Below are 135,298 nucleotides of genomic sequence, written 5' to 3' on the forward strand. Positions count from 1 at the left end.
ATACTAAATTCTCCCTCATTGTACCCAATCAAGTGCTGGAGTGTGGTGACTTGGGGATTTTCACAGTAACTTCAATACAGTGTTAATCTCGGCCTACTTGTGACAAATAAATAAACTTAAAGTCTAGGATTAAAATGACTGGTTATTTTCTGAGATCTGACTGTGGAACAGTGCACACCTCTAATAAAGAATGTCCAGCGTTCAAGTTATCAAGTCGATTTCATGATTCTTTATACATAGTTCATAGGGCAATACATAAAAAGGTCTGACACAGTCATACTCATGGAATCGTGCCTTACAGGTAATGTCCCAGACACCATCCTCAGGGTATGACCTGTCCCAGTGGCATGAAAGACCCAGCAGAGGTGGCAGCGCAGTGATGTACAGTCAGGAGGGAATTGCCCTAGGAGTCCTTAACACTGACTCTGGGCCCCATGAAATCTCAACCCAATGGGTCTAACATGGGCAAGTAAGCATCTCGCTGATTAACATGTATTGCCCCACGCCTCACCCCACACCTTCCACCTCACCTTATTCATCTGTTGATGATTAAGTACTCCGTAACAATCAGGGCAGATTGAACCAGGGTAGGACTTACTCAGTTCATGATAGGGCGTTGGGGAGAGTTATAGAACAAAGAGGCCTAGAGGTCCAGGTTCATTTTTCCTTGAATATGGAGTCACAGGCAAACAGGGTGGTGAAGAAGACATTCGACATGCTTGGTTTCATTGGTCAGAACATTGAATACAGGAGTTGAGACGTCTTGTTGAAGTTGTGCAAGATATTAATAAGGCCACGCTTGTGCAGTTTTGGTCACCCATTATGGAAAATATATTATTATTAAAAGAACATAAGAACATAAGAACATAAGAAATAGGAGCAGGAGTAGGCCATCTAGCCCTTCGAGCCTGCCCCGCCATTCAATAAGATCATGGCTGATCTGTTGTGGCTCAGTTCCACTTTCCCGCCCTCTCCCCATAACCCTTAATCCCCTCTCTTATCAAGAACCCATCAACCTGCTTCTTAAAAATATTTAGCGAGGCAGCCTCCACCACTTCAACGGGCAGAGAATTCCAGAGATTCACCACCCTTTGAGTGAAGAAGTTCCTCCTCAACTCCGTTCTAAACCGCCTCCCCTTTATCTTGAAGCTGTGCCCCCTAGTCCTACTGTCTTTTTTGAGCGGGAAGAGTCTCTCCACCTCTATCCTATCCATCCCATTCATCATCTTATACGTCTCAATGAGATCTCCCCTCATTCTTCTAAACTCTAACGAGTACAAGCCTAGTTTATTCAGCCTCTCCTCATAGCTCAATCCCCCCAACTCCGGTATCAGCCTAGTAAACCTCCTCTGCACTCCCTCCAGGGCCAAAATATCCTTGCGCAGGTGCGGCGCCCAAAACTGCACACAGTACTCCAGCTGCGGCCTCACCAATGCCCTATACAGCTGCAGCAAGACCTCCCTACTTTTATATTCAATCCCCCTCGCTATGAAGGCCAGCATCCCATTCGCCTTCCTGACCACCTGCTGCACCTGCAAGCTGGGTTTTTGCGACTCATGCACAAGGACCCCGAGGTCCCTCTGCACCGTCGCCTGCTGCAGTTTTTCGCCACGTAAGTAATAGTCCTTCCTACCATTCTTCCTACCAAAGTGGACCACCTCACACTTGCCAACATTAAATTCCATTTGCCATTTCCTGGCCCATTCGCCCAGCCTATCTAGATCCTTCTGCAGACTCTCCACACCCTCCGCACAATTTGCCTTTCCCCCAATCTTGGTGTCATCAGCAAATTTCGACACCCTGCTCTCGGTTCCCTCCTCCAGATCATCTATATAAATGGTAAATAGCTGAGGCCCCAGCACCGACCCCTGGGGCACCCCACTAGTCACCAACCGCCAATCCGAATAGCACCCATTGACCCCCACTCTCTGCCTCCTATTTGACAACCAATCCTCTATCCACGCTAACACCCTACCCCCAACTCCATGTCCCCTGACCTTCTGCAATAACCTCTTGTGAGGTACCTTGTCAAACGCCTTCTGAAAATCCAGAAAGACCACATCCACCGGCTCTCCTCTATCCACTGCCCTAGACACATCCTCATAGAACTCCAGTAAATTTGTCAGACACGACTTCCCTTTAATGAAACCGTGTTGCGTCCGCCCTATCAAGCAATTACCTTCAAGATGCCTCGCAATTTCCTCCTTAATGACGGATTCTAACATTTTACCTACCACAGACGTTAAACTAACCGGCCTATAATTCCCCGCCTTTTGCCTGGCACCCTTCTTAAACAACGGCGTAACATTAGCCGTTTTCCAATCTTCCGGCACTTCCCCGGAATCCAGCGACGTCTGGAAAATAACCACCAAGGCATCCACTATAACCTCCGCCATTTCTTTCAGAACCCTCGGATGCATTCCATCCGGTCCTGGGGACTTGTCCACAATCAGCCCCTCCAGTCTGTCGAGCACCACCTCTCTAGTAACAGTAATGTCATTAAGACCCTCCAGTCCTACCACCTTTCCATCGCTAACACCCGGCAAATTATTCACGTCCTCCTCCGTGAAGACAGAAACAAAAAAGTTATTCAAGACCTTCGCCATATCCCCATCCCCTACCACTAGCTCCCCTTTCTCATCCTCTAAAGGACCAACGTTCACCCTAGCCAGCCTCTTCCTTTTTATATATTTATAAAAACTCTTGCTATCCTTTTTTATATTAAGTGCTAGCCCAGCCTCATAGCTTCTCCTACCCTCCTTTATCAACTTCTTTGTCAATCTTTGTTGACATTTAAACCTTTCCCAATCCTCTTCTCGCCCACTGCTCTTAGCTACTCTAAATTCCTCCGCTTTTAATTTAACACTTTCCTTCACCTCCTTCGTTATCCACGGCTTATTACCTCTCTTCCTACTGTCCTTTTTAACCATCGGAATAAATTTCTGCTGAGCACCAAGAAAGATCTCCTTAAAGATCCTCCACTGCTCCTCAGCAGACCTACCTTCCAACGCACTCCCCCAGTCCACATTTGCCAATTCTTCTCTCATCCTACCATACTCCCCTCTATTCAAACAAAGGACGCGTGTCCGGGAACCCACTTTCTCCTCCTCCATCTGCACCAGAAACTCCACCATACAATGATCACTCTCTCCAAGAGGATCCTTCACCGCAAGGTCCCTAATTCTACCCGCCGCGTTACATAGCACCAGATCCAAGATAGCTCGCTCCCTCGTCGGCTCCAACACACACTGTTCAAGGAAATTATCCCGGCAGCATTCCAAGAACTCCTCCTCGAGCCCACCTCGTCCAACATGGGTCGACCAATCAATATGCAGATTGAAATCTCCCATAACTACTGCCGTCCCATTCCTGCACGCCGCACTTATTTGCGTGTTAACAGCCCGCCCCACCTCCAGATCATTATTCGGGGGCCTATAGACGACACCCACCAGCGTCTTCCTCCCTTTGCTGTTCCTAATCTCCACCCACAACGATTCCACGTTCTGCTCTTTGGCTCCGATATCATCCCTTGCTACCACCTTGATACTATCCTTAATCAGCAGAGCTACGCCACCCCCTCTTTCCTCCTGCCTATCCTTCCTAAACACTTGATAGCCCTGTACATTCATCTCCCAGTCCCTGTCACCTTGCAGCCACGTCTCTGTAATGGCCACCAGATCGTATCCATTTGTGTCGATCTGCGCCACCAGCTCATCCACTTTATTCCGAATGCTTCGTGCATTCAGATAAAGCGCTTTCATCCCAGCCTTCACCTGGACCCTATTTGCCGTAACGCCACCAATTGGGACATCCTTGGCCTCTTCCCTTACCTGTACCCTATCCTTAACTTTAGACCTCGTAGCGTCACCTACCCTCGCACCCTCCCCCCTCCTAATTAGTTTAAAGCCCTGTCTACAGTCCTCTTTACTCGATTCGCCAACACTCTGGTCCCAGCACGATTCAGACCAACCCCATCCCGCCCGAACAAGTCCCACCTACCCCAATACTGATGCCAATGCCCCATAAATTCAAACCCATTCCTCCCACACCAATCCCTGAGCCACCCATTCACTTCCTTTATCCTGTCAACCCTACGCCCGTCTGCACTCAGTTCAGGCAGTAGCCCAGAGACGACCACCTTGTCGGTTCTACTTTTTAATTCCATTCCCAGCTTCTCATACTCCCTCCCCAGATCCTCAGTCCGCACTTTGCCTACGTCGCCGGCACCCACATGTACTACAACGACGGGGTTCTCACCCTCCCACTCCAGGTTCCTCTGCAGCCCAGCTGCGACATCCCGTACCCGAGCACCAGGCAGACAACACACCCTTCTGTGCACTTTGTCATTGTGACAAAGGACAGTGTCAATACTCTTCACCCCACTATCTCCAATCACTACTACGTTCCTTTTCCCCTTCTCTTTGCCTATGTCCTGCTGTATCACTGTACCGTGTGCAGTTTGCTCACCAACCTCACCTGCCTCGTCCTCTTCCAGACTGGAAGCAAGAACCTCAAACCTGTTATGCAGATTAAGAGGCTGAGGCCTCCGCTCCTCACCCCCCTTCCTCCTCCTCCCAGCAGCCCCCTTTTGTCCCTGACCCTTAGATTTAGCCAGTCTAGGGGCACCCTCTCTCCCCCTGATGAGCCTCAACTAGAGTACAGAAAAAAATTATTAGGATGCTACCGGGATTTGATGGTTTGAGTTAAAAGGAGAGGCTGGATAGACTGGAACTTTTTACTCTGGAGCGTAGGAGGCTTAGGGGTGATCTTATAGAGGTCTATAAAACAATGAGGAGCATAGATCAGCCAGATAGTCAATATCTTTTCCCAAAGGTAGGGGAGTCTAAAACTAGAGGGCATAGGTTTAAGGTGAGAGGCGAAAGATACAAAAATGTCCAGAGGGGCAATTTTTTCACACAGAGGGTGGTGACTGTCTGGAACAAGCTGCCAGAGGTAGTAGTAGAGGTGGGTACAATTTTGTCTTTTAATAAGCATTCAGATAGTTACGTGGGTAAGATGGGTATAGAGGGATATGGGCCAAACATGGAACTAGCTTAGTAGTTAAAAAAAGTGTGGCATGGACAAGTAGGGCCGAAGGGCCTGTTTCCATGCTGTAAACTGCTATGGTTCTCTATGACTCTATGAACACCTCTTGAAGGAAGCATTGAGAGTGTCAAGCATGCTTTGAGTGGGAAACTTCAATGTCATCACTAAGTAACTCAGTAGCACCAGCACAGACTGAGCTGGCTGAATCCTGTAAGATATATCTGCTGGATTGAGTATGTGACAGGCGGTGGAGGAACCAATAAGATGGAAAAACATACTTGACCTCATCCTCACCACCCTGCCTGCCTCATCCTCACCACCCTGCCTGCCACAGGTGCATCAGTCCATGACAGCATCGGTAAGAGTGATTGCGTCACAGCCCTTGTGGAGATGAAATCCTCTCTTCAAATTGGGAAACCCTCCACCGTGTTATGTGGCTCTGTTATATATATAAATGGTCGCATGATTGCTTTAAAAGCTGTTCACATGATTTGATGGTGATGTCATTCGGGTGTTTCACAGGCTGCTGCTTAGTGTCAACTAAATTTGGTTGTTAGTTTGAATCAACATATGCAATGTGTCTTTTTCTTTTTTTGTTTAAAACCCATAACCCTAACATAGTTAGCACATTACCGGCTCTACCACCATGCCAAAAGAGGTAGAGCTCGAACATCGCTAACAACTCAAGACTGGGCACCCATGAGACACTGTAGGCCATCAGCAGCAGGAGAATTGTACTCAGCCACAATCTTAACTGCACAGCCTGGCAATATTACCCACTTTACCATTACCACCAAGTCAAAGGTTAACCCTAGCTCAATGAAGAGTGCAAGAGGACATGCAGAAGCAACACAAGAAGCACTGCAGGAACTCAAAATGACTTCTTAGGCAGCACTCTCCACAAACTCATGTCCGCTGCCATCTAGACGGGCAAGAGCATCAGATACATGGGAATGCCATCACCTGGAGGTTCCCCTCCAAGTTACTCGCCACCCTGACATGGAAATATATCGCTGTTCCTTCACTGTGGCTGGGTCAAAATCCTGGAACTCTGATCACAACAGCACTGTGGGTGTGCCTACACCACATGAACTGCAGCAGGTTAAGAAGGCAGCTCGCCAGCACCTTCTCAGGGACGAGTAGCGATGGGCAATGAATGCTGGCCTAGCCAGTCATGCACACACCCCAGAAATAAATGTGCAAGTTTTTTTTTCAATGCAAGTGGCCTAATCTGACAAGAAACGATCAATCTGAAATGGTAACTCTGCAGATACCGTATGGGCTGTTGAGTTTTTCCAGCATTTGCTGTTTATCTTACAGATTCTCAATGTTGAAAGTATTTTGTTTTGTATGCCGATTAATCATTGCCTTCAATATATGTATTATGATCTATTTTCCCAGATACAACGGCTGGGTAAAATTTGCAATGCAAATTAATAATTGTGCATAATGCACTGCTGGAACAAACTGTCTCATTGTTGCAAGGGAAAATAATAATCACAAAGTAGCAATCATTTGAATTTTGACAAGATAACAGCAAAGTGCCTCAGGTGCTTTTCAATGTTCCAGTTCACGCGTAACAAACTTATACTTAAATGAAAGCTTTTCTATTTGCGAAAATGTAAATAGCAAAGCGAACGAGCGTTGGCAAACTGTTGGTCTAGGGCAGCGGTCTCCAAACTCCGATCCGGATGCAGCCTGCTGCGGGCTGGATGTGGCCCGCAGACCATAATTTGGAGACCCCCTGGTCTAGGGTGTGATTCTCACCTCGCAGTTTACATATACTCAAATGGGAGAGGTCCAGAGTTCAAATCTTAGACATGTTTTTGAGTTCAAAAAGGAAGGGAAAATATAAACCTGCCAATTGCAAACCAGTCAGCTGACCATCACTGAGTAGGAAGCCTTTGGAAACAATAATACAGAAGAAAATTAATGGCCACTTGGATGAGCACTGACTAATAAAGGAGGGTTAATATGAATCGGTTAAGGTTGAAATAAGCAAAAGATGCTGGAATCTGAAACTATCAGAGAATGCTGGAAAAACTCAGCAAATCTGACAGCATCTATTGAAGGAGAGAGTTGTTCCTCTCTCCCTGCAGAAAGAAGCTTCACAACACAGGTTAAGATCCAACAGGTTTATTTGGAATCACAAACTTTTGGAGTGCTGTTCCCTCATTAGGTGAGAGGATCTCTATGTCGATATGCGAGATCTTCTTGGAGATCCTCTCAACTCTGAGTTGTTGATGGTAGCCATGATCTGAAGATGTCAGCGTTGGACTGGGGTCTCACCTTGTACTCACCTGATGAAGGAGCAGCACTCCGAAAGCTTGTGATTCCAAATAAACCTGTTGGACTTAAACCTGCTGTTGTGAGACTTCTTACTGTGACCATCGCAGCTGGCTTCTCCACATTATCTCTCCTTACAAACCACAGAATCTCTACAATGCAGGAGGAGGCCAATCGGCCCATCGAATCTGAACCGACTCTCTGTCAACAATCTCACCCAGGCCTTATCCCCGTAACCCCATGGATTTACCCCACTAATCCCCTTAACCTACACACTTTGGGACATTAAAGAACAATTCAAGGCCAATCCACACATCTTTGGACTGTGCGGGGAAACCGAAGCACCTGGAGGAAACCCATGCAGACACGGGGAGAACATGCAAACTCCACACAGACAGTGACCAAGGGCTGGAATTGAACCTGGGTCTCTGGCACTGTGAGGCAGTAGTGCTAACCACTGAGCCACCGTGCTGTGCCACCAGAATATGGCAATGTGAGGGGAGGATAGGAAATTATGGTCATGATGAGACTTAAGATCTGGGACTATTTCTATTGTATCGGAGGCAATTGAGAGCAGGTTCCACAGAGATTCTTGAAATTATGAAGGGGTTTGATAAAGTGACTAAGGGGAAAAGTTCTTTTTGATTGCAGGGAGCGTTAGTGAACAGGAATCATCAATTTAGAATCATCACTGACAGTGAGGAGAGATGTGAAGAAAAGATTCTCCACATCACTGGAGCAGAGAGTATTTGATTTGATTTGATTTATTATTGTCACATATATTAACGTACAGTGAAAAGTATTGTTTCTTGCATGCTGCACAGACAAAGCATACAGAAAAATTCATAGAGATGGAAAGGAGAGCGTGCAGAACGTAACGTTACAGTCATAGCTAAGGTGTAGAGAAAGATCAACTTAATGCAAGGTAAGTCCATTCAAAAGTCTGACAGCAGCAGGGAAGAAGCTGTTCTTGAGTCGGTTAGTACGTGACTTCAGACTTCTGTATCTTTTCTGCCAACAGAAAAAGGTGGAAGAGAGAATGTACGGGGTGCGTGGCACCCTCAATTACGCTGGCTGCTTTGCTGAGACAGCAGGAAGTGTCGACAGTGTTAATGGATGGGAGGTTGGTTTCCATGATGGATTGGGCTACTTCACAACCTTTTGTCGTTCCTTGCAGTCTTGGGTGTTTTGTTAAGAGTGTCTTGTTACAGGGAGTCAGGGATTGGATAAATATCTGGACAAGGAAATAATAGAAGGCAGTATAAGGAGACGGCAGGAGATTGGGTTAGCTTCCAATTGCTCTCACAAAGAGCTCTCCACACACACACAAGATTGGATGGCTTCTTTGTGAAACCTCAATGGCTGAAAGGAAAAATGCATGTGCAATGAAAGCCATTTGGACCATTTCTTTCACAGACCATACACAAATGTGTTTTTATCATGAAGTCCACCTTCTCCAACCTTCTGCACACAGTCATATCTTGCTACGGGGGGGTGTAGGTGCCTTAAAAAATTCTGAATTCTTAATGCTTACAAGAGAGATTGGCATTCCCTTTCAAGGTATAACAACAGCACAGCGGCTAATGTTGAGTTTAATGGAAATATAAGTGGGCATAATTACAGTTATTATTGAATCAATCCTGGATACAAAGACGAGGGCAGACAACAGTTTCTGTTGAACACTTTCTAATATGATCTGCAGAGAACACAGCTGTAAGGTAAGAATTGTCTATAGCAACAAAACAGCAGGGTAAACAATCCAGGGTGAAATGGAACATTGTGGCTGGGAACAAAAGAGGGATTAAAATCATTGCTTCTCCACCACGTCGACCAGAGAAGATTATTTTCCACTATGGAGCTGTGGATTTCAAATAAAAACATGAATACAAATGAACGAGGAACATCGGGTTGATTTCACTACTCCACTTGTCTCCCCACCGCCCTCCCTCACTACCCCCCCAGCCACTCCCCCAACACCCCCACGGCATGTTTTGTGGAAGCAGACCCGGCCGACTATTGCCTGGCGGCAGAATATTCCGGTCCCACCACTGTCAATAGGTTTTCCTGCTGTTTGCACCTTCTGCCACCAGGGTGCAGCGTAGGCAGGGCTGGAGGATCCCGCCGGCAGGGGTAATTGGCAAACTTTGGGCGTCTTCCTTCACACGTGAGCAGCAATGAGGTTCTTTCGGACGGGTCAGTTAGCTCAGGGCAGCACTTGAATCACCTGCCGCTTTGCTGCGGAACACTAATGTAGTCACCAGTCAGTTCTACGCACAAACTATTGAGTAAAGGTCTCACTTGCTGGGCTTATGATAATTGTATTGCACACTTCAGAACAATAAAAGAAGCAAAGGCTTGCATTTGGAGAGCATATTTCACGATCACCGGATTTCTCAAAGCACTTCACAGCCAATAAGTTAGTTCTGAAGTATAAGGTAAAAGTAAAGTTTATTTATTAGTCATAAGTAGGCTTACATTAACACTGCCATGAAGTTACTGTGAAAATCTCCTAGTTGCCACACTCTAGCACCTGTTCAGGTACACTGAGGGAGAATTTTTTATATGGCCAACGCACCTAACCAGCATGTCTTTTGGACTGTGGGAGGAAACTGGAGCACCCGGAGGAAATGCATGTGTAGTTCCTGTGTAATGTAGGAAACAAAGGCAATCAGTGCACACATTAAAGGATCCCACAAATAGCAATGTGATAATAACCAGATATCTGTCTTGGTAATGTTGCTTAAGGAATAAATATAGGTCAGGACAACAGGGGGGTTCCCCGCTCTTCTTTAAAATAGCACCAGGGGACCTTTCACATCCACCACGGCAGACAGAAGGGGCCATAGTTTGACATCTCCTCCAAAAAACAGCACTGCTGACAGTACAGCACTCCCTCCATACTGCACTGAATTAGCTATTAGATTTCTGCATCCCGTAAGTCAGACTTGAGCCTCATGCCTTACGATGCAGCAGCAAGAACTGAGACACGGCAGAAACACTAGGGAGAATTTGTCCATCTGGGTGTCAGTTCCCTGGCAGGGACGGGGAGTATTTCCCACTGCTGTGACTGACAGGAGACCACACCATATCTCCCGGCAGCTGTATTTTCAACAGGCGGTAACAAAATTGACTCCTATCATCTGAGGATCGAGGCTGGATCGTCATCCAGGAGTTCCTCCAAACTACTATCCAGGAGTCCCAACTGGAAGTTCATAGGGGTGGCTTTTGAGTGAGAACCAGGCTTGGGTGCAAGGGCCTCTATACTGAATGACATGGGATAATATCACAGCACAACAGAAGGCTAATCGGCCCATCGGATGTTCACTGGCCCTTTTGAGGAGCAATCCAGCCAGTCCCATTTTCCTGCTCACTCAATGCTGCAATTTTTCTCTTTATCCAATTGCCTTTTGAAAGCCACTACTCGATCTGGTGTAGATTGTCCTTATAGGCAGCACATTCCATATCTTAGTCATTGGTGCTCATGTCACCTCTGATTCTTTTAACAATCATTTTAAATGTGTTCTCAACTTATTAACCATTTAGGCTTGGAAAGAATTTGACTTGATTTACTTGATCAAAAACGGTCATGATTTTAATCATCCTTAACAAGCCTCCTTTTAGCACTCTCTGTTCTAAAGTGGACAACCCCAACTTCTCCAATCTTTTTTTATTTATTCTTTCATTGAAGCTGGGCTGAGCCAGCAGTTACTGCCCATCCATAATTGCCCTTGAGAGGATAGTGGTGAACTGCTTCCTTGAAACTCTGCAGACCAGGTGCTATTAGAGAGGGAGTTCCAGGGATTTTGACCCAGCGACGTTGAAGGAATGGTTCCAAGTCAGGATGGTAAGTGGCTTGGAAGGGACATTGCAACTAATGGTGTCCCATGCATTTTCTTACCTTGTTTCTCTGGGTGGCTGAAGTTGCAGGTTTGGAAGGTGCTTTTGGAGGAGGTTTGGAAAGTTCCTACAGTGCTTATTGCAAATGGTACACGCTGTTATCATTGTGTTTTTGTGGTGGAGAGAGTGAATTTTTGAGGTGTAGGCTGAAGCTGATCTAGGGCAGCACGGTAGCACAGTGGTTAACACTGCCAGTTCACAGCTCCAGGGACCTGGGTTCGATTCCTGGCTCAGGTCACTGTCTGTGTGGAGTTTGCACATTCTCCTCATGTCTGCGTGGGTTTCCTCTGGGTACTCCGGTTTCCTCCCACAGTCCAAAGATGTGCGGGTTATGTTGATTGGCCATGCTAAAATTGCCCCTTAGTGTCCTGGGATGTATAGGTTAGAGGGATTAGAGGGTAAATGTGTAGGGATATGGGGACAGGGCCTGGGTGGGATTGTGGTCAGTGCAGACTCGATGGGCCGAAGGGCCTATTTCTGCACTGTAGGGTTCTATGATCTATGATCTAGGATGGCTTCTGGGTGATGTTACGTTTCTTGAGTGCTGATAGAACTGGGCTCATTTGGGCAAATGGAGAGTCTTGCATCACACTTGTATCTTGTCAACAGGGAATAAGATTTCAGAAGTCAGGAGGTGAATAACTCATTGCAAAATTCCAACCCACTTATCTGCTTTTGTAGCCACGGTATTTGTATTCAAGTCTGTTTAAGTATGTTGACGATCTGGGATTGAGTGATTATAATGCTGTTGAACATCAATGTGAGGTGGTAAGATTCTTTCTTGTTGGGAATCATGATATCAGAAAAAGTAAGAGCAGGAGTAGGCCATTTGGCTCATCAATCTTGCTTTGCCATTCCATAACATTGTGGCTGATATGATGGTGGCCTTAACTTCAACGTCCTCAGAACACCTGATACCCTTGTATATCAAAAATGGGTTTGAGTCAAGCTTGAGCATACTCCATGATCCATTGCCCACTGTGCAAGAGAATTCCAATGATTAATTATCCTTTCAGCGATGAAATTCCTCCTCATCTCCATCTTATTTGGAAGACCCTTCTTAACTCTGCTGCCTATTCTGGATTCCCCCACAAGAAGACACACACACACACACACACACACACACACACACACACACTCCTATCACAGACACATAAATACCCACACAAACTTACACCTTGTTGAGCCACAAAATTCATGATTAATATTTTCTTGCTCAAATGACATTTTCCCTGCTTCATTTGTGAACATGAAGCCAGAAAACTCAGTGGGGAGGGGAGGGTTCCAGCTGTGCTGGCCCCAAGGCTGGAAATTCCCACCCGAGGTCAACAGTCCACTCCCTGTCCACCAAGATTCCAGTGGCAGGCGGGACAGCAAAATTCTGCCCAGCGCCTTGGCTTGGGGTTACTGTCAGTGGTGCCAAGTTGATATGTCAAACTCACTTCCAGCAGAAATAGTGCATTGTGGAGTTGCAGGGAAGTGTAGTCATCGTTTAAAATCTTGTTGTTGGGCTTGGTGGATGTAATTCCTTCCAGGCTATCACGTTCTGTGCTGATATCCTCTGGTTTGATGATAATTTGAGGAATGTGCACAATTACCACCTTCCAGAAAACAAATCATTTCAATCAACCACAGATAGAAATCAAAATGTCACAGTGTCACAGATGGTGGTCTTCCTATGTGTCTCCTGACTTTGTTTCTTTGATTTGAGTTGATTTATTATTGTCACATGTATTTGCATACAGTTAAAAGTATTGTTTCTTGTGCGCTGTACAAAGCATACCATTCATAGAGAAGGAAAGGAGAGAGAATGTAATGTTACAGTCATTGTTAGAGAAAGATCAACTTAATGCAAGACAGGTCCATTCAAAAGTCTGATGGTAGCAGGGAAGAGGCTGTTCTTGAGTCAGTTGGCATGTAATCTCAGACTTTTGTATCTTTTTCCCAGTGGAAGAAGGTGGAAGAGAGAATGTCTGGAGCGCGTAGTTTCCTTGATTATGCTGGCTGCTTTGCCAAGGTAGTGGGAAGTTTAGACAGAGCCAATAGATGGGAGACAGTTTTAAGTGTTGGACTGGGAGTGACTTTTTAAGGTGGTTAGTGGGTGTCGATTAGTACGGCTACTTTGTCCTGGATCACATCAAGTTTCTTGAGTGTTGTTGGAGCTGAACTCAGCCAGGCAAATGGAGAGTCTTCCATCACACTTGTAGTCTGTAGTTGGTGGACAAACTCTGGGGAGTATTTGTACCATGTACAGTAACCATTGCAGCAATTTGCCAAACCTTCAACAAACCTATGATCTTGACCATCTGGGAAACAAGGTCAGAAGAAGCATGGAATACCACGACCTACAAGACCTGTGACATTGTGAACTTTTTATCTCTTTCTGTGGTTGATTATAATGAATTTGTTTATCTTTTACAAGATGAAAATGTCATAATGACTGAAATTCAGATTTAAATTAATACCACAAGATGTAAGACCAGAGGTAGGCCATTCCGCCCATCAAGACTGCTACGCCATTCATTGAGATCAATGATCTGATCTGATACGGTAATCCACTTTCTCACTTTATCCCCTTAACCCTTGATTCCCCTACTGTCTACCTCAGCCTTGAACATACTTAATGGCCCAAATTCTACAATTCTCTGTGCTAAAGAATTTCACAGATTCACTGAAAGAAGAAATTCCTCCTCATCTCTGTTTTAAATGGACAATCCTTTACCCTGAGATTAAAAACACCTCCTGAATGAACCGTTGGTGGCACATCAGTAAAAAATGTTTATTTCTCAATCAGTACAGTGTGATCACCAGCGACTGTCTGGCTGTGCAGACACAAAGGGATCACATTTGATAGCATCAGATTCTCCAGCCATTTTGTACATTAGGAATGATACCACCTGGCGTCATGCATCACAGCTACAGTATAATCATTGGCCCACCACCAACAACTCCACAGCTATTGAAATGCTTCAATGAATGGAGGCAGCAGGGTGATGAAATCATGGCAGCTGCCGGAGAAGTGGCCATTCGCACCCATGAATTTCGTTACTATGGTTGTAGACCAGTTGCACATTTAAGGAGTGGCAGCCCTTTCTTTTCAGGAATGGAGAAGAATTGAGACAACAGTTTGGCCTTCTGGTCATATAAGCATGGTTGCTAATACTCTTTACTCTGCGGAATCCTTCCACGCAGTAGAGAAATGGAGAGTTCTCTTTCATGTCATTGGCCGCCTTCCAACACTGGCGTTGGCAAACAGCGACTCTTAATCCACTGCTGCTGTTGTTCCTGTCATGAGTCAAAGAGACTATGTCATGAGTCAAAGAGACTATGTCATGAGTCAAAGAGACTATTTGCGGTCACAGTCTGAAAGGCCCAATTGCTGATCTTCCACAATTACGGTGAGTAGCTGCCTTCAGTCACGTCACTTCACTGTGCAACCTGGCCAGAGCTGAATGAAAAAAAGAGTGGAGGTCAGTCGCTGGTGGCTTACTTTTTGAGAACGCAGTTTGCACCTTGAAAACATGGATCAAACATGCCTGTATGAGATTCGACTCGTTATTTTCCAATCCCTTGTATTTTGATATGGTTTATTCCACTGCTTCCTTGGCTGTCCTCCCATCTTAACACTGTCCAAAAACTTCAACTCATAAAAAATCCAGTTACTCCAATTCTAGCTCACCACAAGTCCCATTGACCCATCACTCAATGAGCTACATTAGTTCCCAACCTGGATAAGCTTCAGGTGGGTAACTATGTGGGGTTACGGAGATCGGGTCTGGACAGGATTGTTGTTGGTGCAGGCTCTTTCTTCACTTAGAGATTTAATATTCCATCTAATCAGGGCCTGTGTACATATTGAGGAATGTCAGGTCTGCTGGCACTCTGGATTTTGACTTTGTACCTGGAGCACACTTAAGAATGGATTAAATTTGTAAATAAAGGGAATTTGGTGAAGAGATGCTGCTCTGAGGAGTTATTTCACAGGGTTAAAGAAGTCTTGCCACACATGTCCGGTGTTTTATTGAAGATTTTAATGCATCCCCATTGCATTCCCATTGGTGCATTCCTGTTGTATGCATCCTGCAGCTGGGAAACCCATGGTAGGACTTCACCATCAATGGGACTGGAGGATCCCACCAGTGAAAACAACCCGGAAAATTCTGGCCATTGTACATGAAGTACTTTGAGACATTGCTGAAGAATGTGAGAAGGAGCCACACAGATTCAACTTTAACTTGTTTTTATCACCACTAGGGAACATGTTCTCACTGGGCTGCACCGTGGCACAGTGATTAGCACTGCTGACTCACTGTGCCAGGGACCCAGGTTTGATTCCGGCCTTGGGTGACTGTCCATGTTGAGTTTTTACACATCCTCCCCGTGTCTGTGTGGGTTTCCTCCGGGTGCTCTGGCTTCCTCCCACACTCCAAAGATGTGTAAATAAGGTGGATTAGCCATGGTAAATGCATGGGGTTAGGGGGATGGGAGAGGGGAGAGCCTGAGTGGGATGCTGTTTTGGAGAACTGGTGCAGACTCGATGGGCTGGGTGGCCTCTTTCGGCCCTGTAAGGATTCTTTGATTCTCAGCGTCACAACTACCGGTTATCATAAGAGACTGGTTAAGTTTATCAAAATTAAGATACACTCAAGATATCAAATCTGCAGCTGATAAATGCTCTCTTTAATAAAATTAAGCATAGATGGTCCAGTGATGAAGTGAGTAGCGTCCGTCCCTCTGAACCACGATTCGAGTCCCACCTCAGGATGGCCAAGGTGTACACATAATGTGGCCAAAAACATCTATTTGAAATTCCAACACAGGCCAGTGCCTGCCAGTGAGAAGGGGAAAGAAAGTTGGAGCCTCTACCATCACTATCCATAGCTCCAGACCACAACACACCTGCAAATGTGTTTGTTGCCACAGCAACACGGACTCCCTTAGTGAGAAGTAACAAACCACCGCCACATGCCAGCGATGAATAAAGTCGGAAGGGGGAATGAATTAAAAGAGAAAGCTCAAGCATGTTGTGAAATCGGTTTCTGGAATAATTACAGGGCTGTAATCTAATCAGGGAAATCCATTCATAAGCCTGCAAGAGTGAAGCCTGAGCTGTTTATAATCATTATCTGAATCCCAAGATTAGATTACAGATTTGAAATTGCTGGAGTGTATCTGTTATTTCTCATTACATATCCACAGGATGTTTCTTCAATGTGGTCTGTTAAAGCATCTCAATGATAGTGCTGACGGTCACTGCACTCTGTATCCATTGATGAGTGTTGACATCAAGATTAAAATAATTACTGTTGTGCTAGAGAAATAATGGGTAGTTTATTACTGGGAAATTACATGACTGCTGTATTTAATCAATCAATAACACAAACTAATTTCACTCTCGACCCCTTAAGCGAGGTGGAAGCAGGCAAATTTCATCAGGGTGGTTTGCATTTAATTCAATCCCGTGTCCCAGATTTTTTTTTTGAAGTAAAAGTTTACTTATTAGTCACAAGTCAGCTTACATTAACTGCAATGAAGTTGCTGTGAAAATCTTCTAGTTGCCACACTCCAGTGCCTGTTCAGATACACTGATAGAGAATTTAGCGCCTAACCAGCACGCCTTTCAGACTGTGGGAGGAAACCAGAGCACCCGGAGGAAACCCATGGGGAGAATGTGCAGACTCCGCATAGACAGTGACCCAAGCCAGGAATCGAACCCTTACCCCTGGCGTTGTGGAGCAGCAGTGCTAACCACTGGGCCACTGAGCCGCCCAGTGAAAGAGTGCCGGAGAAACATCCCCATGCTTTCCATTCCCCCAAAACAGAATGACCACAAAGCTTCTTGTGATGAACAAGCTAGGTGGGCTCATTCATAGAGAGATTAGCTGAGAGATGGCAAAGTGGTATTATCACTATACTATCAACAGCGAAACTCAACTAATGTTCTGGGGAACCTGGTTCGAATCCCATTACAGCAGATGATGGAATTTCAATTCAATTAAAAGAAAATCCTGAATTAAGAATCTATTGATGACCATGAAAGCATTGTTGATTGTTGGATAAACCCAATTGGTTCACTAATGTCTTTATGGGGAGAGAGTACAATTAGGCCATTGAGTTGGATGATCAGCCATGATCGTGATGACTGGTGAAGCAGGCTCGAGGGACCAAATGGGCCTCTTCCTGCTCCTATCTTCTATGTTTCTAATGTCCTTCAAAGAAGGAAATCTCCCACTTACTTGGTCTGGCCTACATGTGACTCCAGAGCTACAGCAAGTGGTTGACTGCGTTCTGAAATGGCCTAGCAAGTCACTCAGTGCAAGGGCAACTAGGAATGGGCAATAAATGCTGCCCAGCCAGTGTTGTCCATGTCCCATGAATAAATTAAAAAAAACATTGGTCCACACAGCACCAGGTTTTCGGGCATTGCTAAGACTTTGAAGGCCCTAGAATGGGAAGCAGCAAGGGTGCTGGCTGGGCAGCTATATTTGGGTAAAGGTAAAAGATGCAACCTTGAGCCACATCTTTGCAATAACTGAACCAATATCTCTTAGAAGGTCCTCTTCTGAAAGACTGACTTGGAGTAACCTGCACCAACGAACCTCCCCCCCCCACCCACGACCCTCCCTGCTGCACCCATACACCCAAAATATGGATACTCTCCAAAATCTAGGCCAAAGAGTATCACAATGCGTTATTCTAATCTGTGCTGTGTGAACCATTTGCGCACAGCGCAGCATCAAGTGGTAATGGGGGTGGGGGGTGGTGAACTAACATTTTTTCATTTCTCAACACGGAATAAGCAATAAGTCACATCAGTTGCATCACACCAAGTTGCAAAATAATTGTCTGGCACATCCAATAACTCCAGCTTACATTTTTATATTTCGTCCTTAATTGATCAAACTGCCTCAGGGCCTTGCATTGTCAAGGCACAGCGACAAGCAGTTGTAGAAGGAAAGGTAAGGTGGTTTTGAAACTCAAGGTAGAAAAGGCAGATCTAAAGTTGGTTTTGAAGGTGGGTGGGAACATAACCAAGGCAGTGGGGGTTGGGGAGAGGGTTTTGGACAACAGCAATACAGCATCTAGAGGCTCAGCAACGAACAGTAGAATCAGGTTTGAGGGAACATACAGAAGACTAAAGTTCAAAGAGAGTTGTATGGATCTCAGAAAGTTTTGTAGGTAAGTTCATAAGATATAGGAGCAGAATTAGGCCATTTGCCCCATCAAGTCCACGCCGCCATTTCATCAAGGCTGATATGCTCCTCCTCCCCATTTTCCTGCTTTCTCCCCATAATCCTTCAACCCATTGCTAATTCAAAGTCTGTCTAATTCCTCCTTAAATTTACTCATTGTCCCAACATCCACCCCACTTCGGAGTAGCGAATTCCACAGATTCACAACCCTTTGGGAGAAATACTTTCTCCTCAACTCTGTTTTAAATTTGCTACCCCTTATCCTAAGACTGTGATCTCTTGTCCTAGAATATCCCATAGGTGGAAGCATCGTCTCCATGTCTACTTCATCCATACCTTTTATCATCTTGTCTACCTCAATTTGATCTCCTTGCACCCTTCTAAATTCCAGAGAGTAGAGGCCTAAACTGTTCAATCTCTCTTCATATGACAATCCTGGAATCAATCTAGTGAATTAATCTAGTAAGAAGGTCTGGAGTCACACATAAGGAATAGCTACCGGGGTGAGGTAGCTGAGAGAGCTCCAGTAAAAGGCAATGCTTTCAGAAGAGGTGACGGCTGGAGGAGCACAAATCTGGTCACTCTAACAGAGATGGGCAGAGGGCAGTTAATGATCAACCACATTGCTGTGACACTGGAGTCACAAATAGTTTAGTCTTGTAAAAAGAGCAGGTTAAAGAATGTAAGAATGCAAGAATCAGGAGCATCAATTGTTGTAGGGTTTTGGATACACTTCAGTAGATCTGAAGAAGTTTTTGTAATCATATGTCGGTTAACTATAAGGCTAGAATTTTCCAGACCTCTCCCTGCACCCTTGCAATTGGCCACTAGTGGCATCTCTCAGTCCTACTGAAGTCAATGGCAATTTGTCCTTCCCAGTACTGGGGGAACCCACAGTATGTTCGATTTTGGCAGGACTGGAAGATCCCACTGGTAGGAAGGGCTGGAATATCCCATTCTAAGAATTCATTGACTCTCAGAACTATTTATAAATGTAACATAAAGGGTACAGGCTAGGAGCTGTCTCCATGCTTGCTTGTACACACGGCTCTGTCCAACACTAAACTGACCGTGGGTCATCTGCTGTCTTACGTTCTTTAACCTGCTCTCTTATGCATGGGCAGTACTGTGTTCAGCCCCACATTAACCCTATACATACACGACTCTTATACTGTGCCGATGACCATCTGCAATCATAAATATGAACATTTGAACACAGAAGTTAGGAGCAGTAGGCCAATTGGCCCATCAAGCCAGCTCCATTCAGTAAGATTATGGCTGATCTGATTTTAACTTTAATTCCACATTCTCACCTTCTCCTTATAACTTTTCATTGCCTTGTTTATCAAGAATCCATCTCGCTCTGCCTTAAAAATATTCAGACGCTTTGTTTCCGAGGTTTTTTGAGGAAGAGTACTCCAGAGATTCATTACTCTCTGAGGGGGAAAAAAAATCTTCTTCACCTCTGTCCTAAATGGGCCACCCTTTAATTTTTAAACAATGACCTTCTAGTTCTAGATTCTCCCACAAGAAGAAACTACAGCAATTCTGCAGTTTTGATTGAAACATTAAAGACTGGGTGGCATGGTGGCACAGTGGTAACCCTGCTGCTTCACAGCACCAGGGACCCGGGATCCATTCCGGCCTCAGGTCGCTATCTGTTTAGAGTTTGCACATTTTCCACGTGTCTGTGTGGGTTTCCTTTGGGTGCTCGGTTTCCTTCCATGCTCCAAAGATGTGCAGGTTGATTGGCCATGCTTAATTGCCTCATTAGTGTCAGGGAGACCTGCAGGGTATATACATGGGATTATGGGGATAGGACCTGGATGGGATAGTTGTGGGTGCAGGCTCAATGGGCTGAATGGCCTGCATCCATACAGTAGAGATTCTCTGATTCTTTCAGGATTTTTAGGATCCTCTTTTTAAGCAAGTAGATTATTACTGTGACGTTAGTGTACATTTAAAAGGTTTTTTTTTAAATCATGTTCTCTGCAGTTGTAAGCAGACATTTTTCAGTTTGGTTTTCTCGTTGTTTCCAAGCTGTCTGGAGAAGTTATTTTATTTCTACTTGAAGTGGGCTTTCACTCATTTTTACTCTGGGCATCAGGTACTTTCTGGAATCAGTTTTTATAATCTTGCATTTTTAAGAGAAAAACTGGTTGGCACATTAGATGACAAAAGCTCCTTCACTTTCAGTTTTAAGCTGTTGTTTAGTTTGAGCTAAGAAGGGGTGGACATCAGACTGAAAACAGTGTCTCTCTTCTCTCTCTTTCTCTCTCTCTCCCCCTGGTTTTGGAAATTCTGCTGGTTAGCTGAAAGCAAGGCTTTTTGCCTTCCTGGAATAGATAATCTGTTGTTGGTGGTTTGACCAGACCTTCCTAATGTTCTGGGAAGCTGTTCTGACTTCAAACTGTAATGAGGGTATCCAGAGGGCTGCTAGAAGTTACAAGCTGAGATATCAGGGTTTCAATTCTCCAACCAAAGAAGTCAGTTCCAGTATCATGTGAACATTAGTCTTTGCTGTGTTAAATCTGTTTAAAGGGCTTTTTTTGTCTAAAGGAAGTTTTGATTGATTGGACTATCTTAGATATGTTTGTTAAGGGCTATTTGTTATTGTGGTTGCTTTGTTTTTGTTTATAATTGATAAAAGTTATTGCTGGTTTTCTTTCCATGCATGTTAGCTATATTCTTAAATAAACTTTGTTTGACAAAAGCCCCCAGTAGGTCATTTGAATACCTGAAGTGAAACATAGTAGATATAGGACAGATGTCAGAGTTACTCAGAAAGTAGTCAGGGCCTGCAACACTAGTGGACTCACCAACATAAAGGACATTTAAATGGTCATTGGATAAACATGTGGGTGATATTGGAATAGTGTAGGTTAGATGGGCTTTAGATTGGCTACACAGGTCGGCGCAACATCGAGGGCCAAAGGGCCTGTCCTGCACTGTCATGTTCTATGTTTGATATCTTGCCTATCATAGCCAAATTCAAGATGCAAAACTTATGATCCAGGCGGGTTCCATAGAACACTTTGGAATTTCTGACCTGAACCATAACAATTCCTGTAAATAATACTCCAGATGTGGTCTCACCAATGCCCTGTATAAGCGAAGCATAACCTCTCTACCTTTGCATTCACAATGAATTATAACACAGTCTTAGCTTTCCTACTACCTGCTGTATGAAATGCAGATATGTGCAGATGATTACACAATGCTTGGATTGAAATGTTTGCGACTCAGTGGCCACATGCGGTCGTCATAGAATTTTGCAGCGTGTTATTTATTTTCTTTCGCAAAGTGCCCCAAGCCAAGCAGTCACTTCCTGCACAGAAGAAGGCCATTTGGCCATTGTTCCTGCGCCAAGCCCTTGTTCGTGATATCCAATTAATGCCGATCGCCAGGTGTTTTTCCATGTTTCAATGATTGCAAAAGACAGCTGAGGAAACCATTAGAGATTAGTGCACCGCTCGAGGCTAAGGCATCACTGGAAGATAACATTTTAAAACAAAAACAAAGTATGAAAAGATGGAATTAATTTTTCAGCTGCTATGCCATTCTAAGTAATTAACTGCTTCATTCAATAATATTGTACTGGTCTGAATTCAGTTGCACATGAAGATTTAATACACCATCATTTCGCCTGTATGAGTTATGTGCTCTAACGGGGAATAGTTGTAGGCCACTGACTATCTTGCAAGTGTTGGCCGCATTGAACCTTTTCTTTCCATAACCTTGCCTCCTTGTGGTCGCCTCTTGAGTCTGATGCAGAGTCTCATTTTGAAGACAATGAGCCTGTGATCTGTCCAGCAGTCAGCACCACGTGACCTTGGTGACTCTGACATCCTGCCTGTCTTTTCTCCTGACAATGACATAGTTGATAAGATGCCAATGTTTAGAGCTGGGGTGCATCCAGGAGGTCTTTTTATGGGTAGGCAGATGGAAGGTTTTGTTGGTGATGAGGAGATCGTGCGCCGCACAGGTCTTCATTAGGAGTAGGCCGTTACTGTAAAGGTTTACGATGTAAATGTGAATACAAGCTTTAAAATGCTAAGCAGTTACTTATGAACCAGAGGCCCATACTGTAGAGGAGAAGTACCTAGTTCAGTTGAGAACCAAGTCATCAAGAAACAAAGTGTTTTTCACAGAAACTGCTAGTATTGTCAAAACAATAAAGTAAAGGGCAGGAAATAAGTCCCAGAAGCTAAATAATAGTCATGAACTAGGAGAATGAGGCACAGTGGTTAGCACTGCTGTCTCACAGCTCCAGGGATCTGGATTCAACTCCAGCCTCAGGTACTGTCTGTGTGGAGTTTGCACATTCTCCCAATGTCTTTGTGGGTTTCCTCTCGGTTTCCTCCCACAGTCCAAAGATGCGCAGGTTAGGTTGATTGGCCATGATAAATTAACTCTAGTGTCGGGGGATTAGCAAGGTAAATATGAAGGGTTACAGGAATAGGGTGAGATTGTGTTTGGTTCAGACTCAATAGGCCAAATGGCCTCTTTCTGCACTGCAGGAATTCTATGATCCTATGAATGAAAAAAAGGATCCCAGAAAGACTCGAGGTAAAAAAAAACAAAATCTGAATAAGGTACTGGTAACTGAAGGTAAGGAGATGTGCAGAGAGAGGTTCCCATTTAAAGACAGAGCGGCAAAGCTGCAGATGGGGAAAGGCTGGCTAGCAAGAAGCCAGCCTTCCGAGATAGAAAAGGGTGGTCAAAACTTCTTACAGCCTGTGGAGCACTGTTGGTTTGTTAGTGTGGCTGGGTACCTGAGAGTTTGTGTGGAAGCTTGAATGGGCATGGCAATCCAAAGCAGAGGAATACTGGAAGGAAAGGCAGAAAATTGGAAATGGATCCATGTTGAAAGGATCCATCTGAGAGAAAGCCTCGCGTGGCAGAAAATTCCAAAGTGTGTCCTTCGAGATTGGTGATTAGGAACCCTTGTATGGAAGTCAGAGTTCCAGTGAGACTAGTTGACTCACAGTAGGGGGCATTGAAGGAGAAATCCACCAAATTTATTTTGAATGACATCTGTCACTTGGTTTCAGAGTGTGGTATGTCTGGTCACTTTTCAATGATTTGTTTACATGGACCGCGTTCTTCCTGAGAGCATTAGAGTATAATATATATTCCATAACTTGTGTTATCGTTTCAAATCTGTACATATCTATGAAGGTACAGCCGGTATGAATGAGTGTAGTATAGGTAGTATTTTCATCTTTAATAAACATGTTATCCTTTTGTTAAAAGTTAATAATTGACAGTCCTGTGGCTCTGGTCATCCACATCTCTAAACGTATTCATTAGTTTAACAAGCAGGCTTACATTATCACTGTAATTAAGTTACTATGAAAATCCCCTAGTTGCCACACTCCAGTGCCTGTTTGGGTACACTGAGGGGGAACTTAGCATGGCCAATGCTAACAAACACATCTTTCGGACTGTGGGAGGAAACAGCAGCACCCATAAAAGTGGGCGGCACAGTGGGTGAGCACTGCTGCCTCATAGTGCCAAGGACCCTGGTTCAATTTCCGGCTTGGGTGTCTGCATGTTCTCCCCGTGTCTATTCCCCTGGGTGCTCCGGTTTCCTACCCCAGTCCGAAGAATGTGCTGGTTAGGTGCATTGGCCACGCTAAATTCTCCCTCAGTGTATCTGAACAGGGGTTGGAGGGTGGCGATTAGGGGAGTTTCACAGTTACTTCAATGCAGTGATAATATGAGCCTACCTATGATGCTAATGAATGAACTTTAAGTATCAAAGTGTGCTATCCCCGAGTAAGGTAGCAGCTCCTGTGGAAGGTGGTGTGTTTTCTAATGTAAGAGGAACAGTGTCCAATCCAGGTGTAAATTGATTAATCTAGTGTCACACTTCCAAAGGAGACGGTAAATGTGTGTGGCACAATTTGTCCAAATAAATCATCCTGACAACACAATCACAAAATAGATCCAATTTTCAGTAAAGTAAAATCAAACACCCCGAGGAACTTGAGGGATCAGTATGCATAATCTTTTCTTGATTTTTCTAATTATGGCTCAGCATCAGCTCAAATAATGTGATTAGAAGTAGTTAGAAAGGTCAGTGAAACTGTGTACAGCTGCGCCTGTCTGTAGCTCTGATAGATTCCTGTCTCGCGGTCCCTTGCTATGTATGGTTTCCATTTAACTTCAATCGCAGCTTGAGCGCTATAAATCATTTTAACTGCTGCAATCAAACCAACGTATTCCTTTTTTTTGTGTGGGGTGGTGGGGAGGGAGGTGGCGGGGGTTGGAGGGGTTGTTGGGTGGGGATTAGTAGTGGATAACTTCTCAGTTATTTCTGTTGAATGGGCTCTGAAAGTTTGAGTCACATTTTTAGGCTGTGGCGAGCTGTTCACAGATAATTGAATCCCATGTTTATATCGTCACAAGATCACTCTGCATCAAAAAGGCGCAGTTGTCCTCAGTCTTTCCGAATACCAATCTCCCCCTCCATTATAATATTGGGTTGTCAACTCTGGCCAGATGTATTCATGGACTTTCATAGGAACAAAACATATTGGCACAGGAGTTGGCTATTTGCCCTCTCGGGCCTGCTCTGCCTTTTAACAAGACTATAGCTGATCCTCCTCAACACCATTTTCTCCACACTATCCCTACATCCCTTGATATTTTAATATCCGGAAATCTATTGATCTCTGTCTTGTATGTACACAGTGATTAAGTCTCTACAGCCCTCTGGGGAAGAGATTTTCAAAGATTCATTGTCCTCTGAGTAAAAAAAAATCATCCTCATCTCGGTTCTGAATGGCCCACCTCTTATTCTGAGCCTATGGCTGGGATTTTCCAGCCGTGTTCACCCCAAAACTGGAGAATCCTGCCCAAGGTCAATGGACCTTTGCATGGTCCATGCCCCCTCCTTCCCCCCACTCCACCTGCTATGATTCCTGTGGTGGGTAGGAGGGGAGGATTCCTTCCTATGTTCTCTGGTTGCAGACCCCACGCCTGGGGTGGGCGAGGGGGGAGAATCTTTTCAGGAGAATTGAATATAAAAGTAGGGAGGTTATGCTGCCACTGCACAGGACATGGTGTTTTTGGAATGTTGGGTACAGCTTTGGTCCTTTTTTTTTAAGGAAGGATGCAATTGCATTGGAAGCAGTTCAGGGAAGATTTACTAGATTAATACCAGGAACGGGCCTGTTGCCTTATGGGAAAGGTTGACCAAGTTGGCTTGTATCCACTGGAGTAAGTGGCAACTTGATTGAAACCCTTGAGGTCCTGAGGGGTCTTGACAGGGTGGATGTGGAGAGGGTATTTCCTCTTGTGGGAGAATCTAGAACTAGGAGTCACTGTTTAAAAATGAGGGGTCACACATTTAAGACTGAGATAAGAAGAATCTTTTTTCTCTCAGACAGTAGTGAAATGTGGACTCCTTCCTCATAAGGCAGTGGAAGCAGAGTCTTTGAATATTTTTAAGGCAGAGGTAGATAGATTATAGACAACTTAAGGTGTGAAACGTTATCAGAAAGTTCCAATGATCTATAATCAACTATAATCTTATTGAATGTTGAAGTATTCTCGAGAGGTTGAGTTGCCTACACATGCTCCTAATTCCTATGTTCCTGCATCTGCTTGTCAAGCCATTAACAAATGTTATATGCTTCAATGTGATCACCTAAATGCTGGAGAACATTGGCCCAGTCTCTTCAATCTCTCCTCATAGGATATACCCACCATTCTGGAGGTCAGTTTGATGAACTTTCTCTTTGACCATTATATCCTTCCTTAGGTAAGGAGGCCATGTCTATACACAATGAACCATAACATCTGAGCTCCCAGCATCTGATTTACGGCATGTACCAAATTTGGTACAATCTGACCTATGACCAACATACCCAGCCTGGCTGGAACCTTGACCCCTGACCTCTGACCCCAGACTGCCTCATCCCTGACCTCCACACTCCCCAACATCCAAGCCCCCTGAACTCAAACGCCCTCCATGATCTCAGACCCTCTCCCCAACCTCTGACCCCCTTCCCATCCTTTGACCCTGCCCAGCCTCCAACTCCTCTAAACCTAGCCAACCTCCAAACCCCTACATTCCCAACCCCTGATCACACGCTGACCCTCAATCCTCACCTATTAGAACTTGGTCACCCAATTCCAGAATCTAGCTGAAAGCAAATTATTGCAGATGTTCCAGAATCTTTCTAAAATGAATCCTAGCTCCTATCTCTACAATCCTTCCTGCAGATGGATTCGCGCTGTTAAGTGGTCTGTCTTAAGATGAACCTGTACTGTTCTTGTAAATCTCTTTTCCCTTTATAAAATCATCTCAATAGGAGTTAGCGTACTCAGACTTCCGAGGGGTCCTATTATGTTCTTCTGGATTTCTGCAGATTTGAGCCGTGCTTTCAATTATCATCTCAAACAATCGGGATTTATTTTAATTCCCATTTGTTCTGGGCTTCTCAGGCAGAGGAAATGGTTTCTTTCCATCCACGCTATCAATGTTTTAATCACCTTAAATATCTTGGTTGCATCACCCATCAGTCGTCTGTACTCAGGATCACAAGCCCAACCTTCATAATTTGTGGTGGACCACAAGATCATAAGATATCAGAGCACAATTAGGCCACTCAGCCCATTGAGTTTACTCCATCATTCGATCATGGCTGATCGCTTTCTCATCCCCATTCTCCTGCCTTTTCCCCATAACTCTGATCTCCTTATTAATCAAGAACGTATCTATCTCTCGTCTTAAAGACACTCAATGACCTGGCCTCCACAGCCTTCTGTGGCCAGCATTGTACTGGTGAATGCACATTATCCCTCCTCCAATACCAATACATCCTTCCTGAGATGCTATCCGGAATTCCCCAAACTCATTGGCCCCATCACTGCTGCCAGCGAAAATGGCAAATTTGGCACTCTGCCAAAACTCCATTCGCTGCAGCAGGACTGGAGAATCCCAACCGCGGGCGAGATTGGAGAATTGTGGCCTCAGAGGCCCGAGAACAGGGAGAGGAACTGAAATAGCAACCATGACGTTTCATAAGAAATTAAGAAAAAACAGGTGGAAGCAAATATAGTTCGCTAGTGTCTTAATTCTCCCACCAATTGTTCTGTTGTATTCTCAATATCTTAATATCTCCTTATGTATGCAGGTCAGTATCTGACTTTGTCTGAAAAAACTTCTGTAAAGTGCTTTGGGACATTTTTCTCTGTTAACATCATTGAATATTAGAATGAGATACTGCCCAGAAGGAGGCTGTTTGGTTCTCTATGCCTGTGCCACTTGTTTTAAAGAGCTATCCAATTAATCCCACTCCCTGCTCCTTCCCAATAGTCCTGGAAATGTTTTTCTCTTCAAGTAGTTATCCATTTCCCTTCAGAAAGTCACTGCTCAATCTATTCTCCCAGGTGGGAGCAATTTACTGCATCGTTCTTTGTTCCCTTCATATTGCCCATGGGTCTTTTGCAAATCATCTTAAACTTGTGCCCCTTCGTTCCGGACCTTTCCGCTACTGGAAACAGATTCTCTCGGTTTCAGCATTCTTCATCATTTGAGCACCTCAATCACATCATCCCTTAACCTTCTCTGCTCAAAGGAGAACAACAGCAGTTTTGAACTGAATTGTATTGGTGGCTAGCATTGCTGCCTCACAGCGCCAGGGACCAGGGTTCGATTCCTGGCTTGGGTCACTGTCTGTGCAGAGTCTGCACATTTTCCTGGTGTCTGTGTGGGTTTCCTCCGGGTGTTCTGGTTTCCTCCCAGTCCGAAAGATGTGCTGGTTAGGTGCAATGGCCGTACTAAATTCAACCTCAGAGTATGCAAGCAGGCACCATAATGTGATGGCAAGGTAATTTTCATAGTGACTTCATTGCATTGTTAATGTAAGCCTTACATGTGACACTAATAAATAAACTTTAAAACTTGAATTGATTTATTATTGTCACATGTTGGAATGTAGTGAACAGCATTGCGAGCTGTTACAGATAAAACGTATCATTCATTGAGTAAGTAGGGGAGAAGAGGGGATAGGATGTTGGATACATACTCTATAGCCTTTCTACAACACTGAACCCTCTCATTCCGGGCACCATTCTAGTAAACCTTTTTTATAGTTTGTCTAAGACTTTAATATCTTTCTGAAAGTGGGGTGCCCAGAATTGAACACAATACTGCAGCTGAAGCCTAACTATAAAAGTTTAGCGTTACTTCCGAGCGTGTGTATTCATTGCCTATAATAAGTCAAAGGATCCCGTATCATTTTAATAGTCTTCTCAACTTGTCCTGCAACTTTCAAAGATTTATGCACACACACATCGCCGGCTCTCTCAGCTGCTCCACCTCTTTCAAAATTGCACCAGTCAGTTCACAACTTCACGAGTTTTGCTCATTTTCTGACCAAAATGTGTCACTTCACACTTGCCCGATTTAAGTTAAATCAGCTACGTCTGGACATTTCTTCTGAAATCTGTTACTGTTTACCTCAGCCTTTGCTGCATTTCTGTGAGTCGTGTCACTCACGACCTTTGAAGTTATGACCTGCGTCCCCAGCTCATTAATATAGATCCCAAAAAAAAAGAGCCGTGGTCCTAATGTTGACCCCGGGGGATATCGTTAGAAACTTCCTTCCTGTCTTGTAAAAACAACTGATCGCCACTACTCTGCTTTCCATCCCTTGAGCAACATTATATTCACAATGTCCCTTTAATGCTTAAGCTTTGCGAAAGAAAATGACTATTATGTAACACCTTTACTCATATCAACCACACTACTGTCATCAACCCCCTCCATTATTTCCTCAAATAGCTTGATCAAGTGAGCCAAACAAGATTTGACTTCCTGCATTCTAATGGAAGATCTGAGGTGGTGACTCTCCAATCCCACTGCGCTAATAAATTAGTGGGCCAAGAAATTTCAGTGGGGCCAGATAGGCGCGACCCATGCTGGGCGTCTGGCCTCTCCCAGCACCAAATTTCAGAATGTATTACCTATTCAGGTACTCATTTAAATATTACTAAATGTGATTAGCAGGACTGGGACTGAAGTCGCCAGGCCCGCTGGTCTTTTCCATCCCGCTAGGAATATTTCACTCCAGCAGGGTTTACAGTAGCTCCCCACTTTCGGGAAGCTAGTGGCCTAACCCCATTGGAGTGAAGGGGTGGCAATTGGAGCTCCCCCCACCCCCCAAAAGAGGATTGGGCAGTGGGTGGGGGTGTCCCCTGGGCATTGGCACCTTGACAGTGCCAACTGGCCTCCTGGCATTGCCCAAGGGGTAAAGTGCCAATGTCCGGGGGCAACTTGGCACAGCCTACCCGGCCATGGGGCAGTGCAAAGAATGAGGCATATGAGGAGCAGGGACTAGGGGTGGGGTCTCATGGTGGTGGGGTTGAGGAGGTGATCAGTGGAGGCAGGAGGTCCAACTGCTACTCTGCCTGGGGATCAGTGGGGGCAGGAGGTCCAGCTGCTACTCTGCCAGGGGATCAGTGGGGGCAGGAGGTCCAGCTGCTACTCTGCCTGGGGATCAGTGGGGGCAGGAGGTCCAGCTGCTACTCTGCCTGGGGATCAGTGGGGGAAGAAAGGAGGTCAGCAATCAGGACAGGCTGTGGGGGATGGTTAACATGCTGGGTGGGTTGGCATTGCAGCAAGGGTCCAGACTGTGGGGGGAGTAATTGTGGGAGCCCGCCAGAGGGTCAGGGCTGGGGGGATCAGTTGGAGAGTAGCTGGAAATCAGAGCAGGTGGACCGGGAGGGAAGGATCGGAGCTGGGTCAGGAATTTGCTGGAGGGCAAACGATCGGGCCATTGTGGGGGTGGGGGGTGTGGATAGAGAACTGGCATTGCGGGGGTCACGAGAATGGCCAGCAATTAAGCTGGCCAGAAATTGGGAGGCCAGCAGTGTGGGGCCACAGCAGATACACCGATCTCAGCGCTAACAGATTGACGCACGCGAAGTCAGCATGCTGATTTCAGCCTCTCTGGTGGGAATAGGCCCCGTCCCCTGAAATACATTGATTTTCTGGCTAGTGGCCTCTGGAGTGCACAGAGTGTGCGAGATTCTTCTCTGAACTCCCACTGAAAAAATCAACGTGAATTACTCCAGCTTTCACGCAAATTCGACACTTAGAATTCTTTTTTGGAGAATTCCGGTCCTGATTTTAAGCAACATTGAAGAGCAAAAGGTTCTTTGATTCTTTTATCAAACCCCTTCAGCAGGTGATGTTCCACCTTTTGTATCCCGAAAACTCCCAAACTATTCCAGCTCCCCGATGGGGATAAATTTTCCAGGGTAAGTCTTTCAACAAGAGAAGATCCAGTGACTCCTTAACCTCGAAAGTTTTGAAGATTGGGAGCGTAAGGTTATCTGTATTATTCATCGCAGGCTGGTTGAGTGCCAGAAGTGACAGGTCGGTTGTTCCACCAGGATTAGCAGTATATTGCCCTGTGGAATCTTTGATTGTGTCTGTCCTCGTCCTTTTAAAAGCTTGAATCAAATTCCATTGGAATTCGTCACATTGGCACCTTCTATCACTGTGCGACAAAAGATCCATTTGTAAAAAGTGTTGGATTTCGGCACAACTTTGCCATGTGGAGTTATTGATTCAGGGAAGGATCTGCGCATGTCAGAAAGAGGTTTTCTAACAAGAGACAAGCAGGCCAGCTAAATAATTAGGTATCCTCCGGCGATGGTCAATTTTCTCCCATTAATGAGGACTGATGAACTGACGGTTTTGTTAACAATCAGGGAGTTCAAATGTCACCAAGTTTCACATCTGTCTTGCATTCAGAAACGCTTTTAAGGTAATATTGTAAAGACTCAAAAACTGATGAGCCTCCGGTCATTAGGGACCCCATCAATAAGGTGAATGTTGATATATTCATGCATTCTGTGTTTAAACAAAAAATTCTCAGAGGGTTTCGAGTTTTCAGAACTCTCTTCCATAGAAAGCGGTGGTAGCAAAGTTTTTGAATATTTCTAAGGCAGAGCTAGATAGCTTGATAAGCAAGAGGGTGAAAGGTTGTTGGAGGGTAGGCAGGAAGGTGGAGTTGAGATTACAACCAGATCAGCCATGTTCTTGTTGAATTGCGAAGCAGGCTTGAGGGGCCAAGTGGCCTACTCCTGTCCCTAATTCTGATGTTTGGAAAAACATCACAAAGCTTTTTAGTTCCTGTAGATCAACAAAGTTTTCTGCTGAGGAAAGCTAATTAGGGACATTGGATAAATTTGATTTTAAATTTGATGACTAAATCTGGAACTGAAAGCTGGGTGTCAGTAATGATGACCATTAAACCATCATTGATTATTGTGAAAATCTATCTAGATCACTAACGTCCTTTAGGGAAGGAAATCTGCTGTCCGAACCAGGTCTGGCCTACATGTGACTCCAGAACCACAGCAATATGGCTCACTTTCAAATGCCCTCTGAAATAGTCTGGCAAGCCACCATGTTGTATCAAGCACTATAGAAAAGTCGGAAAGGAATGAAACTGGACAGACCACCCTGCTATTGACCCAGGCACCAGAAATGATAACAGCACACCAAGCCTAGGGTGGCACAATGGTTAGCACTGCTGCCTCAAGCACCAGGAACCTGGGTCAATTCTGGCTTTGTGTCACTGTCTGCATGGGTTACCTCCAGGTGCTCCGGTTTCCTTCCACTGTTCAGGTTAGGTTGATTGGCCATGCTAAATTGTCCCTAGTGGATAGGTTTATGGACGAAATGGGATTGGTTTAGATTAGTGGGTTAGTGTTTTTTTTTAAAAGCTGGTCGGCGCAACATCGTGGGCCGAAGGGCCTGTTCTGCGCTGTAATGTTCTATGTTCTATGTTGTTCTAGTGTCAGGGGATTAGTAAATATATGGAGTAGGACAGGACATTACCCACAGATGATGATGGTGGCGTCTGGGATATCATCTTTAAGGTATAAGAACATAAGAACTTAAGAACTAGGAGCAGGAGTAGGCCATCTGGCCCCTTGAGCCTGCTCCGCCTTTCAGTAAGATAATGGCTGATCTTTTTGTGGACTCGGCTCCACTTCCCGCCTGCTCATCATAACCCTTAATTACTTTGATGTTCAAAAAACTTATCTATCCTTGCCTTAAAAACATTCAGTAAGGTAGCCTCAACTGTTTTACTGGGCAGGGAGTTCCACAGGTTCACAACCCTTTGTGTGAAGGAGTTCCTCCTCAACTCAACCCTAAATCTGCTCCCCTTTATTTTGAGACCATGCCCCCTAGTTTTAGTTTCACCCACAGGAGAAACAACTTCCCTGCTTCTATCTTATCTATTCCCTTCATAATTTTATATGTTTCCATAAGATCTCCCCTCATTCTTCAGAATTCCAATGAGTATAGCCCCAGTCTACTCAGTCTCTCCTCATAAGCCAAACCTCTCAACTCTGGAATCAACCAAGTGAATCTCCCCTGCACCACTTCCAGTGCCTTTCTCAAGTAAGGAGACCAAAATTGTACATAGTACTCCAGGTGTGGCCTCACCAACACCTTATACCGATGCAACATAACCTTGCTGTTTTTAAATTCCATCCCTCTAGCAATGAAGGGCTAAATTCCATTTGCCTTATTAATTACGTGCTACATCTGCAAACCAACTGCTTGTGATTCTTGCACAGGGACACCCAGGTCCCTCTGCACGCAGCTTGCTACAATTTTTTACGATTTAAATAATAGTCCATTTTGCTGCTATTTGTGCCAAAATGGATGACCTCACATTTACCAACATTGTACTCCATCTGCCAGACCTTAGCCCACTCGCTTAGACTATCTATATCCCTTTGCAGATTTCAGCACCCCCTGCACACTCAAGCTGTGACTCACCTGATGAAGGAGCAGTGCTCCAAAAGCTTGTGCTACCAAATAAGCCTGTTGGACCTAGTGTTGTAAGACTTCTTACTGTATCTACAAGCCACTAGTCAGAGGTATGATGGAATACATTCCGCATATCTAGATGAGTGCAGCTATAAAAACACTCCAGCTCAAAACCATCCAGGGCAAAGCAGCCAACTTGATAGGCACTCCATTCACTAACATTCACTCTCTCCACCACAACGCACAGTGGGATCAGTGTGCACCATTTGGAAAATGCACTGCAGCAACTCACCAGGGCTCCTTCGACAGCAACTTCCAATCCTGCTATCTCTACCACCTAGAAGGACAATGAAAGCAGGTACCTGTGATACCATCACCTGCAAGTTCCTCTCCAAGCTGCTCACTATCCTGGCTTGAAACTATATCACCATTCCTTCACTGTTGCTGCATCAAGATCCTGGAACTCTCTTCCTAGTAATACAGTGGGTGGACTTCAGGAGTTCAAGAAGTTGGCTCACCTCCAGCTGCTCCCGGGCAATTAGGGATTCGTGATAAATTCTGGCCTAGCCAGTGATGGCCACATCCCATGAAACAATTTAAACCAGAGTCGGTTCTGAAACAAGGTCATTTTCAATGTATTCCATCAATTCCAAAAGTGTTTGATAGGTTAAGCGTAGAGAAATTGTTTGCTGGGAATCCAAAACGAGGGGTCATCCACATAAGGTATTCTCAAATAAATCCACTTGGTAGTTCAAGGAAAATGTGTTTATGTACTGCACATTTACATGAGGAAGTCATCACCACTACATGGGGTAGCTGAGGTGAATAACTCTAGGGCGTTTAAGGAGAAACTGGATAAACACATGAAGGAGAAAGGAATAGAAGGAGATACTGAAGTTCAATGAAGTTGGGTAGAAGGCGGCTTATGTGGAGTATAAACAGTACATGGAGCAGCCAGGGAATGGAAAGGCTGAGGGAATTCCAAAGTTTTAGAGGGCTGCAAGGGTTTTATTAGGCATCTGGAGAGGGCCCATGAGGATGTTTGCCTGTAAAATAACAGCAGAGGGGAGCCTAATGTCTTTCTACTGCCATAGGATATCAAAGTGGGTGGGAACCTCAATGCCTCGGCTACCCACTGGGTGGCTAATTAAACCATGCAGATGACAAATTAAGGCCATCTCTGTCCCCCGTCAGCACTTTACCAGGTTCAAGAGGTGCTGCCAGATGATGGCAGCACTGGGAGGTAGGCCAGTGTCCTGGCAATGGCCTGTTAATTGGCCTCCACTGGTGAAATGACGCCCAAATGGCCTGTTTCTGTGCTATAATTCCCATGACTAAATCAAAATCTCGATCAGCATTATTGACAGTCAGATTGGAAGCAAGAAGTTTCAAGTGTAAGGTTTATTTATTAGTATTACAAGTAGGCTTACATTAACACTGCAGTGAAGCTACTGTGAAAATCCCCTAGTCGCCACAATCTGGCACCTGTTCGGGTATACGGAGGGAGGAGTTAGCATGGATGCACCTCTAACCAGCTCGTCTTTTGGACTGTGGGAGGAAACGGGGGCACTTGGAGGAAACCTTTGCAGTCACAGGAGGAACGTGCAAACTCCACACAGACAGTAACTCAAGCCAGGACTTGAACCCAGATCCCTGGCCTATGAGGCAGCAGTGCCAACCACTATGCCACTGTGCCACAGTGAAAAAATAACCAAAATGGCATGAAAACCCTTGTTCATTTATCTTCTATTCTGAATTCAGTGTTAGACTGCAAAGAGGACTCTCAGGATGATTTCATATCAGTAAAAGCACTATTGTTCCCTGAGGGATTTTGGCGCCCGTGGATGTAATGGAACACAGAGTAAAAATATGGTTCTTGACTCTGATACATTGAAAGCAACTTAACTTTCAAGTTATAAGCAAAATGCTGCAGATGCCAGAAATCTGAAATAAAAGCAGAAAGTACGGGAAACACTCAACAAAACAGGCAGCATCTGTGGAAAGAGAAAGAGTTAACAGTTCAAGTCCAAGATGATTTTGCTTCAGAACGGCAGTGTATTTCCAGCTATTATTGCCTTTCAAGAAATTTCTTTGTAGCAAGAAGTTCTTGTCAATATGTGGAGGCAACTGAAACAGCGAGACGTTAGTCAAGTATCCCATTGTTTTCTTAAGGAGCCATTCACATGTGAGCTTGCAGGCCTGGACATTGGCCAACATGCACGTTGTTCTCAATACTATGGAAACCTTTTCTATAACAACGCCTTAGGTTGAACACTGGAAAACATCTTAAGGCAGTTCACAGTGTAATCAAGCAGAATTTGGCACCAAGCCATATGATTATGTGTTAGTGAAGCTGACTTCGGAATGTGGCCAAAAAGGTAGTTTTACGGAGAAACTAAAAGGACAAAAGTGGGGTGGAAAGGCTGAGGGAATTTCAACGCTCAAGAGGGCTGCAAGCTGGGTTTTATTAGACATCTGGAGAGGGGCCGTGAGTAGGTTTGCCTGTAAAATAGCAACAGAGGGGAGCCCAATGTCTTCCTACTGCCATAGGATATCAAAATGGATGGGAACCTCAGTGGCTCGGCTATTCACTGGATGGCTAATTAAACCATGTAGGTGACAAATTAAGGCCACCTCTATCCACTTTACCAGGTTGAAGGGATGCTGCCAGATGTTGGCAGCTCTGGGAGGTGAGCCAATGTCGTAGTAACAGCCTCTTAATTAGCCACCACTAGTGTAACGATGCCCAGGATCTTGCCCCATTCCCACATATGATCAGGTCCTGGCAATGGGACCACCAACTCATTGAGAAAATTTCCAGTTTAGAAGCTATGGCTGTTAATGGTGGGACAGCGAGTTGTGAACACACAGATATTTTGATTTGATTTGATTTATTATTGTCATATGTATTGGCACACAGTGAAAAATACTGATTCTTGCATGCTGTACAGACAAAGCATATCGTTCATAGAGATGGAAAGCAGAGAGTGCAGAATGTAATGTTGCAGTCATAGCTAGGCTGTAGAAAAAGATCAACTGAGTGCGAGGTAGGTCCATTCAAAAGTCTGACGGCAGCAGGGAAGAAGCTGTTCTTGAGTCGGTTGGTACACGTCCTGAGACATTTGTATCTTTTTTCCCAACAGAAGAAGGTGGAAGAGAGTTGGAGGAATTGTTGGATGGCTGCTCCTATTTCTTATGTTCTTATGTTTTAACGTCGGAGAAAGTTATGGAGAGAGCAAAGACAGAGGTCATGGTGGGATTTGAATATAAAAATCAGGATTTAAATTTTGAAGAATTGCGGGAATCAACTTAGGTCAGTGAGAGTAATATGAAGATATTAGAGATATGACATGAGAAAGCATGGTAAAATATGCGGATAAAATCATAATTTGGTGCAATATCTATTCTCTTAGATTGAATGAAACTAAGATGAAGGAACTAGTTATGGATTTTAGAAAAAATCCAGTGAATGATATCTTTCTCACAAAGATTCATGATGTGGGCATTGAAATAGTTATTAATTACAAGTAGCTAGGTATCAATATAGATAATAAGTTGAATGGGAGGAAGCAGTGTACAAACTTGGTGATCAATCAAGGATATGCACAATTGTACTATCTCGGAAAATTAGAATCTTTTTGCGTAACTCCAACAGTCAGGAAACTCTTCTATATAATAGTAGTTGACAGTTTTATCCTTCTTGAGTGTCGCTCCTGATATTGTTGTGTGAGGAAAGTCTGATCTTTATGGATACATAAGTTATTGAACCAAACAGAAAGAATATTTGAAGAGCAAATCTTGACAAAATCTGTTCCTGAAGAATATTGATGACTGTAAAAAGTATCATGAACAAAGAGAATACTTGTCTCAGTATTATTGCTGATTGCATTCAGGGGAACGGCTACAATCCCTCAGATGGAGGACAAGTTTGTTCCTGAACTAGTTTGTGCCTTTCTCTATAACATGCAGATGTCGGTATTGGACTGGGGTGGGCATAATAAGAAGGTTAAAGTCCAACAGGTCTATTTGGAATCATGACCTTTTGGAGATCACCTAAGGAAGGAGCAACGCTCCGAAAGCTCATGATTCCAAATAAACCTGTTGAGTTTTAACTGGATGTTGTGAGACTTCTTACTGTTTCTCTATAAGAACTTTGAATAGGAGTTTGATGTCTGGATGAGAACATGCACTTAGGCTGGAACTCACTGGTATATTCTTTTAATATATCGGATAGTTTTTATAATAGATATTTTAATTAAAGCTAGACCTCTGTAATAGAATAATTTTCTTCCTTCTAATTCATTTATGTGTATTCTTTTCAACAAATGAGTAATATGTGTAATACAAAAATGATTTTTTCTGTGGACAATAAAGCAAAATTAAATTGAAGTTAAATTGAAATTAAATTGCAAAGAGACTGCTATGTTGAGGAGCCCACAGATCCCTACTCACTTTCTCTGTTCATCACCACCAACCCTGCCCACCTCCCCCCCCCCAACCCCCCAACAACTCCCCTTCATATCCTCCATTACTACTACCTTATTTTTTTTCCTGGATGCACCTCTAGGTGGCAGTATCAAACATTTGAAGGTCAGATGGGAGGCGACAGCCTAGTGGCATAGTCACTAGGTTATTAATCCAGAAATTCTGGGGACCTGTGCTTGAATCCCACCGTGACAGTTGGTGGAATTTGAATTCAGTAAAAAATATTTGGAATTAATCTGCTGATGAGCATGAACACAGTGAAAAGTCTGACAACACCAGGTTTTAGTCCAACCTATTTATTTGATAATATACTCACAAGCTTTCGGGGTTAGCCCCTTCGTCAGGTGAATGGAGAGTTCTGGCCTCAGACAGAGCATATAAAGCACAGACAGTTTAGAGATTACTGATTAGAATGCGAATCCTTACACCTAACCTGCTGTTCAAGACCTGAAGTGGCTGATAATGTGAGTGGAAGGAGCACTGATCACAGTTTAAAGAGATGTGTATTGTCTCCAGACAGTACAGTAAGTGAGGTTTTGCAAACCCAGGCAAGTCACGGGGGTTACAGATAGCGTCAGATAGGTTACAGATAGACTATAGTGTCGCACTATCTGTAACCCCCGTCACTTGCCTGGGTTTGCAAAACCTCACTTACTGTACTGTCTGGAGACAATACACATCTCTTTAAACTGTGATCAGTGCTCCTTCCACTCACATTATCAGCCACTTCAGGTCTTGAACAGCAGGTTAGGTGTAAGGATTCGCATTCTAATCAGTAATCTCTAAACTGTCTGTGCTTTATATGCTCTGTCTGAGGCCAGAACTCTCCATTCACCTGACGAAGGGGCTAACCCCGAAAGCTTGTGAGTATATTATCAAATAAATAGATTGGACTAAAACCTGGTGTTGTCAGACTTTCCACTGTGTTTACGCCAGTCCAACACCGGCATACCCACATGATGAGCATGAAACCATTGTTGGAAAACCCACTTTGTTCATTAATGACCTTAAGGAAAGAGAATCTTCCGTCCTTCTCTGGTCTGGCCTACATGTGACTCCAGAGCCACTACCCTTTGAAATAGCCTAGCAAGTCATTCATTTGAATCACTCTTTCAAGTAGGCGGCTCACCACCACCTTATCAGGGGCAACTAGGGCTGGGCAATAAATGCTAGCCAGCCAGCAATGCCCATGGCTGGAGTTCTACCATCCCGCCTGGAATCAGAATGGGCGGGGGCGTGGAATGTGGAAAGGTCCGTTGACCTCGGGTGGGATTTTACGGCCTTGCTTAGTTTGGGATGAGTGAGGCCATAAAATCCTGCCCCATGTTCCCCACACGGATGAAAAAAAAAATCAGACAGAGAATAAAACTTCTTGACCTTCCCAGAAAAATGTGCCCCGGCACCAACTTTATAGAAACTCCCACTAATGCATGACGTTTGTTCCATTTCCCACATGAACAATCCTGCAATTTCTCAGGACAATATTGGTGAATTAAGCGCTTTTTTTGGCACTTGTCCATTAGGATCTGATATGACATTGCCCAAGCAACCAGTGGGTGTCTTACACTCTGGATGTGTTTCAAACAGGATTCAGCGTGACACCTGCTTCACAATTCCCTCACTCTCATTCCTTCCCCCGACACTGCCCCCACCCTCCCCCATCCTCCCACCCCCTAGCCCAAGCCCCCACCAACTTCCATGGAAACCAACTATAGTGCTTAGGCCACAGGGGGAGTATTATACTTAGTTCTATTTCATCAAATTACAGGAAAGATGCGATTGCACTCGAGAGGGTACAGAGAAGGTGAGCGAAGATGTTACCTGGACTGGTTGGATGGGCTGTTTTCTTTGGAACAGAGGAGGCCGAGGGAAGATTTAATTGAAGTGTATGATATGATGATAGAGAGGAAAGGAAGGCCCTATTCCCCTTAGTTAAGGGATTCACAGATCTCTCTACACACTCAGCCCTCCACCCAATGAGGGGCTTATAGGTGAGGGGAAGAAGGTTTTGGGGGAATTTGAGGGGCAATATTTTCACCCAGATGGAGAACACACTGCTTGAGAGGGGAGTAGAAGCAGAAACCCTCGTCACATTTAAAAAGCATTTGAATATTCCCACTGCTGTGGCAGCAGGGTTCCAGATCAAGACCTAGAAAGTGGGATAAGTCTGAATGGTTACTGGACAGCTGATGTGGACCCGAGGGATGAATCAACACCGTCAATGCTGTAAATTTCTATGATTCTATTTCTATATTTGTCTGGTTTTAAGATGTGAAGAGGAGTTTAGTAGAAGTTCAGCCATAGCCTTAGTTAATGGTGGAGCAAGCTTAATGGTGGCGTTGCATGGTGGCATAGCGGTTAGTGCCAGGGACCTGAGTTCAATTCCAACCTCTCGTCAGATGCACCATAGAAAACATTCTTTCTGGTTGTATCACAGCTCCTGCTCTGCCCAAGATCACAAGCAACTACAAAAAGTTGTGAATGTAGCCCAATCCATCACGCAAACCAACCTCCCATCCATTGACTCTGTCTACACTTCCTGCTGTCTCGGCAAAATAACCAGCATAATTAAGGACCCCACAAACCGTGGGTATTCTCTCTTCCACCTTCTTCCTTCAGGAAAAAGGTACAAAAGTCTGAGGTCACGTACCAACCAACTCAAGGACATCTTCTTCCCTGATGCTGTCAGACTTTTGAATGGACTTACATTGCATTAAGTTGATCTTGCTCCACACCCTAGCTATGACTTTAACATTACATTCTTCACTCTCTCGTTTACTTCTCTATGAGCGGTATGTTTTGTCTGTATAGTGCGCAAGAAACAGTACTTTTCACTGTATATTAATACATGGGACAATAATAAATCAAATCAAAAACTCACTGACTGTGTGGAGTTTGCATGTTCTCCCTATGTCTGCGTGGGCTTCCTCCAGATGCTCCAGTTTCCTCCTACAGTCCAAAGATGTGCTGGTTATGTTGATTGGCCATGCTAAATTAACCCTAGTGTCAGGGGGATTAGCAGACTAAATGTGCTGGGGAAAAGAGCCTGGGTGGGTTTGTTGTCAGTACAGACTCAATGGGCCGAATGGCCTCCTTCCATATTGTAGGGATTCTCTGATTTTATGATTGGCCATGATAAATTAGCCATTGTGTCATGGGGGTTAGCAGGGTAAATATGAGGGGTTACAGGAATAGGGTTTGGGTGGGATTGTGTTCGGTGCAGACACAATGAGCCGAATGGCCTTCTTCTGCACTTGTAGGGATTCTACGATTCAAGACATTGCGTGGGTGGGATTCCTCAGCTGCTCCTCACCTTGGGTTTACCTGCAGCATAGGCAGCCATCTGGATCTCCTGATTCAATCTATATTGATGGCGATTTGCATTCCTCACATTACCCCAACAGCAGAGGTCGAATTTGATGAGCATGGCAGATCCCGGCCAATGGGAAGGGCTGGAGAATTTAGCTCAACATGTCAGCATGATTCAACTGCACTCCCCAGAAAGAAGGTTGTGGGTTTAAGTCCCAATTCAGACTGTTGAGCACAAGAATCAATTCTAAAGCCCCAAGTGCAGCACTGAGGGAATGTTGCACTGTTGGGAGTGCTAACTTTGGGTGAGATGTTAGCCTGAAGTCCTGGCCAGGATTTTCTGTGCACAACCACCATGTGTTTTGCCATGGCAGAGGTGATCTGCCATTGGTGGTGGCAGGACCTTCTAATCCCGATATTGTCAATGGCATTTCCTGTTGAATGCACCCCTCACTGCTGGGAAACCCGCATCATGGGTGTGCCATTAGCAGGATCAAAAGATCTCACCAGCATAAACAGCCCTATCTCTCCTCTCAAGGTGATACCAAAGATCATTTGGAACCGTTTTGAAGAAGAGTCCTGAACCAATATTTAGCCTTCAATCATAGAATCCCTGCATTGCAGAAGGAAGCCATTCATCCCATCAGACCTTCATTGACTCTCTGACAGCGCATCTGATCCAGGCCCTAACCCCACAATCCCACATATTTACCCCGCTAATCCCCCTAACCTCCAAATCTTGGGATATTAAAGGGCAATTTTGCATGGTCAATCAACCTAACCTTCACATCTTTAGACTTTGGGAGGAAATCCTTGCTGACACGGGGAGAATGTCTGCATGAAGTTTGCACAATCACCCATGGTCAGATTTGAACCTGTGTCCTTAGCGCTGTGAGGCAGCTGTGCTAACCACTGTGCCACTATCCCACCCTCAGCAATCAACATCATAAAACAAATGATCTGGTTGGTATCATGTTGTAGATTGTGGGAGCTTGCTATGCACAAATTGGTGGCTGTTCTTCCACCATTATAACAAAGCACGAGCTGCGAAGTGCTTCAGGCTATCCTCTGGTCATGAATGGCACGTTATAACTTTATTTCTGTGGTGACCGACTGCCAATCCTATTGCCTATGTTCGTTAAACCCACAACATGTACATGGCTTTACTGGGATCTTGTTTCAGGGTCCAAGAATTCAGCAATTAAGGTGTTAATTCTTAAACTGACAGTGCAACTTTTCTCTGCTTAGAAGTCTCCGGCTGGTCTGCTGAAACTAAATGTAATACAGACATTGAAGGTAATATCCCAAATGTCAGAAGATCCAGAATCTAAAGTAAATCAGCGTAAATGGTGCCTTTAACGAAGAAATATCTCTTTTGGATCTGAGGATGTCACATTAACGCAGACCTGTATTGTGATCCAGTAATATTTTACGTTTGTTATTCATATCCAGACAAAATCTAAGAGCGCTTCCTGGATACTTTCTAATAAACCCTTTAAAATTCAATGCTTCTGGGTCCAAAACCAGAACTTCCTGTATTTTAGAGATGGGATGAGCGACATGTATCACATGAACGCAGAACTGAGTTGCAGCATTTGTTAAGGTCATTGAGGTCCATTGTCCTGGGTGGCAAATTAATATGTAAAGGAGCGAAGCTGAATGCTGCACAATCTGACTTGCCTTCAGACCAGTTTTAAATGGAGAGGCAGGAGTGGCGCCCCTACCTTAACCTTACAGCTCCTCACACGGCTGGACAATATTGGAACAGCGCCAAGCTCCCACCAAAAGCAAACTGGCCTCTTGTCACAAAGCAGCCCCGGGGCGATGGAAGGCAGCTGTTTCCCATTTGCATGGGAGGGGTTTGAGTTAACAGTTGGGCCCGGTCTCAAAAACTCACAGCAAATAGTGCAACAGGAACTCTCAAGTGACAGAACGTAGGCCCTCCCATTTTTTTTTGAGCTCAGAAGAGCCTGCAGTCAGGTTCAAAGACAGCCCTTTGCCTTTTTTTTTCACCCTTTATTCGGCAGGAAGGTCTCTTTAAAAGAACTGATCACAGAAGAGCAACTTGAGGCTGTGAGATTTATTTCCTTCTCCTTCAGGGAAAGGAACCAAGAACTTCACGCGGCCGTATATATAGTGGTGAGTTATTAAGTTTGTTTTATCACTCTCCCCACATCATGCTTATCAAGCATGTTCCCCACACGGTTAATGTGCATTAAGTTTTCTACAGAGCAGCTGGACAGTCTCTTTACTTCATAAAATATTTACTGGAGCACCAACCAGCACTAGTGGTTGTGAGTTAACCTTTCGGTATGTTGTGTGTCAGGTTACAAATATAAATTGAGTTCTTCCTTGTACCGTCAGTAGCCGAGAAGAATAATCAGTTTTGAACAAGTTGATGAGGGAACTTTGTGTGTATGGATTTGCTGGCTGGGACTGTGTGGTTTTTTTTTGTATTAACTGCACAGCACGATAGTTGTCACAACTTTTCAGAGCTTTGGCCTGTCTGATTTGAAGTTTGATTCCTTCAGTTTCTGGCTGTTTTACGGCACTGAGAGCTTTACTTTTCGTGGTGGGCTATTAATATAATTCTTGTGCTCCGGTTCCCTTGACCCCTTATCTATTTTCCTGCAGCTGCCTTTTCCCCCCCCCCACCCCTTCCCCTACGAAGGGAGAGTCTTTGCAAAAGTGTTTTCTGTTTTGTGTATCAGCTGAAAGCAGTTTTCTGAGTAGTTGTTTAATAACATAGCCTAATTTTTTTCCATATTATGCAAGTCATTAAAATGGTACAGTACAGGAGAAGGCCATTCAGCCCCTTTGAATCTGAGCTGGTTCTTTTGCAAAGGGATTCATTCCTGGCTTCCTCCCTCTCATCCCCATCTTGCAATTTTCTCTTCCTCCAGTATTTAGCTAATTTCTTCTCAGAGGAAACTGTTGAACCTGTTTTTGGCATCCTATCAGGTACTAGAAATGCAAAAACGGGGGTGTACTGCTAAGGCTTTATAAGGCTGTGGGGCATAGATAAGAGAGATAGTCAACATTTTTTTTCCCAAAGATAAGGGAGTCAAAAACTAGAGGGCATAGGTTTAAGGTAAGAGGGGGGAAGAGATACAAAACAGTCCAGAGGAACAATTTTTTCGGTGAAACGAGCTGCCAGAAGGAATAGTAGAGGCGGGCATAATTTTGTCTTTTAAAATGCATTTAGAATGCAGTTACAAGATGGACATAGGGGGCATATGGGCCAAATGCGGGCAGTTGAGACCAGCTTAGTGATTAAAAACTGGGTGGCATGGACAAGTTGGGCTGAAGGGTCTGTTTCCAGGCTGTAAACCTCTGTGAATCTAAGTCATTTATATTGCTACACAGTAGAGTGCTGATTGTGTAAACCAAGCCTTGTCTGGTAGCTTCATTTGAATGAGGTAGCGATTAAGAAACAGACATTTGAATGGGGAGATAAGAGACATCCCATAACCTGCCTTTCTTTCAAGGTGTTTTTGAGGATCAAAAGAAAAGTAACAAGGAATGGTGGGGGCTAGGAGTGCAGGAGTGAATTGAGAGGTGTCTCAGTTAGCAGAGAACGTCATGGAGGTGTTTTAACATGATGAAGGGATTGTTTCTGGTGGTGAATTCTAGGAATGGGTCTGTAGGGACATAGAACTTGACAGTGCTGATTTTCTCATCGCCATCAAACAGCGTGCCACCTTGTGGCTGGGAGGCTGGAAAATTCACCCCATAGTTGCTTGGTCTGGTCAGAGTTTCTTGATGTGAAGCACCATTCTTTTTAGGATGTGGGCATCATTGGAGAAGCCAGCATTTGTTGCCATCTCTAAATGCCCTTGAACTATGGCCATTTCAGAGGGCAGATAAAGTCAAGCACGTTGATTCTGGAGTCAAATGTAGGGCAACAAATTTCCTTCCCTGAAGGGACATGAGTGAACCAAATGCATTTTTAACAATGATAAGATCGTCATTACTTGAATTCATTCAATAAATTTGGAATATAAATTCTGAGGTGGGGTTTGAACCCATGTGCCCAGGGCAATAGCCTGGGCCTCTGGAACACTAGTCTAGCAACGTGATCTCTTGGCCACCATCTCCGTTATTGAAAATAACTTTCCAATTACTACATATTCTGGTGCAAGAATACATGGAAAGTTTGTGGGTTGGTGCAATGACCATCAAATCTGGCCACTGTAAGAAGGTTCTTTCGGAATTAATTATTGAGTGCCTCACTAACATAAGAATTAAGTGTTGCTACCAACCAGAGACAATTCAGATGCATCTCATCTTTTGATCATGAGTCATGGAAAACCAAAAGTTTTTTATGAAGCAAATTTTTGAGGTCCATAGGAATTTGCTTCAAATTTTTTTGTTCTTGGATTGTTGCTGGCGAAACCAACATCTTAAGGTGCTTATGGACTACCTTTTTGAATCCACTGCAGTGCATTGGGGCAGCACGGTGGCACAGTGGTTAGCACTGCTGCCTCACAGCACCAGGGACTCGGGTTCAATTCCGGCCTCGGGTCACCCTTTGTGTTTGTACGTTCTCCCCATGACCGCATGGATTTCCTCTGGGTGCCCCGGTTTCCTCCCACAGTCTGAAAAATGTGCGGGTTAGGCTGATTGGCCATGCTAGGATTAGCATTGTAAATATATGTGGTGACAGGAATAGGGCCTGGGTGGAATTGTGGTCAGTGCAGACGCAATGGGTCAAATAGCCCCTTCTACACTGTAGGGATTCTATCTGCCACAGGTCGTCCCAAAGTGCTGATGGGAAGAAGTTCTAGGGTTTTGGCCCAGTGACAGTGAAGTGATGGTAATATAGTTCCAAGTCAGGATGGTGTGTAATTTGAACCTGCAGCTGGTGGTGTTACCTTGTGTCTATTGCCCCTGTTCTTCTGGGTGGTAAAGTTAATGGGATTGGAAGATGCTGTCTAAGAAACCTTGGCTAGTTGCTGCAATGCACTTTGTAGATGGCACATACTAAGATGGTGAATGGAGTGCTGATCAGGCAGGCTGTATTGTCTTGGCTGCCATCAAACTTGATTGCCAACGTTGGTGACTTCAAGGGAAATTGATGGCCTAGTGATATTATTTTTAGACTACTAATCAAAAAACTCAGCTTATGTTTGGGTCCCAGGTTCGAATCCTGCCACAGCAGTTCGTGGAGTTTGAATTCACTTAAAAAAAAAACCTGGAATTAAGAATTTACTGATGACCATGAAAGCATTATTGATTGTCAGGGGAAAAAAAACATCTGATGCACCAATGTTGTTTAGGGAAAGAAATCTGCTATCTTTCTCCGGCCTGACCTACGTGTGACTCCAGATCCACAGCAATGTGATTTGATTCTCAACTGTGCTTGGGGAAACTAGGGATGGGCAATAAAGGTTGGCCAGCCAATGACACCTAAGTCCCATGAATTGACATTTTCAAAGGTAATCCTTGGCCTCCTTCAAATTTAATCTGTCATGTTCTGTTTCACCTAACGTTCTGTTGCTAGATGACAAAAAAGAGGCAAAGAGTACAGAAGTAAGGAAACCAATCACTGGTTAGGTCTGGGCTGGAGTACCACGTCTCATTCTGAGCACCGCACTTTGGAAAGGATGCCAAAATCTTGGGGAAGGCGCAAGAGGAGATTTACAAGAATGCTACCAGAAATGAGGGACGTTAGTTATCCAGAGAGATCAGAAGCTCGGGTTGTTGGCAAGAACCGAGGAGGTTCGGAGGAAATTTAATACAGATGTTCAAACTTATTAGTATTTTTATAGAGTAGGATTAGTAACCACATGACACGGATTTGAAGTAATTAGTTAAAGTCCAGGAGAGTTGAGACATTTTAATGTAACAGGTTTTATGATTAAAAATGCATTGCCTGAAATATTGTTAGGAAGGGATTCAATAGTATTTTTATATGTTTTGTGGTATATGTTTATGCGGGAAATGTTTTGTCCAAAGATGTGCAGGTTAGGTGGATTGGTTAAATGATCCATTTAGTGTCAGGAGATTAACAGGGTGGGGTTACAGCGAGAGGGCCTGGATAGGGTTGTTGGTGGTACAGGCTCGATAGGCCAAATGGTCTCCTCGGTAGGGATTTTATGAATTTTAGGGCAATGGAAAATGAGCATGGGGATGAGAATAATTAGATTACTTTTTGTAAAAGAGCCAGAATAGGTATTGTAGTCCAGGTGGTCATGTGGATGTTAGGATGAGGTGAGTGCAAAAGCAGTAATGTGTCAAGAGTGTGGGCATTCTCCCAGAGTGGGGGGCAGACACAAGAGCTGCTCGATTGCTATTAATAAACATCCAATGTTTTAGTCCCTGGTCGCCAATTATTGCAACCCAATACTTCTACAGGCTTCTTCTCAACCCCACCGAATACTCTCCAACCTGCCCCAACTCTTTCATGATCTTATTTATAATCCAAGTTTCCTCAATTTTTTTCTTACTTGTGCACAGTCTGCTTTTTGCATATCGTGGTCCCTTAAAGATTGCCACGTAGTCCAAAGATGTGCAGGTTAGATTCGTTGGCTGTGATCCATTGGTCGGCGCAACATCGAGGGCTGAAGGGTCTGTACTGCGCTGTAATGTTCTAAATTGTCCATTAGTGTCAAGGGGATTAGTAGGGTAAATATATGGGATTATGGAGATAGGGCCAGGATTGGATTTTTGTTGGTGCAGGCTTGATGAGCCGAATGGCCTCTTTCTACATTGTCGGAATTCTATGATTCTAGTCGCACATGCGCATCTTCAAGAATGTTGGCTTGTGCGCTGTGTAGTATATTCCAGAGTACTGCTGCACTCCTAGCTATCTCAGAGGGAACATTATTTAAAATCTAACTTTTTCTAAGTTTGTTATGCAGACTTTACTTGGGTATCACCGATGTGCCCCGCAAACATACCTGCACCTACATACCACGTTCGCTCACTCAAGCCTCAAACTGCAGTTCCCACTCCCTTTAGGTACAGCAGTGCTGATATACTCCAAGGGCAAGCTGCATCATCCTAGATTTTCTGTGGCAATCCACTAGTTAAGGCAGAGTTCAAACACAACCTCAGGCGATGGGAATGCAGATCCGAGCGAGAACTGGTCAGCTTGCATGTCTATGGAATGAGACTTTGAGCTTCCCTGGGAGCAGAACCTTGCAACATTTAACCTGTGGTTTTTGCTTAAATGGCCTTCCCTGGTAAATTATTACACCACACGTTGTTCAATCTTCAAACTAAAGAAAATATTCTGGCTGCAGGGTGACTATTGTGTGTGGAGCAACTGTGAGTGGTGCGGCTAAACACCAGGTGAATCAACCAAACACAGCAAATGCAGTTGGATGTACGGAACACACCTGTCTGTCATAGATTGCAAATATAAACACTTCAATTGTTTCATCTGATATGTCTCTTAAGAATTAAAACCAAAGCTCTTCCCTTGATTGATATCAAAATAAAGACAACCAGTTACCAATGGGGTGCCAAAGGAGGCATAGTGGTTAGCACATTGCCTCACAGCGCCAGGGACCTGGGTTCGATTCCAGCCTCGGATCACCACTGTCTGTGTGCAGTTTGCACGTTCTTCCTGTGTCTGCATGGGTTTCCAGTTTCCTCCCACAACCCAAAGATGTACGGGTTAGGTTGATTGGAAGAGATAAATTGCCCCTTGGTGCCAGGGGGACAAGGAGGGTAAATATGTGGGATTATGGGGATAGGACCTGGGTGGGATTGTTGTTGGTGCAGGCTTGATGGGCCAAATAGCCTCCTTCTGAACGGCAGGGATTCTATGATTGGGACCAGGTTGGTTGATAAGGAAATTAAGTCAGAATATTGGATTATATTGAATAAGATAGACAGCACAGAAGCAGGCCATTTGACCAACCAATTCATGCTGTTCATGCTCTACTTGAGCTTTGTACATTCCTCCTCTCATCTAACTCTCTGCGCACAACCCTCAGTTGCCCTCTGACTTATGTGCGGTTTCTTTAAATCCATTCGTATTACTCACTTCAAACACTCCCTTTTAGTGGTGAGTGCCAATTCCATTCATGGGATGGGCAATAAATGCTAGTCCAGCCAACGCACTGCATTTCAGAGTCAACCACACTACTGTAGATCTAGAGTCACATGTAGGCCAGACCAGGTAAGGATGGCAGATTTCTTTCCCTAAAGGACATTGATGAACCAGATAAGTTCATCAACAATCGATGATTCTTTAATTTCAGATATTGTTTTTATTGAATTCAAATTCCACTATCTCCCATGGCAGGATTCAAACCCAAGTCCCTGGAATATTAGCTGAGCTTTTGGATTAATAGCCTAGTGACAATACCACTAGGCCATGACTAAGGATCCACAATTAAAAACTTGCACCTTTCAGTGGCATTGCCAATTAATTTAGGGCAATGTCTTGAGCTCATTGCACTAAACTGGACACAATAATGAACCACGTTGAAGCTACAAAACTCTTGATGCCAATATGTTATGTATAATTATTATGTCCAATTAGACACTTCTTTTCATGTGTCTTGGCACAAAACCAATTGGGTTGTTGATGTAATGGATACCCCAACAAAGATTCCACTGTGGCATAGTGGTCAGCGCTGCTGCCTCAGTGCCCGGTTTCGATTTTCTGGCTTGGGTCAATGTCTATGCTGAGTTTGCACATTCTCCTCATGTCTGCGTGGATTCCTCCCACTATGTGAAAGACCTGGTTAGGTGCATTGGCCATGCTATACACTCCTGCAGTGTAGCAGAATGGGCGTCAGAGCGTAGCAATAAGGGGGTTTTCACAGTAACTTCATTGCAGTGTTAATGTAAGCCTACTTGCGACACTGATAAACAAACTTAAAAAACTTCAAGTGCGCAAAGGCATGGCAAAACAAAAATTTAAAATGAGCCGATGCCTCCTTTTTAAAAAGTTGTCCTTGAGTCACAATCTGAATAAAAGACATGAACTTGGGAATTATGGATTAGTTACCATAAAAGAAGGCAAACTATTACTTATGCAGCATCTTTCCCATCTATGGGATATATCTGAATGGATAATCAACATTCAATAAGCTTTCCATGTTAGTATTTTGTCGGAAAATGTGGTGGCTGATTTGCACGTTGCGAGGTTTTGGTAGCAAATAAGAGAGCAGTTCACTTGTTTTGTTAGAGTTGACTGAATGCTAGTGGTCAGAACGCTGGGCAAACTCTTGTTAATATACTGACCTGGGATGTGCTGTATGCCCTTGGGCAGTCACGCAGGACTTCAGTTTAATAGTTCATCCGAGATACAGCATCTCAATAATACAGTGCTGAAAACTTAGTGTGAACTTTGGGTGTTTAGATCCATAGTGGAACTTGAACCGACTATCTTCCAGCTGAGTTGCGTATTCATTCTCTCAACCAAACTCACTCTGAAGGCTCAGCCTTGCTAATGTGGCTCTGGGCATCCTTGATATCGTGGGCAATGTTTTCAAGAATAACAAAATAGAAGCCAAATGGAGTTTCCATGTTTATCTAGCCTCCCCACCCCAATCCAATGAACATGATTCATGGAACAATGAACAACTGATCTTCAGAAAGCAAGTTAGCTAAATACAAATCACCAACTCCAAGCCAACAAAACTTGCATTGATACAAGCCTTTTCAATACTTTGAGGCAAGTATAACTTGGACAAAAGGAAGCTCTTGCATTGTGAACAAAGAAAATTGTTGAAGTTGAGAGGCCTTTGTCCGACATTTAATTTATAAGTTTAGACTGAACTATCCCTTACTATGAGAAAATTAATTAAGAGAAAAGTACGTGTAGTTCAAAATGACTTGCATTTATGACAACCTGAGGATGTTCCAACATCCTTTGCAGGTAATGAAGTACTTCTACTTTGTAGGAAATGTACGGTGGAATCTTATTGGGGCATCAGTGGTCTAGCTTGCTCAAGGGAAAGCTGCTCTGCTTTTTATCATCAGTTAAGTCTGAAAAACCACATGCCAGTGAGGCAGTGGTGAGGCCATAAGTGGGCCTTTCCTTGTAGTCAGACCCTGGCGGTGGAAGTCTTGCCTGCTGGGAGCTCCCGGCCGATCGAAGCCTGGCAGCTCTTGTGCTCAGCAGCACCACCAGGGAGGCTGTGGCTGCTGTGGGAATGACAGGCACTGGAGCAATGGCTGGGGAGGTGGCTGCCTGCAGATACCACCTTCCTGATGTCCAGAGCCATTATCAGGCATGACTTTATCTGTCATGCATGCTGCATGGTAACAGACCCATTTACAGCTGGGTTCATACCAGTGGTGGGCATTAATTGTGGGTCATTAATTGGCCACTTAAGGTTCCCAATTGACAACTGAACTGGCCAGGGACCTTTCTGCACAGAATTTAATTCTGTTAAAGGAGCCAGGTTTCCGGTATGCCATCATCCCATCGAAGTAAATGCCCTTACCGACTTCAAGCTGACTGTCAGAGGGAATGCATGATTCTGGCTATGGCAACTAATTTACACAGCACATTCCAACAACCAGCAGTGATTTTGACCAGGCAATCTGTTTTAGATGTCAGTGGAGAGATGAATGTTGGCTAGGACACTGGGAGATTTCTCCAACTCCTTTTAGATGCTCTCTTGGGATCCCTGCTTTGCAATTTTCTACTCTTACAACCAGAAAGAATGATTTCTCTGGTGCATCTGTATCATTGTTTGGTATGGCTTATGCTCTGCCCAAGATCACAAAGAACTGCAAAAATAAAGCCTAATCCATTATGCAAACCAGCCTCCCATCCATTGACTCTGGCTACACTTCTCTCTACCTTGGCAAAGCAAGCAGTATAATTAAGGAGCCCACGCACCTTGGGCACTCTCTCTTCTACCACCTTCTGTCAGGAGGAAAAAGTCTGAGGTCATGTGCCAACTGACTCAAGAACAGCTTCTTCCCTGCTGCTGTCAGACTTTTGAATGGACTTACTTTGCATTAAGTTGATCTTTCTCTACACCCCAGCTATGACTGTAACACTACATTCAGTACTGCTTCATGTCCTTCTATATGAACGGTATGATTTGTATCGCGTGCAAAAAAACAATACTTTTCACTGTATGTTAACACACGTGACAATAATAAATCAAGTCAAAATAGCCCATCCAAAATAGTGGCCAAAATTTTCTGGTCATTCCTGCAGGAGGATATTCCAATCCCTGGCAGCAGGGGTGCCAACAGCAGGAAAGCCCAATCCCGTCCAGCAGTGGGACTGGAAGATGCTGCCACTGACCAACGGCAGACTCTGTCTTCTGCTGCAGAACATGCTGCATTGTGTGTGTGTGTGTGTGTGTGTGTGTGTGTGTGTGTGTGTGATGGGTGGAGGAGAGACAGGGCGGAGAATCCCATCCAGTGTCTGACTCTGACATTCATTCAGTACCGAACTGAAGCATTAGCCTGGATAATGTGCTCGAATTTCTGGAGTGCGACTGGATGCAGAAGTGTTAGCGGGGCACTGGACACAGTTAATGTAATTGGAGAGAATGATGTCATGCCCTTGTCACGTGGCAATGACATTGCTGAAGCCAAACAAATGACATCTGCTTTTCTCTTCCAGTTGTAGAACAGTACTACGGACCTGAAGGCATTCACCAGCTCCTCTCCAACTGCTCTCGACCTCCTTGTCAACAGCTACACTTAACACTGTGCTTCTTACCAAAGACCAAGTCTGTTCGAGTTGGATGATGGAAACCCCTCCAGGTAACCATGCTTTCTGGTTAATTCATTTCAAACATGCTGGAGTTTGAGGAGAATTTGTTTGTAATTCAGGGGAAAAAAAAATTGGTTGCTATGTTTTTCAGTAGACTGCAGTTAAGTTACTATACTCATTGGCAATGTATATTCCTCTGAAATGAATATTGCAACATGGTAGTGATGCCCATTTTGGCACGAAGATTGCTTCCACCTCTGGAATATTGCCCATTTCTGTCCCTACCTCAGTTTGTCAGCTAGAAATCCTCATCCATGCCTTTGTTGACTCTGAATTTCATTATTCTAATCTCCTGGCTGATATTGGACCTTTGAACTTCTAAGTATGAGCTTATCTAAAACCCTACTGCACTTATCTGAAATTGCGCAAAGTTCTGTTAACTACTAATCCTATGCTTGCTGATCAAGAGTGGCTCCCATTCTTGCAATGCCTCTTTTTTTTAAAAAAAAAACTCATCCTTGCAAGATCCCCTGTGACCCCTTCCCTATCACACCGATATTATGCAGCAATATGACCCTCTGGGATTTCACGCTTTTCATTCTGTCCTCCAGGACATCACCGATTTTTTTTTTCCATTATCGCACCATTGATGGTTCTAGGTCCTAAACTCTGGAATTCCCTCCATAAAACTCTTTACTACTGTGGGCACTCTCTTATTTTTCTTGCACACTCTCACTCTCTATCTTTTTAAACGATTCCATTTAAACTTACTTCTGACCAAGTTTTTGATTTATCTCCCTCAGAAAATATTGGAAATACTTAGGAGGCCTGGTCGCACCTGAAAAGAGAGAAACAAGAGTTAAGTGGTTTTTATAAAAGGCCACTGACTTGACAAAGTCTATTGCCAGAATTTTACTCCGTCTGCCATGGAATCGGAGCGAGTGAGGGGTAGACAGTGGAAACTATGGAGTGAGGCTGTAAAATCCTGCCCATCTACTCTCTCATGCCCTGCCACGGTGGGATTAGAACCCAGGTCTCCACCAAGTTTCTGGATTAATAGTCAAGCAATAATTACCTCTGACAGATTATCTCTGCTGAGATAATGATTCTACAAATCATTTAATCTGTGCTGAAAGATTCATCTTTTCCCAACAGTGCTTTCTCTTAAGGAAATAACATTATTTTCGATTTAAAACAACTTTTTTCTTCAACCTTTTTCCATTCCTCTCTGAAGAGGTTGAATTTCCCTAGATTGTGACTCCAAAGAGTGCATACCATACTCAACAATGGTCAACTGTCAGGCATCTATGAACTGTCTTGGCGATGGCTATGATGACTTCCATACTCACTGGCAATCTCTCTTCACTTGATGACCAAACCTGCCCCCTGCACCAGTTGTTGCTGCCAGATGTTAGCAATTGTGTGTTGGATTGAGAATTACTTGTAATGTTCCTGCTTGGTTTAGATTGACTAACTTAGTATAAAAGTGGGGCCTTCTGGTTCGAGTGAATCCAGAGCCAGCCGGAGTAATGCATTTACCCAGTGACTCAGTCAGGAGGTGTGTCCTGCACTTCCATATCTAGTTTTTGCACATTGCTAACCCCAAATTGGACTGTCTAACATGTCCTGCTACAGTGCTTAAATAGGCTGGCAAAGAACTCCCTACAACATAGATAAGGTTCTGTTAAGCCAAATATTCAGCTGATTTTAAAAAAAATATATACATTACAGATGCAGCAACTATGACAAAGTGCTGGATATACCCAGCTGGTCTGGCAGTATTTTATGGAGGGAGGAACATGAGGACAATGAGGAGTAGGCCATCTGGCCCCTGGAGCCTGTTCCATCATTCAATAGGATCATGGCTGATCTTCACTTACCCACCTGCTCAACCTTCATTCCTTTACTGTTCAAAAGTCGATCTTTGCCATAAAAATATTCAATGAGGTAGCCTCAACTGCTTCACTGGACAGGGAATTCCACAGATTCACAAGCTTTTGGGTGAAGAAGATCTTCCTCAACTCAGTCCTAAATCTGTTCCCCCTTATTTTGAGGCCATGCCCCCTAGTCTAGTTTTATCTGCCAGTGGAAACAACCTCCCTGCTTCAATCTTATCCATTCACTTCTTGATTTTATGTTTCCATATAATCTCCCCTTTATTCTTCCAAATTCCATTGAGTATAGGCCCAATCTACTCACTTGCTCCTCATAAGCCAACCCTGTCAACTCTGGAATCAACCTCGTGAATCTCCTCTGCACTCCTTCCAGTGCCGGTATATCCTTTCTCCAGTAAGGAGACCAAAACCTTACACGGTACTCCAGGTGAAACCTCACCAGCACCTTTTATACAGCTGCAACAGAATCTCTGTTTTTAAACTTCATTCTTCTAGCAATGAAGGACAAAATTCCATTTGCCTTAATTACCTGCTGCACCTCCAAACCAACTTTTCATGATTCTTGCACAAGGTCACCCAGATCCCTCTGCAAAGCAGCACGCTGCAATTATTTTTTTTTTTACCATTTAACAGTTGAGATTTTGAATTGAATACGACTCTCCTTCACTTCATGTTGCTTCTTTTAGGTTATAGAGAGGCAACCACTTTGTCTTGCAATTCAGTTCAAAATCTAAAGTCTTTGATCCCAGATATACATGAAAGACTCTTCCATATTTGTTGTGAAATGAAATGAAAATATTTACTTTGATTTAAAGTTGGAGGCTGGGAACTCTGGTTCCCCAAGAACCCTCAGTCTTTTGCACATATTCTGGCTGGCAAATGGCCAAACTAGAATCATAGAACCCCTATGATGCATAAGGAGGCCATTTGGCCCATCAGGACTGCAGTGACTGTCTGGCAGAGTACCTTACTCAGGCCCTATACCCGTAACCCCACACATTTACCATCTAACCTACACACCTTGGGACACTTAGGAGCAATTTAGCATGGCCAATCCATCCTTGGACTGTGGGAGAATACCAGACCACCCAAAGGAAATCTACATAGACAGAGCAAAATGTACAAACTTCACACACAGTCACCCAAGGTGGGAATTGAACCCCAGTCCTTGGTGCAATGAGACAGCAGTGCTGACCGCTGTGCCACCATGTGCTATTCATTTTTTTATCCTTCAAGCCAAAAACCGGCCCTGCATACCTGCATAGAAGAAAAGAAGTAGTGTGAAACTGCAGCAGATGGTCATTACTGAGGAAGATGTCCGAAGATACAAGACAGTGGTAGGGGGACAGGGAGATGACCCAGAAGAATGTCCAAGCCAAGGACAAAGGCAACAATCAGAAAGAGGTCTAAGAAGCTCATGTTGAAAGAAAGGAGTGGTGCACTAAGCTCTGAGTTGGAGAGACCTACAAAAAGCAGACATGAAGCAAAGTGGGCTCAAGGGAAGATCTGAAAATCAGAGGAGATAGCCAAAGATTGTTGACCCCATACTGTGGACTTTTTATTAGCAGTGATGTTCTGTTTGGCATAGCAGAGAATCTGAAATTATATTTGGAAGGTGACATTTGTTATACTTTCAGTGGAAAGCAATTTTGGAAGGTGAGTTTAACCCCCTGCAATTGGGCCATCAAGTCTGCACCAACTCTCTGACAGAGTATCTTACCCAGAACACCTCCCTGCAACCATATGTGTTTACCCCACTAATCCCCCTGACCTACACAGCTTGGGATACTAAGGGGCAATTTAACATGTCCAATCCATCTAACCTGCACACCTTTGGAGATTGGGAGGAATTCAGAGCACCTGGAGACGCAGATGTGGAAGAATGTGCAAACTCAACTCAGACAGTCACCCATGTCCGTAACTGAATCGGGGTTCTTGGCGCTGTGAGGCAGCAGTGCTAACCACTGTGCCACCCATTCTTAGCTGGTTCTGGCCTACATGTGGCACAAGTTAACTGCTCTCTGAAATTGGCCTGACAAGCCATTCCATTTAATAGCAACTGGGGGCCACCAGCCCCCAATCCATGAATGAATAGCTTTTTAAAACAAAAAGTATTCGTCATTTCAAAGATTCACTTCCACCTCCAATGCGTGATGCCAGGATTGTGTACCATCTACAAAATGCTTTGCTGCAACTCACCTAGGCTGTTTTGTCAGCATCTTCCAAACCCAGACCCCCTCCCACTGAGAAGGACCAGGGCAGTAGGGTTATGAGAACATACTCTTTCCCAGCTGCTTACCAGCCTGATTTATGTTTCTTGTTAATCACTGGAGTTAAATCCTGTAACACTTCCCTGACAGCACCTACACCAGAGTCAATTCAAGAAGGTGACCCACCAGCACCTTCTTCAGGGCAATAAGGGATGGACGATAAATACCGACCTAGCCATGACTAATAAAGAAAATGCATTATACTGTCTTATAGTGCGTACAGTTTGTGTAAATCGAAAGTTAAAGCTTGAATTTGCGCAAAGTGCTTATAAGCACCCTGAATGGTAACAGCTGATATTCTATCAGTTGCTTCAAGATGTTGCCTCCCTCTTTCTTTGAAATTTAATACGCTTAAAGCAAATTGCGTCACCATCCAAATATTTCAGAGCTGATCTGTCCTGGTTTTGCATGTAACCTACTGGCTGGAGCAGCAGCTGTGGAGACTGACTACGATAAGCTTTTGGGCTGAAAGATCAATTTTGGTTGCAGTCTCATACAGCTGTTGCTCTGTTCATACCAATAGAGATGGGTAGCACTTGCATTAGACTGGATTGTGCCATGCAGAGTTCAGTTGGTACTGAGGTGAGCTGACTTAGCAGATTCATGGGCTATTTCCATTGAACTAAAATGCCACCAGTTTCTACAGGGGTCAGTTAGCTCAGTTGCAGCACAAGACATCTGGGAGGTCCTGTGATGCAGTGGGTCGATGTCTCTGTCTCTAAGCCAAAAGCTCTGAGTTACAGTCCCACCCTAGGACTTGATGGTCAATGAAGCTGTGTTCATAACACGGTGTCAACCTCTAAATTCTTCCAAACACATCAATGGCTGGCAGTAAGAGCAGGAGAGACTCCTGTTTAGCCATGCTTAATTTGGAGTGGCACCCCTTGAGCTATAAGCTCTGGCGACAGACTAAGTGAGCTGTTCTGGGAATTATTAGCTATAGAAACAGATGAAAGTCTGCTTTGTTTACCACTCAGTATGGGAAGGGAATTGGAATAAGGTGTCTACAATTGAATATACTCTTTTTCAGTGCAAGAACACTTGCCTACAGCTCGTTAAACAATAATAGCAGTCGCAGGAACAGTGCACTTACTGCGAGAGTTTCATTTAGCAGCCAGTTCTGCTTTACTACAATTGTGCAAGGGCCTACATGGAGAACGAAAATAAACTACTGCAGATGCTGGAAATCGAAAATAAAAACTGAAAATGCTGGAAAAACTTGGCAGGTCTGGCTGCATCTGTGGAGGGGAAAACCCAGCATTTTCCATTGTTGTTAGATAGAGAATAGGCCAGCGAGAGAAAATGACTTCACAAGCCTATTCAGTGATGTTTAGTGTACTGTTCTGCAAATGGCCAAGAAACAAAATGAGTGGAGTAGGGGGACATGGGGGAGAGGAGGAGGGAGCCTCTGACAGCAGCGGGACCAAAAGATGTGGACCTCCCACCATGAGAAACATGCTGCAGAGACGCCAATCAGATATCCCATTTGACTGTACTCTAAGTGGTCAGTAAACCCACCGAGAGGTGGGGGGAGGAGGAGGTGCGTGCCAGACCAGGAGATCCCACCGGTGTGAACAGCCAGGGAATTCTGTTCTAAGTCTGTTCGTGTCGCTGAAAACTAATTGCAGCACAAGCTCTTTTGGTTGCAAACACACTTTGCCCTCTCAATTTGCCAGCACCGCCATGTTTGTATATTAGTGATGATGGAGCTGCTGCCGGTGGGTACAGACAATCTGAGCGTAGCATTATCAGGCTGTTTTCAGTTTATAGAACACTTGCCACTTGAGTCAGGAGGTTGTGGGTTCAAATTCCAAAACGCCCTGTGACAAAACTTGCAAAAAGAGCAGGGGGGGACAGATTTTTTTTTTTAACCATCCCAATGCCCTCCAACCTGGCCCCAGCACGTCTGCAATAAAATGGGTGAGGAGAGCGGGCATGCCCACCCATGCCCCAGTTGAGACACTTGCATGGCCAATTATAGGCCACTTGATGTCCACTTCCCACCTGCACTCCATGGGGGAGGGGGAAGGTGGTTGGGGAATTGAGGTGATGAGGGGGGAGTGGTTGTTGGGGAATTGAGGTAGTGGGATGGAAGGCCCCAACCTGCCCTACAGCAACAGTGACGGCATTTCAAAAGTACTCCATAGGTGCTGATATTATACAAGCCTATTGATTCCGCACCCCCACCTCCAATCCCAAGACACCATTTCTAAATTGTTCTGAATCCAAATAAAGCTATCTCATTGTGCATGTACTAAGAACAGTACTCTGCAAATACAGAGGAAGCCATGTCAGACTAGATAGTTCAGACTGGATGGTTCAGCCTGTTACATTGAAAGCACTTCAAACAGTATTTATAGCTCTTCATGTTTTGAATTTGAATACACAGCAGATACATTGTGCCTGTTTTGCCCTATTTACTCATTGTTAAATATAATTTTCAGAAATATTCATCCATTTGTACTCAAGGTCGTGAAGTGTGGCACGTGGATTTTACCCTGAAACGATCATTCCTGATACAGTTTAGATTCTGTTTTCACACTCTGGGTGGACACGTTGGGCTGGATTTTCATCTTTGAGGTGGGAATGGGGAGTTTGGAATGGTCCTGACACCACAAGCACTGTCCCGGCAACACCCACCCCACCGCCACACTTCATGAGGAGATGGGCACAGGTTGGAAACTGGGCCCATCTGCAAAGGTGGGCAGTCCAGAGCATCCTACCTCCATCTGCTGGGACTTCAGCCCAATTTTTAACATGGGTTAGAGGCCCTTACCCTTGCCCATACCCTGGGTGACCAACTGTTCCATATTTTGACTGTTTTGTCCGAAGCTCCTTTTATTTCTAAAACAGCCAGTGGGAAATTGGTCCTGAGAGTCTATCCAAGTGGGAATGGAAAACAGTGAGTTGGGCAGCTGTGAAATGATGATGATAATGCTTTGACTCGACAGTTTGATTTTAAGTCTCCTCCTTGCTGTTATGGAATCCCGGAATTCCACACTCCCCACTGCCTCATCCCCTGCCCTGTCCCTCACCTAAACACGCACATACACATAGCATTTCCCTCCCCAACCAGTACCAAGTGTCTCTTATTTTGTTTCATAAGAATTAGTCACCCTGTCCATAAAAACCCGCCCTTCCCCTTTCATCTTCCACACCTACTCTTTGGTTTAATAAATACATACCAATGAACTTTATAATGATACTGGGATGTGTTTAAAATGCTCATTAAACTATCAAGGTAAACAAACATCTATTCAAAAACAACTTTAAAGAGTCAGATGACCCAGTGGTATTATTGCTCTACTATTAATCCAGAAACTCAGCTAATGTTCTAGGGATCCAGGTTCGGAATCCTGCTACGGCAGCCAGTGGAATTTGAATTGTTTTTAAAACAATCTGGAATTAAGTATATACTAATAACCATAAAACCATTGTTGGGGGGAAAAAAAAACATCTCATTCGTTACTGTCCTTTTGGGGAAGGAAATCTGCCCTCCTTACCTGGTCTGACCTGCATGTGGCTCCAGAGCCACAGCTTTGTGGCTGACTCTCAACTGCCCTCGGGCAACTATGAATGGGCAATAAATGCTGGACAGCCAGCGATGCCCATATCCCACGAAAGAATTTTTAAAAATCTCAGTAATTCACATGACTGCTAATCAAACATGGCCATTCATAATTCCATTGACAAAAATCTTAAATCGTCTTGACAGCTCTTAATTCTGTCCAAATAAACCACTGGCATTGAAAATTACCCTAAAGAAAGGTTAAAAACCATAAACTGTCAGTTAAACAAAAGTTTAAAAAGTTCCATTGATGGCTGAGGAAAAACTGCTGAATCCATTAGTGGGTTTGGAGGTCAGCCAAGCACTCGTATCCATTGCACAGCTGTGTCAACAAAGACTCTAAAGCGGAATAAATTGAAGGCGTTGAAGCACGCTGAACAAATGGCTGACTCGTCAATGGAAGAAGCCAACGAAAAAGGCCTTGACTTCATGGCCTGAATTTCTAGGATGGTAGAGGGTGAGCCGAATGGATGTTGATTGGCAGCAGCAGGCAATCAACTTTCATCCTCACTTGGATGGGAAAGTCCCACTTTGAGCCTGACAGATCTCCACCAACAGCTGTCCAGCCTCTCCAGCTGCAGTGACTGGAAGAGACACTGCATCAACATGCCTGGCACTAAGTATTGGAGCATGGAAGCCAGGTATGTGGCAATGGGCATATTTTAAAATTTTGTTTGGCGGGCCTATGAGAGGATAGGCCATTGGGGAAGGAACTCCAGAGGTGGCTTGGCCCTTGAGGGGAGAGTATCCCCAATCAGAACAGCTGTCTGGAGGCCCTTCCTTCTTGCATTACCCCTCAAGATTTAGGATTTAATATTTTTCGATTTGATTTTTTTAATCTAAGGTGGCACTGGAGCGAGGTGACTTCTTATGAGCAGTGCCCAGAATACACTCTCTCATTCTTTCTATTACTTTTGTTCTGTGCTTCTAAAACACTATTCTAACTCTTAAACTCTCTAGGTTGATCTTTCCCTACACCCTAGTTATGACAGTAAGATTACATTCCCTTTTTTCCTTCTCTATGAACAGTATGTTTTGTATAGCATGTAAGAAACAATACTTTTTACTGTATATTAATGTGACAATAAATCAAATATCTCCACTCCCTTCCTCCCTGCAGCTGAAATATCCAGCGTCCACTGGCCGGAAACTTGAGGCCGAGCGGGGAAGGTGACCCACCCCTTAATTGGGGCATGGGTGGGCAGGAAGCCCACCCCACTTAAAATTGCTTCAGATTGGAGTGTGTGGGATCCCATAGGAAATCCCACCTGTGCAGTTTCACACTCCCCTCCCACTGTGAAACCTGCTGGGGGTGGAGGGTGATGGTGGCAGTGGTGGGGTGGAGGAGGGAGGGATAAGGGCAAAAGTTAGTGCCATGACAATAGCGTGGGGTCTGTTCCCCCTACATGGAATTGCTGAGTTTGAGCTCGCAACCGGAACCCTATGTCAGGAATGGAGCCCCTCTGCCTCTGTTTGAATACCAATTGAGGTACAAGGACATTCACTTATACCTTCAATGTAATTGTACTGATGAGGGTAGAACTTGATTTTTGCCAGCAACATTTCCTCTTCTGTAGCTTTGCTCATGTCTCTCATCTGCTGCTGAAAGCCTCATTGCTGTCGTCTTCTTGTAGTGTGTGCATACGGTTTTAGTTTAGGCAGGCATCATGGTCGGTGCAGGCTTGGAGGGCCGAAGAGTCTGTCCCTGTGTTGCACTGTTCACTGTTCTCACTTCTTGCTCAGTGATTTTAATGCAGTCCGGGCTGGTCTCACATATTTTGTCTCCTATAAACTTGAGTTCATCACAAACTCTGCAGCCTGCGGCTTCCCTCACAGCAAGTTCTGTCCATGCTGCTCGACTGAACTAAAACCCTTCCAGAAAGAACAAAGAAAACTTGATCTTATTGATGCACGTTAGCTCCCAGTCAATCAATGTCTTGCTTTTCAAATTCTCATCATTGCTTTCAAATCCCTCCTTGACCTTACCCTCTTCCTATCTCCCTGATCTCCTCTAACCCCCCTGCGACACTACAAGAAGTTGACTCCTGGCCTCTCATGAAACCTAATTGCTCCATCATTGGAGGTTCTGGTGGGATTTTATGGCCTCATTTGTCCCGAAACTGTAATATCCCATCCAAGTTCAATGGTCTGCCCCTCACCTTCTCCGATTCCCATGGCAAGTGGGATAGCAAAATTCTGGTCTCTGTCTTTGAGTGCCCTAAACTCCCTACCTACCTGACGTTTCAAGTCCAGATGACCCTTTGTCAAAGCTAAAAAGCCAAAGCTTTTAGCTTTGACAAAGAGTCACCTGGACTCAGGGTCAGCTCTTTTCTCACCTGACAAATGCTGCCAGACCTGCTGAGATTTTCCGGCCTTTTCTCTTTTGGTAATAGGGTAAATATGAGGTTACGGGGATAGGGACTGGCTGGGGTTGTTGTCGGTGCGGGCTCGCTGGATCAAAAGATCTCCTTGTACACTGTAGGAATTCTCTGATATTGGGGAAAATAAAACCTACAAAAAGAGCATCTTGTCTTTCTTTCTCTTTCTTGGTCTTTACAAAATGCAACTGCTAATGTCAGCTGGATCCCCCATGGATGTTTTGCAGCAATATCAAACAAATTGACATCCTCCCCTTTTCTATTCTCGACCATCTAGCAGGAACAAGATGACTTTCTCCAATCTAACATTCAGCTCTTCAGATCCGTGGTGCTGCGCAGTGAAATCATGACTGATCCGTCATCTAATGTTCGACGACACCGATGTGTCCAAATGCTTTGGAGAATTGGCCAGAGATACAATCAAACAAGGGCTTTTATCTTTCCTTTCTTGCTTTCCCTTTTCATTTCCTGCAAACTCCCCGCCAAAGCTAATTTTCTTCCAGGCTAGTCCAACTGGGATTTGTGCAAGTGTGTGTCTCGTTTTCTCTCTCTCTCTCTCTCTCTCGTTCTCTATTCCTCTCCACATCTACTTCCCTCATCAAAAACAAATATCCTGCTTTTTCCCTAGACTCCAGGACTTGACCTTCTCTAATCTAAGGCTCATGATAACCTTAGATGTCATGACATCCAGCTGTTTTTAATTTGTTCCCCCTCGAGAGTTCTTGGGCATGTGTTTTCGGCCAGTTTCTGTTTCCCTCACAAAGGCCATATAGTTGAATAGATTGAATAACCATTTTTTTGTTTGGACTGTGTAAATAGCTTTCGCTCAAGGCTGGTATCTGAAAGCCAGCTTCAAAAGACTGAGCTCATTGTCTGGATAAAAAATGCACCAGAGATGGGTCACGTCTCCGCGCACTCTCTTCAGGATGTTTGCAGGACCAGTCAGACAAGGAGAGCTTCCTGTTAGTTTATCCGAGTTTATACTGTGTAGCGCAAAGACTTTGCTCAAGTGTAGACAAACATGCACACTGAATGTTTTGGAAATGACATGGCCTGCTTTGCAACGGAGCCAAAACAACATCTTATCTCTCAGAATAATTGCCAAGTAATTACTTAAAGACTGGTGTCAGTAATTAATTCACATTCTATGTTTTGAAAGAAGGGAAACTGGTTTGTCTTGTCTCCTGTCAGTCAGGTCATCCATAAAATTCAGTGTTTCAATCCATTTCTCTCCAGGGGTCCGTTCTGGCGAACTGGGGGAGTATTGTAATCTGCAGCTAACACGTGAATGATGTTTTTCCGATCATTTAATGGGAATTTTGATCTGATTTGCCACATTGCAAAATGTGGAGCAGGTTTCAAAAAGTCAAAGTTTATTTATTAGTCACGAGTAGGCTTACATTAACACTGCAATGAAGTTGCTGTGAAAATCCCCGAGTCACCACACTCCGGTGCCTGTTCAGGTACACCGAGGGAGAATTTATCATAGTCAATGCACCTAACCAACAGGTCTTTTGGACTGTGGGAGGAAACCGGAGCACCCAGAGGAAATCCACGCAGACATGGGGTACAATGTGCAAACTGCACACAGTGACCCAAGGTGGGAATCGAACCCAGGTCCCTGGCGCTATGAGGCAGCAGTGCCAACCTCTGTGCTGCCAGGAAATCAGAAAATGATGCTATTTTTGTTATCAAGTTGTGTAAAACTTTAACCAAAAGAGAAAATGGCAGTCATCTGGACTTAATGTCAGCTCTTTTCTCTCCTTACTGATGCTGCCAGACCTGCTGAGATTTTCCAGCATTTTCTCTTTTGGTTTCAGATTCCAGCATCAGCAATAACTTGTGTTTATGCATTGTATAAAACTTTGCTGACTTTTAGTCTTGTCTTTCTTTGAACAACTAGGAGTTTGCTCAAATTGGTTGACATGTGATTACCAGATAAGCTCTCAGTATGTTGCATCAAAATATTTGTGTAATCCAAAAAGCAATCAGTCAAGCCTCTCTGCATCGCTGTGGATAGACTTCCAAGATTCTATTCCTTGTCCTCAAGTCTCTCTAACTGATATCCATTCGATGCACTTGCTTCAAATCTGCCCTGATCTCCATTATTGTTGAAGACAGAAATTCTCATCTTCTACATCTCTTCCCTCAGGAGTTCTCTCCCCTAAACCCACTTCACATCAAAGAAATTTTGCAACTTTGATCAAGCCTTTTTATTCTTCCCACCAGCAAGCACCTTTCTATCTCCTACCTGTACTATTCATCATAGAATCCCTGCAGCACAGAAGGAGGCCATTTGGCCCACCCAGCCTGCACCAACAGTAATCCCATTTATCTACCCTGCCAGTCATCTTTTCCAAATATATCACAGCTTGGTATGTCTGCTGCTCTGAGCGAGGCTGCAAGAAACTACAAAGGGTTGTGAATGTAGCCTAGTCCATCATCAAATCAGCCTCTTATCCATTGACTGTATTAACATGTCCTACTGTCTCAGAAAAGCAACTGGCATAATTGAGGACCACTTGACATGCTGTCTTCCATCTTATTCCATCAGGACAAAGATACAAAAGTCAGGGATCACAGAATCTGATTCAAGAACAGTTCCTTTCCTGCTGCCATCAGACTTTTGAATGGAACTATCATACATTAAGCTGATCCCTTCTCTATATCCCAGCTGGGACTGTTACATTATATTCTGCACCTTCTCCTTTCCTTCTCCCCACGTTCTCTACGAATGCCATACTTTTTCTGTATAGCCGCAAGAAATGGTTTAATGGTCATCAGTCGATACTTAATTCTGGATTTTTAAAAATCTTGAATTCAAATTCCACCATCTGCCACGGTGGGATTCGAGCCCAGGTCCCCAGAGTAAATATTGAAGAGGGCTGTCAATACAGAGGGCAGAATTTTCCCATCCCACCTGCCATGGGGATCATGGCGGATGGAGGTGGGGGAGAGGCAGACCATGGAAAGGTCTGTTGACCTCGGGTGGAAATTTTCCGGTTTTGGGGTTATCGTGGCCAGAAAACTCTGCCCATCAATTCCCTCCATATCATTGGTTCGCACATTAGTTACATCTGTTACTCTCACTGGAACCAAGTTGTCCAATAACTATGTTGGTACTTGGTATGGAGGGAAAAGTGGGAACTGGTGGAAAGTTGAGTGCAGAGGCAGTTAGATCCCTTGATGTTTCTCAGAAACAGCTGAGTTATTTTGCCTATTATCTTTCCAAAGAGAGAATACCAACTCTGGGCAGGAGGGAGAAACTATCTGGATTTAAATAATCAATGCTTGTAAGATACCAAGCTTGTTTGAGTGTAATTTTTAAGGCCATAATCAACACAGTCTATGTACTAAGGTTTATGTTCATGTATTGGCATAATGGGTGGAATTTTGCGAGAGAATTTCTAAGTGTCCAGCTAGCACGAAAATGGGAGATTTCCAAATCTGTTTTTTTTTTTCAGATGAGTTTTTACTCCCAGTCTTATGCACTTAGTGTATGAAAAAGTGGGCTATATTGTTTCTAGCGACTGGAGGCAGTGCGTAGGGCTCAACTCACTAGCCAGCCTGATCAGACAACAGAAGGAACTATTGCGCATGTGCAGACCTTGGCCTGACAGAGAGAGAGAGAGCACCGTCAGGCCTCTGCTGCTGTAGCCAGCTTCAACCCAAATCCAGACTCCTGCAATCATGAGTGCCCTCGGTGGATCCCATTGTCCCACACCACTCAAAAATATAGCCCCCACCACCCAGACTGATCATGCCCTACCCGCCCCTCCCCAGATTGTAAGCAGAATGACACACCTCCTCCCCTTCCTGATCAGGCAGTCTAACATGGCCCTGTCCCCTTCATACCATTCCTTGGCACTCCTTCGTGGGCTATGCCAAGGTCCCCTGCAGGTATTGCCAAAGTGCCTGGACCTCTTAGGCAAAGAGATATTGAACTGTGTATAACTCTCATGGGGTGACCCACTTTCAAGCATTCAACTTTACTGCTGGCTGAAATGAGGGGATGAATTTATTTACCCTGAAATTGTGCCTAATTATTCATCTGTGTCATTCACTTCAAGCATTTCTGTTTGGAATTCTTTTCAGTTTGAGCATTTAAGGTATTTGGCAAGAAACATTGAGAATATTTTTATGCGGCAAGTTGTTAGGCTATGGAACGCCAAGGCCCAAAAGAGTGGTGAAAGCAGGTCCTTTTTTAATCATGTTTTAAAGGGAATTGGCGTTTTGTTTTATTCATGGGATGTCGCTGGTAAGGCCTGTGTCAGTTGCCTTTGAACTGAATGGTTGAGGGCAATTAAAAGTCAACTACATTGCTGTGGTCAGGAATCGCATGAAGGCCAGATCGGTTAAAGATGGCAGATTTCCTTCCCTAAAGGGCATTAGTAAACCAGGTGGGATTTTATGACAATCGTCACGGTACGGTGACACAGGGGTCAGCACTGCTGCCTCACAGTCCCAGTGTTCAGCCAGCCAGCCTGAACAGACAGCAGAAGAAGCTATTGTGCAAGTGCAGACCTAGGCCTGACAGAGAGAGCTGTTCAATTTTGGCCTGTGTGGAGTTTGCACATTCTTCCCATGTCTGTGTGGGTTTTCTCCCACAGTCCAAATTTAGGTTGAGTGGCTATAGTAAATTGCTGCTTAATGTCAGAGGGATTAGCAGGGTAAACATGTGGGGGTTACTAGAATAGGGAGTGGGTGGGATTGTTGTTGGTGCAGACTTGATGGGCTGAATGGCCACCTTCTGCACTGTAGAGATTCTATGACAATGGCTTCATGTCATTATTAGATTTTTATTGAATTTTTATTTTGCTGTGATGGGCTTTGAACCCGGGATCCCAGAGCATTACGCTGGGTCTCTGGATTACTAGTCGAGCAACAACGCTACTATGCCACTGCCTCCTTCTGAATACCTGACAGTCAGGCAGTCCTCAAGGTAATGTAGGGAGAAGAAAACATGTGGGACTGATTGAATATCTCATTCCAAGTGTTGATCCCTGCATGATGGGTTAAATGGCTTCATTTAGTGCTGGAAAGTACTGTGATCTCATAATAGCATTAAGAACTTCCAGAACGAACCAGATGCAGAATTTTTATTTTCTACTGGCTCGCAGGAGGCATAAAACTGGATTCCTGTTTGAGTGTGTGAATTCATGGCACTAATTTAATATGTATCAAATTAATTAATTCTGAATAAGAATGGCACGCAGCAAATGTCTGCAACACCCAATATTCTTTGCTTCCATTACGTGCAAGAGTTTGCTCTTTGCTTCACTCTGAAGTCATTTATTAATGTTGTGGGTGTAACGTTTAGTGGTGGTTTTTAAAACAGGAAGCTGCCGTTTCCGACTCTCAGTTGTCAAGGTGGGAAACCTGAAAACACATTTATTCCTCAAGTGAGTGATGTGTTTATGTTAAAAGTTCTTTTCTGACCAGGTCAACTGGAGCACACTTGTATCAACGCACCTCACAACCTTTGTTTCTGTACATTATTTACTAATTAACTCCACTACCACTGGATGAAATCCAATCAGAATATTTCCTCTTGTGATTTCAGCTGTGGCCCAGTTGGTAATGCCCTCCCCTCCTTGGGTCAAGTTCCACTTCAAGACCTGCAATGCAAACTCTCAAAATTGACTCAAATAGTGATGAGTGCTTCATTTAGAACACAGTAGCATAGTACAGGCCCTTCAGCCCTCAGTGTTGTGCCGAGCTGTGTCCAATCCCAAGATCAAGCTATCCCCTCCCTATAATTCAGGAGTGCTCCACATGCCTATCCAATAACCGCTTGAAAGTTCCTAACTTGGCCGACTCCACTATCACAGCAGGTAGTCTATTCCACACCCCAACCACTGAGTAAAGAATCTACCTCAAGCATCTCTCCTATATCTCCCACATGAACTTTATAGTTATGCCCCCTAGTAACAGCTGCATCCACTCAAGGAAATAGTCTCTGCATCTGCATGTCCACTCTATCAATCCGTCTCCATCTGATAAACTTCTATTAAGTCATCTCTCATCCTTCTCCACTCCAAAGAAAAAAAAGCCCCAGCTCTCTCAACCTTTCCTCAATGCCTACCCTCCAAACCAGGCAGCATCCTGGTAAATCTCCTCTGCATCCTCTCCAATGCTTCCACATCCTTATAGCAAGGTGACCAGAACTGAACACAATATTCCAATTGTGGAATCACTAACATCCAGTACAGTTGCAGCATAACCCCACAGTTCTTAAACTCAACCCCCCCTGTTAATGAACACCAACACACTATAAGCCTTCTTCACAGCTCTATCCACTTCAGATTATCTATCTATTTCAGTCCTGTAAGTGAGGTTCTTTTTCCCCCTCCCCTTATAGGAGAAAGTGAGTTCCAGGTGAATCTGCTCATTGACACCAGCTACACAATCCTGGTGATTGTCTTTTTAAGGTCAAACCAAATAAACAAACTCAAACTAAATTAGGACAAAGTAAATGGGGCAACTCCCCAAAAGGGGTACAGAAACAAAAGTCCAAAGCAAACTTAACAAACATCAAATTAAAATGTAATTGTTTGGGTCAATAATGCACCCCATCCCCTGCAGGGCCCAATGAGCACAAAAGGCTTCAACTGCATCCATGGACACCTGGCCACAAACATAGCCACAGTAGAGGGGCAACTGTAATAAGTCCTTGGAAGTCCCTTCACCAAAATCCCTTTATTTAGAAGTCTAACAGCAGCATGCTTTCAGTTACAGGCTATACTCCGAGCCCCAGAGGGCCAGGCACTCCTGGTTAAATACAAAGCAAGAGGCTTCCTGATTGGCCCATCAATTTGGCCCTTAATCAGGGAGTTCATATTCTAACAGGCCCACCTCTATTGCCTGATTAAAGTCATTACATAAACAAAACTCAGGTGGCTGTGAAAAATCCAGTGGCACTATTTGAGGAAGAAAAGGGGATTCTCCCAAACGTCCCGGCCTTCAGCGAAAATCACTAAAACAGTGTCTGACCTGATATTTGTGGGATTTTTGCTGTGTTTGCTACGTTACCCTTCATGGGCAGAATCTTGCCTGATGGTGGGGTTTCCCCTCCTGCGCTCCAGCAGGTGAAAAGTCCCAGTCTATCCAGCCTCACCTTTAATACTCATAAGAACATAAGAAATAGGAGCAGGAGTAGGCCATCTAGCCCTTCGAGCCTGCCCGCCATTCAATAAGATCATGGCTGATCTGTCATGGCTCAGTTCCACATTCCCGCCCTCTCCCCATAACCCTTAATCCCGTCTCTTATCAAAAACCCATCAACCCGCGTCTTAAATATATTTAGCGAGGTAGCCTCCACCACTTCAATGGGCTATCAAGTCCTGGTAGCATCCTAGTAAATCTTTTCCGCACTCTTTCCAGTTTAATATCCTTTCTGTTGATAGGGTGGCCAGAACTGTAAATGGGGGTTGGGGGGAGGGGGGTTGTGTGGGGTGGTGGTGGCGTGCACAGGGGGAAGAATCTGAGACAATGCTGGAATACAGAACCAAAATCACTGGTGATTACTGCGTGTAATGGACATTAGTGTGACGGGATAACTGTTTCCATGGCAATTGTTTGTGTGTCTTATGTTTCAGCATCATCTCGTTAACTTTGAGCTGGAGAGTACTGATAACTAATAAATGTGTTTGTCATCTTCCCCATCTGGAGATGTGTTGGAGGTTTTCAAAATTATGATTTGATTTATTGTTGTCACAAGTATTATACAGTGAAAAGTATTGTGCGCTACACAGACAAAGCACACCGTTCATCGGGAAGGAAACGAGAGAATGCAGAATGTAGTGTTAACAGTCATTATTAGGGTGCAGGGAAAGATCAATTTAATGAGAGGTAGGTCCATTCAAATGTCTGACAGCAGCAGGGAAGAAACTGTTCTTGAGTCGGTTGGTACGTGACTTCAGGCTTCTGTATCTTTTTCCTGACAAATAGGTGGGAGAGAGAATGTTCAGGGTGCGTGGGGTCCTTAATTATACGGGTTGCTTTGCTGATGCAGTGGGACGTATAGACAGAGTCAATGGATGGGAGGCTGATTTGAATGATGGACTCATTAAAGAACACTGAATATGTGAGTTGGGACATCTTGCTAAAGTTGTGCAAGACATTGGTAAGGCCACGCTTGGAATGCTGTGTGCAATTCTGGTCACCCTGTTATAGAAAGGATATCATTAAACTAGAAAGAGTTTGCAGAAAAGATTTACAAGGATGTTACCATGACTTGATGGAGTGAGTTATAAGGAGAGGCTGAATAGAGTGAGACTTTTTTTCTCTGGAGTGTAGGAGGCTGAGGGGTGACTTTTTAGAGATCTATAAAATAATGAGGGCATAGATCAGTTAGATAGTCAACATCTTTCCCTAAAGGTAGGAGAGTCTAAAACTAGAGGGCATAGGCTGAAGGTGAGAAGGGGGAGATACAAAAATGTCCAGAGGGGCAATTTTTTCACAGAAGGTGGTGAGTGCCTGGAACAAGCTGCCAGAGGTACAATTTTATCTTTCAAAAAGCATTTAGCTTGTTACATGGATACGATGGGTATGGAGGGATATGGGCCAAAGGTGGGCAATTGGGATTAGCTTAGGAGTTTAAAAAAAATAAGGGCGGCATGGACAAGTTGGGCTGAAGGGCCTGTTTCCATGCTGTAAACCTCTGACTCTGACTTGGCTACATTCATGACCTTTTTGTAGTTCCTTGCGGTCTTGGGCAGAGCAGATAATTTCGGGTCGATGAGGTCTGGTGTCTCCACGGTCCTAAGGATCACCAAATCTGTAAGAGATTGAATCTGAGCATTGTTGGAGAGTTTAAAAGAGTTAGAAAGGAGTTTTAGAAGCACAGAATTCGAAGGTATGCTGAGCACAGCTTGCAAGAAGTCGCCATACTCCAGCGCCATCTCCGGCACCCGTCATGAGGGGCCCGGGCAGCGGAAAACATCCCTATTGACGGGAGGGCCAAAAAGGAGAGGGCACGTATTTAAAATAATTGGCAAAAGAAGTCATGGAGACGTGAGAAGCAGCTGTTCTAATGGGGTGACTGGTTAAGATATGGAAAAGAGCTGCCAGAGTGTTGGAGGCTCATCCAGTCACATTGGGAAGTGATGGCTTAGTGGTATTATCACAAGACTATTAATCCAGAAACTCAGCGAATGTTCTGGGGACCTGGGTTCGAATCCCGCCTCAGCAGCTATTGAAATTTGAATTCAATGAAAAGTACCTGGAACTAAGAATCTACTGATGACCGCAAAACCATTGCCAATTATTGGGGGGAAAAAAATCATCTGGTTCACTAGGGGAGGAAATCTCACCTGGGTCTGGCCTACATGTGACGCCAGAGCCGCAGCCATGTGTTTGGCTCCTGACTGCCTTCCAAACCCAACTAGGTATGGGTAATAAATGCTGGCTAGTCGGTGACCTCCAAGTCCCACAAATGAATTGAAAAAAAAAGTCCAAGCATTCGAGGAGTGGGGGGAGTTCAATTATTATCTGGATGGACAGAATGTGCAGTGTCACCAAGAGAAGGCAGCGGTGTGGCATTTAGTGTATCGTTTATTTGGCGAGTTGGAGCAGGCATGACTGACTGGCCACAGCAGAGAATGTGGCCATTCTACGATTATGTAATTTTAGGGTTAACTTTTTGTGGGGGAGGATATTACAATTCCTTGTTGATTTACAAAGTGCTTTTCCAATCTATATCACAATCACTTTTAAAAATAAAGTTAGCGCTGATTTCCCTCCAGCAAAGTTCCTGTTGCTGCTGTGTCATTCTTGCTGTTTGGCTGTGTTTACAGCTTGCTTGTATTTCCAGCTTTTCCTTCCAATCTGAAGTGTACAATCGCCTCATTATAACACTCAGCAGACATCCCTCACTCCACAGATCTGCGGTCTGACCTGTTGACCTGCAGGGGAGGGAAAAAATGGTGACCGTGTCCATAAATTAATCCAGATTGACACTCTACTTAGAAAACATACCAAAATATTTTTCATAAAACTCCACGGGTAACATAGTTTTCAAAAAAAAACTAGGCTATTCAGGAGTGTCAACCGAGTGTCACTGGACTGGTAATCCAGGACCAAATCCAGGAACCTGGGTTCAAATCCCACCACAGCAGATTTGAATTCAGTAAAACAATCTGGAATTAAGAATCTGCTGATGACCATGAAATCATTGTCTGTTGTCATTATCTGGTTCACTAGTGCTCTTGAAGAAAGGAAATCTGCCACCCTCATCTGTCTGGCCTATATGGGACTCCAGAGCCACAGCGATGTGGTTGACTCTCAACTGCCCTCTGAAATGGAGGGAAGTTAGGGATGGGCAATAAATGCTGGCCCAGCCAGTGACGCCCATGTCCCCTGAGTGAATTTTAAAAGAAGATTGAAAATGCTGGAAATACTCAGCAGGTCAACCAGCATCCATAAAGGGTGAAACAGAATTAAATTTCAACATCTGCAACCTTGCAATAGAATATTGGAAAAAGCTAAGAGATGTAACTGATTTTAAGTAAGTACAGAGTTTTTTTGCTTCCAATACTGAAGTTACAAAACACGTTTTAACGACAAAATGTGGTAGATATGGAAATTTCATCAAATGCTAGATCACTTGTTAATTTTAAATCTGAGATTGACAGATTTTTGTTCACCATGATTCTTAAGGGATATGAAAGAAAGGGAATCGTGTTGAATGGCCAACAGTCTCAATGGACAAAAGGCCATGGGCCTTTTTCCTTGAGGCCCAGCCCTGCAGGAAAGGGAAGAAAATTTATTTTTTTTCTTTTCTATTCATGGGATATAGGTATCACTGGCTGGCCAGCATTTATTACCCATCCCTAGTTTCCCTTGAACTGAGCAACTTGCTGGATCATTTTGGAGGGCATTTGATAATCAACCACATCACTGTGGCTCCAGAGTCACCTGCAGGCCAGACCAATTAAGGCTGGCAGATTTCCTTCTTGAAGGACATTAGTGAGCAAGATGGGGTTTTCCAACAATCGACAATTGTTTCCTGGTCATCAGTTGACTCTTAATTCCAGATATTTTTTACTGAATTCAAATTCCACCATTTACCGTGGTGTAATTCAAACCCAAATCCCCAGAACATTAATTGAGTTTCTGGATTAATAGTCTTGCGATAATACCAGCAACTGGGATGAAATGTTTCTGGAATCAAGTTCTCTCACCTTTTGATGTTCCGTTTTGAGTATTTTAGATTGTCTAAATTTACCTGTCCCAGCATGAACCATCACTGCTTCCCTTTACACCAATCTAAATTCCTTACTTTTTATACTCATTCATGGGTCATGGGCATCGCTGGCTGGCCAGCATTTATTGCCCATCCCTAGTTGCCCTTGAAGGTTGTGACGTGTCACCTTCTTGAATCGCTGCAGTCTATGTGGTGTGGGTTGACCCACAATGTCGTTAGGGAGGGAATTTCAGGAATTTGACCCAACGACTGCTAAGGAACAGTGATATATTTCCAAGTCAGGACGGTAAGTGGCTTGGAGGAGGACTTGTAGGTGGTGGCCTTCCCGTGTATCTGCTGCCCTTGTCCTCCTAGATGAAGTGGTCATGGGTTTGGAAGGTGCTGCCTAAGGATCTTCGGTGAACTGCTGCACCTTCAGCACCACCTCAATTATAAGCCAAAAGCAAAACACTGTGGATGTTGGAAATCTGAAATAAAAACTGACAATGTCGGAAAAACCTCCGTAGGTCTGGCAGAGTCTGTGAAGAGAAAAACAGTTAATATTTCAGATCCATTTGTCTTTTCGTCAGCACTCAATTAAAATCTAATGTTCACCCTGTGCACTTCCTAATCTTATTACAAGTATTAGGTTTCCCAGCTATAGAACTCTGTTTACCTGATCCTTTGCTTCGCAACCTGCAAACAAAATCCACAGATTAATTAAAATGCAACATTTATATTGGTGTGAATATTTAACGGTCCTTGTGGAATAGGTTACTTTTGGTAGGGAAGATAATAATGTCCCATGTTCTGTAATGCAGGCAAATTTACATGAGGGTTGTCATCAAGAATGAATTGTTGTTCTGTCCCCTTCCTTAATAGAACCATAGAAAAATTACAGCCCAGAAACAGGCCCTTTGACCCTTCTTGTCTGTGCTGAACCTTTTTTTTTGCCTAGTCCCACTGACCTGCACTTGGACCATATCCCTCCACATCCCTCTCATCCAAGAACCCGTCCAAGTTTTTCTTAAATGTTAAAAGTGACCCCGCATTTATCACTTTATCCGCCAGCTCATTCCACCCTCTCACCACTCTCTGCATGAAGAAGCCCCTCACTAATATTCCCTTTTAGACTTTTCTCCTTTCACCCTTAACCCATGTGCTCTGGTTTTTTTTCTCCCCTGGCCTCAGTGGAAAAAGCCTGCTTGCCTTCACTCTATCTATACCCATCAAAATCTTATACACCTCTATCAAATCTCCCCTCATTCATACATTCATAATGTAGTCTCTTGCAGTCTACACATAGCTGAGCACAGTGTAAATTATACTCAATTGAGATAATAGTTTCAAGCTACACCCAACTAAACTATAATGAGGCAGCATGGTGGCACAGTGATTAGCATTGCTGCCTCAAGGTGCCAGGTGCCCGGGTTTGATTCCAGCCTTGGGCGACTGTGTGGAGCTTGCATGTTCTTGCCATGTCTGCATGGGTTTCCTCCCACACTCCAAAGGCATGCAGGTTAGGTGGATTGGCTGTGCTAAATTGCCCCTTAGTGTCCCAAGATGTGTAGGTTATGGGGATTAGTGAGGTAAATCCTTGGAGTTATGGGAATATGATTTGAGTAATATACTTCGGAGAGTCAGTGCAGACTCGATGGGCCAAATGGCTTCCTTCTGCACTGTAGGAGTTCTACAAACAGTTTAGTTTGATGTTGTAATGCATTTTTTAAAAATGGTCACTTCCAAATCCTGTCAATTAAATTTTACCAGGAAATATATCCAAATGGGCATCTCCTCCTCCTCCTCCTCAGTGACTAAAACACATCAAATTCTCATGATTACTTCTGGGTCATACGACATGTGAAAAGCTCCAAGGTTCATTCCCAACTTGCTGTCGTACTTAAATCTGTTCGTGAAGAAAGACATCACTTTGCAGACGTTCTGAATAGCACTGGATATCAGTGTGTATTGAATTCAGTTCATTTTCACCGTGGGACCTCAATCTGTATCAGACACAGATGAGTGCGTTGGCTCTGAACATTGTTAAGGGCTCAAAGTGTAATGCGTTTGGATGGTTTCAACGAGTACCCAGCTGATATCGGTGTTATAATTGTTCTCTGCTCTGACACATGGGTCCTGATGTAAGCGTAACTCAAAGAAGCTATTAGCATAGGGGGAAAAGTAAAATGTGGATATAATGCTATCCTTCTGAGGGCAAAACTGAGTCAGATGATCTGGATAATGCAGAGCTATCAAATTATGTTTGATCTGCACTCTCTGACACAGCCTGATGTTATTCATGTTAGATTGTTCCATCGCCAGGATAGTTAGTGCTTGCCTTGCAGAAAGCATACGCTGCCTCTCTAATAAAATGAAACGCTGGATGATCCAAAGCTTTTCCTGATGTGAATTAGCCTAGTTTGAAGTACACTATACTTGCAATGGGAGTGCAGCAATTATCCAAATAGAATCTCTAGTCAATGGGGGGAGTGCAGAAGAATAACATTTGGAATGACTTGTGGAAATTAGAGTCAGATGTTTACAACATGGAAACTGGCCCTTTGGTCCAACTTGTCTATGGCATCATTTTTTTTTTAAACCACTAAGCTAGTCCCAATTGTCCATGTTTGGCTCATATCCCTCTATATCCATCTTACCCATGTAGCTGAATGCTTTTTAAAAGACAAAATTGTATCCACCACCACTACTACTACCTCTGGCAGCTTGTTCCAGACACTCACCACCCTCTACGTGGAAAAACTTGCCCCTCTGGACCCTTTTCTATCTCTCCCTTTCACTTAAACCTATGCCCTCTAGTTTTAGTCTCCCCTACCTTTGGGAAAAGATGTTGATTATCTAGCTGATCTATGCATCTAATTGCTTTATAGACCTCTATAAGATCACCCGTCAGCCTTTCCTGCTCCAGGGAAGAAAGCCCCAGTCTATGCAGCCTCTCCGTATAACTCAAAAACTATCAAGCCCCGGTAGCATCCTAGTAAAACTTAACTTGGTGTTAAATAGTTCTGGGACCCAGAATTCTGGTCCCGGTTAAGACCGAAGCATTGAGGGTGAGGAAGTGGAAACCTGGGTCTACCAGCATTCTATCTTGAGCTTTTTTTTTCTGATCTCCCTTTCCCAATGCAATGGGGGTCGATCGCCTTTTTTTATTCTTCAAATGTTGCTGGTTCCACTGGCTGGGCCAGCATTTGTTGCGCATCCCTGAATGTCCTTGAACTGAGTGGCTTGCTTGGCAATTCCTGGGGACATCTTGAGAGTCAACCATATTGCTCTCGATCTGGAGACTCATATGGGTCAGGCCAGCTAAGGATGGCAGCTTTCCCTGGAAATCAATAATTTCCAGGTTTATTAATTGAATTAAAATTCAATTTACCAATTAATTCCCATCAGCTGCCAATCCCTAGCTGAGGCAGCACGATGGCACAGCGGCTAGCACTGCTGCTCCTCAGCGCCAGGGACCCAGTTTCAATTCTGGCCTCGGGTCACTGTCTGTGTGGAATTTGCATGTTCTCCCCGTGTCTACACGGGTTTTCCCTGGGTGCTCTGGCTTCCTTCCACACCAAGATCTGCAGGTTAGGCGGGTTGGCCCTTAATTATTTGCCTGTTAAGAGTCAGGAGGATGAGCAGGGTAAATGCATGGGGTTATGGGTTAAGGCCTGGATGGGTTGTCGGTGCAGACTCGATGGGCTAAATGGCCTCCTTCTGCACTGTAAGGATTCTATTGAAACCACGTCCCCAGAGCATTACCCTGGGCCTCAGAGCATTATCGACCTGAGCCGAGGGGAACACTATCACTACACCATCTTTCCCATGGCTGAATATACGTGCAGAACAGTCTATGTATATCTCTTGCTTGTTCAGTAAAAAGCAGGAAACTGTGAAAAGCAACCTGCCCCTAATTAATTATGATGCTAAGACCGTGTTAACATTATCTGGCAATATTTCCGTGGGAAACCTAAATCCCACAACGCAACTTATTGAAAAGAAGTTAGATAATAAAAAAATGCTTAACCTGCGTGAGAGCGAACTTCTTGCAATAATGAGGAAACTGTGATTAACATTGTTTTCATCTCATGTTTATTGACGTCAGCGAAGAGAAAGTGTTTTACTTGGGATAGGAACCGAGGTGTATAAATGTGTATTATAAGACATAGGAGCAGAATTAGGCCACTCGGCCCGACGAGTCTGCCCTGCCATTCAACCATGGCTGATTCTTTTTTTTCCTCTCATCCCCATTCTCCTGCCTTTTCCCCATAACCCCTGATCCCTTTATCAATCAAGAACCTATCTATCTCTGTCTTGAAGACACTCAATGACCTGGCCTCCAGAGCCTTCTGTGGCAAAGCATTCCACAGATTCACCACTCTCCGGCTGTAGACATTCCTCGTCATCTCTGTTTTAAAGGAGCGTCCCTTTAGCCTGAGGTTGTGCCCTCTGGTTCTAGTTTTACCTGCTAGAGGAAGCATCCTCTCCACATCCGTACCCATATTGTCATTCCCATCTATATACTTTATACTTTTAAGCTGAAGTGTCTCTAAGACCAGGAAGAGGTTGGACTGAAAAACACACAGATATAGAATTGATTGAATGCTGCACAATGACAGCGAGTTTGGCAGTTTAGGTGTATCTGTGGTGGGGGTGGCGTCAGACAGATCTCCGGTGGGGGGGGGAAACAGGGGGGTCTGCTGCCACTCTGCGGGTGATCGGTGTGGGCGAGGGGGTGGTCGGTCTGGGTAGTCGGGGGAGGGGGGTGTGGATAAGGGAGACAGTGCTGTGTGTGTGTGTGCACCATCGCTCCTGGGCCGCTTTCTGCGGCCTGCGAACGATCTGACACGGGCACGCTTTTTACATATTTTTCGAATAGCGCGTGCGCAGTTCAGAGCTTCAATCATTTTGGCTGCACTAAGCTCCACCCACAGTGCAAACTGGACTCTGTCTGCATGTCCGGCTGCCTCGGAAACGTAGCCAGCATAATCAAGGACCTTTTGCACCCCAGACGTACTCTCATCGGGGAAAAAGATACAAAAGTTTGAGGTCATATACCAACTGACTCAAAAATAGCTTCTTCCTGCTGACATCAGCCTTTTGAATGGATCTATCTTATATTAAGTTGCTCTTTTCCTACACCCTAGCTACAACTATAACACTACATTCTGCACTCTCTCCTTTCCTTCCCTGTGTATGGTATTCTTTGTCTGTACAGTGCACAAGAAGCAATATTTTTCACTGTGTACATGTGACAATAATAAATCCAATCAAAAGCCTGATCCTGCCATACCCCCACCCCTATATCCTTTGATCCCCTGACTGGGCCTTCCAAGAAAGGGAGGTGATGGGGAGCTCCCATCAGTTCGTTGACCTGTGCGGGAATCTGCTCCTCATCTGAAGTGAATTTTACCCATCATTTTTAAAGTGTATGGGGGTGCCTAAAAGCAGATTTCCAAGTCAGATTTGCATTATGCCCAGATTCAGCGCTTGGAATGAAAATGGTAAAATCAGGCCCATTGTCTCTCATTTGAGCTTTAAAAATGATGGGTAAAATTTACTTCAGATGAGGAGCAGGTTCCCGCACAGGTCAATGAACTGATGGGAGCTTCCCATCACCTCCCTTTGTTGGAAGGCCCAGTCAGGGGATCAAAGGATGGGGGGGCGGGGGGTGAGGTCAGGCTTTTGATTGGATTTATTATTGTCACATGTACACAGTGAAAAATATTGCTGCTTGTGCGCTGTACAGACAAAGAATACCATACATAAGGAAGGAAAGGAGAGAGTGCAGAATGTAGTGTTATAGTTGTAGCTAGGGTGTAGGAAAAGAGCAACTTAATATAAGATAAATCCATTCAAAAGGCTGATGACAGCAGGAAGAAGCTATTTTTGAGTCAGTTGGTATGCAACCTCAAACTTTTGTATCTTTTTCCAATGAGAGTATGTCTGGGGTGCAAAAGGTCCTTGATTATGCTGGCTACTTTTCTGAGGCAGCCGGACATGCAGACAGAGTCAACATGATAGACTATTGAGTTAGATAATTAGCCATGATCAGAATGAATGGTGGAGCAGACTCAAAGGGCCAAATGGCCTTTTCCTGCTCCTATTCTCTCTGTTTCTATGTCTATGTTAAGTGATCAGCAGCACGCCTTCCCAGAATTGAGGATGCAAGGATGGAAATCCCATCCCAACCAAGACAGGCAATGGCTCTTGGCAACCTAAGTTTTAAAGTTAGTTTTGCAGCGTTAATATAAACTACTTGTGACATTAATAAACAGTGAAAATCCCCCAGTTGCTACACTTCAGCACCTGTTCAGGTACACTGAATTTAGCATGACTAATGCATCTAATCAGCACGTCTTTCAAACTGTGGGAAGAAACCCAAGCAGACCTGAGAGAACGTGCAGACTGTGCATAGACAATGATCCAAGCTGGGAATCAAACCCAAGTCCCTTGCGGTGTGAAGCAACGCTGCTAACTACTGCATCACCATCTGCTTTTATGAAGTTGGGTCCCTCCGCACCCACGTGAGTGTCTGAGCCTCAAGTAGATACGATGATGCTTGCTATTGACTCCCTGAATAGCGAACGTTCTCCCTGCCACTGATCGAACACAAGCAGCAGTGAGATAAGGCTGTTAATGGGCAATTAAATTGGTGGGGAGGGTGGCAGGATGCCCATCCAAGTGCCTTCCCAGTCCAGTGCTAATCGAGCCAGAGGTGGTGGGGTCCCACCTGGTTCAAGGCTCCTTCACCTCCAAACTGTCCTTGACAGAGGGCATTAATTTCACCACATATCTCAGCTCCCCATACCCCCTCCACAATATTGGCCCCATCTCCTCTTGGGGACGTGAATATGGTGAGAGGAATTTGTACCAATCATTATTTCCAATGTGAAAGTGAATTTGAAAGGAACAACCTTCACTGAGTACTTTTTTAAAAATTAATTAATGAGACACGGTTGGCCAGCATTTATTGCCCATCCCTAGTTGCCTGAGGGCAGTTGAGAGTCAACCACATTGCTGTGACTCTGAAGTCACATGTAGACCAGACCAGGTAAGTACAGTAGATTTCCTTCCCTAAAGGATGTCAGTAAACCAATGGGTTTTTCCGACAATTGACAATGGTTTCATGGTCATTGGATTCTTAATTCCAGATTTTTACTGAATTTAAATTCCTCCATCTGCTGTGGTGGGATTTGAACCCGGGTCCTGAGAACATTAGCTTAGTTTCTGGATTAATATCTAGCGATAATACCACTAGACCATTGTCTCCCCTAAATATTGGCAGGTAAACTTCAAACATTCTAAACTGTCCAATTTCCAGCATTTGGTTAGATGCTTTGGAACCTCAGCAAAACTGGCGGAAAGGTTTTTAAAAATTATCTGAAAAAGACCCAGTTGTTATCAAATGGATGTACTGAGAAAAGAGGTTTTGCACACTTACTGGTAAACTTATCAATGTTTAGATTCCTTATGTTGCTTTAAAAATTCAAATTGAACTTACAAAACCTCTATGCAAAATGGGACCTACCTAACCTGGTCCTTCCCATTCTAACATTTTGTCAAGTGGATCCAGTACTTTAACTGCAACTTTTCCTCATAACTTTCTTAATATATATTTTTCTTTAGGAAGAATTGGAACTCGATGCGTAGTGACTGCCCTACTCATAATAGCTAAGGATTCGCGCAGAGGAACTGAAACATGACAAATATCGAAAGCAAAATCTATGTAAACTCCAAATATCCCATGGTATTTTTAGAAGTGCCCTCTTAATATTTTCATTGCATATACCATTAAGTGAGAAGTGAATATGGTTTTACTGAAGACACTCATAAAGTTAGGGGACGTGATGGTCTAGCGGTATTATTGTCAGACTATTAATCCAGAAATTCAGTTAATGTTCTGGGGACCCAGGTTTGAATTCAATAAAAAGTAAAATCTACAATTAAGAAACTACTGATGATTAGTGAATCAGATGGGTTTTTCCAACAATTGGCAATGGTTTCATTGTCAATTGTTGGAAAAACCCATCTGGTTCACTAATGTCCTTTTAGGGAAGGAAATCTACCGTCCTTACCTGGTCTGGCCTACATGTGACTCCAAAGACACAACAATGTGGTTGACTCTCAACTGCCCACTGAAATGGCCTAGCAAGCTGCTCAGTTCAGGGCAACTGGGGATGGGCAATAAATGCTGGCCAGCCAGTGACAACCATGTCCCATGAATGAATTTAAAAAAAGAGTTGGGACATGTGAAGTCATGCCTCTGTTTCCACACATGGCATCTTTCTCCACCTTTTACTGAGCTACCAATTGGAGGCACTAAACAGGTCTTTTCCACTGGGAGATGAGAGCAAGTTCCTGAGATTGATGACGACTCTCATCAGAATATTTGTGTGACACCATGGCTAAGGCCTTTATTGAAGTGTTACACCTCACAGATATGGTACTGGAGGTGTGGACCTCATTGTCATACTGCCTCACCCCGTAGGCCTGTGGATGGCCTTTCTGTCATGCTGCAAATTGAAACCCCTAAGCAGGAAACATGATAACTGTGCAGGCTTGCTTGTTGGCTCCTGAGGGAGAGGGGTGGAGGAGGAGGTGTACTGTAAGTGACCCCCCACCTTGCAGCCAATCTCCACTGCCCCCTCCACCTTGCATGCTACCTATCCAAGTATCATGCGCCTTTGCCTGGGATCTCCTGACAAGACTGGGCCTTGAGTGTGTATTATACTGGCAGCAGCCACCAGCTCCCAGTGGCGCTGTTGCTCAATACAGCTGCTGACCTCTGAATGTCATGATGTAGATGTGCCGGCGTTGGACTGGGGTAAACACAGTAAAAAGTCTGACAACACCAGGTTTTAGTCCAACCGATTTATTTGATAGTAAACTCACAAGCTTTTGAGGGGACTCCCTCTTTGTCAGGTGAATGGAGAGTTCCAGGGGAATTAGGCCCAACTTGCCCATGCTCTCTTTCTTCTTTTAAAACCCCTAAGCTAATCCTAATTGCCCTGAATGTTCCAGGGGACTCCGGGCAGGACCTCCACTCTGTGGTCCTTAATCTTTTCAGCAGCAGTCTTTGTCCTGGATTACACGCCCCTGTGGCATTTAATGTGTCACAAGAATTCTCATTGGCTCTTCAGTGGTGAACAAGTCTTTCATTAAATACCATCCAAGGGCTATAAATTAGTAACACACTGAACTATGCATTTTGTTCGAACTTCATGTTCAAAAATGATGCCCAGACTTCAAAAACATGTTACGTTAATAGGGATTTAGACAAGAGTTGACATAGACATAGAATCCTGACAGTGCAGAAGGAGGCCATTTGGCCTATTGAATCTGCACCAAACACAATCCCACCCAGGTCCTATTCTCATAACCCAACACTTACCCTGCTAATCACCTGACACCAGGGTACATTTAGCATGGCCAACCAACCTAATCTACACACCTTTGGACAGTGGAGGAAACCAGAGCACCTGGAGGAAACTCATGCAGACACTAGGAGAACATGCAAACTCCACACGGACAGTGATTGGAGGCCAGAGTTGAACACAGGTCCCTGGCGCTGAGGCAGCGTAATGCCCCAAAAGTCGACTCCTGTGAGCCCTCAACCTTTGAATGTCTCACCAAACAACGACTAGCGGTCCAACATGCCATCCTTTGCGCCACAGAGTTAATTTTGGAACTCATTTGTATATTCCATCAGAAAATGAATATTGTATGAATGTGTTCCCTCTAAGCTGCACAGTTGTGCATCAGTACGGAAATTGCCATGCAGCAAACACTCAAGATATGGTCCCTTTAAGATGCATGCATATGACGCCACGTGGCAATTTTAAAGGGACAGTGTGTTGTGATAAGCAGGCCATGCACAGTGAAGAGAAACTGGAGAGAAAATTTGACAATATGACCTTATTCATCTGGGATGGATGCCAGTGGGGGTGTTTGAGGGGTTGGGAAGGGAGGTGGGGGGGAATGGATGATGTGACTTTCTGGCATGACATCATGGAAGTAAAGATTTCCCAGACAATCCACTGAAGTTAAATGTAGAATGTCATTTAGTCGGGGTTTTGCTGGCTTGATTTGGGCTGGCATACCAAACATGGTGTGTATGGTGGTGGGACAAATTGGACGTTGCAGGAGTGGTGGAGGGGTCGCAGGGCTCCTGTCGATAGGTAAGTTTGTTTTTTAGGCAAGCTGGACCAAGTGTTCATCTTGACCCACAAACAGTGCAATAAAGACACTTTCATCCCAGCCCCGTTTGCCTGTCAGAATTGCGAAGACTAGAAATCCCAATCCCTGTATATTGAAAATAGAAGTGTTGCTAAACTGGAGGCAAGCGCCCAGCCAAAAAAGATCCGAGCGAGGAAGGAGAACTCGAGGTTCTTTTTTTTTGTCTCCATATGAAAAACATGTAGCTTATTGTGTGTTAGCTTTGTAAAACAAAGCAGCAACTCTACCCGCTGTGGGTAGCACAATACACCAGGCTGTCATAATCATGTCAAAGTATTTACTTGCAAAAGTGATGAAGTTGGAAATTTTCTGGAGGTGATCTGGCACAGGAGATTCGCAGAGCACTTGGTAACCTACCCATATGTCCTCCCCAACAACAGCTAGGTTTTAATTGCCCTCGGGTTGTTATTTATTGACAGCACTTAGTCTTCTGGGTCAGATCAGCCTCAAAATAACTCCACTTTGACAACACTGTGTTATATACACACTGTCATCAAACTGAATAATGACTGGCTGTAAACAGTACCACAAGTTCATAGAATCCCTAAAGTGTAGAAGGGGGCTGTTCAGCCCATTGTGTCATAGAGGTTTACAACATGGAAACAGGCCCTTCAGCCCAACTTGCCCATGCTCTCTTTCTTCTTTTAAAAACCCTAAGCTAATCCTAATTGCCCACATTTGGCCCATATCCCTCTATACCCATTGTACCCATGTAATTAAAGACAAAATTGTACCTGTCTCTACTACTACCTCTAGCATTTTGTTCCAGACACTCACCCACTCTGTGAAAATATTGCCCCTCTGGACGCTTCTATATCTCTCACCTTAAACCTATGCCTTCCAACTTTAGACTCCCGTACCTTTGGGAAAAGATATTGACTATCTAGCTGATCTATGCTCCTCAGTATTTTATAGACCTCTATAAGATCACCCCTCAGCCTCCTACACGCCGGAGAAAAAAGTCCCACTATATCCAACCTCTCCTTTATAGCTCAATCCATCAAGTCTCGGTAGCATTCTAGTAAATCTTTTCTGCATTCTTTCTAGTTTAATAATATCCTTTCTATAGTAGGGTGACCAGAATTGCACAGTGTTCCAAGTGTGGCCTTACCAATGTCTTGTACAATTTCAAGACATTCCAACTCCTGTATTCAATGTTCTGATTGATGAAACCAAGCATGTTGAATGCCTTCTTCATCACTCTATCCACCTGTGACTCCACTTTCAAGGAGCTATGAACATGTACTCCTAGATCTCTTTGTTCTGTAACTCTCTCCAAAGCCCTACCATTAACTGAGTAAATCCTGCCCTGGTTCAATCTACCAAAATGCATCACCTCACATTTGTCTAAGTTAAACTCCATCTGCCATTTGTCAGCCCACTGGCCCAATTGATCAAGATCCCATTGCAATTGGAGATAACTTTCTTCACTATCCACTATGCCACCGATCTTAGTATCATCCGCAAACTTACCAACCATGCCTCCTATATTCTCATCCAAATCATTAATATAAATGACAAATAACAGTGGATCTAGCACTGATCCCTGGGGCACACTGCTCTAGTTTGAAAAACAACTCTCTACAACCACCCTCTGGCTTCTGTCCAGAAGCCAATTTTGCATCCATTTAGATACTTCGCCCTGGATCCCATGAGATTTAACCTTATGCAACAATCAACAATGCAATACTTGGTCAGAGGCCTTGCTAAAGTCCATGTAGACAACACGTAGACAAAATCTATAAAAAAAAAACAGCAAATGATTATCTGAAATACACTGTCTGCAGGGATGGGTGGAAGATTTAGGAATGATTTTGAAAGAATATTGGATCTGTAGTCCAAAGAATAATGTAAATGTCTTTGGGGACAGAAGAGGGTGTGGGGCAGTGGAGTGGGATTAATTGTACAGCTGTTATAACAAGACATCACAGGCACAATGGACAGAGTGGCCTCCTTCAGTGGTACGTTCTCCCACAAATAGAAATTTCTCCGGAGATTGTGTTCTTCTTAAATTGCACACACGATTTGGAAACTGATTTCTTCCTTTTGTCTCTCACATTCCACCCACACCTTATCCAAGTAAATATCATTCTGTTTTGGTTCCAATCTCAAATTTTGTTGACTTCAGAACCAGAGACCAAGAATATTTTAAAAGAAAATTAATAGCCCAAGCACACAGAATGGTGGACAGTACAGTGGTCAGTGCTGCTTCACAGTGCCAGGAACCCAGGTTCAATTCAAGCCTTGGGTGACTGTGTGGAGTTTGTACGTTGTCCCCATAACTGCATGGGTTTCCTCAGGGTACATCGGTTCACTCCCACAGATGTGCAGGTTACGCAGATTGGCTATGCTACATTGCCTCCTATTGGTCTCTGGCTCTGAAGTCAACAAAATTTGAGATTAGAACCAAAATGGAATGATTTTTATTTGGATAAGGTGTGGGTAGAATGAAAGAGAAACGGAATAAATCAGTTCTCAAATCGTGTGTGTAATTTAAGAAAAACAGTTTCAGGACAGAATTCCATTTGTGGGAGAATATAGCACTGAAGGAGGCCACTCTGCCCATTGTGCTTGTGCTGCCTTGTTATAACAGTTGTATAATTAACCCCACTCCACTGCCCCACATTCCCTTCTGTCTCCAAAGACACTCTCATTACTCTTTGGAACAATATATCCAACATTCTTTCAAAATCACTCCTAAATCTTCCACCTATGCCTGCAGACAATGTATTTCAGATCATCACTTGCTGTTTTTTTTTAAAGATTTTTTTCATCCCTTTTCCTGGATTTATTTTCAATTGTTCTCAATTTCTGTTTAATAGGCTTTCTGCCAGTGGAAACCTGTCTCTCTCCATCACAGTATCCAAAACCCTTCATGATTTTGAATGTCTCTTTTAAGCCTCACGTTAACCAATTCTGCTGTTTGGACAACAGCAGCAATTTGCAGAAGGTGCTGAAAAAAGCCGGCAGGTCTGACAATATCTGTGGAGAGAGAAACCAAGTTAACGTTTTGAGTCGAGTGAAACCCTTCTTCCAAATAAAAGAATGGCGTGTAGGGTACAGGTCGAAAGCACTGGCCTCATTGGTTTTCCTAATATTTGAAGATGCCAGTGTTAGACTAGGATGGGCACGCCTCGTTAAAGTCCAACAGGTTTATTTGCTAGCACAAGCTCAGGTGAGTGACTCAACTGATGAAGGGGTAGCGCTCCGAAAGCTCATGCTACCAAATAAACCTGATGGACTTTAAGCTGGTGTGAGAGACTTCTTACTGTTCCCATTATGTAGTCGATGTAAATTACTGCCCATCCACAGGAGTTGGCTACTTGGCCTTTTGAGCCTGTTCTGCCATTCAAACAGATGATGACTGATCATTTCCCTCTTGCGCCATTCCCCGTATTCCTTGCCCTGAAAACAGTAGAAATTTGACAGCTCATCGAAACTGCACCAACCCATGTTAGGTTAGGTGGATTGTGCTAAATTGGTCTTTCGTTTCCAGAGTGGTGCAAGTTAGGTGGATTAACCGTGGTAAATGTGTGGGTTTATGGGAATAGGGGGAAGGAGAGGTGGGCCTGGGCAAGATGCTCTTTCGGAGGGTCAGTGCAGACTCATTGGGTTGAATGCCCCTTTCTGCGCTGTAGGGATTTTTTTTCCATGATGCTGGCTGAGAACTTTGGCTGTTCCATAATTTAGGCATCTATTTTCCCATCTTTTGTTGATGGGGTTACATGGATAAAGGTATCATTTTAGCAAGGTAACAAAGCTGCTAACTAAAGGACAGTCTGGCATTGTCTTAATTAACTGAGCTTCACTCCTATGTCAGCACAGAATGTTTGCCCTGACTGGCATTAAGTTTATTTCCATTCTGGATGCAACTAAAGTCTGGCTAATGGGTTCCTTTTATCTTTCTGGGGTCCTGGCTTCCAGTGTTAGAAAGTAGATAGAAAATGCTCATTTGAGTTTAAAATGACCCAGATCTAACCACCCACTTCACTAAGGCCATCCCCACCCAATATTTGGGGGCACATTCACATTCCAATTCCTGGAGATGAACAAATTTTCAAGGGCAGTGAGTGATCGACACTTTGCTTATTTGAAATATATCTGATGCCGTGGTAGCACCGGTATTGCCCAGGTCGTGCCTCGCAACTTAATTTATGTGCACCAAGAAAAGACGTTCCTCCTAGTGCCGCAGACCAGCATAATCCTCCAGGCAGAGGGGCTACCTGATTATTTGATTTTTGATTTGATTTATTGTTGTCACCTGTATTAACATTGTTTCTTGCACAGTATACGCTCAAGGCATACCGTTCACAGAGAAGGAAATTAAAGAATACAGAATGTAGTGTTACAGTCATAGCTAGTGTGTGGAGAAAGATCAAATTAATGCAAGGTAAATCCATTCAAAAGTCTGACAGCAGCAGGGAAAAAGCTGTTCTTGAGTCAGTTGGAGTATGACCTCAGGCTTTTGTATCTTTTTCCCAACAAAAGAAGGTGGAAGGGAGAATGTCCAGGGGACGTGGGGTCCTTAACTATGCTGGTTGCTTTGCTGAGGCAGCAGGAAGTGTAACCAGAAATGGTTTGAGTGATGGATTGGGCTACATTCATGCTATGTAAGTTGGACCCTTGGTTCCATTTCAGGCTGTACTTCATACAGAACACAGTTACTTTGCTATAATTTGGGTTGCTAACCCCCCACCATCCCAGAATTGTCCAAGAATGGAAGATTAATCATCTGGAAACTGCTACAAGCAAAGTCTGGTGCTTTGGAACCCCCTCAGTGCAGAAGGAGGCCATTCTGCACCTTTGTATCGTCTCGTCAACAGAGCACCTTACCAAGGCCCTATACCCATCACTCCACCTATTTACCCAACTAATCACCCCAGCCACACATCTTGAGGATTTAAGGGGAAATTTAGGATGGCCAATCCACCTAACCTGTTTGGGGCAGCACAGCGGTTAGCACCGCTACCTCATAGCACCAGGGATCCAGGTTCCATTCCAGCCTTGGTCACTGTCAGTGTGGAGTTTGCACTTTCTTCCTGTGTCTGCATGGGTTTCCTCCAGGTTCTCTGGTTTTCTCCCATACTCCAAAGATATGTAGGTTAGGTTGATTGGCCATGGAAAATTAGTGTCAGGCAGACTGGCAAAGAAGATATTTGGGATTACAGGGGTAGGGTCTGGATGGGATTGTGGTCAGTGCAGGTTCAGTGGGCCAAATTACCTCTTTCTGCACTGTAAGGATTCTATGATCTCTGGACTGTGGGAGGAAACCAGAGCACCTGGAGGAAACCCCATAGACGTGCGGAGAATGCGCAAACTCCACACAGACAGTGACCCAAGGCTGGAATCGAACCCGGGTTCCTGATGCTGCGAGGCAACAGTGCCAACCACTTTGCTGCCCTTCCTCAATTTCCCTTGAGCAACTCTGTTAATTTCTTATTGAAAGTGGGGTGAAAGGGAGCCTGCTGGATGATGTGCAGCCATTGGAGGATGAGAGGTCATGTGATGAGCCTTCAGGAAGGTATCCAACTACAATTGGCAACACTGACCTTAACAAACGTGCTTAGGAAATAGATGCCTTCATGATTTGATACTGGGGAGGTACACACAAATGAGAGGTGAGTGCTGAATTATAAATCTGTCCTAATAAAGTGGCCTTTAATTATCCTGGAGTGTTTAAGCCGTGACTGTACTTAACACCCCAGCACGTGCAGCCTCGTAAAGGTCGAGGGGTTGGAATGGAACACGATGTGTAAGATGCACCTTGTGCTTCTATCAAGTCTAGCTCCACAAATCTAGTAATAGAATCATAGCCTTCTACAGTGCAGAAGGAGGCGATTCATCCCATTGAACATACACTGACCACAATCCCATCCAAATCCTATCCCCATAACCCCCATGCATTTACCCTAACTAGTCCCCCTGAAATGAAGGGGCAATCTAGCATGGCCAATACACCGAACCCGCACATCTTTGGACTGCGGGAGGAAACCAGAGCACCTGAAGGAAACCCATGTAGACACGGAGAACGTGCAAACTCCACAGAATCACCCAAATCCAGACCCCTGGCGCAGTGAGGCAGCAGTATTAACCTCCGTGATACTTAACATTGAGTAACTGCTTTGCCTTCCTTTTCCTCCATGAATCCTATCCTAAAGGGTCAAGTTTGTGATCTTGGGCTGTGCTCCAGAGCATCTGTGTTTTCAGCCTTTGTGACATGGGTGGGTATGTGAGCTAATAACTGTGGTGTGGTCTTTAATATGACTGGGATAGATAAATGGGCACCAGATTTTAGGCTGATTGGGTAACAAATTGTCCCTATATTGGACCTCCCTGATCCTCACATATTAGGCGTAGACTAAAATCATGAATAGGTCACTGAGACAATGGGACGGCGGCGCGGGCTCGTTGGGCTGAAGGGCCTGTTTCCCGTGCTGTGTTCTTTGTTCTTTGTTGTTCAGATCTTTTGGTTTTTTTTTCAAGCAAAGGGTCATTCTCAGCAAAAAAAAATGCCTACAACCAGCATTTTACAGACACCAACTGTATAGTCAACGGTGATATGTGGCGACATTACATCTGGTCCCTCAGGGACCAAATGTTCAGAACCAAACTTGCATGCATTTTCATTCATCGCAGTAACAGTAATTGGACAAAAGATTTTCTATTTACACTATCATGAATAGAGGTCAAAGTGGTACATAATCCAACAACTAGACCTTTGGTTATGCTGTGGAAAGACAAATTGCTTGTGCTCTGTCATAGTAATGTCAATTGGGACTAGCAATAAAAAAAAGGTTCAGATGGTTTCAGTTTTTTAGTTGTGCGAGTGATTGATAATGTCTTTATTGGTTTTGACGGAAACAAAACTAGATATTGAATATTTCACACAGAGAATGTTTGAGCAGCTTGGGACTTCCATCTGTCAGACCACAGTTTATCAGCTATCTCCCTCCTCTTGGGTCAGTATCATTTATGCAGGCAGCCAGCCAAGATGACAGGGTTATTTTTCATCACTATGTATGGAAAATCAAACAAGTGATGATGATCCCTTGCTGATGCTTCCATAAAAGTGTTGTTTTGTTGACCAGGTGGCTGCCAAAATAAAAGGTTTTCAAATGGAACCCCACAAAGGTTACTATGCAGAAAGAGGCCATTCAGCCTATTTCTGGGCTCGCTCTCTTCCAGAACGTACAAACATAGCCTGCTGTGCCTCTCAGTAAGGAATTGGCTGATCCTAATTGGAAGCTCAGCCCCACATTCCTGCCTACCCCTGATATTACACCACTGCTGTCCCCACCCCAACTCTTGTGTATCAAGGATCTACCAACCACTGCCTTAAAAATACTCATAGAAACTGTACAGTGCAGAAAGAGGCCATTCAGCCCAATGAGTCTACACCAACAACAATCCTGCTGTGGTCTTCTCCCCGTAACCCCACGTATTTATCCCACTAATCCTCTAAGCCATGCAACCCGGGACACGAAGGGGCAATTTAGCATGGTCAATGCGCCTAACACGCACACTTTTGGACAGTCGAAGGAAACTGAAGCGCCTGGCGGATACCCATGCAGACATGGGGAGAACATGCAAACTCCGCACAGCGTGATCCAAGCCAGGAATTGAACCCATGTTCCTGGAACTGAGAGGCAGTAGTGGTAATCACTGTGCCATCATGCCACCCATTCAAAGACTAATTTTCCTGTTCCAAAGACTCATGGCTATCTGAGAGGAAAACCAGATTCTCTTCCTCTCCGTTGTTGGTGGGCTTTCTTCACCATGCCGATGCAATAGTTAAGAAAGCCCACCAACGCCTCTACTTTCTCAGAAGACTAAGGAAATTTGGTATGTCTGTGACAACTCTTTCCAACTTTTACAGATGCATCATAGAAAGCATTATTTCTGGTTGTATCACAGCTTGGTATGGCTCCTGCTCTGTCCAAGGCCACAAGAAACTACAAAGGTTCATGAATGAAGCCAGTCCATCACTCAAACCAGCCTCCCATCCATTGACTTTATCTACACTTCCTGCTGCCTCAGCAAATTAGCCAGCATAATTAAGGACCTCACACACCTTGGACATTCTCTCTTCCACCTTCTTCTGTCAGGAAAAGGATACAAAAGTCTGAGGACACATACCAACTGACTCAAGAACAACTTCTTCCCTGCAACCATCAGACTTTTGAATGGACCTACCTTGCACTGAGTTGATCTTTCTCCACACCCTAGCAATGACTAACACTACATTCTGCACTCTCTCTCTCTCTCTCTCCTTTGTTTTGCTATGAACAGTACGTTTTGTCTGTTTAGCACGCAAGAAACAATACTTTTCACTGTATACTAATACATGTGACAATAAATCAGATCTTAAATGGCTGATCCCTTGTATCTTAAGCAGCGACTCCTAGTTCTCAATTTTCTCCACAGCCACCATTTCAAGATCCCTCAAGATCTAAGATGTTTCAATCAAGTCACCTCTTGATCTTCTAAACTCAATAGACACAAGCTTAGCCTCTCCAACCTTTCTCTTAACTCTGGCCTGTTCCAGGTATTAGGCTGGTACACCTCTGAACTTCTTCCAACACATTTCAATCTCTCCTTAAATAAGGGGCCCACTGCTGTAGACAATACTCCAAATATGGTCCCACAAGTGCCCTATACAACTGAAGTATAACCCCCCAACTTTTGTATTCCATATCTTTTGCAATAAATAAGAATGCTCTATTAGCTTTCCTAAGTACATGCTGTATCCGTGTACCAGCCGCACTCTCGTGCTTCCCCCTGTGGTCAATAACATCCCCCTTGGTGATGTTACTCTTCCTAATCAGTTAGCTGGGATTATTAATCTGCTTAGAACTGAAGAAAGGGGCTTTCAAAATGTCATGAGTCCAATTATGTCAGCGTATTCTGCAAATGCGTAAGTGGAAAAAATACTGAGCGAACAAAAGTATTCATTACAACCCCAGTAATCCACTAGGCTGATTCACAATACAGTGTACATTGGCCTGTATACAAAGCAGCAATCTATTACTGATAAAATCATAAATCACAGAAGGAGGCCATTCAGCCAATCTCACCTATACTAGCTTTTTGAGAGAACTACCCAATTGATCCCACCGCTTCCTATAATTTTCCTTTTTGAACTATTAGATTTAATCCCCTTTTGAAAGTCACTATTAAAGCTATTGCCAGCATCCTTCTAAGTATTGCATTCCAGACAACAACATGCTGTGGCTACAAGAGCAGATCAGAGGCTAAGAATTCTGGGTAACTCACCTCCTGACCCCCCACCACCACCACCGCCGCCGCCGCCACCACCACCACCACCACCAAAAAGCTCAGCCATCATCCACAAGACACATGTTGAAGTGTGATGGAGTCTCCTCTGCTTGCCTGGATGAGTGCAGCTCCAAAAAACACCCAAGAAACTCAGACAAAACAACCTGATTGGCTGACATCCATTCACTGCCTTGCCTGTTAGTTAGGAATGGAAGGAAAAAAACATGTTCTGTTTCAGAGTGAACTGAGTGAAGTGATGCTCATTGAAGATTGCACTTGAGAGCTGGGTGTGGACAGAGGGGAAAGCGGAAACTGGTGTTTTGTACTGAACTATAATATCAGAATAAAAGAGGCTAGGAATATTAAGAACATAAGAACATAAGAAATAGGAGCAGGAGTAGGCCATCTGGCCCTTCGAGCCTGCCCCGCCATTCAATAAGATCATGGCTGATCTGTCGTGGCTCAGTTCCACTTTCCCGCCCTCTCCCCATAACCCTTAATCCCCTCTCTTATCAAAAACCCATCAACCCGCTTCTTAAAAATATTTAGCGAGGCAGCCTCCACCACTTCAACGGGCAGAGAATTCCAGAGATTCACCACCCTTTGAGTGAAGAAGTTCCTCCTCAACTCCGTTCTGAACTGCCCCCCCTTTATCTTGAGGCTGTGCCCCCTAGTCCTACTGTCTTTTTTGAGCGGGAAGAGTCTTTCCACCTCTATCCTATCCATCCCATTCATCATCTTATACGTCTCAATGAGATCTCCCCTCATTCTTCTAAACTCTAACGAGTACAAGCCTAGTTTATTCAGCCTCTCCTCATAGCTCAACCCCCTCAACTCCGGTATCAGCCTAGTAAACCTCCTCTGCACTCCCTCCAAGGCCAAAATATCCTTGCGCAGGTGCGGCGCCCAAAACTGCACACAGTACTCCAGCTGCGGCCTCACCAATGCCCTATACAGCTGCAGCAAGACCTCCCTACTCTTATATTCAATCCCCCTCGCTATGAAGGCCAGCATCCCATTCGCCTTCCTGACCACCTGCTGCACCTGCAGGCTGGGTTTTTGCGACTCATGCACAAGGACCCCGAGGTCCCTCTGCACCGTCGCCTGCTGCAGTTTTTCGCCACGTAAGTAATAGTCCTTCCTACCATTCTTCCTACCAAAGTGGACCACCTCACACTTGCCAACATTAAATTCCATTTGCCATTTCCTGGCCCATTCGCCCAGCCTATCTAGATCCTTCTGCAGACTCTCCACACCCTCCGCACAATTTGCCTTTCCCCCAATCTTGGTGTCATCAGCAAATTTCGACACCCTACACTCGGTTCCCTCCTCCAGATCATCTATATAAATGGTAAATAGCTGAGGCCCCAGCACCGACCCCTGGGGCACCCCACTACAGCGAGTAACTCACCATCTGACTCCCCAAAGCCAGTCTACAAGCCACAAGTCAGGAGTGTAATGGAATACACCCCACTTACCTGGATGGGTGCAGCTCCAACAACACTCGAACTTGACACCATCCAGGACAAAGCAGCCCATTTGATTGGCATCACATCCACTCCCTCCATTACTGATTCTTAATACTCAGCTGCTACTATCTACAAGATACGCTGCAGAAATTCACCTTAGACAGCATCTTCCCAACTCATGGCCACTTCCATCTAGAAGGACAAGGGCAGCAGATACATGGGAACAACACCACCCTGCAAATTCCCTTCCAAGCCTCTCACCATCCTGACTCAAATATGTCGCTACCTTAGAATCCTGGAATTCCCTCCCTAATGGGTCAACCCACAGCACGTGAACCCCAACGTTTCAAGAGGCAGCTCACCACCACCTTCTCCAGGGCAACTAGGGATGAGCAATAAATGCTGGCCAGCTAGTGACGCTTATGTCCCACGATTGAATAAAATGTAGTTGTGAATCATAATGTCATCTGCGGCCTAATTTGGTAAATGGATATTCTTCTGTTTAAAATCTTGATCACTTATTCCCTCTATCAGCGGTGAACAGTGGCAGTAATGTGTGCCATCTACAAGGTGCAATGTAACAACTCACCAAGGCACCTTCTTTATTTGCCTCATAATTTACTTTTTTCTTTCTGTGCCTAATCCTGTGTTAAATTTGCCTACAGTAATTAATTCATGCTCTCTCTCTCTCTCTCTCTCTCTCTCTCTCTCTCTCGGCACATCCAAGATGCTGGGTGAGATGGCAATCAAACAGGTTGGCGTTGCCCTTTTGTTCAAGGTTCCAGAAGCTCTTACCAGCTTGTACAGCCAGCCAAAAAACAGTTAAAGTCTAAAATCTGGACAAACAAGTCTAAATCTGTGAGATGACCCAATCCAGTGAAATCTGAGTCAGGGAGTATTGTAAGTCCAGCTAGCACTATGATGAATTAGCCATTCAAACACTTCCTTTTCACAGTGTGAACAATAACAGTCTGAGCACAATGCGTTAGACATTACGTACTGATCTAGAACAACCTCGGTCATTTTCCCACTGTTTCTTCCTATTTGTAGAGATTAAGAGAGGCCGATTCAGATCAAGAGCCTCCCCCACCCCTTTTTATTGCCCCTCATCCAACTTTCCATATCATCTTTCTGAACATTTGTTCAGCGGGTGTGGCCACTTGTGCATGTGCGTTCAATTAACATTTCCAACTTATTAGATAGTGCTCTCTGTTGTCCATATAAATGACTAGGAATGTTTTCTATTGGCAGTCAAACCCATTGTTGTCTACATTTACCAAACTGCTAGCCAAAAATAATACTCCCTGAACTGCGTTTTCTGAACTCTTGAACTTTTGTGCTTTTATCCCATTCATGTCCTTTTCCAAAGATTTTTTTTTTCAAAAAAATCATCCTCGCCCTTCGTAGCTAAAGGCTGGGGAAAATTTACTGATCAGCACTTGTACTACGGGAAGTATCTGCAATGTGGGCTGTCTCTGGGAGTGGATACACTGAACACCACAGAGGGACCCGAGCACTTCCTCAGTAAGGGTAGAGTTCCCTCAGAACGTTCCTTTCCTGAAGGCACTGACCCTTTGTCAAAATGTTTTACAACTGCCGAGAATCCAGCCAGGGAACCATTTAAAAGAATGGAAGTGATCTGCCTGTGGACCATGCTGATCACGATCTTGTGTCTCCCAGATGATACAAAGATATGTAGAGGGACAAATAGTATTGAGGTAGCGGGGGTGGGGTGCTGCAGAAGGACTTGGACCGGTTAGGAGAGCGGGCAAAGAAATGGCAGATGGAATACAATGTGGATATGCACTTTGGATGGAGGAATGGAGTCAGAATTTTCTAAATGGGGGAAATGTTTAGGAAATCAGAAGCAGAAAAGGACTCGGGCGTCCTTGTTCAAGATTCTCTTAAGGTTAACTTGCAAGTTCAGCTGGCAGTTAGGCAGGCAAATGCAGTGTTAGCATTCATGTCGAGAGGGCTAGAATACAAGAGCCGGGATGTACTTTTGAGGCCGTAAAAGCTCTGGTCAGGCCCCATTTGGAGTAGAGTGAGTAGTTTTGGGCCCCATATCGAAGGAAGGATGTGCTGGCCTTGGAAAGAGTCAGGAGGAGGTTCACAAGAATGATCCCTGGAATGAAGAACTTGTCATATGTGAAATAGTTGTGGACTCTGGGTCTGTACTCATTTGGAGTTTAGAAGGACGATGGGGAGATTTTATTGAAATTTACAGGGTACTGCGAAGCCTGGGTAGATTGGATGTGGAGAGGATGTTTCCACTAATAGGAAAAACTGGAACCAGACGACACAACCTCTGGCTAAAGGAACGATCCTTTAAAACAGGAATTTCTTCAGCTAGGGAATGGCGCATCTGTGGAAATCTTTGCTGCAGAAGGTGTGGAGGCCAGGTCATTGAGTGTCTTTGAGGTAGAGATAGATAAATTCTTGATTCTTGACTTCCGGGGAAGTGCCGGAAGATTGGAAAACGGCTAATGTTACGCCGTTGTTTAAGAAGGGTAGCAGGCAAAAAGCAGGCAAAATAGGCCGGTTAGTTTAACGTCTGTTGTAGGTAAAATGCTCGAGTCCGTAATCAAGGAGAAAATAACGAGGCATCTTGAGGAGAATTGTTTGATAGAGCAGACGCAGCACGGTTTCGTTAAGGGGAAGTTGTGTCTGACGAATTTATTGGAGTTCTGAGGATGTGTCTAGGGCAGTGGATAGAGAGCCGGTGGATGTGGTGTTTCTTGATTTTCAGAAGGCGTTTGATAAGGTGCCACACAAGAGGTTGTTACAGAAGGTTAGGGGGCATGGAGTTGGGGGTAGGGTGTTAGCGTGGATAGGGGATTGGCTGTCAAATAGGAGGCAGAGAGTGGGGGTCAATGGGTTCTATTCGGATTGGCGGTTGGTGACTAGTGGAGTGCCCCAGGGATCGGTGCTGGGGCCTCAGCTATTTACCATTTATATAGATGATCTGAAGGAGGGAGCCAAGTGTATGGTGTCGAAATTTGCTGATGAAACCAAGATTGGTGGAACGGCAAATTGTGCGGAGGGTGTGGAAAGTCTGCAGAGGGATCTAGATAGGCTGGGCGAATGGGCCAGGAACAGGCAAATGGAATTTAATGTTGACAAGTGTGACGTTGTCCACTTTGGTAGAAATAATGGTAGGAAGGACTATTACTTACGTGGCAAAAAACTGCAGCATGCGACGGTGCAGAGGGACCTCGGGGTCCTTGTGCATGAGTCGCAAAAACCCAGCCTGCAGGTGCAGCAGGTGGTCAGGAAGGCGAATGGGATGCTGGCCTTCATAGCGAGGGGGATTGAATATAAAAGTAGGGAGGTCTTGCTGCAACTGTACAGGGCACTGGTGAGGCTGCAGCTGGAGTACTGTGTGCAGTTTTGGTCGCCGCACTTATGCAAGGATATTTTGGCCTTGGAGGGAGTGCAGAGGAGGTTTACTAGGCTGATACCAGAGTTGAGGGGGTTGAACTATGAGGAGAGGCTGAATAAACTAGGCTTGTACTTGTTAGAGTTTAGGAGAATGAGGGGAGATCTCATTGAGACGTATAAGATGATGAATGGGATGGATAGCATAGAGGTGGAGAGGCTCTTCCTGCTCAAAGGACAGTAGAACTAGAGGGCACAGCCTCAAGATAAAGGGGGGGCAGTTTAGAACGGAGTTGAAGAGGAACTTCTTCACTCAAAGGGTGGTGAATCTCTGGAATTCTCTGCCCGTTGAAGTGGTGGAGGCTGCCTCGCTAAATATATTTAAGTCAAGGGTAGATAAGCAAGGGGATTAAGGGTTATGGGGAGAGGGCGGGAAAGTGGAACTGAGCCATGACAGATCAGCCATGACCTCATTGAATGGCGGGGCAGGCTCGAGGGGCTAGATGGCCTACTCCTGCTCCTATTTCTTATGATTAATAAGGGGATCAGGGATTATGGGAAAAAGGCAGGAGAATGGGGAAGAGAAAAATATCAGCCACGATTGAATGATGGAGCAGACTCAGTGGGCCAATTGACCTAATTTTGCTGTTATGTCTTATGGTCTTAAAATGTCTGGGCAGACACTCAAACATTTGTGAAGTTTAACTCTTATTATACTGTATGAAATATGTTGCCATCAACTGTTTTATTAATTGTCCATGAATAGCATTGGAAAGGGTAACATTTACTTCCCATCCCTAATTGCCTTTTCAGATACAGCAGTAAGCCACACAGCCTTGAACTTCTGCAGTCTATATGTTGCAGGTACACCAAAGAACAAAGAACAACACAGCACGGGAAACAGGCCCTTCGGCCCAACGAGCCCGCGCCGCCGTCCCACTGTCTCAGTGACCTATTCATGATTTTAGTCTACACCTAACGTGCGAGGATCAGGGAGGTCCAATTTAGGGACAATTTAGTACCCAATCAATCAGCCTAAAAGCACATCTTTGGGGGATGTGGGAGGAAACCGGAGCACCCGGAGGAAACCCACACAACCACGGGGAGAACGTGCAAACTCCCACAGATACAGGCCCAAATCCATGTGTCCGCACAGCAACAGAGATAGTCTCTGAGCTGTCATGTTGCCCTCGAGATGGTCCAGTTTAAGCGCACTAACGACATGAAGCAATAGGCAACTCCCAAAGCAACGTCCAAGAGCAGCCCACTGCAACCTGCCGCATGCATGCCCCTTGCTGGACTAAACCACTGTTAGGAGTAGAGCCCAATAATTTGACCCAGGGCAGAAGAGTCAGTTACTAGCGGGCGCAGGTTTAAGGTGCGAGGGGCAACGTTTAAGGGAGATGTACAGGGCAGAGTTTTTTTTAAAAGAGGGTGGTAAGTGCCTGGAACTCCCTGCCAGGGGAGGTGGTGGAAGCAGATACAATAGTGACTTTTAAGAAGTGTCTTGAAAAATAAATCAATAGATGGGAATAGATGGTGCCTGGAAGAGTAGGGGTTTTAGTTCAGTTGGGCAGCATGATCAGTGCGATCTTGGAGGGCCGAAGGGCCTGTTCTTGTGCTGTAATGTTCTTTGTTCATTGATGTATTTCTAAGTCATTGCCCATTGCCCTTGTTCTCCTAGCCAGTTGAATTTGCAGATATTGAAGGAGGCTTGCCAAATTGCTGCAGAGCATCTTGTAGCACTGGTGATGTCTGCATATTGTAAATTAATTTAAAATGTATCGGACCCTGCTGTACGATCTACCCGTCCCTCCCCCGATCCCTTGTGCACATTTTAAGAAACTGACTTCTGCGGAAGCCATGCATCAGCTGTGAGAGACGGGAGTCAAATTCACTGCAAAAAATGCATGAAAATCCTGCTCGGTTATGAATATTTCTGATTAGCTCTTGTCCTGTTGTATCTTGGTATAGGCTATTATATCTTCATTTTATTCCATTTCCAGCCCGTATGTAAATAACTCATGCTTTGTTATGATAGTATGAATATAGGTACTTCTGTGAGTAATGTATTGTCTGAGGAATTCTGCGAAATCCATCCCTGCTGGGGGACTACTATGCTTTGTGTGTGTTTGTCTCGAAATTATTAGATTTTGCAGTAGACGTGGAGTATGAAAGCAGGCATGGATGACAGGAAACACCAAACAAAGAATATATCAAGGCCTTTTTTTAAAAAAAAATCATTGTGTGTCTGAATTCCTAAGTCTTTTTTTTTGCTTTTTTTCTAGCCCTATAAAGTTTTATCATTTAATGTATATTTCCTTTTCACCAAAACTTTCCTACGAAAGCAAAATACTTGAGGTGCTGGAAACTCATTAGGAAAGCCCTTTCATAGAACCTCTACAGTACAGAAGGAAGCCATTGGGCCCATCGAGTCTGTACAGACCTCAGTCCCAGCCCAGCTCTATTCCCGCAACCCCACGCATTTCCCAAGTTAATCCTCCTGACACTAGGATCATTTTATCATGGCAGATCAATCTAACCCGTATAACTTTTTTGGGCTGTGGGAGGAAACCGGGGCACCCGGAGGAAACCCACGCAAACACGAGGAGAACGTGCAAACTCCACCCAGACAGTGACCCGAGGTTGGAATTGAACCTGGGTCCCTGGCGCTGTGAGGCAGCAATGCTAACCACTGTGCCACCATGCTGCCCCAATGTCCCATTGTTAGTGATCCATGTCGGGGAGGGGTTGGGGGAGCAAGCCACCGACTTCCAATTTTGGAGCCGGGGTGGGGGGAAGGGGGAGGGTGCCCCAAAATGGTGCCTGAGAGCTTTGCAGCCAGATTCACTAGCACCAAATTTTCAATCCTCTCTGGCAGCGGGAATGGCCAGAGAATATCGGACATAGTTTTATGTGTGGTGGGGGGGGGGGCGGGGGGCGGATATTCTATCCCTTGTGTGGAAAAAAACTGAGGTAACGTTTCAGGTGGTGGTCTCTTGGAGCTGCCTGCTCCAAGTTACATTGTGCTCTTTTATTCAACCTCCCAACGTGTCTCCCACAGCTGCATCTGGTACTCTGAACTGTTAGCTGCATTGTTTGTTGTTATCTGTGAATTTGAATATGTTCCATACCTGACTGAAAATTATGTGGGGCACATTGTGTCTGTCTGTTCTTTCACTTTCCCGCAACTAGTGACACACAAGGCAGGCTTTCATCTGTTTCCGTTTGTGAGTTATTTTTCCCAGTCACCAGAAGGGTGCTCTCTGCATCAAGTGTGAATAACCGGGAGAGTCTCCTGCTCTTTCTGCCAGCCATTGGTGTGTGTTGAAAAGATTTTGCAGTTTGACGCTCCATCTGTAAGCAACATTACAAACACATCTTCCTTGGCCATCCAAGTGCTAGGGTGGGAATCATTCTGTGTGGAGTTTGCACATTCTCCTCGTGTCTGTGTGGGTTTTCTCCAGGTGCTCCGGTTTTCTTCCACAGTCCAAAGAAGTGCGGGTTAGGTTGATTGGCCATGCTAAAATTACTCCTTAGTGTCCTGGGATGTGTAGGTTAGAGGGGTTAGGGGGTAAATATGTAGGGATATGGGGATAGGGCCTGGGTGGGATTGTGGTTGGTGCAGACTCGATGGGCCAAAGGGCCTATTTTCTGCACTGTAGCGTTCTATGTTCTATGGAGCTTCCTGCTCAGAGGTAGGGACGCCACCCATTGTACTGCAAGACCTGTGCCCAGAAGTACCGCCCCTAATATAAAATCATTAGTGACTGTCTGCATCTACAAACTCTCTACTTCCCTTAGCGCATGCTCTCTTGCACTTGCCCTTCCTTAAATCAGATCATCTCACCTGTAACAATCTCCTTCGTGTGGTTCAGTGTGGAAAATTGATTGTTACTCCAGTGAAGTTATGTGGAATATTTAAACAACATAAAAAGTGGCAAGTGGTTAGCACTGCTGCCTCACAGTGCCAGGCACCCAGGTTTGATTCCTGGTTTGCGTCACTATATCTGTGCGGAGTTTGCGCATTATCCCCATGTCAGCATGGGTGTTCTCCGGGTGCTCTGGTTTCCTCCCACAGTCTGAAGGACGTGCTGGTTGGATGCATTGACCATGCTAAATTCTCCTTCAGTCTACCTGAACAGGCACCAGAGAGTGGTGACCAGGAGATTTTCACATAACTTCATAGCAATGTTAATGTTAGCCTACTTATGACTAATACATAAATGTTACATTACTTAAAAGTGCAACATGTGTTGCAATCTTACACATGCATACGTTCTCCTGTCAACTTTTATCAAAGCCTGACATATGATGGATACGGACACCCCACCCATTATTAGATATAAGCAATTAAAATTCTGGTCTAGTCAGTGATGTCCATATCCTGTGAAAGAATAAAACAAAAACATCTCCATTGTACAACCACCACCACAGAATTTCTTCCTGGTAACATTGACTTGGAGGGGATTGTTGACAAGGGCACAAGGAACTCTCCCCTTAAATGTTTCCCTGAGCGGTCTCACCTGGCAAGTTTAAATGCAGTTTAATATCTCATTGACATTAGGCATTATAAAAAGCAATACAATATCTTGGAACCACCTGGCACAATATCAAACCCTGGAATAGGACTTGAATCCATACTGAGAGTGTACCAATAGGTGAAATTGATGCAAATTGCAAGCAGGCTTCCTTTGTTCGGATTTATTTTTCTGGGGGGTGGTGGTGGTGGGGGGAGATGATGCTGGGAGTCAGGCAATGGGTGTGCAGTGGCGAGCACAGATGCCTCACAGCGCCAGGAACCCAGGTTCAATTCCGGCTTCGTGTTACTATTTGTGTGGAGTTTGTACCTTCTCCACATGTCTGCGTGGGTTTCCTCCCATGCTCCAAAGATGTGCAGATTAGGTAGCTGGCCATGATAAATTATCCCTTAGTGTCCAAAGATATGTGGGTTAAGGGAATTGATGTGGAGATGCTGGCATTGGACTGGGGTAAACACAGTAAGAAGTCTGACAACACCAGGTTTAAGTCCAACCAATTTATTTGATAGTAAACTTGCAAGTCTGAGGCCAGAACTCTCCATTCGCCTGACGAAGGGGCAAACCCCAAAAGCTTGCGCGTTTACTGTCAAATAAATCGGTTGGACTTAAACCTGGTGTTGTCAGACTTCTTACTGGGTTAAGGGAATTAGCAGGGTAAATGCATGAGGTTACGGGGATAGGGTTGTAGGGGTGGGCCTGGGTAAGATGCTCTGTCAGAGAGTCAGTGCAGACCTGATGAGCTGAATGGAGTTCTTGTGCATCGTAAGTATCCTATAATCTTCTGAAGTTTCCAATAATGATATTTGAGTGAACTGATTCTCTGGTTTTCTTTATTGCAGCGAGTCCTGCTTCAGCAGACGTGCCTGACAGTAACAGTGACAAAATAGATTCTGCACTCATTGGAGGTAAGGTGTTTGTCTTCAAAGTTCATTAGCCAACAAGAAGACAACTTGTTTTAAGGCAAATAGATCCGCGATGATACTCTGAGCGACTGTGTGCATTATTATGGTTTCCAGTGCCACGTTGTGGATATCCTGGGGGAAATTGATTTGGATGATGCCATGAAATGAGCAAAGAGGGGCGATTTACACAAACTGTGAACATTTTCAATTGTGTTCCAAGGGAAATCTTGCTGAGGCATCTGTGGGGTTGAGCCCTCATGGAGTGCTCCCAAGTACAAGAACCTCATCCCAAGTGGCTTTATGAGCAGGACCTGATTTGGGAGGTTGGGTTAGCTCAGCTGGCTGCACAGCTGGTCTGTGGTACAGAGAAACACCAACAGTGTGGGTTCAATTCCTGCACCAGCTGAGGTTATACATGAAGGCCCCGTGCTTGAGGTATGGCAATCCTCAGGTTAAATCACCCCCTCAAAGGGAACAGCAACCTGTGGTCATCTGGGACTATGGCAAAATTAACTTGTCATCCATGATGTTCGAGCACATCATATTCTGCTGGCCACAGTGTAACCAGGAAAAGGTCAGCTGGTTCAGCCTGCTTATAGAATCATAGAATCCCTATAGTGCAGAAGGAGGCCATTCGGCCCATTGAGTCTATACTGATCACCATCCCACCCAGTCCCTATCCCTATCCCTATCCTCATGTATTTAATTCCACTGACACTAAGCGGCAATTTAGCATGGTCAATCAACCTATTTGGACTGTGGGAGGAAAACGGAGCACTCGGGGAAACCCACACAGACATGAGGAGAATGTGCAAACTCCACACCGACAGTGACCCAAGCTGGGAATCAAACCCAGGCCCCTGATGCTCTGAGTTGGCAGTGATAACCACTGTGCCACCATGCCATCTTAACCAACTACCATTCATGCTGCACATTCCATGACCACACCCACACCCACCTTCCCCACCTCCACCATCACTCCTGCCTGGGACTGGAAATATCCTTTTTAATCCCTGAAGCTTAAGCTCCAGCAAATGAAGCCTGAACTCCAGATGCCCACTTTATTCTGTACATTGTGAGCACAACCTGGAACTCATCCACCTGAAATATGATTATGATGAGTGCCACGTATAATATCTAACCTCAGACCTCACGTCGGGAAAGGAGGCTGAGAATTAGTGCTACCTTCCAGTATGAACTAATGTCTTGAGGGAGTGATGAAGCTAATTCTGTCTATGTGAGTGAGAAGAGAATACTGAAACCATTCTTAGTATTTTTGTTTACGATTTAAAATCGTAAGAAAATCGCCTCACTACAGGAAGGATGTGGCAGCTATTGAGAGAGTGCAGAAGAGATTGACAAGGATGTTGCCTGGATTGGGAGGCACGCCTTAGGTTGAGGGAGCTAGGTCTCTTCTCCCTGGCGAGACGAAGGTTGAGGGGCGACCTGATAGAGGTTTATAAAATGTTGAGAGGAATAGATAGGGTGGATTCTCGGAGGGTATTTCCTAGGGCTGAAATGGTTGCTACGAGAGGACACAGGTTTAAGGTGCTGGGAAGCAAGAACAGAGGAGATGTTAGGGGTAAGTTTTTCACTCAGAGGGTGGTGAGTGAGTGGAATCGGCTGCCGTCGGTGGTGGTAGAGGTGAACTCGATGGGGTCTTTTAAAAGACTTCTGGATGAGTATATGGGATTTAATGGGATTGGGAGTTACAGATAGTTCTATGGCTTGGTAGGTATGGATGCAGTCGGCGCAACTTGTGGGCCGAAGGGCCTGTTTGTGCTGTAGTGTTTAGTGTTCTATGTTCTATGTAAAATCAGTGCAGGCTCGATGGGCCAGATGGTCTGTGACACACGCTGTTTTAAAACTGCAGTTAACATTGGTAAGAGTTGAAAATTTTATGAAAAGTGAGTCTGATTTTAAAATCTAGACTCAGAGCAGCAATAAGGAAAATTGAGGCCCATCCAGGGATCATGTAGGGTAACTTTTTTTTAGCTTTTTCTTTCTCTGTGTTACTAAAAGATAAGGTTGGAGCTTATCTAAGCCACGTTCTGAGGGCAAGACTAAACATTGATAATGACCTGATAAAACTTTCTGAGAAATTAAAGGAGACAAATGAACGCCTTGAAGAGATGGAGAAAACAGTTGTTTACTAAGAGGGGTTGTTTATGAGAAGGGTGTGGAGGAGAATGGCCCAAGTGCAGGTCAGTGGGACTAGGCAAAAAATGGTTTGGCACAGACAAAAAGGGCCTGTTTCTGAGTTGCAATTTTCTATGGTTCTATAGGCAGCAGAATGATTTCTGTATTCCTTAGCGGAATTTCAATGATTTTGAGTTTGAAGAATGACCAAGATAATGGGGGGAGTCAATAATTAGGGGTCATATTTTGAGGATATTTTGGCATGAGGAGAAATTTCTTCAGCCAGAGAGTGGTGAATGTACGGAATTCGCCACCACAGAATGTAGTTAAAGCCAAATGTTGTGTGATTTCGAGAATAAATTCGATATAACTCTTGGAGATCAAGGGATATGGGGAAACGGGGGGGATCAGGATATTGAATTTGATCAGCCATGATCATATTTGATTTATTATTGTCACATGTATTAGAATATAGTGAAAAGTATTCCTTCTTGCACGCTATACATACAAAGCATACTGTTCATAGAGAAGGAAAGGGGAGAGTGCAAAATGTAGCGTTACAGTCATAGTTGGGGTGTAGAGAAAGATCAACTTAGTGCAAAGTCAGCTCATTCAAAAGTCTGATGGCAGTAGGGAAGAAGCTGTTCTTGAGTTGGTTAGTACTTCTGTATCTTTTTCCCGATGGAAGGAGGTGGAAGAGGGTATGCCCAGGGTGCATGGGGTCCTTAATTATGCTGGCTGCTCTTCTGAGGCAGCAGGAAATGTAGATAGAGTTAATGGATGGGAGGCTGGTTTGCGTGATGGACTGATTCACTATATTGAATGGTGGTGCAGTCTCGAAGGGCCGAATGGCCTGCTCCTGATTGTAATTTCTAGGTCTCTATTAGGACATGAGAGAACAATGGCTCTGAACACAAGAGTGATCTCACTGAGGGGGAGGTATTGAGTAGAGGCAGCCAGTTAGGCAAGAATTCAATGGTATAGCTCTGGCTTTATAAATCATCAGAGCAATGCAGTTACAGAATTGAATTTACAGCCTTGGGTTATCCACCAGCTGGATGTTCGGTGCAAAGCCCAACAACTTCAAGTCTCCAGCTGTTTCGTTGCAGAGTCAGGAAGCAGGGTGGATGCTCCAGGCAGTGTGATGTCAGTTGATTTGTGACGAATCCAACAGTGACTTCATGCAACTTTTTAATCTCTTGGGATCGTGTCTCTTTGCTAAACTGGAACTAATACTATAAACTGAGGATTTGCAGATTCCTTCCTGGAGGAAACTATGTCCATCTGTCTGTCTCTCTCTCTCTCTCTCTCTCTCTCTCTCTCTCTCTCTCTCTCTCTCTCTCTCTGTCTCTCTCTGTCTCACTGCTATGATTTTTTAATGCTCTGTCTCATTTACCCAAATCAGTGAGACCCCAGAACTCCTGATCCACGGTAATTGGCTCTTTCAGGGCAACACAGCAGAATAAGAGTCACATGGCCATGGTAATTGGGACTTTGGAATCACTCCATGATGAGAGGCGCTCCTGGGAAAAGAGATATTTTGAGAGCTAGCTATAGCTGCATAATTCTTGTTAATAAATGCCTTTTGTGTTCATTAATGCAGTCTCAAGTGTACTTTTACACTGACATTGCCTCTGACCATAACAGGATACTCACAGGTGTTGGGCCAAAATCTGAAAAAGGGAGTATTCACCAGAATGCATCTCTTGGTGTATAGACCCATTTGACTCCTCCACAGAGGACTTCATACAATATGTTGAGCAGCTTGGGTATTATTTCCAAGGAAACAAAATAAGGGAGGAGGCAAGATGTAAAGAAATTCTTCTAAGTGTTTGTGGAACTCAGACCTATAACCTTGCGTAAAATTGTCCAACTCCTGTATAAGATATTTAGTGAAAACTGAGTGAATTAGTTATTGAAGATTGTAGAAAGAACTTGAGGGGAAGGGATGTGGTGATTGTCCCTTCAGGGCAACACAGCAGAGTAAGGATCACATAGTTTGCATGATCAATCAGTATGGAATCACCCCATGGTGAGAGAGGATCCTAAGCAAAGAAACATTTTCAGAGCTAGCTATAAACATGAGGTTGCTGTACAATTTTTATTAATAAATACCTTTTCTGTCTCTGTGAAAGTGCTTGCACATTTTTTTTTGCTCTCCATATTTTTGGCTGGCTCGCTGTCTGTTAATGGCCTAGTCAGTAAGTGCACACAAGGTGAGCTGGCCATGTGGTGGTAGACTCACCCCAGACATTTTATACCAGGGGAGAGGAGAGTGCAGGAACACTGCCTCTTTCTAACACTAAACGCTCCCCCCCCCTCCCCCCACCAAACCCCACATCTGAAAAACCTAGCCCCATCAGTTTAATTTTCACCTAACCCACCCATCAGGAAACTGACAGCAGTCAAATAATGCAGATTCTGGATGTCTGCAATCAACACTGAGTGAGTGTTTCTGAAAGCTTGTGGGTTTACTATCAAATAAAGTGGTTGGACTTTAACCTGGTGTTGTGAGACTTCTTACTGTGTTTACCCCAGTCCAACGAGGGCATCTCCACATCATATCTGCAATCAAGACAGAAAAGGTTAGGAATCATAGAATCCCAAATGTAGAAGAAGCCATTTAGTCCATCAAGTCCAAAATACATAGGATTTAAGGTTATAGATAGGCCTAGTAGGTAGGGATATGATCAGCGCAACTTGTGGGCCAAAGGGCCTGTTTGTGCTCTAGTTTTCTATGTTCTAAGTCAGCTCTCTGACAGAGTATTTTACCCAGGCCCCCATTCTATCCCTGTAACCCATCACATTTTTCCATGGTTCATCCACCTAACCTACACAACTTAAAACACGTAAGAGTCAATTTAGCATGGCCAATTCACCTAACCTTCAAATCTTTGGGTTATGGAAGGAAACAGGCAATCCATGCAGACAATGAGCAAATTCCACACTTATAATCACCAAAGGCTGGAATTGAACCCAGGTCCCAGGAGCTGAGAGGCAGCAGTGCTAACCACTGTGTCACCGTGCCACTGCTAAAATGCTCAGAAGATCTGGCAAAGCCACACAAACTGGAGAAACAGCACCTCATCTTCTGATTGGGCAATTTGCAACCTTCCAGAATGAATGTTGAGTTCAACAACTTCAGAATATGAACTCTCTCCTCCACCTTCACTCCATTCCCATTTATTTTATTTTGTTTCTGCTTTTCATCTCATTCATTTTTATTTTTCTTCCTTCTTTCTCACTTCTATTATTCCACTTCTCCATTCTTGATCTCCATCTGCACCACATCCCATACTCACCCAGCCGCCATTCAGGCCAACAGCCTTAACCGCCTGTATCTCTGTTTGTGGAACACACATTCTGGTCACTTAATGGACACTTATAACCTTTCTCAGCCACCTTCATCCTCATTTACTTTCCCTTTCGACACGTGGCACAATGGTTAGCACGGCTGCTTCACAGCTCCAGGAGCCTGGGTTCGATTCCCACCTTGGGTCACTGTCTGTATGGAGTTTGCATGTTCTCCCCATGACTGCATGTGTGTTCTCTGGATGCTCCAGTTTCCTCCCACAGTCCAAAGATTTGTAGGCAAGGTGCATTGGCCATGCTAAATTGCCCCTTAGTGTCCCAGGATGTGTATGTGAGAGGAATTAGCGGGGTAATTGTGTAGGGTTGTGGGAACAGGGCCTGGGGTGGGATTATTGTCGATGCAAACTCGATGGGCTGAATGGCCTGCTTCTGTACCATAAGGTTTCTTATTCTGCAATTACAGCTTCCCCGACCCCACCCTCACAGTATTCACCTTGTCCTTTGTGTTTGCACTCAGCTTTGATGAAGGGTTATCCAGAATTGAAACATTGCCTCTATTCTCTGTCCACAGATGCTGTCAGACTTGCTGAGATTTTCCAGCATTTTCCTGTTTTTGCTTCAGATTCTGGCATCTGCAGTATCTTGCTTTTATGTTAGCTTCTTGATTAGCGAGGGGCTGAAAGACAGGGATTTGGGCTTGGAGTTTCAGTCGGATCAGCTACCTTTTTTTTTGAAGGGCAACTAGGGATGGGGCAATAAGGAGTGACTCCACCGTCATTGGAGGTAAAATCAGATTAGGGTGCGCTTGGTTCCTCAATCATTGGTCTCGCTGTTTTCCAAGAGTGGCACAGCAGGTAGCACTGCTGGCTCACAGTGCCGAGGCTCCAGGTTCGATTCCAGCCTTGGCTCACTGTCTGTGTGGAGTTTGTACATTCTCCCCGTGTCTGTGTGGGTTTCCTCCCACAGTCCAAAGATGTGTGGGTTAGGTTGATTGGCCATGCTAAATTGACCCTAGTATCAGGAGGATTAGCAGGTAAATATGCAGGGCTATGAGGATAGGGCCTGGATGGATTGTGGCCAGTGTTGACTCGAGGAGCCAAATGGCTCCTCCTAAGATCCCATGAACAATACCACTGCCTCCTGTGCTGTAAAATGTATGATTTTCAGAGTGAAAAGCCTGCCTGAATTTACCTGGAGTGATTTGAGCTAACTGCTGCCCTGAGCTGAGTTTTGCTGATGTCAGTCCCTGAATCAAGGCTGGGTCCCCATTTCTGTAGCTAACTCTCTGAGCTGAAAATAGCAATTTTTAATTGATTAAAGCAATACTGCTTTGTGGCATTCTCCTTGTGCAGTGGCACAGTGATTAGCATTGCTGCCTCACAGTGCCAGGGTCCCGGGTTTGATTCCCGGCATAGGTCACTGTCGGTATGGAGTCTGCACATTCTCCCCGTGTCTGTGTGGGTTTCCTCCAGAAGATCCGGTTTCCTCCTGCAGTCTAAAGAGGTGTATGTTGGGTGAATTGTCCATGCTAAATTGCCCCTTAGTGTAAAGGGGATTAGCTAGGGTAAATGCACAGGGCTACAAGGATAGCGCCTGTATAGGGTTGTTGTCAATTCACGCTTGATGGGCCAAATGGCGGCCTCCTGGACGGATTCTATAATTTCTAAATCTTAAAGGAATACTTCCCACTATCCCACACACCAACAGAAAAGTTATTTGAGACAGAACTTTAACAATTTAGAACGAAAAATATTAATCATCGGGCTACAAAGATCATTTTGAAGCCTTAAAGTTTTGGCAATTGAAGCGTTTTAGCTGACACGTCTTGTACAACTTTTCAGTTCTGCTTTTGAGGTTGATTTTGAGTGGGAATGAATGGTGTTTTAAACAGTTTGCCACATTTGTTTTGGAATATTCCCTTTGACACTGTTTTAATTTGCTTGCTTTAACTCCTCATTCATCTTGCTTCTTATCTTTTGTACCTTGACCTCCAGATGAACCAGTTGCAAATAGTGCAAGGTCGACATTCCATTAGATGTCTTGAGCCAACGTAAATCCAGTGTATTGATCTGAGCTCAATGAGGAAGTTTGAAGTTCACACAAAGTAAATTCAGACTGACAAACGACGGGGAGAAAATACTTCCTCACTCGAGCTGTTTAAATGTTTGGGATAGTCAGCAAGGAGTGTGAAGGGTAAAAATATCAGGTTGTTGCAGCAATAGCACTGTTGTGGCAAGCGCAGTACACCCCAACACTAAAATGGCAAACCTGCTGAAGGTACAGCGATGGTTAATCTTGTTATAGTTTATAAGGGGAGATACTTTTTTAATTTGACCCATTATTTGAAATTTGATTACAAATGAACTTCTTGGAATCCCTACAGGGCAGAAGGAGGCCATTTGACCCATCGAATCTGCACCAACCACAATCCCAACTGGCCCTATTCCCGTAACCTTAGATATTTACCCTGCTAATTCCCCTGACACTCGGGTCAAATTATCATGGCCAATCAACCTAACCCACACATCTTTGGACTGTGGAAGGAAACAGTAACACCCGAAGGAAACCCAGGCAGACACGGGGAGAATGTGCAAACTCCACACAGACAGTGACCTGGAGCTGTGAGGCAGCCACGCAAACCACTGTGCTGCTATGCCGCTCCTACGCCTGTAACAAGTCCAAACTTGTTGGACTGTAACCTGGTGTCGTGTGACGCCTCATCTTGTCTACCCCAGTCCAACACCGGCATCTCCACATCATGATTTATTACCATGTATGGAATACGGAGAAAAGCATTGTTTCTTGTGTGCTATCCAAAACATACAATTCATAGAGTACATAGGGGACAAAGAAAGGAGGGGATAGAATTTAGTGTCATTGTCAATGTTAGGATGTAGTTAATACATGGTAGGTCCATTCAAAAGTCTGATGGCAGCAGGGAAGAAGATATTCTTGAGTCGGTTTGGATCAACGATGAATGTAGTTTTTATATGCTCTGCTCAGCATGATGTTGGTGCACACATTTTCTGATCTCAGACTTTTGTATCTTTTTCCTGGTGGAAGAGAGTACATCCGGGGTGCTTGGGTCCTTAATTATGCTGGCTGCTTTTCTGAGTCAGTGGGTGAGAGGCTGGTTTGTGTGATGGACTGGGCTACGTTCACAACTCTTTGTGGTCTTGGTGAGCGCAGAAGCCATTTAAGCTGTGATCCATGTGGAAAGTATGTATCCCTTTATTGTGGATTAAGACAGATGTTTTTTGTAATGAGCAAGTCTGCTACCTAGACTTCCAAGGGTTTAATAATGAGCAAAGATTATAAAACGTAGAGCTGTTTTCTCTCAAATTCAGTAGGTTAAGGGGTGATCTGATCAAAGTTGTCAAGGAACTAACAGAAAAAGACAGGGTAGATAAATGTAAACTATTTTCACTGGTTGGAGATTCTGGAACCAGGGGATATAGTCTAAAAATCAGGGTCTGATCATTCAGGAGAGGTATTAGGGGGTACTTTTACACACAAGAGGGTGGTAGAGGTTTGGAACTTCCCCAAACAGCAGTTGATGCTAGGTCTGTTGCTAATTTTAAATCTGGGATAGATACATTTTTGTTAGGCAAAAGTATTAAGGGACAGGGGCCAATGGCAGGTACGTGGAGTTTGGGCACAGAACAGACACAATATCGCTGAATGGTGCGATTGGCTTGAGGGGCTGAATGGTTTGTATGTTATTTTCCAAAGTTGTAATTCAATCAGATGATTTTGAAGCACATTCATGAGATCACAATCGAGCCAAACCTTCCACACGGCACCTTTGGGAGCCTAAAATTAAATTAGTGGTTTATAGTCACTGCCGGATTGTTTTTGTTTTCCGCTTTCATCTATTCCAGCACCGGAGCCAACACTAGTACTTTTCTCAAAAGGAGGCTTCATGAATCACATTTGGCCATTGCAAGGTTTTATTGTTCTGACCTAAAGGATTTCCCATTTCTTTATTCCCTTCCAGGAACTCAATCAAGTTAATTGTTAAATTGGTCCTTTGATGTTGACAATGTTTTTAATCAGGCGCAATCTTTTTATAAGATCATAAGACATAGGAGCAGAATTAGGTCACTCAGCCCATCGAGTCTGCTGTGCCATTCAATTATGGCTGATCATTTTTTTTATTTTCCCCATAACCCCAATCCCCTCATTAATCTAGAATTTACCTATCTCTGTCTTAAAGACATTCAGTGACCTGGCCTTTACAGCCTTCTGCGGCAAAGAGTTCTTTGATTCACCACTCTCTGGCTAAAGAAATTCCTCCTCATCTCTGTTTTAAAGGATTGATCCTTTAGTCTGAGGTTATGTCCTCTGGTTCTAGTTTTTTCTAGTAGTGGAAACATCCTCTCCATGTCCACTCTATCCAGACTACGCAGTATCCTCTAAGTTTTTCAATAGATTCTCCCTCATCCTTCTAAACTCCAACAAGTACGGACCCAGAGTCCTCAACCGTTCCTTATAAAACAAGTTCTTTATTCCAGGAATTAATTTTCAATTTTGTTTGCAAACGTAGCAACATGCCTATCCAGTGGATCTTGAAAACAAGAGAGCTTTTGTTAAACGTGTTTCAAATTGCCAAGTTCCTGCTGGTTTTTATTATCATGTCACCCCTTAATAGAGACAGTGGCGATTTGACTTTTGTTTTGCTATAATGCACTTCCAGGAGCACTTTATTTTTTTTTGCGTAGTTCATCTGACACTCGTGGGGAATTCCAACCTTGCCTGTGGCTGGAATTGTCCGGTTCCGCTGCTGTGAGTGGATGCTTGGCTGAGTGCCAAATTCTCTGTTCTCGCTTTCAGAGGTGGCAGGGCGGGGCTGGACTGGTGAATTCCGGTCCAAAAATTGGCCGAGCTGAAATTTCCTTTCAGCAGCACTTTGGGAAGACCAAATACACAGGACTGGATTTGGAGTGTTGGCCAGGCCTTGGACAGAGGTACTAAAAACAGCATTGACAACTGGCGGGGGGATGTTCACCAGGCTGATTCTAGGGATGATGAGACTGATGTATAATGAGAGATTGACTATGCTAGGATTGTTTTCACTGGAGTTCAGACGAATGAGGTGGGACCTCAGAGACTTATAAAATTCTAACAGGACTTGACATGCTAGATGCAGGAAGAATATTCCCGATGGTGGGGGTGTCCAGAACCAGGGGTCACAGTCTGAGGATTCAGGATAGACCACTTAGCATGGAGATGAGAGGACATTTCTTCACCCAAAGAGTGTTGAGCCTGTGGAATTCATTACCCCAGGAAGTGGCTCATGTCAAAACATTGAATGTATTCAAGAGGCGGCTGGATATAGCACTTGGGGCGAATGGCATCAAAGGCTATGGGGAGAAAGCAGGATTAGGCTACTGAGTTTGACGATTGGCCATGATCGTGATGAATAGCGGAGCATGTTTGAGGGGCCGAATGGTGGCCTCCTGCTATCTTCACTGTTTCTATGGCATTTCCTGCATCCATTCCCATCCCCAGGCCTATTTTCCTGGGTTGAGATGGAGGAGGGGAAGGGGGTTTGCTGGTGGCAAGACTGCCCACCAGCCAATGGGTAGCGGATTGGGCTTTTAATGACCATTTAAGGATAATTAAAGGAGGCCAGCTGAGATTTTTCAGTCAGCTTCCAACTCACAGGCAGCAGACAGGGAGAACACACATTCTCAGCAAACGCACAGGCCCTTCCCTTCAAACATTTATTTCATTTGGTTTTGACAATAGCTATTAAATCTGCTTTCACCAGCGTTTAGAATCATAGAAACCCTACGTTGCAGAAACAGGCCCTTCGGCCCATCGAGTCTGCACCGACCACAAACCCACGCAGGCCCTACCCCTATATCCCTACACATTTACCTGTTAATTCCTCTAACCTACACATCCCAGGACACTAAAGGGCAATTTTAGCATGGCCAATCAACCTCACCCGCACATCTTTGGACTGTGGGAGGAAACCGGAGCACCCAGAGGAAACCCACGCAGACACGAGGAGAATGTGCAGACTCCACACAGACAGTGACCCAAGCCAGGAATCGAACCCAGGCTCCTGGAGATGTGAAGCAGCAGTGCTAACCACTGTGCTACCGAGGGAATGCATTCCTATGTTAAATTAATTTCTTCCCCTTTCATTCTGTTGTTGGTTGTGTATATTATTCTAACATTTTCTCATGCACAAGTGCTATGGTGTAACTTTTCAGTGCTGACCCAGTTAAGGATGTTCTCTTGCATCCGTTTCCTAGACACTTAACATCTTCCCACTTTTTGCCAACAGGTATCATAGCTGCGGTGGTCTTTGTGGTCATTTGCCTTCTTGCGGTCCTAATCCGCTACATGTACAGACACAAAGGCACGTATCACACCAATGAAGCCAAGGGCACAGAGTTTGCAGAGAATGCGGATGCCGCTTTGAAAAATGACCCCAACTTCCAAGACGCAGTGGATGAAAGCAAGAAGGAATACTTCATCTGACAGCGGGCAGTCCTGTTAGTTAGTGGCTGATTGTTAACACTACAACTAGGACATGCTGTTCCCTCCTGAGGGGGAAAAAAAAACAAGTGAACAATTTAATTTTTAACTCCTCTCATTCCGGGAGAAAGTCACAACATTGGTGCTTTATTTGCTCGTACGACAGCATGCTCTTGGAAAAGACAATTTTATATACGCCTGCAACATTGTTTTTTTTATATTGTGTTTCCAAAGTACCACTAAAGTGCCAGCGTACAGACATTATATTAGTGTAACCTGTTACCTTTAACAATCTGCTTTATGGATGTGAGATAAACCTAAATATTGATGTACAAAACCATTAACAAAGTAACTTTCTTTCTGACCTCAAACTTCACATCTGGAGCCACGTGGTTGCAATGCATAACATTTTTGAATACCAATCTTAGTAAATACTTTCACTATGTATTCCATGCTTGGATCAGAGGTATCGTAAAAGATTGAATGACCATACATACTTAAATATTTACCAAAGCGAAGTCCTCTGGTTCAGTAGGAGCAAGCAATATAGGCTGTGAAACTGAGTAATGCAGACAGGTAGTAAGGGTCTAGTTTCCGTTCCTGATCGATGGTGGGGTAGTTAGTAGTTGGCAGCACCCTGTGTTTGCCCTCCATTTGTGATGTCGGAAGGTTGGGTTGTTAGCGGCACCCAAGGATTATCATGTGATGATGGAGGGGTGAGATCAGCTTCTCTTGATTAAACACCCATCGCCTTATGTAAGGTGCACTTACGCCAATAGGAATGTAATTTGAAGTCCATCTGTGACAAAGTATTGAAAGCCTTCATTGCTCACTGTGTGTGTGTGTGTGTGTGTGTGTGTGTGTGTGTGTGTGTGTGTGTGTGGTACAACCATTTTAGCCAGATGCATTCATGTTGGCACATGGAGTGATCGAAGGTATAAGGAGAGGAGGCTTGGGCCATCTCCAACTATGGCACTTTCCAAAGGGTTACACAGAGAATACCAACATTGGATCACCACTATGGGATGGCAACAGATCACAATGAAGCGTGCCAATCTACAAGTGATGTATCTTTATTTTATATCATATAGTCTTGGTATCTTTAGAATGGATCTCATTTTAGACTCTCCTGTGTGGATGTGCACTGAATCTCTTCCTCTTCCTGCCATAAGCCTTGGTATATGTAAGTGTTGTAACATTAGGGAAATTAAGTTACCTATTTTTCAATCTTTTTTATTAAATACTGCAGAAGCCTTCGATTTCTATTCGAGCTTTTAGTATTGTACTGTGAATGTTGTGTGCTTTTTTTTTCTTTTTGTGTGTTTTAAAAATATGAAGGATATCGGATAATGGGATAATTTTATTTTTCAATTTTTGTATGACGTTGTTCCTCAACCTCCCTCGGTTGACGAGCTTGATTATATTCCTGGGGGATTGATTACTTAACCACCACCCCTGCAAAACCCCCACCTCCCCCCGCCGCCTCTAAGCATCTCGTCTAATCAAACTACCCCAACCCTCATCTCCCAATAGATGAAAGTGCTCGAGGGCAACAATTCTCTTCCTAATTTTCTCTCCCGTATTGCTTACGGCAGAGTCCAAGAGATGAATTTTGAATTATTGTGACGGTTTCAGAATAGTGCTGGACGGTTGGAAACTCTGGCACCCAATTCCCACGTCCGTGCCTGACATCCTCCTGAGATTTATGCAACAACTGCTGTGTGGTAAACTGACATTGAATCTCGCTCTTGCCATCATCTCCCTTTCTTGCCCGAGAATGCTCACCGAAAACCAAGACATTGGAATCTCCAGCTCTGGGCCTTGGTGACGGATTTTGAAATCAGCTTTATTCTGGAGAATTGTTTCTCATCTGTCAAGATCCCTCTTCTTTCTTTCTTTTCTAAAAAAAAAGTCTAGCGTCTCTGGACCATTATGGAGGGAGAGGATGTATGCATACTAATATTAAACATATACGTGAGTTTTCTCAACCTCTAGAAATGAGCCCTCTGGCTATTGCTATGTAGAATATATCCTCAACAATAATCATGTAATCGTGAGGTAATATACACTTGTATGGAAGCTGCAATAATTTTTTGTGTACTTCCAACTGGAATCACTAGAAATAAAACCTCTCTTATCTAAGCCTGGATTTGATCTGATCATTTTCATTCTGGTTATTAGTGGTAAGTGCTGTTTTGTCCCAAAAATATTGTTGACCCTCTTGTAGAATATCATGGAATCTCTACAATGCAGAAGGTAGCCGCTTGCCCCATCGAGTACCAACTTTTATCTATTCGCACCCTGTAACGCTACCTATCCATCCCACTCATCCCCTCCCCCACAAAACCTACACATCTTGGGACACTAAGGGGGACAATTCAACATGGCCAATCAACCTAACCTGCTCATCTCTGGAGGAAATGAGAGCACGGGGAGGAAACCCACACAGACATGGGACAAATGTACAAACATCACACAGTCACCTAAGGCTGGTATTGAACCTGGGTCCCTGACACGGTGAGGCAGTAGTGGTAACCACTTTGCCAAACATGCTGCCCATAAAGGGAATTTACATTTATGGCATCTTAAAGCACTTTACAGCCATTTAAGTTTTTTTCTCATTTTGTTATTCATTCACAGGATGTGGGTTTTGCAGGAGAGGTCAATATTTATTGCCCATTCCTAATTGCCCTCAAAACTGATGGTGAACTCGCTTTTTGATTTATAGCATAATAGGGCCATTTCAGAGGGCAGTTGCGAGCTACCCGCATTGCTGTGGTGCTGGAGCCACATATAGGCCAAGTCACCCGAGGCAAGAGTTGAACCCGGGTCTTTGGCGCTAAGAGGCAGCAGTGCTAACCACTATACTGGCCTGACACCAGAGCTACGGACACCAGGGATGAGCCAGTTGTTCTCTAAAGGAACGTTGTGGGATCTTCTAACCTTAGGGGCTTCTGTTTAAAATCTCATTGAGTTATATTTCTAAACTTGAAACTGAATAAGGTAAGTAAAACAAAAGAAAGATGGCGGGTTAGATGATTTGTTGCAGTTGTAGCAGGAGGAAGTAGAGATAGCAATCTTATTCAAGCAAACGCACCTCCAATAAGTGAATCTCAAGCTTAAGGTACTTTGGTAATGGACAGGTCGTATTGAGGAAGCAGTAGGGATGCAGAAAGGCTTGGACAGGTTAGGAGAATGTGTTCCATCTGCCACTTCTTTGCCCAATGTGGAAAAGTGTGAGGTTATGCACTTTGGAAGGAGGAATGGAGGCATAGCCTATTTTCTAAATGGAAAAATGCTTAGGAAATCAGAAACACAAAGGGACTTGGGGAGTTATTGCTCAAGATTATCCTAAGGTTAATGTGTAGGTTCAGTCGGCAGTTAAGAAGGCAATTGCAATGTTGGCATTCCTGTCCAGAGGGTTAGAATACAAGAGCAGGGATGTATTTCTGAGGCTGTATAAGGCTCTGGTCAGACCACATTTGGAGTATTGTGAGTAGTTTTGGGCCCCATATCTAAGGAAGGATGTGCTAGCCTTGGAAAGCTTCTAGAGGAAGTTCACAAGAATGATCACTGGAATGAAGAGCTTGTATGAGAAACAGTTGAGGACTCTGGGTCTGTACTTGTCGAGAGTTTAGAAGAATGAGGGGGCGATCTTATGGAAACTTAGAGGATACTTCAAGGCCTGGATAGAGTAGACATGGAGAGGATGTTTCCAATAGTAGGAAAAATTAGAACCAGGGGGCACAACCTCAGGCTAAGGGAACAATCCTTTAAAACAAAAATGAGGAGGAATTTCTTCAACCAGAGAGTGGTAGATCTGTGGAATTCTTTGCCGCAGAAGGCTGTGGAAGCCAGGTAATTGGGTGTCTTTAAGACAGAGGTAGATAGCTTCTTGATTAATAAGGGGATTGGGGTTATGGGGAAAAGGCAGGAGAATGGGAATGAGAAAAATATCAGCCATGATTGAATGGCACAGCAGACTCAATGGGCCGAGTGGCCTAATTCTGCTCCTATGTCTTATGGTCTTAGCTGTTGAGATGAAGTTTGAACCTAGACGCTGTGATACATCAGGCAGTGGAAAGTTTCCTGGATATTTCATCCCAGAAGGCATTCGCACCCCAAGCTAGGGGCTTTTGGTCCACGGGCAGGATGGGGATTCAGGGATAGTGATAGAGGAGCAACAGCGCCTTGCAATTTCCAACAGGTTCAATGTTATTGCAGCTTGCGTGGGCAAGAGAAGGAGCTGCAGAGTGGATGAGCAAACCGGATGAACAATGCACCATGGTTCAGGGGGCCATTCAAGTGGGGATTGTAAAAAGAAATGCTGCTTTAACAGGGGACGGTGCTATTAAAGGGATAGATGTTGCCCTCACCAGCTAAGGGAGTGTATGCTAAAGGATGTCTGTCCAGTGTTAGGGTTAGGAACATTTTCTTGGGGCTGAAGAGTAACTAGTGGTGGGAGGGGAAGGAACCAGGTGCCATCGTCCAATGAGTACCAATGATGTGGGTTTGACTAAAGGCAGAGTTATCCCATTTCGGGTCTAATTCCTAAGGGTGGGAAAGCAAAATTTCTATGGAAGCCAGCGGGAAAACTCAGCAAATTTTCCAGCTAGGAGATTAATTATGCAACTGCGTGTTTTGCACCAGATTTTGTGACAGGGGAGGCTCGATGGTGTGTACTGTGTTGGCCTATCCAGATGCTGTGTTGAAAAGGCACCCGACGTCACTGACCTGTTATTAATGGGCCTCCTGAAAATGATGGATTTTCAGGAATACTCTGATGCTGGAAGATGGACTCTATCGAGGACACCAGATTTGGAAGGTCCAATTGTCGATACTTCACCGTCCCAGTAATGTGGTGTTGCAGGTGTCCTCCATCCTGAACTCCAGAGGAAGTCTCAGGCAACTGTTCAGATGAATCCTGACATCTGCACACCACCTTGTAGGAATTAGGAGCAGAAGTAGGCAAATTCAGCCGTTTGAGCCTGCTCTGCCATTCAGATTATGGCTGTTCTCCATATCCCCTTTTTTGTTCAAAATATACCTACTTCCTGCTTGAAACCATCCAACGATTCAGACTCCACCATGCTATGGGGCAGTGAGTTCCACAAATTCATCACCCTCTGCGAGAAGTAGCTCCTTCTCATCTTAGTTTCAAATTTACCACCTCTCAATCTATTCCTGTAACTTCCTATTCCACATTGTTCCGAATGTGCTTTGAACCCTCGTGTTTTCCCACTGGGGCTGTGCAGAATCGAGTGTTGGTGGCCAGACATTCATCTGCGTCTCATTAGCAGGATGCAAATAAATTTCACGCCAACCCAACATGGCGGACACCAGTAGAAGATCCTGCTGTAAATTCATGCTGGCGTAAAACTGATCTTTCCATCCCATCCCAACCCATCATTGAACTCACTGGGAGAATTTCACCCAACCAATGGAGTTGACTGAAGAGGTATGAGCAACATTGGGGTCATATCAAAATACAAAACCAGAGAGATAATTATTTCTGGATTGCTGCCTGAGCCAAGATCAAATTGACATTGAGTACATAATTAATTAATGGCTCAGAATATGGTGATGGAGAAATGTGTTTTAATACATGGGGCACTGGCACCAGTACTGGGGAAAGGGGGAGCTACACCACGTGGATGGCTCTCACCTGAACAAAACTGGGCCCAGTGTCTAGTGGGTCATAGAGTCATAGGGAAATACAGCATAGAAACAGGCACTTCGGCCCAACCAGTCCATGCCAACCATGATGTCCTCCCAACTCATCCCTATTGCCCACGTTCGGCCCATATCCCTCTAATCCTTTCCCATCCATTCATGTATCCAATTTTTTTTTACATTGTTGCTATTGTACCTGTCTCAACCACTTTCTCTGGGAACTCATTCTATATTCGTACCACCCACTGCCTCTGAGGTCCCTTTTAAACCTTTCCGCTCTCAGGTTAAACCTATGCCATCTAGTTTTGAGTTCCCCTTCCCTGGGAAAAAGACCGTGTGCGTTCGTCCTATCTATGCACCTCATGATTTTATACATTTCAATAAGGCCATCCCGCCATTCTCCTATGTTTGTCCTAGCCCGACCAACCTCTTCCTATAACTCAGTCCCACTAGTCCTGGCAACATCCGTGGAAATTTTCTTTGCAGTTTATCAATATCTTTCCTATAACACAGAACCTGGACTATAGAACATAAGAACATAAGAAATAGGAGCAGGAGTAGGCCATCTAGCCCTTCGAGCCTGCCCCGCCATTCAATAAGATCATGACTGATCTGTCGTGGCTCAGTTCCACTTTCCCGCCCTCTCCCCATAACCCTTAATCCCCTCTCTTATCAAAAACCCATCAACCCGCTTCTTAAAAATATTTAGCGAGGCAGCCTCCACCACTTCAACGGGCAGAGAATTCCAGAGATTCACCACCCTTTGAATGAAGAAGTTCCTCCTCAACTCCGTTCTAAACCGCCCCCCCCTTTATCTTGAGGCTGTGCCCCCTAGTCCTACTATCCTTTCTGAGCAGGAAGAATCTCTCCACCTCTATCCTATCCATCCCATTCATCATCTTATATGTCTCAATGAGATCTCCCCTCATTCTTCTAAACTCTAACGAGTACAAGCCTAGTTTATTCAGCTTCTCCTCATAGCTCAACCCCCTCAACTCCGGCATCAGCCTTGTAAACCTTCTCTGCACTCCCTCCAAGGCCAAAATATCCTTGCATAAGTGCGGCGACCAAAACTGCACACAGTACTCCAGCTGCGGCCTCACCAGTGCCCTATACAGCTGCAGCAAGACCTCCCTACTTTTATATTCAATCCCCCTCGCTATGAAGGCCAGCATCCCATTCGCCTTCCTGACCACCTGCTGCACCTGCAGGCTGGGTTTTTGCGACTCATGCACAAGGACCCCGAGGTCCCTCTGCACCGTTGCCTGCTGCAGTTTTTCGCCACGTAAGTAATAATCCTTCCTACCATTATTCCTACCAAAGTGGACCACCTCGCACTTGCCAACATTAAATTCCATTTGCCAGTTCCTGGCCCATTCGCCCAGCCTATCTAGATCCTTCTGCAGACTCTCCACACCCTCCGTGCAATTTGCCGTTCCACCAATCTTGGTGTCATCAGCAAATTTCAACACCATACACTCGGTTCCCTCCTCCAGATCATCTATATAAATGGTAAATAGCTGAGGCCCCAGCACCGACCCCTGGGGTACTCCACTAGTCACCAACCGCAAATCCGAATAGCACCCATTGACCCCCACTCTCTGCCTCCTATTTGACAGCCAATCCTCTATCCACGCTAACATCCTACCCCCAACTCCATGCCCCCTTACCTTCTGCAATAACCTCTTGTGAGGTACCTTGTCAAACGCCTTCTGAAAATCAAGGAAGACCACATCCACCGGCTCTCCTCTATCCACCGCCCTAGACACATCCTCATAGAACTCCAGTAAATTTGTCAGACACGACTTCCACTGCACTGGAAAGCTTTAGATTGGCTAGGAGGGAGTTAAAGAGTGAGTTAAGAAGAGCTAAAAGAGGACACGAGAAGACTTTGGCTGATAGGATTAAGGAGAATCCTAAGGCGTTCTATAGATATGTTAAGAACAGAAGATTGGTTAGGGCAAGATTATGGATAGTTAGAGACAGCAGTGGGAAGTTATGTGTGGAACCGGAAGAGATTGGAGAGGCATCGAACCAATATTTCCCTTCGGTATTCACGCAGGGAGACATAAATGTAGCTGTGGAGAACACTGGGTTACAGGGTTGTAAACTGGATAGTATTGTAGTTGATAAGGAGGATGTGCTAGATATTCTTGAGGGTTTGAAAATAGATAAGTCCCCTGGGCCAGACGGGATTTACCCTAGGATTCTCTGGGAGGCAAGAGAGGCAATTGCAGAGCCTCTGGCTCTGATCTTCAGGTCGTCATTGGTCACAGGTATAGTGCCAGAGGATTGGAGGATAGCGAACGTTGTCCCATTGTTTAAGAAGGGGAAGAGAGACTTCCCTGGGAATTATAGACCGGTGAGTCTTACTTCTGTTGTGGACAAAGTTTTAGAAAAAATTATTAGGGATAGGATTTATAGGTATTTAGAGAGTAATGTATTGACTGGAGATAGTCAGCATGGTTTTGTGGAGAGTAAGTCATGCCTTACTAACCTTATTGAGTTTTTTGAGAAAGTGACCAAAGAGGTGGATGGGGGTAAGGCAGTTGACGTGGTATATATGGACTTTAGTAAGGCGTTTGATAAGGTTCACCATGGAAGGCTTCTGCAGAAAATGCAGATGTATGGGATTGGGGGTGATTTAGTTAATTGGATCAGGAATTGGCTAGCAGATAGGAGACAGAGGGTGGTGGTTGATGGAAAGTATTCGTCATGGAGTTCGGTTACAAATGGTGTGCCACAGGGATCTGTTTTGGGGCCACTGCTGTTTGTAATTTTTATAAATGATCTGGATGAGGGTATAGTTGGGTGGATCAGTAAATTTGCTGATGACACCAAAGTCAGAGGAGTGGCAGATAGTGAAGAGGGGTGTCATAGTTTACAGAGAGACTTGGACAAGTTGCAGAGCTGGGCCGAGAGGTGGCAGATGGAGTTTAATGCGGAAAAGTGTGAGGTAATTCACTTTGGCAGGAATAACAGATGTGTAGAGTATAGGGCTAACGGTAGGACTCTGAATAGTGTTGATGAACAGAGGGATCTAGGTGTATGTGTACATAGATCCCTGAAAGTTGGGAATCAAGTAGATAAGGTAGTTAGGAAGGCATACGGTGTCTTGGCGTTTATTGGTAGGGGGATTGAATTTAGGAGCCACAATGTCATGTTGCAACTGTACAAAACTCTGGTGCGTCCGCACTTGGAGTATTGTGTGCAATTCTGGTCCCCACATTATAGGAAGGACGTGGAGGCATTGGAGAGGGTGCAGAGGAGGTTTACCAGGATGTTGCCTGGTATGGAGGGAAGGTCCTATGAGGAGAGACTGAGGGATTTGGGGTTGTTTTCGTTAGAAAGAAGGCGGCTAAGGGGGGACCTTATTGAAACATATAAGATGATTAGAGGTTTAGATAGGGTGGACAGTGATAGCCTTTTTCCTCGGATGGAGAAAGCTAGCACGAGGGGGCATAGCTTTAAATTAAGGGGTGGTAGATATAGGACGGATGTCAGAGGTAGGTTCTTTACCCAGAGGGTGGTGAGGGATTGGAATGCCCTGCTGCTGCAGTTGTAGATGCGCCTAGTTTGGGGGCGTTTAAGAGATCCGTGGATAGGTTTATGGATGGAAAGGGATTAGTTTAGGTTAGAGGGTCATTGCTTTTTTAATTGGTCGGCGCAACATCGTGGGCCGAAGGGCCTGTTCTGCGCTGTAATGTTCTATGTTCTATATTCTCCTTAACGAAACCGTGCTGCGTCTGCTCTATCAAGCAATTCCCCTCAAGGTGCCTCGCTATTTCCTCCTTGATGACAGATTCTAACATTTTACCTACAACAGACATTAAACTAACCGGCCTATAATTCCCTGCCTTTTGCCTGCCACCCTTCTTAAACAACAGCGTAACATTAGCCGTTTTCCAATCTTCCGGCACTTCCCCGGAATCCAGCGATGTTTGGAAAATAACCACCAAGGCATCCACTATCACCTCCGCCACTTCTTTCAAAACCCTTGGATGCATTCCATCCGGTCCTGGGGACTTGTCCACAATCAGTCCCTCCAGTCTGTCGAGCACCGCCTCTCTAGTAACAATAATGTCATTGAGACCCTCCTGTCCTACCATCTTTCCATCGCTAACACCCGGCAAATTATTCACGTCCTCCTCCGTGAAGACCGAAACAAAAAAGTTATTCAAGGTCTCAGCCATTTCCCCATCCCCTACCACTAAGTCCCCCCTCTCATCCTCTAAGAATGGGTTTTAAACTAGATTGTGGCGGAGGAATGTTTGTATAACATTTTGGGAGGTTAAAGAAGAAAGACAAGACAATAGTATAGAATAACAATATGGGTAACGGTAATCACAGTGTGACAGAGTGGCACAGTGCACACACATATAGTCAGAGTATGGAAAAATACTTAACAGCACTGCATTCAAACAAAGATGGGTGAATTGATAGCATAAATAGTAATAAATGAGTGTGACATGATTGCTGTTGCAGAGACATGGGCAAAATTCTCCAAATGTTTGTGCCCTGCTGCCACTGCAAGCAAGGATAGAGAATTTGGCACTCAGCCAAAACTGTAGCAAGACCAGAAAATCCCACCACCATGAACGACCGGAGAATTCTGGTCACAACTGCTAAAGTCACCATTGCTAGGACCTCAATATTCAAGGATACCCGACATTTTAGGAGAGCAGGATGAAAGGAAATGAGGTGGGTAGGGCTGTTAATAAGGAGTCAATTAATACAGTAGGGAGAAATTATCTTGGTTCTGTGGATTATCTTATAGAATCAGCCTGGATGGAGATAAGAAATATCAAAGAAAGTAAGTCACTGGTGGGAGTATACATCCCCGAACAGTAGCTACACATTTGGACAGAATGTAAGCCTAGAAATAATTGGGCCTTTTGAGACATGCACTGCAATAATAAAAGGAGATTGCAATCTTCAAATAGATTGGACGAATCAAATTGGCAAAGGTAGCCTGGAGGATGAATCTGTAGAATATATTCAGGACAGTTTCTGAGAACAATATCTTCTGAAACCAACCATGGAGCAGTCTATTTTAGACCTAGTCACATGTCATGCAACAAGATTAATGAATGACTTCATGTAAAAGATCCTGTGATAAGAGGGTCTGGGTTCACATGTAGGATAGACAAGGCAAGTAAGGATGGTAGGCTTCATTAAATCATAGAATCCTACAGTGCAGAGGGAGGCCACTCAGCTCATTGAGTCTGCACCAACCACCATTCCACCCAGTCCCTATCCCCGTAACCCCATGCATTTACCCTCGTTAGGCCCTCTCCCCCCCCCCCCCCCCCCAAGGCATGAAAGGGCAATTTAGCATAGCCAATCCAACTAACCCGTGCATCCTTGGAGTGTGGGAGAAAACCGAAGTGCCCGAAGGAAGCCCACGCAGACACGGAGGGGACATGTAGACTCCACACAGAGAGTGACCCAAGCCAGGAATCGAACTTGGGTCCCTGACGCTGTGAGGCAGCAGTGCTAACCGCTATGCTACTGTACCACCCTTCCTAAAAAGGCATTAGTCAACCAAATGGGAGTTTACAACAAAAGCTGCTTCGGTTGAGGTTTTTGCAGATTTATTGATTAAATTTAATTTCCTCTAGTTCCCAGGGTGGGATTTGAACTCAGGTTCCCAGAGCATTAGTCTGGACCCCTGAATTACTAGGCAAGTGATTTACCAGGGTCCAAAAGACTCTGAGATGCAGTGTATTTGGATTTCCAGATGGTGTTCAATAAGGTTCCACCTGAAAAGTCACTGCTCAAGAACATATGATATTGAGGGTGATTTACCAGCATGGATAGATTAACTAACAGGAACAAGAAGGGACCCTCTTACCAGGATTTGGCATCCTCCAAACACTCCCTCGATGGCAAGTATGTCCTTCCTTAGATATGGAGACCTACACTGTACACAATAGTCTAGTGTCCCTTTGGACATCCACACTTCTCAACCTCTCACTGTTTCCGAAATTCCCTGCCTTTCCTTTAAATCTACCAACATGGATAACTTCACACTTATTCACATTATATTCTGTCTGCCACATTCTTGCCCATTCATTTAGCCTGTCCAATTCCCCTTGAAGCCTCCATGCACCCCTCTCAAAACTTACAATCCCAACCAGTTTTTTGTCATCAGCAAATTTGGGCACACCACACATTTCACCCCCACATTCAAATCATTTATTAGATAGTGAACAACTCTGGCCCCAGTCCTGAACCTTGTATTATCCTGCTAGTAACAGCCTGAGAATGAGAATAAGAACCTAAGGATACAGGGTAGACCATTGAGAACGGAGACGAGGAGACAGTTCTTCACCCAAAGAGTGGTGAACCTGTGGAATTCATTACCACAAGAAGCAGTTGATGTCAAAACATTGAATGTATTCAAGAGGTGGCTAGATACAGCACTTGAGGCAAACAGGATCAAAGGTTATTGGGAGAAAGCAGATTCGGCAATTGAGTTGGATCATCAGTCATGATCGTGGTGAACAACAGAGCAGGCTCAAAGGGCTGAATGGCCTCCTCCTGCTCCTTTCTTCTAAGCTTCTATGACCCGTTTATTCCTACTCTCTGCTTTCTGTCATCTAACCAATGTGCCTTTTCGCTGTTTGGACGTTTCCTGCTTATAACCTGTTTATAACCTGCTTATAAATATTCCAAATTATATTGAATACCAAAATGTGGACAAAACCCACAGATCTGCAGTGTAACAGGAAGCTGCCAATACACATTTATATGTCCAGAGAACCAACCTAGAGGCAATAACTCAAATGGTGGCTCCATCTCTGCTATATGATTCCATGATCCAATAACATAAAGTAATCCTAACAAAGGTTAATTCTTAGAAATAAAAATGTAGGGCTGGATTTTTTTTGGATAGCAGGGTGTCCCACCCTGGCAACTGAACAGTTAGCAGAAGATGGGTGGCACAGTGGCATAGTGGTTAGCATGGCTGCCTCACAGCACCAGGGACCTAAGTTCAATTCTAGTCTAGGGGGACAGTCTGTGTGGAGTTAGCACATTCTCCCCGTGTCTGAGTGGGTTTCCTCCAGGTGTCCCGGTTTCCTCCCACACTCCAAAGATGTAAGGGTTAGTTGGATTGTCCGTGCTAAATTGCCCCAGGTGGGATTGTTGTTGTTGCAGATGCAGTGGGACCGAATGGTCCCTTTCTGCACTGTAGGGATTCTGTGATTCTATGAGATACGTTCCCGTCAATCACATCAAACAGTTGGAATCGGGACATTCGCCCTTCATTCAGGTAGAAGTCCTGACTTGGTGAACTGCTGGCTAATCTGGTTGGCTGGCAGTTCTATGATCCCAGCAGCATCGATTGGAAGAATGGGACTACAAACAATTCCCTCTTCCTAGTTTCCAGAGTTCAGGACTAGGTAATCACAGGGAGTCCAACAGAGGGGAGGTTGAGGGTAAGGTTTGAAGGAGTGCATTGAGGGTCCAGGGTTCATCATGATGGCAATCTTGATAGAGAGATCAAAATGGAGGGGGAACCCATAGAGAGGGAAGATCTTGATGGATGGGGTTGCACCCAATTTTGAAAGGGGGCCCTTGAGGAAGGGGTCCCCTCTTTCTGCCTAACACCCGAGCAGGGTACCTGTTGGGCTTCCCGACATCCTCTGAATCCCTCTCAACAATCTCAAGATTGAAGCCAGGCAGGAAACCAGTGAAATGGCTAATAACTGGCCAACTAAAGACCTCAATTGTGGCAAGAGCGGGCACAAATTTCCCTCCAACTCGATTTTCGAGTTTGCTAATGACACCACCGTAGTGGGTCAAATTGCAAACAATAACAGGACCAGGTATGGGAAAGAGATAGAGAATCTGGTGAACTGGTGCGGCAACAATAATCTCTCCCTCAATGTCAGCAAAATGAAGGAGATAGTCAGTGACTTCAGGAAGCATAGCAGAGGATATGCTCCTGTCTACATCAACAGGGATGAATTAGAAATTGTCGCAAGCTTCAAATTTCTAGGTGTCCAGATCACCAACAAACCTGTCCTTGTCCCTCCATGCCAATGCTATGGTTAAGAAAGCCCACCAATACCTGTACTTTCTCAGGAGACTAAGGAAATTTGGCACGTCTGCTAAAACTCTCACCAACTTTTACAGATGCACCATAAAAATCAATCTTTCTGGTTGTGTCACAGCTTGGTATGGCTCCTGCTCTGTTCAAGACCGCAAGAAACTACAAAAGGTCATGAATGAAACCCAGTCCATCACCCAAACCAGCCACCCATCCTTTGATTCTATTTACACTTTCTGCTGACTCAGAGAAGCAGCCAGCATAATTAAGGACCCCATGCACCCTGGACATTCTCTCTTCCAACTTCTTCTGTCAGGAAAAAGATACAAAAGTCTGAGGCCATGTACTGACCAACTCAAGAACAGCTTATTCCTTGCTGCCATCAGATTTTTGAATGGACCTACCTGGTAGTAAGTTGATCTTTCTCTACACCCTAGCAATGACTGTAACACTACGTTTAGCACTCTCGCCTTTCCTTTCCTATGTACAGTATGTTTTGTCTGTATAGCACAAAAGAAACAGTACTTTTCACTGCATGTTAATACATGTGACAATAATAAATCAAATCAAAGGCCTTGTCTGCTCTTTACAAAAAGGTGGCAGGAAGGCCACTGAAGAAATTATTCAGCTCCCCCTCTCTGCAAAGCTGCTGATGGGGAACTGCAAAACTCTTCCCATTTTATTTTGCAATGGTAGTTATATAGAATGGATACATGTGATGAATCATAGCTGCAGGGACCTGGTACTAACTGATATCCATGGCTATTGCTCTGCTGTCCACAAATCTACAAATCTGTCTGACAAGATTTAACAGAGGCTTAAATTATTAGTTTTGTTTTCTGTGGGGAAATAGCGCTGCAGAAATGGAAAAGGCTTATTTTGCAAGATTACTTTGTTTCATAGCAACATATTTAATAATGCCTGCCTTCGCTTCAGACACTTCTCAAAATTAAATTTTCAAGATTTGGATCCATTCATATTCGAAGATTTCATAGACTGCAGGGTGGAAGGAAACATACAAATATAGAAGAAAAGAGCTGGAGGAGGCCATCCTGCCCTTCGAGTCTGATTCTGTTCGCTCCCAATGCTATATCTTGCCACCTGTTGAATACACCCAATCTTTTGGTATCAACTACTTCCAGTGTAATGCATTCTATAGGCTCACCACTCTTTGGGTGAAAAACTACCTCCTCATCTCCATCCTAAATGACCTACTCTGTATCCTCAGACTGTGACCCCTGGTTCTGGACTCCCCTACCATCAGGAACATACTTCCTGCATCTACCTTGTCTGGTCATGTTAGAGTTTTATAAGTCTCTGTGAGATCCTCCTTCATTCATCTGAACTCCAGCAAAAACAATCCAATCTCTCCTCATCAAAGCATGAAGGATGGTACACACAAGAACAGGCCCTTCAGCTCCTACACCAATCACGTTTACCTATCTAAACCAACTACTTATACCCCTCTATTCCCCATTTGTTCAAATGCCTATCAAGATAAGTCTTAAATGTGGCTAATACAACTGCCTCAACCACCTCACTTGGCAGTGCATTCCAGACCCCCACCACCCTCTGAGTAAAAAACTTCCCCGTACATCGCCTTTGAAGCTTTCCCCCCTTATCCTGACCTTGTGCCCCCTTGTAATTGTCATTTCTGCCCTGGGAAAAATCTTCCAACTGTTCACCCTATCTATACCTCTCATAATTTTATAAACTTCTATTAGGTCACCCCTCAGCCTCCATCTTTCCAGGGAGAACAATCCCAGTTTATTCAATCTCTCCTCATACTAATACCCTCCATACCAGGTAAACCTTTTCTGCACTCTCTCCAAAACCTTCAAATCCTTCTGGTAGTGTGGAATTGGAACACAGTATTCCAAACATGGGTGAACCAATGCCTTATACACTGTAACATAATTTGCCAACTTTTATATTTGAACCCTACAGTGCAGAAAGAGGCCCTTCGACCCATCGAGTCTGCACCGAACACAATCCCACCCGGGTCCTACCCCCATATTCTTACATATTATACCCACTAATCCCTCTAACCTACACATCCCTGGACACTAAGGGGTAATTTCATAGCATGGCCAATCAACCTAACCCGCACACCTTTGGACTGTGGGAGGAAACCGGAGTACCCGGAGGAAACCCACGCAGACACGAGGAGAATGTGCAAACTCCACACAGACAGTGACCCGAGCCGGGAATTGAACCCAGGACCCTGGAGTTGTGTAGCGGCAGTGCTAACCACTGTGCTACCGTGCCGCCCTCAGATGAAGGCAAGCATGCCATATGCTTTCTTCACCACCTTTTCCAACTGTGCTGCTACTTTTAAGGATCTGTGGACTGCACACCCAGATCTCTCTGTGTATCTATGCACCGAACTGAAGGCCAACATACCATTTGCCTTCTTTACCCTCTGCTGCACCAGTGTGCTTCCCTTCAGCGAGTGGTACACAAAGATGCCCAGGTGCCGCTACACACTTCCCTCTCCCAATTTACAGTCATTCAGGTAATGACCTGAAGGAGAAGCTTCACCAAGGATACTTCCATGCTGCGATCTCTGTTAACAATGATATGCACTTAGAACACATATTTTATGACTGTAAGACATTGCAAAGCATTCTACTATCAATAAAGTACTTTGGAGTTATTACTATAACGTGGGAAACTTAACAGTCAGTTGTGTGCAGCTTTGGTCTCCTTATTTGGAAGAAAGATATAACTCTGTTAGGAGCATTTCAGAGAAAGTTCGCTCAACTCATTGCTGGGATGATTGGCCTTTCTTATGAAGAAAGGTTAAACGCATTGGGCCTGTTCCCATTGGAGTTTAGAAGAATGCTCTAAGCGATTTTTTATGTTCGTCCATGAGTGTAGATGGGGCAGTGGTTTAAGGAAAACATGGCACAGCCAACATTGTAGCGCATCCTTGGTATTGTGTTGATGTGTCCGTACACCACTGCAGAACTAAAGATGTGTATAGACGTTTGTCCGTCAGGCACAGAAGGGGGCCATTCAGCTCATCAAGTCTGCACCAATTCTCTTACTCAGGCTCTCTCCCCCACACTATCCCCATAACCCCGCACATTTGCCTTGGCTGATCCATCTAACCTACACATCTTGGGACAACAAGTTGCAATGTACCATGGCCAATCCACCAAACCTGCACATGCCCTGGACACTAAGGGGCAATTTACCATGGTCAACCCACCTAACTTGCATACCTTTAGGCAGCAAGGGGCAATTTAGCATGGCCAATTCACCTAACCTGCATATCTTTGGAGCGTGGGAGGAAACTCACGCAGACAGAGAGTGAACATATGAAAACCACACAGTCACCCAAGGCCAGAATTGAACCCACATCCCGAGCATTGTGAAACAGCAGTGCTAATCACTGTGCCACCGTGTCAACCTGGAATTGGACTTGAAGCCATAACATTGTGACTCTGAGACAAAGTGCCACCACTAATCCAAGGCTGAAACCTGTGCACCAGATTTTACATTACCATAACTTGCTCACTTGTCCTGAGGCAGAATTGTCGACACCCATTTTAAGATGTCTCAGACGTACATTGGCTCAAGAGAGTTGGTTTTGTCTGGAGTGCAGCCAATAAAGGGAGACCCTTAAGGTGATCCTATAATATAGCATGCAGAGTTGCTTCTTTAAATATATTTTGATTTGTTCATTACAATCCAACTATTGGTTCATTACAATCCAGCCATAAGTGGATTGTCTCTATTCTTCTTTCTGAACAACAATAAGTGAGAAATGAACATCTTATTTTCCTTTTTGGAGTGGCACAGTAGCAGAGTGGTGAACTGCCTCACAATGCTAGGGACCCAGGTTCAATTCCCACCTTGAGTGATTCTCTGTGTGGAGTTTGCATGTTCTCCTCATGTTGGGGTGGGATTCCTCCAGGTGCTCTGCTTTCCTCCCACACTCCAAAGATGTGGGGGTTAGGCGGATTGGCCTTGCTAAATTGCCCCTTAGTGTTGAGGGACTATTTAGCATGGAGTTATTGGGGATGGGACCTGAATGGGATTGTGGTTGGCACAGACTCAATAGGCTGAATGGCCTCTTTCTGCACTGTAGGATTGTATGATTCTAACCAATTCAAAAACAGAGGCTAGCCTAGGAATTATTTATTGAATGTGAGCTAGGCTATTTGTTCTGGATGGCAATCAGTCTGTTGAAGCTCTGCTGCTGATGAATTATATAGAGAGAGCATCAATGGATATATGAGACCAGGATCACATGGAAACACCTGGCCTATAACATCCTACCAAATTGTTTGCTCCATTGTGTCTTTTCTGGGAATGACTAAAGAACTCGTAGTTTGTTCCAATTAAACAAAGTAGATTCTTCCTGCCCTTCTATCTGAACATCAGTGGCTTGAAAGCCAGAACATTCTTTTATGAAAACATTTCCACTCTGATTTATGGGCGGCACGGTAGCACAGTGGTCAGCACCGCTGCTTCACAGTTCCAGGGAGCTGGGTTCGATTCCTGGCTTGGGTCACTGTCTGTGTGGAGTTTGCACATTCTCCTCATGTCTGTGTGGGTTTCTTCCAAGTGCTCTGGTTTTCTCCCACAGTCCAAAGATGTGCAGGTTAGGTTGATTGGCCGTGTGAACAAAAAAATGCCCCTTAGTGTCCTGAGATGCATAGGTTAGCGAGTAAATGTGTAGGGGTATGGGGGTACGGCCTGGGTGGGATTGTGGTTGGTGCAGACTCGATGGGCCAAATGGCCTCTTCCTGCACTGTAGGGTTTCTATGATTTTATGAGTTGATCATTTCTTATTGACCACTCCTCGTTGGAAGTCTGATTGAAATCCTCTGATTTGATGTGTTTGCCCTCTTCCAGAGATGTTTTGGTAGCAGAGTTAGAGAACCTCCAAGATAATTCCCAGTTGTTATTTCATTGTAAAGTTCCTCCACTTCCTTAAGGGAAGGCGATGGCTTAGAGGTGCTATCACCAGCTAATGTTCTGGGGACCCGGGTTTGGATCCTGCCACGGCAGCTGGTGGAATTTGAATTGAATAAGAAATATCTAGAGTTAAGAATCTACTGATGACCATGAAAAGATTGTTGGGAAAAGCCCATCTGGTTCACAAACCAGAAATTTGCCATCCTTACCTGGTCTGGCCTATATGTGACTCCAGAGCCAGAGCAATGCCGTTCACTTTGACCGTCCTCAGGCAATTAGAGATGGGCAATAAATGCTGGCCAGCCAGCAATGCCCACGTCCCTATGAATGGATTTTAAAAACACCTTCCTGGTCAGCACCACAGCCTCTGTGTGTCTCCGGCTCCAAGTTTTTAAGCATCATCAGCTCTGAACTGACTGAGGTTTACTCCAGTGGGGTTTATAAGTGCTCCCCACTAGCGGGGAACGGTGGTTGACACTGTGGGAGGGAACAGAAGCCATTGAGGCTCCCCCCAGGTGTCGGTATCAGGGGGTACTCCCTGGGCAGTGCCAGCCTAGCCCCCCAGCATTGCCCAAGGGGCAAACTGGCAATGCCAAGGGGCATCTTGGCACCAGGCACCAGGCAGTGCCAAGGATGCAGGGCCAGAAGAGCAGGGCCTATTGTGGGGGGCAGACCTATTAGGGGCTGATCGCTGGGGTTGGGGAGGGTGCCGGTGTCATTCTGAACTAGGGAAATCAGGCAGGAGAGGGAATGGTGACTTAGGCTGGCCATCCGGGTGAGGGGTTGTCAAGAATGTTGAGGAGAGTCAGGACTGCCCCCACAGCAGGAGCAGGGGTGGAGGGGTGAGGGGGAGGAGGGGGTTGGGATTGCCCAGTGTGGGTGGGGGCGGAGGGTTAGGATTGCCAGGGTGGTTTG

At 44.5% G+C, this 135,298-nt stretch overlaps 1 protein-coding gene across 1 annotated transcript; it reads left to right on the plus strand.

Moving 5' to 3' along the window:
• Positions 1-43,322: 43,322 nt before the first annotated feature.
• gypc (glycophorin C (Gerbich blood group)) lies at positions 43,323-117,867 on the plus strand. Its single transcript, XM_080199496.1, has 4 exons — positions 43,323-43,341; positions 52,586-52,728; positions 103,720-103,785; positions 115,532-117,867. The coding sequence occupies exons 2-4, from the start codon at positions 52,710-52,712 to the stop codon at positions 115,726-115,728; spliced, it is 282 nt and encodes a 93-aa protein (XP_080055622.1). The 5' UTR covers positions 43,323-43,341; positions 52,586-52,709; the 3' UTR covers positions 115,729-117,867.
• The last annotated feature ends 17,431 nt before the right edge of the window (positions 117,868-135,298 follow it).

Source organism: Carcharhinus amblyrhynchos, chromosome 11 (genome assembly GCF_965287045.1).
Source record: "Carcharhinus amblyrhynchos chromosome 11, sCarAmb.v2.hapA, whole genome shotgun sequence".
Lineage (NCBI taxonomy): Eukaryota > Metazoa > Chordata > Chondrichthyes > Carcharhiniformes > Carcharhinidae > Carcharhinus > Carcharhinus amblyrhynchos.

Excerpts from the sequence above, each read along its gene's own strand:
- gypc (XM_080199496.1), top strand. Across the intron at positions 103,786-115,531 it reads AGATTCTGCACTCATTGGAG|GTATCATAGCTGCGGTGGTC; the intron begins GTAAGGTGTTTG and ends TTTTGCCAACAG.